Here is a 144,179-nt window from a genome sequence, read left to right on the forward strand (position 1 = left end):
GGTTTGGTGTAATATGTACACCTGGTCTTGTTTATTTATAGTTCCTACTTTCTATATATCTATACAGCTAGTACATACTGGTAATGGCAAAAATAAAAATCAAAAACCCTCAAACATATCTTTGTTGACAACTTCTGATAAAAACCACCCTTTTTTGCCTAGTATCTCAAAAACTATAATGGGTAGGGTAGGGTAGGCAAATATATAAATATAAAGAAGATGAACAATACAAGATCTACAAATATGCTCAAGGAGAAACAAAGGATAACAGAGGGACATTCAAACTCATAAGTCAAATATAATCTGACAACGCTATGGCTAAAAAGAAAAATGCCAACAAACAATAGTACTCAACAGAGAAAACCTAAAGACTGAGCAACACGAACCCCACCAAAACTGGGGGAGAACTCCAGTACTCTTGAAGGGTAAGCAGATCCTGTTCCAAATGTGGCACCAATTGTTTTGCTCATGTCCAAACACGATAATATGTATAACCCGGTAGGCCACATTCGTGAAAAGGGGACAGGATTGTACATTGACATTATTTATATCTTTTGAGACGGATATTCCATAACTGTCAACCATCTTGTGATGGCGTCCTTAAAACTTGCAAAGGTGTGATTTCAACTTCACCACTTCTTGGTTTAATAGCTTCATTGTGAGCAGCAACCCTCTGACAAGGAAATCATGATGGGAAATACACATCCTTGAATATCGTATCAACTAGGAGATATATACTATGTGTGGAGGCGCTGATAAAAAGCTGCTACATAGAAATGGAAAGTTCACAATTGGTATACTGGAATCATTTCTTTTGTTGTAAATTTTTGTTTTCAACCGACCCTTATTGACAATTTCTAATTTAAGTCTAGATATAAAGCAGACTTAAATGTATATGTTGTATCCTTTATTGCAAGCTTAATGGGATAGGTGTTTTGTTTTGTTTTTTTACGAAATAAATCAAGACCAACTCTTTCAATTTGTCTTTTGGTTTGGAATGGAGAATACTTTTGTAAAGTCAATTGTTTTAATACTATTGTACGATGAAAAAGCCTTATAGTGAATGTAGTCTTAAAGATCATATGATTTTTTTAGTATTTACACGTGATTTACGGCATCTATCGAATAGTTAGTTTCATAAATGACTTTAAAGCCCGGCTTTGATGGTTGATAAACTTGATGTGGAAAGAGGTTTGTGGAGCACTTGGAAGACCATGCAATATACCGTTGTTTGAAAGGACACTTATGTAGTGTTATGTATCCAATACAGTGATGGAAGATCCAGTTCATCATCTTTGGTCGAAATCTCAAACAACAACAAATGGAAGTTTTTAACGACCTTGACTGGCTATACAGACATTGCATGGTCGGTCAAATCTCAAAGGAACATAGAAGTTCCCTATGATTATTTAGGATTTACTCTTTGGTAAGTGTCGTGAGGGTATATATGTTGAGTCTCCAAGTGAATTGTCAAAACCTAATTCGTCTATCAAGCAGTTTGTGTAATCTGATTTACACACAAACAGGTGTTGTTTGGGGCTTTATCTGCGGGGACTAGTCATAGATAATTAACTTTGTTTATGTACTGGTTTCCAGTTATGATCTCTATGTTTCATCACAAAGAGGCATAACTTGGGATTGTTACCAGGAAATATACATATGCATATTGGTCATATTGAAATCTGTGGTAATCCTGGAGTCAAGGTAGAGTTAGTTTAGATATTTTGTGTTAGTTTAAAGTCTTGGAAGTTCGGGGCATATACAAGTTGAAAATATGTCGCACAGCCATCTATTTTGACCTTTGAAAATAATAGTAGTGCATATGAACTTTCCTTTCTAGGATATAATTTCTTTCAAATCTTCATAGTAAATGTGGTACAGTTTTAGCCGTAAAAGGAGTTCCTATGGGAAATTGCAGTGTCCATATTTACAGAAATGCAACCTGTAAGGATTTATTGCCTCAAAATGCAGAAAATACAAGATCTACAAAATGGACTCCTTTAGGAGATATGGAACTTTTATAAAACGTTTTCACTGTTATTTGTATTTTGACCAATTACCTGGAATCTTTACGACAATAGATGTTAAGGATGACGGAAAACTAGTGATAGTAATACCTCAGAGTAATACCTGTTCGTGTTTTTTTTTATTATCCTTTTCCTCACACAACAGCTAGGGAAAAGGAACATTCAGGTTTACCCTTGTATGTCTGTACGTTAGTAGTCCACCTCATTCTGTAACTTTAGTTTGCCTAAATCCTTTGCTATAAAATTCGAACACAATACGTATTACGGGACAATCATTTGCTATTCGGAGAGGGAATCAGTAGGAACTTTTTTTAGATTGACTCTCAGCCTCTGGTTTTTGTTAGTCTTGTATGATTTTTAATTTTAGTTTCTTGTGTATAATTTGGAGTTTAGTATGATTATCACTGAACTAGTATATATATTTGTTTAGGGGCCAGCTGAAGGACGCCTCCGGGTGCGGGAGTTTCTCGCTGCATTGCAGACCTAATGGTGACTTTCTGTTGTTGTCTGTTCTATGGTCGGGGTTTTGTCTCTTTGACACATTCCCCCATTTCTATTCTCAATTTTATCATTTTCACTTGTTGGAACGCATTCATTTTTCTTTAGCTTTTGAACACAACGCATTCCTGCATTTTGAGTTGCATGTTCGTTTTAATCCATTCTTTATCAATGTCATTTATAATCAGCTTTTCACGGGCCATGAACACTGCCAAATTTTCACACGTCGGGGCATATTTGAGACATGGACACATTCCTTTATTAGATATTTAACTGCAATTATCAAATGAATTTGGAACAATGTTCTGTATACGCTTATGTGAATATTATCATTTAGTAAATTTACTGTAGTTGCAACTCCCTCAAGAAATCTGAAGGTTGGAGATAATTTGCTCTCAAATTCGTAAAATTGTTTTGGTGTTGTGCTCTTAAATGATTTAATGCAAACGTTTTGTAACCAAATGATTTTTTAACCAATAATACATCATGTTTGCCTGAAAATATTTGTACATCTGTGCAGTGATTTTTTATGTTATTTGAATAGACCAGTAATAGACATATTTTGAATGAGTTAGTAATATTCCTGATTGGTTGCTGTGTAAAAGGTTTTGAATTGTTCGAGTCAGTGCCTTTGTAAAGATATGAATGAACTTGAAAAATACCAACACTATTAACTATTTCAGTTCCATCACAAGAAACTGACCCTAATTCCTTTATCCAGAAATATCATATTCTACATCATTAAGTAGAACTTTATTTTGGCAAGTTTTACTTTATATTTGAAAATGTATAAATTTATAAACAAAACAATATTATGTATAGTTGGTGTAATTTATTACAACCAGAATGACAGTTCGTGACTTTAATACATTCAGAATATGTTAATACTATAAAAATGCGTTTAATACTGCCATCCATTATAATATTTTATGAATAAACATAAAAACGAAGTTACAAATTTGACTAACAAAAGTCCTGTATCAAAAACCAAACTGGTCTTCAAACTAGGTTTTATTTGACATATATCCTTAATTAACATCATTTCTGTCGATTAACATATTCAACATCCACTCAGTTCCACACAATACATGTATAATACACAACACAAACACATAGATTTATTCTTTAAACGCTTAATAGTATACTATTGTTTATTCGATGATTTAATGTGTCATGCTAATAAAAAGATCTGTCAAGTAATAAGGAGTTGATTTTCAAGTACAAATAAATACCGATTCAATTGAAAGTGCTTTGAAGTTCTATGTACCCTGACTGAAAATCTACTTGAAAATGAAAATTGTAAATTAAAATTAAAGTTTTTAGTTTAAACATATTTTATTGTCCAAAAACATCGATAATAGGATTAGAAAAAAGTTTTGCAACTTAGAACGTCTCTCCATTACATACAAATAATAAATAACCGAACAAAAATAAAATACATGATAATAACATCATAAACAATATTAATTTGAAGACATGAAATTAACAAGAATTTAAACGACATGGCTCATCGATTCCTAAAAGTCGAGTTGACCGTAAATTTTTATGATAGACTTACCTAATAGGCTGTTTTAATCTTGGAATAAATATTCACTCAAAAGGTAAGTTATTATTGTATTTTAAACAATTAAATTAAATTGTTGTTGTCAACAGATAGGATTTTATAATAAAATCAAATGGATGATCCATGTCTTTGGAAAAAACGAACAATTTCATTCGAAGTCAACAAAAAGTATTTACATTATTATTGATATATATATTTAACCATAATGTCTATAAACTGTAAAAAGCGATTGGTCTCTTTAATATAATTCTGCACTTTTGTAAAACTTAGCGTGTTTATGTTCATATTAAACATAGCATTGCCGTACATAAATTTTTAAAGTCAGTAGGTATATTTTCTTTTCTAAGTAAGTTAAATAAGTTATTCCTTTGAACTGTGTAATTTTTACACGAGAGGAAATAATGTTGAGCATTTTCGTATAAATAACCACATTGACACATTGCGTTAGGTTTAATATTTGCGTGAAACAGATCCATGTTAAGGGCACTGCATTTGTTTCTTAATCTTGCGTGTAAAACATTTAAATATCTATCGCTAATATTGAAATATGTAGGGGGTGATTTGTTTTTATAACATTTCTGTTTAATTTTCAACTTTAACATATTTAAAGAAAGTTCATTTCTAACACTTAAATCGAGCGAATTCCACAGTTTGATACTAGATGGAATAAATGATTCCTGATAAAGAGACAGTCTGCTAGAGGTTTGGTATATATTTTGACTGCTTCGTAGATTGTAATTGTTTGTTTCTGTCACTGTAAGGGGTATTAAATCTAATAAGTAATCTGGGGCGTCCTCTTTCATAATTTTGTAAAATAAATTTAATTTCTGAACTTCCCGTCTAATCTTTAATTTTGTGAAAGTTTTTAAAAAAATATAATAATTGATGGACGTAAATTGGTTAATAATATTGAAAATACAATTTTTACTGCACCAGTTGCGCTTTTTGACACAAATATCTCTTCAGTGTTTCTCAAGGCCACACATTCAAACGAGACAAGTAACCATTTACCTACTTGAATCTGGATTTACATATAGGTAACGAAAACGAGAAAAAAAATGACGAGATATTATTAAGCCCTACGCCGAAGTTAAATCAAATCAAAGTAGTGAAGATACTTCCCTCAAATTTTCATGGCACAATTATGACATAACTCATACCCATCGGGTTTGATTAAAATAAAATATCACAGCTATGATTTTGAATGAGGAATACACCTGTTATTTCTTAAATAGTCTCCAATGTGACCAATTTTTTTACATCCTAGGTTTTTAGTACATTTAATATCCATCAGGTTGGCCATGTTTCCTGTAGTCAGAGTTAGCTGTTACTACTCCTTCTTGTTGTTGAAGAATGCCTTGAACAACACATCCAGCACTGTCTTTCAATGTGATATTATGCCCCAGTCTAGTCAATCCATCCAAAATGTACTATAATACGAAAAAGAGAAACTCACATCATTATAAAAAATATATGAGCGTTGGATGACGCATGTTTAAGTGTAGGATAGATTATCCATATGATAATCTAAAATTTAATCTTTGTATAAATTTCGTGCGTCTGAAATGCTTTATATGATTTTGTAGAGTATGAGATTTTGTCGAGGAATCGAGTCATATTGACGGTGTGGTCGGCGACGTCAACGTCTAAGTGCAGTATTATGGTTAACGCTTTTTGGACATCATTAACTTCAAAGAAATTAACGATACCTTGATAGAAGACTTTTTTAATATCGAACGAACGTACTCATATCTCAATGTTTGGAAACGCCATTTATTTTCAGTATTTCATTTAAAACACAGTTACATTTACATTAAATCTAAGACATTTTAAGACTGAATTGATTTTATAAAACCAACATAGAATATTAAAAAACTAAAACACAAACTTCTACAAAATTAAGAACTGGTAATTGAGGAAAAACATTCCATCAAAAAGATATCTGTATTTTACTGGTAAAAAAGTAGTGTTATGTCTTGTTATTTTTCAAAGATGTTTTGATTACAGACAAAAAATGTCAAATTCTTATTAGTAAGAGTTGAACAGACAATGAAATACACAATTTAGAAGGGGTTTTTCCTCAGCAATCTCACTTATAAATTATTATTATACATATTCTAGTTTGTTGTTTTGGTTGTAAATTTATCCTTAGATGGTCATTGCATTATGGAAAAAATAAATGCATGATAGTATTACAAAACTTTTGACTAATCTAATCCCAGTAATCCGTCGAATTACGTTAAATATTATTGAATTTTAAAGAAGCCTTTGTCATTAAGATAAGTACTGTCTTAATTTGGTATGTAGATATCAAAATTTATTAGAGGCTACTATTTATTTTTATATTTCTAAATTCGTTATACAGTTGACTTTTTTTATTTTGGATAGGACTGGTGTCAAACAAATTAGATAATACTAATGAAAATAGCCAAGTTCAGGTGTATGACAGTTTATTTTTATTTGTTTGATGTGTTTGAGCTTTTGATTTTGTTATTTGATAAGGGACATTTCGTTAACATTTCCTTTGAGTTTATAATTTTAATACAAATAGCCAAGTTCAGTTATTTGATAGCTGTTTTCCATTCGTCTGATGTGTTTGAGCTTTTAATTCTGCCATTCGATAAGAGAATTTTCCTTGAAATTCGGTATTTTGTTTTTTTCTGAATTTTAAGCAATGCTAATACCAGTAGTGCATACCTGCGGAAATCCTTTTTCTACGTCTATATGTGCTGGAAGTAATTGATGGTGTAATCTTCTGTTATCAATAGCTTCTTTAATACCCATGCCTAACCATTGTGTTAAAGCTGTCACCTGACGATAAAGGGTAAATAGGTCTTGAAAACTGACAAATACTAAATGCTAATGTTTTGTTCACGTATTATGCGATATACGCTATGTAAAATTATTAAAACTATTAGTAAAATAGTGGCGAAAAAATTTTTCGGACATACTAGCACCTTGTCGTTCAAAAGTCAACTTTCCGTAGAAAATTCATCTAGCAAGAAATTCATTACTTTAGTGAATTAACGCTTGCAAACAAAAGGGCTTACAAGTTATTGACATCAGCGGAGCTATTGATGAATAATTACAGCAAATGTAAAAGAGGTAAACCAATATCATTTAGTACTATCACTATCAATATAAATTAGATTAGACTCTTGCAGATAATTGAATAGTGCTTCTTTTATTTTTTTTTATTTTTGATGTATTTCAATTTGAATTTTCAATTCAATTTTGAAATTATGGCAAAACAATATGCTTCTGATCCATCGTGATTCATGGCGATGGTGTTTTAGTTGGAATAAAAATGTCAGGCTTCTTAACTTTAATTTACCTAACCACAGCTGTGTTATAAATTAACAGCGTAATTGTACTGTCAACCAACTTCAAAGAAGACATAAAAAGTGTACTTATTAACGACAACAAAAGCCTTGTAATTTGTATACTCATCAACACTGAAGACTTTGTAATTTAATTTTACCCTTCAACGCAGACGAAATCTCAATTGTACTACTCACCAAAGCAGTAGATGTTGTAATCTTTGTACCACCTGAAGCTCCAACTACTATGTTAACCATTCCATCTGAATTAACAACTATACTTGGACACATTGAGGACAATGGACGTTTTCCAGGCTTTATAAAATTTGCCGGAGACGCAGGTACACCGAAAGAATTAACTGTGTTAGGTGTGGAGAAATCATCCATCTCATTGTTGAATATAATACCTGTACGACTTCCAACTACTTTAGACCCAAAACTGTAAAATTGAAAAGTATAGTATGACATGTATACAACCATCAAATAGTTTAAACTTTTACGTAAAGCAACCAAGGCTTACATAAACGAATACAATAAAAGTTCAGTCTTTCAAGTAAAAGTCATGGTATCTTCAGAGGAGCAAAATATACCAGAGGGACATTCAAACTCATAAATTGAAAATAACTGACAACGCCATGGTTAGAAAAGAAAAAGAAATGTACACAATACACAACATAGAAAACTACAGACTAAGCAACACGAACCCCACAAAAACTTGGAGTTATCTCAGGAGCTCCGGAAGGGTAAGCAGATCATACTGCACATGTGGCATCCTTCGTGTTGATTATGATATTACAAACCCAGTTAATAGTCTAATTATGTAAGCCACTTTCGTGTAAGGGGTAATAAGTTTAAGGTATAATCATTTATTAAGGAAGTCAATGTTCCTTTTCTTGCAACAACAAAATGTCAGGCAGTGATTAACGCCACTGTTTAAATTGAATCCATTTATGTATTTCGAGAATCCTTAAGTCGGGTTAACGTGTTTAAATGCGAAAATAGAGGTAAGGGTGGCATTTTTTCAAGTAAGCAACGTACAAATTTTAAAACATGATTCTGTAAAATAACTTATTTTCGAAACAAGAGAACATCATCAATACTAATCAGATGTATGTGTCTCTATGGAATTCCCTTTTAAGTACCTACTAAAGATTGATAGTACTTGTCACAGATACAGCATCTCCGTTTGGTGCCAATACCGACAGATGTGCCGTCCCCGTTGTTACGTCGTCGTAGAATGTCGGACCATAATAATTTGTTCCAAACGTCTCACTATCAGAGATCTGTGAACGTATATCTTCAGCATAGGTCTCTGACGTCATATTGTGCACAAGCTAGAAATAAATGTGACGATTGCCGAGTTGTAAATTGTTTTCATTATTTCGAGGATTTGAAACATTAATTACACTGTAGTTTTTTTTATAACAAAGACTAGGATAATAATCCATCAGAATTGCGCGAACGTATCATACTGACATCTGATCATAGCTTTCAGAACATGTTTTTTTAAAGAGGACTTCGGATGTTGTATAAGGTAAAGTTATGATATCGGCTCCAAAAGGGCTCCAAATGTTCATTGCCATTTTAGTCATACCAAAGTTTATGTTTGTTTTCAACAGGCGTCTTTGATTACGGTTCGGATACGTGAAGTATAGATTATGGGTACTGACGTTGTTTATCATCTTAATAATGTATTATGGTATTCTTTTATTTGTCTTTATGAACATTACGTTTTAACTGTTTAGTCTGTTTTTGGTGACATCCATTTGACGTGACTCTGTACTTATACATCCCATCACATTGTTATTGTTCTATGATATGTTTGGTTTTCTAGTCTTTCAGTTTTGGTAATTTGCTTTATCTATATGCCTTTTTGTGGTTCTTTGATACATATGTGTTTGTTTTTATAGTGATTAAGATTATAACACAATGTTGACTGCTGTACCCTTATCTATTATGGCTGTTTGTTTTGTTCACACATCGTTGTCAATATAAAAGAATTTGATGTGACTGTCATACCTTTGAGAGGTTTAGCTTGCTATAAAACTAGGTTTAATCCTCAATTTTCTACAAAGGAAAATGCCTGAACCAGGTCGGAAATTTGTCCATTCGTTTGATTTGATGCAGATTTTATTTTGCCATTTGATTTAGGACTGTCTGTTTTGAATTTTATGTCATGCTTACAAGCTGGACCTTATAATTTTATTAGTCTAATACTTATGTTTGATTATATACATGCATACAGTTGGTTTTATATTCGTTTGATGTGTTTGCGCTCTTGATTTTGCAATTTGATGACGGACTTTCTATCTTGAATTTTACTTGAAGTTCGATATTTTGTTATTTTATTTTATACTAACTTTATTCAACTCCTGTCTAAAAGCATCATCTTCAGCGTCTCCATCACCAAGGCTCGTTCGTTTAGCATAAGCAAACTTGAATGCTTCGATAATTCTATGCCATGTTAATATTTCTTTTTCTTTCGTAGACACACTATCTGTACTTAGTTTATACCCTAAAACGAATTTAGCGTTTGAAGACATTGACGATGTAAGAAGTATGCATACATGGAATCAGAGCTGTTGCTGCTGCATGCCATAGCAAAGGGAATATTAAATGGTTATTATTTTGATAATATTGAAGAGAAAGAGACGAAAGATACCAGAGGGATAGTCAAACTCGTAAATCGAAAATAAACTGACAACGCCATGGCTAAAAATGTAAAAAGCAAACAGACAAACAATAGTACACATGACACAACATAGAAAACAAAAGATTAAGCCACACGAACCCCACCAAAAACTAGGGATAATCTCAGGTGCTCCGGAAGGTTAAGCAGCTCCACATGTGGCACCCGTCAATAAGCCGTTGATTTTCATTCATCCCAAAGTTGATGTAGTCGAGTATTAGTTTAAGTCAGATTTTATTTACTTCCCCATGATTTAATTTACCTTGTAGTTTGTTTTTTTCAAACTTTTTTATGATACATTTTGTTTAAATGATATCAACAAACTAACACTAGGCACCAACTGGTGATATGCCTTTCCAAAACCTGTGTAAAATAATTTCGACGTTTACAAAGCCGCATCATCACAATTGTTTTGTTTTATATCACAAAAGTTTTACTTTGTAACCTTGATTTTTTTTTCAGTCAGCTTATGACTTTAAACAGCGGTATACTACTGTTGCCTTTATTTACTTACCGTCTAATATATAAGCACCAACTGGTGATATGCCTTTCCAAAATCTGTATATTTCCAACGTTTACAGAAGGCATTATGCCACACCATCATACTTGTTTTGTTTTATATTACAATAGTTGTACTTTGTAACCCGGATTAGTGTTGTATCAGTCGATTTATGACTTTTAAACAGCGGTATACTACTGTTGCCTTTATTTACTTACCGTCTAATATATTTAATATAAACTGGTACACTACACCACTAGATGGTAGTATTGATGAGTAAATAGTCTCGTTTTTGTTCAGTTTAATAACTAAAGGATCTTTCGTTGGTGCTGTGTATCCTGCAAGATCCTCTTCAGTTATTATTCCACCTGCAAGATTCAATTTAACAAGGCTAACATATACTAAATTTTCTTCATGGTTATTAAAACATAAGTTATTTTACAATGAATAAATTTCATGTAGAAACAACAAAACAATGACAAAGTTGGCTCATTAAGATAAAAATTTACTTTAAAAAATTTCAACAAACTTTAGGATTTAACTTATTCGCCTACGTCTTGTATGCCTGACCATTGATTTCCATTCAGCATCAGTATTTTCTTTGTCTCGTCTTTGGGGAATACAATGCACCCTGTACGTGTAAACCCTCATTCATATACAACCTATTGCAAAACAAAATGTACGCTTTTGTAAAAGCATACCTTCTTTTAATTGTAGAAGTTCAAAATTCCTGTTCTTCGAATCAGTCAACCATTATGTAGATTTTTCGTATTTTTGCACATGTTATTTGTTTCCACTTAAGTATGAGGCTGAGGTTACTATTCATTAACAGATACGCAAACAACAATCACTCAAGCTTTCTTTCTTTGTATACATTTTGTATGTCCCATCTCTTGACGTATTTGACCCTTGAAAGGCGAAAACAGTTATTCTAAAATGCTTTTAATTGTAATTCAACTTTTTCTTCATTCGATGGTCATTTTTCTTAATTATCGAAATATGTATACCTTCTAGTAATTCGTTACTTACCAGCATCGCGAATATCCGCCACAATGTCTTTGGTTAAGGTGCCATTATAAAAAGCATCAACGCCTTCATCAGCTATTATTTCCAATGTTCTGGCTAACTTTGGCATTTTGATAGTTTCCCCAGCAGCATAAAAATTTCCAGTTTGTGGATTAGTTATTAAATCTCTGTAAAAGAGGGACGAAAGATTCCAGATGGACAGTCAAACTTATAAATCGAAAATAAACTGACAACGTCATGACTAAAAATGAAAAAGACAAACAGACAAATAATAGTACACATGACACACCAAAGAAAACCGAAGAATAAGCAATACGAACCCCTCCAAAAACTAGGGGTGGTCTCATGTGCTCCGGAAGCGTAAGCAAATCCTGCTCCACATGTGGTACCCATCGTGTTGCTCATGTTATAACAAATCCGGTAAGTAGTCTAATTCGGTAGGTCACATTCATGAAAGTAAAAGTATTAAACTTATCTGAGTTATTAAGACAAAGTCACCGTTTGAAAGACTAAGGTTCCAACTTTATTCGATAAAGTTGTTGACCATGTTTTATATCCCTTTTTATCATATTGCTCTGAACATGTTTATGTATACATCTTTTTTTATGTCAAGTACCGAATGTGACGGAATTTGTTCGTTGTTGTTCTGTGGTTTGCATCTTGTGTCGACTTTTATATTATGTGTCTGTGCGTTTCTCTTGTATGAATGCTCATGCGTATTTTAATGTTGTATTTCTGTCACGTAGTGTTTTAGAAATTTTTCGATATTTTTAAACATTGTCACATAGTACCAATAGTTATCAAAGGTACCAGGATTATAATTTTGTACGCCAGACGCGCGTTTCGTCTACATAAGACTCATCAGTGACGCTCATATCCAAATATTTATAAAGCCAAACAAGTACAAAGTTGAAGAGCATTGAGGATCCAAAATTCCAAAAAGTTGTGCCAAATACGGCTACCAAGTCAGGAATATGGCAGCTGTTATCGTTATCAAATAGTTCGTTTGTATGTGTGTTGGCGTTTGTTTTTGTCCTGTTGTTTCTTTGTTTTCTTCTTTGTTGATGTGTTTTCCTCGGTTTTGGTTTGTGAACTGGATTTGTTTTTTCTCAATCGATTTTTTACTTTTGAACACAAGCATACTAATGTTGTATTTATCTTTCAAATTGTTGGGTTCTAGCATAAAAGTAAATTCAGAAAAGCGCTTCGAAACAAAACAAATAGATATTGGCTATGTTTAATATTCCTTTTGCTCCTATAGCTCTGCACATGTTTATGTTTTATACATCATTGTATTTCAAATTGTTGGGTTCTAGCATAAAAGTAAATTCTGAAAAGTGCTTCTAAACAAATAAGAATAATAATAACGAGTTTTTTTTTTCATTTAACACAGAAATTTTGGAAATCAAAATACAAGACTAGTATATAAAACATTTTACTTAATAAAATCAAATGCGGCATTTTCAAAACTCGTCTGGCGTTAAAAATTTTAATCCTAGTATTGCTTATGAGTTTATTAACAACCATTGTGTAGATGATACTTCTTGTACATGTGCTGGATTAATTCCTAATATGCTTATTTGGCAAAATCTTACGAAACTTTTGGGTCAGCAATGATCTTCAACACCGTGTTTAATTTGGTCTTTTTAACGCTTTTGCTTATAGTGTCATTAATGCGGGTAAGACGAAACGCACGTCTGGCATACACACTTTTAATTCTGTTATCAATGATGAGTTTTCAACCAAATCCGTCTAATATCAACTTTGTTAGTCTAAATCTTAATTATAATAAATAATTTTTTATTAATATTTTGAATAAAGCATTGCTTTAGTGATCTTTAGTGCTGTTGATTTTCGTGATCTATACATTTTTTCTGGTTAAATGATGTTTTACTTACCTCAATCCCTGTTGTCTTTTTATAACTTCAGTTTGGCCTGCCATAGCTATAGCAACTGGTATTCCTACAGTATATCCTTCTTTCAAAAGTTTGATTGTCGGCTGCAGCAAGTCTTTCCATGGAAGTTTACCGCCAATCTGATGAGCTTCCCAAAGACCACGAATTTCACCAGGTATACCAACGGCTAACCCGCCTGAGAGAAAGATAATTATGATATATCTCTTTTAAACATGGAATATACAATTGCTATAATGAAAAATGTATTTTTTTATTTGCCCAAATTTCAATTCTCAAAAAGTGAGGAAATGTAAAAATAAAGCTTACCATTTATAACAACTTAAATTTGAGCGCTGTTTCAGTGTTTAATGTGAACGGAACTTTCAATTTGCAAGTTGAATTACAAGTCAAAGAGATGCGAAAACATATCGAAGGAAAATTCAAGTCATATAGTCTTAATTAAACAAACAACGCCATGGCTTAAAAAGAAAAACACCAAAATGAAAACAACAGTATGCAAAATACAACACGAATCCAACTAAGAACAGGAAGAAATTTCGTGTGTTACAGAAGGTTTATCAGGTCCTGCTCAACATGTGGCATTCGTTGTGTTTCTAATGTAAGTACAAACCCAGTAACAAGTCTGATTTAATAGGTCACCTCGATCAGGGACAAAGGAGGATATGGTTATGGTAACGACGATTTGAACAGATATTCCATAACGATCAACCAACTCGTGATGTCCTCTATAAAGTTTCCGAAGGGATGGTGAACTCTTGTTTTTAAAGAGTGCTTGTGAGTAGCAACCCTCTCTCACGGAAAGCATGATAGGAAACGCAAGCCCTGGAACATTGTTTCAACCAGGAGACATATATGTCATATAAAGGCGCTGCTGGAAGCTACATAGAAATGGAATTTTAAAAAAGTGGGAAAGTGAAATCATCTTTTTTTTTCTATACTACCGAATTTCGCATCATGTGAATGAAGGAATAACACGGCAAGAAGACAAGCACAGTTAGTTCCGATGGGAATATAAATAGTTTGTTGAATACGTCCTCAAAACGTTACAAATATGTTGTCAGACGAAGAAATCCGGCATCTCATGGCAATTTAGATTTAGAAAAGTTCCATGAAATAATAAGTCGCCGATAAAGTACATAGTGAGAACCAACCTTCTGTAGATGATCTACCAACATACATTGTTTCATTAGCGTCGGCGGGAGCCATCTCACGCGCTAATATAGTATATGCTGCTTTTTTAGACCTACAATAAGAAAAAAATAATGATGTGCAGCAAATAAAATGTTACAAATGAGAACTTTTGACCAAACATAAGTTAGCAATTTTAGTTTTTTTTTTTATGCTTATAGATATTTTTAACCAAATACTTTAAGAGCTATAAAACGTCAATGAGAGGAAACAAAATCTGACAACATAATCACAAAAAGTAGTTTGCAGCGAGAAAATTGGAAATATAGTACAAACCTTTCGTAAACTGTCATAAAGAAACCACCTCCTATTCCACAGCTATGAAAATTGTGAATACATTGACAGAGAAGGGTGGCAATAGCCGCATCTACAACAGAGCCACCACGTCTCGCCATCATGTCTCTGTAAAAAATAGTGTCGATTAATTGATATATACGTTTTTGGATATACAAAGATTTTGATAAACAGAAACTATACTTTGCTTATTTTTTAAACCTAAAGTTTTCTTTACTCCCTCTGTCATTTTTGCAAAACACTGATATATGATACGTTACGTGTCTTCATTGCTCATATTCAAATGTTCAATATATTATTGGTAAAAAAGTGGACATGACATATGTATTTACAATTCGGACGGCCGCAGCCAGTTCCAGTTTCCAAGATGGCATGAATGTGAAACAGATTGATATTTTGACGGAATTGAAAATATACAACTAGCGAGATTTCAATGTGGAATGAGTTTAAACACTTTGTTAGTTTAAACATATTTATTTATAGTGGACTGGGAAACAAGTTTGCAACTTATATTAATCCCTTTCCACTTTGCTTGTGCGAGTGCTGCCTTGTAGCGGCATTAGCCTGCTCTTTTTCGAAATCTACAAGGGTGTCTTTAACGTGCAAGAGATATGGCTCTCTCTTAACACGGGTCAGCCATTTATCGTCCCCTTCCGACGGACTATCATCGTTTCCTCGAGACCATACTCGCAAATGGTGTCAAGGGAGAGCCAAAAATTCAGTTCCTGAAATTTTCATCCCAGACAGGAATCGAACCAGGAACCTTTGTGTTAGTAGTCCGATGCACTAACAACTACACCTTGTTGTTTCGTTGGATAACTTTGTCCTGTGTATGTTAAAAACAATTCTTTAAAGTATAATGATTTCTGTATTATTTTGTTTAATATATTCATGAGAGATAAGTCAACGTTACATTGCTTGGTCTTACAAATGCTCTACAGAATTCCATCTCAGATGTTCAAAAATGTAGTACATGTAGCAGTTTACTGCTTCTATTTAATAACAATCTTAACATTCCAACACTTACGTTCCGATTGTTGAACATGGAGGGCCTGCATCTGACGCTACAGCAGCGTATCTATAGTGTCCTTCTATAGATTCGGATACAAACTGAGGTGTTCCGGTAGTTGTAGGTAGCCTAATCGTCGGCGTCGGCGTCGGTGTTGTTGTCACAGATTCACCACCCTCAGATCCTGCCTCACCACATATAGTGTTTTTATTTTGATTGTCATCTTTATATATCTTTAGTCCCAGTACAACACCAAGAGCTATTATCAGAGAGCAGATCAGAAAGGTTGAAACTATGAGCATGCGACTCTGTGATATATGACTGAAAAAAAAATAACAGGCGTTTAGTTAAGGGAGCTACCATTTTATTGGGGAAATGGGGGCTAAGGAAGGACTTATTTAGCTCAATCGGTTAACGCGCTGCCTTGTAACACAGAGGTCCTGGGTTCGAGTTCCGGTGGAGACAAGCAATTATGTACTAAAAGTCATGCTCTCTGGTTACATATTAAAAAGGCAGAACCGAATAGAGTGTCATTGTCAGTGCTATGTTTGTACGTAATGCACTTCTGTTTTAAACATTTCATGATATATCGGTCTTTGAAATGTAGAGGTTCTTATAAACCTCTTATAAATATGGGAAACATTAATCAATTGTGTTTCAAACCAACGCATTCTAAATTTTAATTTTTACTTAAGTTTATTTTACCACCAATTTGATTCCCTTTTTTAATATCAAATACAATCCCAAAGGTAAGGTTATAAACTAAAATTGAAATGTTCAAATGAACTTCCTTTAAAATGAAATTCAAAGGTTAATATTATAGCCAATAACCGTCCAGTGTCTTTAAATATCAGCTGTATTTGTACGATGTTACCTGACCATTTCAGGACAGAAAACAGATTTTCTAAATTTAAGAGCCTTAAACACAAACAGTCCTGGGATGGTTCAAAATGCAGGCAGTTGTCCTACATGTAGATATTTTAGGCTTTTTCAAATTTTAACTTTAACTGGGCCAATTTTTACGTAACAAGTAAACTTAATATTTAGATTTTTGTTTGTCATAACAATTAAGACATATCAAATCCCTCAATTTCTTTGAGCCAGATCACATTGCTGTATTCCAAAACTGAAAATATATCACTGACTTGTTGACCTGGTCTACTATAATAGCTTGTCAGATATTACATAATGGAATCATTGTACACATATGTGTGTTAAAGTTCTTTGCACTCCATGGCCGGCCCTTCAGTAACTATAAACGATATTTATCTAATAGGAATAAATAGGACGTACTCTTTTCATACATGTTTTGTCATTGCCAAACAACTGAATTTGAATTACAAAAATAATACATAACAGTGCACCAATGGTACAATGATTATGTAAGTCTAATTGCTTTTTAAAACGAGATTACATTTCAAAATCTAGAACTTTCAAGTAATATAATATATAAATTTAAAGATCTTTTTAGTTTACTGTTGCATTGAAAGGAATATTGTGTTTCTATTTACAGCTAATTTCCTACTGCGTGTTCAGTAAAACTTTGGTTGGCTTGCTTACTTTGTTTGTATATTAAATGTTTATTCCGGCTTTGTAATTAAGATTGACATCTTCAAATAATATATATGTATAGACATAGTTAAACCTGTATATATTGTTTAAATCTAATTGGATGTTATTCCAATATAATTGTACAATCTACAAACTTAGCAAGCAAGCTAACCTAAGTCTTGCTCATCATGCATTAGGAAATTAGCTGTAAAACATAGATGCCACAGATTTAGTATATGTATTCCAATTGTTTCTCTCTTCATAATAATTTTAATTGTTCGAGCAAGCTGTTTGTCAAATGGATATATAGTCTTTTTTTTAGAACTATTTTGGTATACGTTTTCTACTGACCGTTAGCTATTTCTCTAATCGATAGAGGAGATACATGTAGTTCAGAATACTTCAATGGCTTAAAGTTTAAAAGCCATTATTTTAGCCATATATCATTTTTACTGTAAATACTAAAGTTTTTCTTCCCTCTGACATAGATAGTCAGATTTGGCATAGAGATTGATTATACCTTATACTAAATACTTTTTTTTATTCGAGCGCTATAAGTGAGTCTTATGTGGATTAAAGTTGCGTCCGGAATTGACAGTAATAATCCCTATTCACCTTATAATGTACATGTTTTAAGTCAGGAATCTAGACGTTAAATCAAGGGATTAGTGGGGTGACATTTAATGCCCATCTATTTCGTTTACATAATGACAAATATTTCACACATGTATGTTGCGATCTCCTCAATATAACATTTTTAAGAGATGTAAAAAATCGCTGACTTCTATATATATTTTTTTACAAAACATTTGGATAAATTTCCGGAACACGTTGTCAAACTAACATTATTGCATGACATTTTTCAAATCAGATAGTCTTTTAGCCGTCGGTCATAATATCAGCCGACGAGCAGAATCATCCAGGGCCGATATCAACTGTCAGTGAGGGTAATAATACATTTAAAAAGACTTAATACTCTGATTTACGGGATAAACATATACATAGTTCATACGTTTTTTTCGTTTCTCGTTTTTATATATATTTGACCATTGGTTTTCCCGTTTGAATGGTTTTACACTAGTGATTTTTGGAGCCCTTTATAGATTGCTGTTCATTGTGAGCAAAGGCTCCGTGTTGAAGGCCGTACCTTGACCTATAATGGTTTAATTTTATAAATTGTTACTTGGATGGAGAGTTGTCTCATTGGCACTCATACCACATCTTCCTATAACTACATACATGAAGGAGGTTCAAATGAAAGTCTAAAAAACTCTTGCCATATATATGATATATTTTTATCGCATACATGCGGGAATTTCTCGCTGCATTGAAGACCTGTTGGTGACCTACTGCTGTTGTCTGCTCTATGGTCGTGTTGTTGTGTCTTTGACACATTTCCCATTTTCATTCTCATTTTTATTCCCCTTTGAAAAATGTCTCTGTATGGAAATGATTTACTTTAAGAAATAATCCTCAATAACTATGTAAGGTATAGTGTTAGTAAATAATGTATTAGACATTTAAAGATGTTCCATTGTGTTAAACAGACATGTATACATCATATAATACTTAAAAGTACCTACATATTTAAAAGTAGTTTCACACTATTATATTTGTACTGACAAAACTTTTTAATAGTTTTTCAGACAGGTGCCAATTGAAATGACATTTTTCAGGCCCGATGTTTTGTTAACTCGATGTCATGATATAAACCAAGAAACCGAAGTCTCGAGGTCTTGTATCATCTGTTGGCTTATGTATTAATGGCTCTGGGATTTTGAGAAAAAAAATCACAAAGATACTGAACTCCGAGGAGAATTCAAAACGGAAAGTCCCTAATCAAATGACAAAACCTAAAACTCAAACACATCAAACGAATGGACAACATCTGTCATATTATTTAAAAATAAAAAAAGAAAATGGTGGATTGAACCTGGTTTTATAGCGCCAAACCTCTCACTTGTATGAAAGTCGCATCAAATTCCGAATGAGAATTTAAACACGACAAAATATCATTTGATTTTTAAACGTCACAAAAGGCTGCAGATAATAAATTGATACCATCCCGCTAAGCTAAATTTCGGAAATACGTTAATCTATATGGTCATTATAATACCGTAAAATTCATAAGTTATTAACTTTAAATGTGTTGTAATGAAATTCTCATAACCACAACAGACAATCCCTCCCCTTACAAAATGTTATGACACAAGTGTAAAAGTTTCCAATCTTACACATACGGAAAACCCTTAAACATATAAATTTAACAAAGAGACCAAGGTATTTCGTAAATACGGATGTCAACACACTAAACTGACCCAATTTACTAACTTTACAATTTTTTTTAATCGCACATTTTAATGTGACGAGGTAACTTTCTGCATAGTTTATATAACATAGCTATACAGTTATTTTGATAGCCTGTGACATATTGATATATCTCTAAGTTAAATGTCCTGTTTTTGTTTTACTTCTTAGACTTATCTTGAAAACTTTAATTCATAGATGGAGAGAAACGTTTAATGTAAAATATATATATATATATATATATATATATATATATATATATATATATATATATATATAAGTCAGTGACAACCCTACAACAGATGTATCCATCGGATCGCCATCAATGATGGTGATACATGGCTGTGTACATAATGTATATACAACTCGTCTAAACATCAACCCAACAATGTTAGATCTGTAAATTTGCTTTCGCAAATTTTTGGTTCTTCCCTCGCCGGGATTCGAACCCATGCTACTGTGATATCGTGACACCAAATCGCCTGCACTGCAGCCGTCCCGCTAGACCACACAACCACCTGGGCTCTAAAAAAGAGCTTTCGGTGGGCATGTGTTACCTTTCCACGTCAGTTTTAATCTAGCGGCGTACTACAGTACATGATATATAAGGCATGAAGATGTTATTGTTACTTATGAATATAATTATTTTCTGTGACTGTATCTTACATTAATTTGTAGGATCCTTTACTATAGATAATTTAGCTGATCTGTAACAATAACATCTTCATGCCTTATATATCATGTACTGTAGTACGCCGCTAGATTAAAACTGACGTGGAAAGGTAACACATGCCCACCGAAAGCTCTTTTTTAGAGCCCAGGTGGTTGTGTGGTCTAGCGGGACGGCTGCAGTGCAGGCGATTTGGTGTCACGATATCACACTAGCATGGGTTCGAATCCCGGCGAGGGAAGAACCAAAAATTTGCGAAAGCAAATTTACAGATCTAACATTGTTGGGTTGATGTTTAGACGAGTTGTATATATATATAAGCAAGACCAGATCTGCAATAAAGTCAAAAGTGCCTAAATCGTCAAACGCCGGACTACGCCTATGTGAGTTATTCCCCTTTAATAAATGACGATTTTTTTTTCTTCACTTATTTTGTCAAGATTGCCTATTTTATTAAAGAATTATGATAGATAGAAAAAAAAAGACTGCAAAAAAAAAATCAGCAAGACAAGGTCTACAAATAAGTCGAATGGCAGAAATCGTCAGATGAATGCTTGTATACGTATGTACCATTGAAACACAGTTTTTTACATATTCTGCCAATTATTTTGTAAACTATGAAATATATTGCAAACATCCTCAGCAAAACATGAACGACAACTAAATCAACATTGCAAATATTTCAGTTGGCTTTCATATGATGTTTTTACCAATTGCGTGCGTTTTTGCCTTTTATTTTGAAAACAATATAGAAACTTTGAAAAGTAATAGTGATAACAAACAAATAAACAGAGGATGATCCTTATAATTATAAGTCAATTAAACGAACAAAAAACATCTCTTAAATATTTTCTGAAAATGTGTTCTTATAATTCATGCTTTCAGAGTCTTATGATTAAGCCCTCCCCCTTTTCCCACGAGGAACAATGTGTAACATTTCAAAAGCGCGCACCAGCACCTTGGAGTTTGTTTGATATTATCATAAACAATAAATCATATTTAACGTCCAGTGGTAAATATAACATGCTTCTTCATAGAAAGATTGTTTATGTCCAATGCCCTCAAGTTATTTATGTTTGATGCACGAACATACGTTTACTTATAATCCTTCAAAGTTATAAAATTCGGATTTCAACAACATTAATCATCATTAACAAAGATATTATGTCAATGCATGTAAAGAAATATGTCCTTTTATATTTAATTTGTGATAAAACATTTAAAAAAACTGAGAACTGATTTCCTTTTAATACGTTCGATTGTAAATTGAAATTTACATGTTCTTTTTATGTTATTCAACTTATTGTGTGCATTGTACTTGAAAATTTGACAAAATCATAAGAGAAACTTTAATTAAAAAAAAATAAGATAAACGTAAAGCACAAACCTCATTTTGCCGTTTTTGTTAATGTGGTTCAATTTGTACTCCATCTAACAAGATACGATTTAAAAATATCAATAAAAAGGGCGCGTGTCCATGTCATCTCTACTACGAGGACATCTAACAATATACTCAACATACTAGAAAACGCACCATCTTTTTGTGTCTTCGTTTCCATATTATTAAAATTGTTTATAGTATTTTTTTGTCTATTTATATTGTTTGACCACTTTTCTCTATCTTTTTATATAAATATATATATATATTATAGCACCAAACTTTGGTTTTTTTCTAGTTTTGCATTGTTTTGTTTGGTATGTAAACCAGAATCATAAATCAGTATATGAATCACATGAAACATAGCATTCGTTTATCCCGAATCAATCATGTTGTAACAATTCAAAAAAACAAAGACAAACATATTTGTTTTCGTTCATTTTTTGTACATAAATAAGGCTATTAGTTTTCTCATTTTCTAATTTGAATTGTTTTACATTTGTCATTTCAGGACCTTGTATAGCTGACTATGTGGTATGGGCTTTGTCCCGATTGTTGAAGGCTGTACGGTGACCTATAGATTTTAATTTCTGTATCTTGTGGGGAGTTGTCTCATTGGTAATCATACCACATCTTCTTTTTTTTATATAAAATGCCAACCTATTAACTATTGAAGACACCATAACCAACTGAGATTTTACGCTCCAAAGAAATCGATAGTCTGTCATATCTTTTACTTTTTTAGCAAAAAAATATATATATATATATATAATTTTCAGAAAATTGTGAGCTTTTTATCAAGTGCGGTTATGTTTTTTACCATGGATTAGAAAATAAACCGCATCATCGAAACAAAGAAAAAACAAAGTCATTATATCAAACAATTTTTTAGAGTATTTTTGTTTTTGAAAATGTAGCTTAAAAAACACGGACGCCTTACTTCAATTGCTCAGTATACAACCGAAATTACCTAGTCACATATTTAACCTGGTTCGAGAGTGCGCATACTGCAACTTTGTCATGTTATAGTAACTTTACATTTATGATTAAAGTTTGCTTTAAATATTACACATGTTCATATTTTATCGTCGCAGGGATATATATATATATATATATATATATATATATATATATATATATATATATATATATATATATATACGGAAATTGTATTGACTGTCGAAGTGGGGCAAAATTGGGATCATCTCAATATTTATTTCCATTTCGAAAAGAATTTGACGTTTTTACATGCATGGTTTGAAGAAAAGTGGCTAATCTTACCGATTGTATTGTATTTTTTGTATTCGCATGATTGGAGTGTTTGTTTGTAAGATTAAAGTGAAACGAAGGACATTTCATTAAAGAAACAAAAAACAAACAAACCAAAAAATTATCTAAACGTTAAATTCAATCTTGAACTGTTACATAAGAATGTATGTACTTATAAATTAATGTAGACCAAGTTAACTCGGTATGGAACAAGTGTAACTATGGCACGCCGTTTTTATATTTATTCAAATTTGAAGATATCTTATTTATTTAACAAGATATCTTATTAAGTATTAAGATATCTTTAATTTCTATAAGATATCTTACTTAATTTGAAAGTAAATAAGATATCTCTATTAGTTTATAAGATATCTCTATTAGTTTATAAGATATCTCTATAAGTTAATAAGATATCTCTATTAATTAATAAGATATCTTATAAAGTATATAAGATATCTTACTTCTTTATAAAGATATCTTTTAAATACATACTTTATAAGATATCTTATTAATTAATAGAGATATCTTATAAACTAATAGAGATATCTTATTAACTTGTGGAGATATCTTATAAATTAAATAAGATATCTTTATAACCAATTAAAAAAGATATCTCTATAAGTTAATAAGATATCTCTATTAGTTTATAAGATATCTCTATAAGTTAATAAGATATCTCTATAAGTTGATAAGATATCTCTAAAAGTTTATAAGATATCTCTATTAGTTTATAAGATATCTCTATAAGTAAATAAGATATCTCTATTAATTAATAAGATATCTTATAAAGTATATAAGATATCTTACTTCTTTATAAAGATATCTTTTAAATACATACTTTATAAGATATCTTATTAATTAATAGAGATATCTTATAAACTAATAGAGATATCTTATTAATTAATAGAGATATCTTATAAACTAATAGAGATATCTTATTAACTTATGGAGATATCTTATTAAGTAAATAAGATATCTCTATTATTAACTATATAAAAGATATCTTATATAGTTAATAAGATATCTTATAAATTAATAGAGATATCTTATATTTTAAATAAGATATCTTATATATTTAATAAGATATCTTTATAAACATTTTAATAAGATATCTTATTTGATATATAAGATATCTTATTTAATAAATCAGATATCTCAATTAATATATAAGATATCTCATTTTGTTATTAAGATATCTCAATTAGTTTATAAGATATCTTATTTAACTAAATAAGATATCTCGAAATTGAATAAATATAATAACGGCGTGCCATATGTAACGGATATGTTTTAAAGGAACTGTCACGAGAAAAAGATGCACTATTGCATGATAGTATATAATTCGGTGTCCAATTTAGTATCACGGATATAATCTTCGCATACATATTTAACATATCATATATAAATTTCTCATTTCTTTGTAATCTGTTCTATTATGAAAAGTTGTCACATTGGCAATCATACCACATCTTCTTATTTGTATATATAAATGATAACTGGTATAATTGCCAATTAGACAACTTTCTACCACGGGTTCAATTCAATAGTATATATATTCATTGTTAATATTTATAGAATTCCTGTCTTTTTAATGAACTATACTGAAATAGTCTTTAAGTTTAAGATGAAATAGAAACAGCTATCGTATTACACTTTCAATTGACGCAAATAAATTAGATTTGATGTATTAAAGGACATATGCCTTCACATGCCTACTGTACCGTATAAATTACCCGAGATAATCATATCTTGTCATGGACATACACTAACGTTATGCTAATTTTGTTGTTATTTGACCCAAGTAAAGACCTGTCCAGGGAAATGATGAAGAAGTCGGTCAAGCGTAAATTAATATGTTCAAGTCCGAAGTACCTTAAGGGTGGTCTGGAAACAACGATACTGCACACTCAGACAGACAGACACATACAAGTCCTGTGGCAGATCCAAGGGGTAAAGGACGCCGAGTTTCAACACCCGAGTCCTTCCCCCATCCCTTTTCCCCTTGGATCCGCCACTGGACTTTTATGTGTCTTTTAAATAGGTACAACCTCCTATTCTCTCCGGGGTTGGAACCCCTTTTAATTATTTTTTTCGATCTGCACCCTAAAGTATGATAAGAATTTGTGGAATGATAATGCCGGTAAAAAAAAATGTTAGGAATGAGATAAATTATTTCGTTTTGAAAGTCAAATATTTTGGCACAACAAATGGCTATAAAATCAGGTTAAATCCAACATTTTTCGACATAAGAAAAAGCCTGTACCAAGTCAGGAATATAACAGTTGTTGTCCATTCGTTTGATGTGTTTGTGCTTATGATTTTTGCCATTTGATTAGGGACTTTCCGTTTTTGAATTTTCCTCGGAGTTCAGTATTTTTGATTTATCTTTTTATTTATAAGTGTCAATCCCATTTTGAAATGAAATTATACATAGTTCCGTGTATTAAACTGCTCAGTGATATCATGAGTTGTCATATCCTTATAAGGTTATTCTGAATTTTAAACCTAGTTCTCGAAATATATAGAACAAACATAATTCAAAACTGAAATTGATATGTTTGTGTGTATGCAAGTAAAATATAAGATATAAATCAAATATCGCCAGATAGAAACATTCATGGTCACCGATTTGACTCAAATTCTTCTATTTGATTTATAACAATGTAAAACTTTTATCCAAACTATCAAAAGTCTAAAATAAACAGTTTACAGAGCATGGGGTAGATAATATGTAGGTTCGTTTCGTGTGTATTCAGTCGGAAGCCCGGTTGAAATAGAACAAAAGAATCGAAGCTCTTTGTTAGAGAAGGCGATAAATGTGTACTGTAATGTTTACTATAGTGACAAAAAATTTGAAAGTTAATAGAAACAAACAAAATTACAAATTTCTTCTCAATTACGAAGTGTTTTATTTTTTGCCTAAGTTTTCAATTTATCTAGTACATAGTTAAGCAGAACAATTAGATATCAAGTCGACGACATGGGTATCTTTCAAGTTGGATGTAGAAAATGCATAACCTCCGATTTAAAAAAAAATTACCACGGACGGAAAACATTTTAATCTATTAGTTCAGTAATTTTCGTGTCTGCCCTTCCATTATGTGACTCAAGAAAAAATTCCAAAAAGTGGGTAACAATAGTATCTAAAAGAGAAAATCGAGTGCACCTTTTTATGTTAGGGCGTGTTTGAGTTGAATAGTTTGTCTTGATATCGTTCAAAGCAAGAATATTTCATACATCGTCTAGCTTCAGATTCTATCATTTTAATATATCAAAGCTACAGGTTGACCTTATAACATAAAAAAATCACAGTACTAAAAGATGAAATATATGGGTCAAGTGAAATACCTATCTAATGAATCACAAAAACAGAGTAGGTGTGTTCGAATAGCTATTTTTTATACTGAAAGTACTTGACGACATCTTTCAAGTTGGATGATGAAAATGCATATCTTCGAAAAATTTTATTTTTTTGTGTGTGATAACTAGTGATTATAGTCTTCAATCACTAAAAAAATCTAGTCTGCCCTTCCACGAAATATTTAATTAGAATTTTTTTTTAAATGTTTATGAATTTTCGAAAATTTCACCTGACAACCGATCAGACAATAGTTTTAAGTTGAATCAATGCAGACAAGACCATTAACTTGGGCTCATTAGCTATAGTTGATACATTTGTCTTTTAAAATACAACTGACATATAAGGATTGTAATGGTGCAATGTGGATAAATTTATCGGTTTCCAAGAGCAAAATTGGGAGCGTCATCCCTACAATGGCTTTCATTTCTACGATTGTGTGAATGAACTGGCGTAATGGGGAGATAATTTTGACGAAATAGAATCCTGACTGAATTGAAGTTCACATGAATACGGATTTAACTTGCAAGTGAATAATTAATTATCAATGTTTCTTAGCTTAATTTGACAAAATTGAACCATTTTTGGCTGCTAAAAGCGAATTTTTATTTCACTATTTCACTTTCATTATTGATTGAACAAAAAAATCTTACTTTAGATTTTTTATATATCTCGTAGCTAGTGCCCCTTTAAATGCGTTAAGTTTAAAGTTTGTGCTGTGAACTTTATAGTTCTTTCCGTAACAACGTTGGTTTTTTGTTGTTGTTTGTTAATGGGTAAAAACTTACGAAGTATCTAATGTTATTAAAACCATGTAAAACTGGAACAGTTTGATAGTTTGAAACATTCTGGGGTGTCTTATGAAGATGACTGAATGTGTTCTAGTCTATATATCAGACATCGTATCAATACCCCTCAAAGACATTTCACTTCGTCAACCCCTTAGTTCAATTTGTATGTGAAATTTGAGGGTCTCAAACAACATAGCAAATGGTACTCTTAAATATTTGAGATAAGCTTCAATCAATTTCAACTTCACTTGAGATCAGCGTCAATCACTTTCAACTCCACTCGAGATAAATTTCAATCTTTAAAACTTTTGGAATTCCAATCTAGATCGGCACCACTTTCTTTTAACTCCACTCAAGGTCACCTTCAATCTCTTTAAGTTCCTCTCACGATCCACTCAAGATAAGCTGTAATCTCTTTTAGTTTCTATCCACTCTGGAAAAATAGAATTCCTGCATCCGATATAATGAAGCAACTAGTGATCTATGACAATAAGTTAAAGAAGATAGACTAAACTGTTTTCCCGTTTGAATTATTTTACGCTAGTCATTTTTGCATGGGACCGTTTGTAGCTTGCTAGCTGTGCGGTGTGAGCCAAGGCTCTGTGTTGAAGGCCGTACCTTGACCTATAATTGTTTGTTTTTACAAAATTGTGACTTGGATGGAGAGTTTTCTCATTAGCACTCAAGCCACATCTTCTTATATCTATGAGGGTCTAGATTGGCGTTCTTCATTTCTTTATTCTATAACTTTTTTTGTAAGTTATCTTTATTATCATTATTTAACTTCTTCTTCTACAATGTTTCTTTATTCTATATATTGAATGGCTTTTTTTTCTCTTTCTAAAGGTCCATTTTTTCTTTACTCTTGATTCATTTCCTTGTTCCTCTCTTCTGTAAACCAATTCACACCCTCAACTATGTAATTCATTCACAGTGTATTGCATGTAAAGTATGTTTACATTGACGACGATTTATGAAATGATTATATTTGTAAAAAGTCTTAGAGATCAAACAGAATATATTTGCATGAAAGTTTTAAACACGCTCAATTCATTAATCATTACGCAAATTTTAACGTATTACATAATTTCAATACATTATTCCAAATTCAAACAATGTGTGTTTGGTTGTTCTACATTGACTATATAGAGGTATAGGGGGAGGGTTGAGATCTCACATAACATGTTTTACCCCGCTGCAATTTTGCACCTGTCCCAATTAGAACCTTTGGTTCATTTGTGTGTTACGGAGATTAGTGAGGGGTCAATTTCACTGAACTAGTATTTATATGATTGTTTAGGGGCCTGCTGAACCCCGCCCTGCGGGTGCATGATGTTTTCGGAGTAGCCTTGGGCTGTTTTCTGCTTTGTTTCTGGTTGGGTTGTTATCTCTTTGGCATATTCCCCGTTTCTATTTTCTATTCTGTAATATTTAATGCGTGTAAAAATTAATAAGTTTTTGTTTACAAAATTAAGAGACTTTCGTGATTCAACACTTGTATATCTTATCGAATTGCAGCAACATGAATAGTAAGATTAACTGGATTTTTTCTATATCACACCCGCATTAACCCGAGAAATTTACGAAGACCCTGAAAATTCTGTTAGAGGAATACAAATATAGGTTGACTGTTAATTGATATTCGCTGTGGGATACTGAAAAGGTCATATCATTCACACTATATTAGATTATTGATACAAATATTGTGCTGCTATGTTTGGATTTGACTAAGCCTACGTAACCATGACCGGTAACTGATCCAGGAGTCGCAGAAACGTACGCCCTAATTGATCGTCAAAAAAAATTCTCACCTTTCTCACGATTTTATGATTTTTAGCATAATTCCTCTCAATTATTTTTGTGCCAGCTCCGCTCGGCAGTACAAGTTCCCGGTTTTGCTGGAATTACGCCCTTACTTACAGACAACACAAATTCACTGTACAACTTATGGAGTTTGATGTGTTATAATTTCAATAATAATTTAGATTAGTTTGGTCCTGTTGACCGCAAGCCAACGTTTGGAGTGGTAAATAGACTATGGCCCTTAATTTGCCTTCGGACAACTGTTATGTTTCATGTCTAAGAAAATAACAGAAAAAAAAGATGCAGATGAAATTGTATTCAAAATTCCGAACTATTAATCATCTTTTGAAAGCGTTACTGCATCTGTTTATTTTGGGATAATGACACTATTCCTTTTATGCTCTTTAAGAGCAAACGGAAAGATAAAATACTTGTTTTTTACTTCTATATATAAATCAGATTTTGTCGTCTCATACATGTCATATATGCGTAGCTTACGCAACTCAGATTAAGAAGACTGTATCTAATACATATAACGGTACAGTCTGTAACTGGTTTATTAATATGCAAACTACGATATCAATATTGGAAAAACCGGGGGTTATGAACAAACTAGAAAATTAAAGTGCATGTATACTGATATATGAAAAAAATTGAAAAAAGAAAGCATCCCATGTTCTTAAAATAGTTCTGCGTCCACTTCAAATAAAGGCAACAGTAGTATACCGCTGTTCAAAACTCATAAATCTATGGACAAAAAACAAAATCGGGGTAACAAACTAAAACTGAGGGAAACGCATTAAATATTAGAGGAGAACAACGGCACAACATTAAAATGTGACACACACAGCAACGGACTAAGCATTAGACAAAATCCGATGAGAATAACCAATATAACATCAAAACCAAATACATGAATATGGGATAGAAAAGTACCGTGACACGTCTTATAGTAATGTGAATTCACACTCAAAAATAGGAGAAAACAAACGACATAACGGAAAAACAACGTTAAAATGTAACACACACAGAAACGAACTATGATATAACAATGGCCATTTTCCTGACTTAGTACAGGACATTTTTAAAGAAAAAAATGGTGGGTTGAACCTGGTTTTGTGGCCTGCCAAACCTCGCACTTCGATGTCATTGTTTAATATAACATTAAAATGACAACATAATAATACAGGACTACAATATAAATAAATAGCAGAACGTATTACCCAGGTTTTGAAAAATAGGGTTCGTTCAATCGTCATTATGAAATAAGTAAAGTTTTAACGTGGGAGAGAGAAGCTGAACAGGTAATACGCTAACACAATAATTGCATGGGTGGCAAAATTTCTTTCTGTAGAATTGTTGTATAACTATCTTAAGCACAGTGTAAATGCTCTTAATTGTTTCGAATCGTTTTAAACTTGTGAAGTCATGTTGACTATTCTCGCTCTTGTTCTAGACACGTATAGAGAATAATGTCAAAAAATATATATATATATATATATATATATATATATATATATATATATATATATATATATATATATATATATATATATATATATATATATATATATATATATATATATAATAATAGCCAGCAATATAAAGAATACAGAAAAAAATATGTTATATTAGTTTGGTCCTGTTGACTGATTTTTTGTTATTTTCTTAGACATGAAACATTAAGGTTGTCAGAAGGCAGATTTAGTGCTATATTGTCTTTTACTTCTATATAAATCAGATTTTGTCGTCTCATATATTCGTAGCTAACGCAACTCAGATTTGAGAAAACTATATCTATAAAAAAGAAGTATAAAAAAGAAGATGTGGTATGATTGCCAATGAGACAACTGTCCACACGAGACCAAAATGACACAGACATTAACAACTATAGGCACTGGCGGATCTAGAAATTTTCATAAGTGGGGGCCCACTGACTGCGCTAAGAGGGGGCCCGCTCCAGTCACGCTTCAGTGATTCCCTATATAAGCAACCAATTTTTTTCCCAAAAAAGGGGGGCCCGGGCCCCCTCTAAATCCGCCTCTGATAGGTCACCGCAATACGTCTGTGTCAGACTTATTTATTATGCAAACTACTCACATCAATACTGGAAAAACCGTGGGTTATGAACAAAATAGAAAATTCAAGTACATGTGTATTAACATAAAAAATAACTTGAGATAAGATAGCATCCAATGTTGTTAAAATAGTTCTACGTCGTCCATTTCAACCAAGGTCTACAAAAAGGGGGTATCATTCAAGCGTCATAAGACAGTTAAACCTTTTAACCTCAATCTCTGGTAACTTGATACACATACACAGAAGTGTCATTTTACAGTACACATAAACTATGTAAATAGTATTTAAAAGGGATTTTTAAATGAGAGTGTTTATATACAAAGCCCTGACAGCATGTTGGGATGTAAAGTTTGATAACATACACTTTTGAAGGTCATTTGTGGAAGGTCATTTGGCTTTTTAATTTCACATAAAATAAATTTAAATTCTATTTTTGTTGAGGCTAATTTATCTCTAAAATTCTTATAAAATACTTCAAGGACGATACGAATTGTAGGACAAACATTATGTCATTTGCTCAAATTCAATAAACAGAAGCTGTATATAAAACTTTAATAAAAACATCTTAAACGTTTTGTTAACATTTAACGTATTTCTTTTATTTTCTTTCAAAGTTATGCATTCTATATTATAATCCAAAATAAAGTGATATTTTAATATCAAATACATGTAGTATGTTAAGTCAAAGCTTTCATTATATCCAGGCTTTACGACAGCAAGAAGGGGACTACTAGACTATGTTTTCCGATAATGTGCATATCCCTCATACCAATACAAGAGATAGTAAATCGTCGTTTATAAGAAGGAGAAAAAAGAAGAGAAAAAATCAAGTATCGACACAAGCAGCGAAAATACATATAAAGGTAAAAAAACAGTCTTAATCAGTCACAAATTGTACAAACTGTCAAAGTTTAAAACTTCAGAAGACAAAAAATAAATTCTCAACCAAAGCTTCTCATATCTATCATCAAAAACTAAATTCACCAAATGACAAAAAAGATTAGTTTCTATACAACCAAGATAAACTATAAAATGTCTCCGGCACACAAATAAAAGTTTTATACCGTATAGTTATTTCGCTGTACTGCTAGTATATATAGAAGCTATTATTCCACAATTTCATTTTTCATAAAGTTTTTGTTCCATATTACGAACTGAATAAACATATTATTTAGTGCTTCATGTTTATGTTTGAAACGGGTAACTAAGGGTAAGATATAGTAACATTTAAAAAATATAAATAACAAGAATGTGTCCATAGAACACGGATGCCCCACTCGCACTATCATTTTCTATGTTCAGTGGACCGTGAAATTTGGCATTAAAATTAGAAAGATCATACATATAATAGGGAACATGTGTATTAAGTTTCAAGTTGATTGGACTTCAACTTCATCAAAAACTACCTCGACCAAATACTATAACCTGAAGCGGGACAGACGGACAGACGAACAGACAAACGGACGGTACGAGGAATGAACGGACCTGCAGACCAGAAAACACAATGCCCGTCTATTATCGTAGGTGTGGCATAAAAACAAGATATAGTCAGAAGAGTTCCTACTAGTAAGACTAATTATCTCCTAAGAATTAAAGGATTATGTAACACATACAAATTGATTGATTGATTGATTGATTGATTGATTGATTGATTGATTGGGTTCGAACTCTCAAAAACACGTTTTGGTAGAACAGTGATATCTGTAAATGAACTGGGATTGTGCCTGATATTCATATGATGAAGACATAATCTTTCAATCAGTTTAATTGAAGTCTGGAGCTGGCATGTCAGTTAACCTCTAGTAGTCTGTTGATATTTATGTATTATTGTCATTTCATTCATTTCCTTTTGTTACATCTTCTGACATCGGACTTTGACTTCTTTTGAACTGAATTTTAATGTGCGTATTGTTATGCGTTTACTTTTCTACATTGGCTAGAGGTATAGAAGGAGGGGTGAGATCTTATAAACATGTTTAACCCCGCCGCAATTTTGCGCCTGTCAGTGTCCCAAGTCAGAAGCCTCTAGCCTTTGTTAGTGTTGTATGATTTTAAATTTTAGTTTCTTGTGTATAATTCGGAGTTTAGTATGACGTCCATTATCACTGTACTAGTATACATATTTTTAAGAGGCCAGCTGAAGGACACCTACGGGTGCGGGAGTTTCTTGCTACATTGAAGACCCATTGGTGGCCTTCGGCTGTTGTCTGCTCTATGGTCGGGTTGTTGTCGCTTTGACACATTCCCCATTTCCTTTCTCAATTTTATACTTTCGATCACTTGGTCAACGAGGCCCGTGGGAGATAGAAACTGAAAAGGTATTACTCTGACACACTTGTGATAATTACTTTCTGTGGAATTATTGTATAACTATCTTATTTATAAGAATAGTGTAATATGTTCTTAAAAAGGGGTGGGTGGAAATAAAAAGTTTTTTACTAATAGTTTTAATTTAATGAAGTCGTGTTAACTATTCTCGTTCTTGGTCGACACGTATAGAGAATAATGTTAAAAAAAAATAGAGAAAAAAACATCTTGACTTTTGAAGACGTATACACACACCCAGGATTGCTTTCAATATCGCAATATCTATATGTACCTGCTAGGTTAGCTACACGTTCTCATTTATCCTGTTGCCGTCATACAACCAGTTCTTAATAATTGTATCAGTTTGCATTTTTCTGAAAAAGTCTGTTCTTCACTTACGCCAATTTAAAAAAGATTCTTAAAGTACAAAAAAGACGTAAAAAGTTAAAAAAAAAAAAAAAAAAAACCCAAACAAAAACATTTAAAGGCCACATGCAAATAAATAAAATGCGTTTTAGTTTTTTGGTGGAAAAGAACGACCTTCCTTTATAATTTATCTTACGTCGTTTACATATGATTAAGATATGCTTTTGAGATAGTAAAAGTCACTATATTTTAGAAGGATACAATTAACTTAAGAATCAGATATTAAGTAAATGTAATAGCTTGCCGTAAAACGATAGTATAGCTTTGCTCATCTTTTACGGCCGTATGCATCATGCATGAATGGTACGGTAACCTGTATTTGTCTACTTTCTCGTTCTTATCTTTTAATAGATTTTTTTTTATCTTCATGGCCATCATACCACACCTCCATATTTTTTTAAAATATTTATTGAGATGATACCTCATTAGTTATACATACACGTTTATTATTTATTTTTTTAATACTTTGTACTTTCCGTTATCCAAGATGAAATCTGTAGATCGTGTAAGGACCTGGTGTGTCATACGCATGATTTAATTTAGGCTTGGTTATGTAAAGGTCCTATCTATGAGGTTGTAGTATTCGCTTAGCCTTCTTGGTCCTAGTTAGAACTAAAGTTATTATTTCTTTGTTTAATAGCATGATTATTGACTATATTCCCTCTTATACACATATTGTATCATGTCATTAATTATATAAAAGGAAGATGTGGTATGATTGCCAGTGAGAAAACTCCGCAAGAGACCACAAATAGATATAGTGATGAAAGAAAACTATATTATTGGCAATATCCATCCACTATTAAACTTATACAGTTGTTATCAGTTCACAATGTGAAAGAACTTAATAGTTTAGGTAATTTTTTGTTTAATATTGAAAAAATTCGTAATATGTAGTTGTATTATTTATTTGTCATATGTTTTTTTTTTCATTCTCCGCCATACATGTATTGTGTATAATTATTGTATTTATATTTCACTGATGCATTCAAAAAAATATTGTACAATTGTATATTCTATAATCTGTATTGCTTCTGAATAAAGTATTATTATTATGACACAGAAATTAACAACTATAGGTCACAACAGTCAGAAACAATTAACACAAATTGGTATTTTTGTTGATAGTACGAGAACAGAAATGAAAATTTACAGTGAAAGTATCAAACATTATTCAGTTAATTATTCAAATTGCCGGACAACATAAACCAAAAGAACAAATGCCAAAGAGCAGCAAGAAAGACTTGAAAAGGTAATGCGAATTTTTAGAGACAAAGATGAATTAGCAAATCATATATAATTTGAAGTTACATATGTTATGTTCTAAATTATTTGTCTCTGTGAACATTGTACATGATTTTTGTCATTGCATGCACGACATAATATAGTCCGACCACATTAAATGTATTTGTCATCATGTTATATTCTGTGAAAACGGCTCATCATAGCTTACGTTTTGATTGTTCGTCATTATGTCGAATATTGTCTAACTTAATTATGTTATTGCGAATACATAACACACCCCTCTGATTTATCTTTTATGAAATGATTAAAACTTAAAAATAAGTTTATCTAGATTGCAAGATCATGTTACGTTTCCGGAAATGTAGAAAGGATTTTAGGCTGATTCAAAAATAATAAACAGAAGGGGAGATAATCTATGGGAGGATGACGAGAAAAGGATAAACATGATTCCGTGGTATATCCTGAAGTATTATGTTAAGAAACACACGAAGTTCTGTGTGGGGACTGCTTCTTTGTTGTTTCTTACTTTACTATTTTATAGGTACGAATTTATGCATCAGTTTGATGTTATATAAACGATAAAATACATACATAATTTCATATTTATAATCGTAGAGCTAATATGTGTCACAGTGCCACAGTATGAGTGCCAATGAGGCAACTCTCCATCCATGTCATGATAAGAAAAGAAAAAAACACCTATATAGGTCAAAGTATGGTCTTCGGAGCCTTGGCTAACACCAAAATGTTCTAACTGTCTAAGGGCCCACTACCAGCAAAATCATAGTGAACATCAACAAAGAACAACCACTAAACATCCGGTACCTCGAATGACCAGGTACCGGTACTGTAACTAGTACTGTTCTTGCTTCGTTTCCAATGTTATGTACAGGGCTCACGCTACCAGGCGACTTGGGCGAAGAAGTCGCTTTCCCGATCGTCACTTCGCTTTCCCCGACCCCCAAAAGCGAAAACAAGTCGCCCTGTTCTTGACGATACTCGCTTTCAGTCGCTTCCGTCATCGGACATTTTCAATTTTTACCAAGTTGATGAAACATCAATTTTTTATTGATAATTAAAGAAATTTACACCGAAACGATTGATTATCTTAAGAAAAGAGGTTGAAGCATTGTCTTTGCAGTGTGTAGCAGGTTATTTGATAAAAATACAACTTTTTATCACTTCGTGCATTTCCGCAAGTTCCGGTGGTTGTTACTCGAAAAAGTACATAAACCTAAATTTTAGCGGCAAAATAAGTTTGTTACTTCATTTAAACGTGATAAAAGTTGCCTCCAGTAAATGTTCAATCCATTTATTGCATTAAAAACGTCATGTTCCTTTCCAAATAGCTTATCAAACATCGTTTATTTTTGTAAATTTTCTTGCATTCGTCCACCATTGACCGATTTCTAAACTACGGATCTGAACCGGACCGGCTGTGACCTAAATCTGTACTTTTACAATAATTACTACGGACGCACGGATGGAACAGCTGACAGAAGAATATTGACCCCAAAGGGAAAAATTACGTATTCCACACGCATTAAGAGACTTTCGGTTACATCTCATTGATTGGTGTATATAATTCCCTATATTTTTTATGGATTGTTTCAAAGTTGCTTAACTCTGAGACTATTAATTATATTATGGCCCAGCTTAATAACTTTTATATTTTTTTATGAGAAACACTGAATTTCATACACAAGATAGATTTGAATTAAATTGTAATTGATATTTTATAATTTCTTTACATTTTTTTAAATAAAATTTTTTTTTTAGTGCTAGATATAAATATTTAGATTGTAGTTTCTCAAAACCTCAGTTAACATTAAAAAACTTTTAATTTGAAATGTTACTTTAATTTTATACTCAGATATGAATTGAATAATATAAAAAGAACATTATTTACTTATGACCCTTTATACTATAGTAAAATCCAAACATTGTAGCGCACCGCACGAATGAGCACTTCTCTTTCAAATCTTACCACTTCTCCCTATCAGTTTCAAAAAGAGAAGTCACTTCTCCCTATAATTCTGAAGTAGTGGGAGCCTGATGTACATTTATTTTCTTAACTGTACCCAAATGATTCACTGACCGTCCGAAAAACTCATCTGAATATTCTTCTTCGTTTGTGTCTTCCATTGTTCTTCTAACATTCCTACCTTGATTTCGTTCAGTGTATCGTTGATTCCTGAATTGGTCATTGTCGTGGTATACAGATTGCATACTCGATTTGCAAACTACAGCAAAATGATTTCATTTATGACATTTGTAACACTGTTTTCCGTAAGCACCACAATCTTCACGTCATTCAAATGAATGTGTTTTTCCACAATAGTTACAAATATTCCTCTTTTTATGTCTCATTGTGTATGTTTCCTCTCTATTTTGTATGACGTGATGTCTTTGTTTTCCTCCATAATTCGTCACTTTTGCAATTTCTCCAGTTCTTACTGCTGTGTATATATCTCTCATATCATGTATCTGCAATGTCGTATCTTCTAGCTGATGTACTTCCTGTAACATTTGATCAAGTTTCCACTTTCTGTTAATTGTCTTTTTGATTATTGATTCATTATCTGTGGTTTGAATAATGTATTCTAAAATTCTGTCATCTTGATTTTCAAACTCACAATCAGCAACTCTCTCTCATAGTCGTGTCGCGTATGCCACTGTTGATTCCCCATTAATCGGTCTCATTTTCAGAAATACATTTCTTGCATAATGTTTATTCTTCTTTGGAGCAAAATAATCATTCAGTTTCTTTTTTAACTTTTCATAAACATAAAATTGAGAATGGAAATGGGGAATGTGTCAAAGAGACAACAACCCGACCAAATAAAAAACAACAGCAGAGGGTCACCAACAGGTCTTCAATGTAGCGAGAAATTCCCGCACCCGGAGGCGTCCTTCAGCTGGCCCCTAAACAAATATATACTAGTCCAGTGATAATGAACGCCATACTAATTTCCAAATTGTACACAAGAAACTAAAATTAAAATAATACAAGACTAACAAAGGCCAGAGGCTCCTGACTTGGGACAGGCGCAAAAATGTGGCGGGGTTAAACATGTTTGTGAGATCTCAACCCTCCCCCTATACCTCTAACCAATGTAGAAAAGTAAACGCATAACAATACGCACATTAAAATTCAGTTCAAGAGAAGTCCGAGTCTGATGTAAGAAGATGTAACCAAAGAAAATAAACAAAATGACAATAATACATAAATAACAACAGACTACTAGCAGTTAACTGACATGCCAGCTCCAGACTTCAATTAAACTGACTGAAAGATTATGATTTCATCATATGAACATCAGGCACAATCCTTCCCGTTAGGGGTTTAGTATCATACCATCATAACATATATGAGAAGAACATAACCCGTGTCATGCCAACAACTGTTTTTAGAATAAATGTGTTTAGTTCCGATGCAAAGACCTTATCAGTGACTCAATATTAACGCCAAAATATGCAATCTTTAATGACTTGACAACAGTATCGTAATTATATCCCTTCTTAATAAGTCTATTCAAAGGTTTTGTAAGTTTCTGAGGTGAATACTGACACCTTTGTGCTTTATAAAGAATATTTCCATAAAAAATTGGATGTGAAATACCTGAACGTATTAGAAGTCTGCATGTTGAGCTATATTTACGAATGATGTCTTTATACCGATGATAGATTTAGTAAATGTTTTGACTAGTTAAACCCCCGCTTTAAAAAAGGGGGGGTATACTGTTTTACCTCTGTCTGTCAGTCCGTCCGTCCGTCCGTCCGTCCATCAGTCCGTCCGTCAGTCAGTCAGTCCGTCCCACAAAACTTTCGTCACATTTTTCTCAGGAACTACACATCCACCCTTTCTGTAATTTGGTATCAACATTTATATATGTCAGCCATACCGTGTGATGCGTTTTCAGATTCATCACTTAACAACTTCCTATTTACCGAACACTTGTATGATTTTACACATGATAGCCAAATTGAAAATTTTCGTCACATTTTTCTCAGGAACTACAATACAAGGATTTCTGAAATTTGGTTTCAGGATTTATATAAGCCAGCTTTACCGTGTGATGCGTTTTCAGATTGATCACTTGACAACTTCCTGTTTACCGAACACTTGTATGATTTTACACATGATAGCCAAGTTGAAAATTTTCGTCACATTTTTCTCAGGAACTACAATACAAGGATTTCTGAAATTTGGTTTCAGGATTTATATAAGTCAGCTTTACCGTGTGATGCGTTTTCAGATTCATCACTCGACAACTTCCTGTTTACCGAACACTTGCATATTTTTACACTATTAATATTATCCACTTGCGGCGGGGGTATCATCAGTGAGCAGTAGCTCGCAGTTTCACTTGTTTGTGATATTGAAAACCCTGGTGTAATAATTTTTCAGTAATACATAAATTTCTCTCGTTAAAATCTAAAACATTGTTACATACACGAGCGAATCGTACAAGTTGAGATATATAAACACCGTAAGATGGTGACAAGGGAACGTCACCATCTAAAAACGGATAATTAACGATAGGAAATGAAAAATCATCCCTTTTATCATAAATTTTAGTATTCAGCTTTCCATTAGTGATATAGATATCAAGATCGAGAAAAGGGCAGTGGTCATTGTTAGTATTAGCTTTATTTAAAGTAAGTTCAACGGGATAAATTTCATTAATATACATACTGAAGTCGTCATTATTGAGAGCAAAAATATCATCCAAATATCTAAAAGTATTATTAAATTTGTTTATCAGATGTTGTTTCGATGGGTCTTTGCTTATTTTTGTCATAAATTGTAACTCATAACAATACAAAAACAGGTCCGCAATAAGTGGTGCACAGTTAGTCCCCATTGGAATTCCGATAATCTGACGATATACGGAATCCCCAAAGCGAACAAAAATGTTATCTAGTAAAAATGCAAGGGCATATATAGTATCAAAACATGTCCAATTAACATAGTTTTTTTGTTTATTGCTACTAAAAAATGACCTAAAAGAGTTTGAACATATATATTCACATTCTGATTTTTTGAATGCCCATTTAATTAGTTGTGTGAATTTTTTCTTAATGAGAATGTGAGGCAATGTGGTATACAGGGTAGAAAAATCAAAACTTTGAACAGATTCAAAATCACCAATATAAGCATGCAATTTATCCATGCATCTGTCTATGGGGTCAGGTGTACTTTACTCAAATCTTGAATTTTTTTTACCTCCGTAAATAATCATTGCGTCCTTTTTGTCCTCAAAACTTAAATCATCATATCGCCTGCAAGATTTTGCCCTGACATTTTCCACTTTTGATTTTTTTTTCTTACAGATATTTCCAGTTATTTTTGATGCTATGGTCGTTCCTCCTAGGTATATTGTTATCATATTACAGCTTGAGGTAAGACACAGTTTTTACAGCTACATTTGTTATTTCCTTAAGCTTGTAGAATAATCCATTGGTTGGCTTGCAATCTTTGTTTGTATAAATGTTTACCAAAGCTTTGTTCTAAGGATGTATTCTTTTGACATTTCAGTCTCGTAACGAAACCTCGTTCTGGAATTATTTCCAAAACAAGTGATACAAGTGGAAACAGCAATGAAATTAATAAGTATCATAATCAAACTTGACTCTGAAAAAATAGTAGTTTTTGAGTAATAAATTATTCATTTTTTTACCAATCAAGTCAGCCTTTTTAGCCAACATTTTGAGAAAAACAGTGAGGGGTGCAAGAAACATGTTACATGTATTATGATGTACATCCCATATCAAATTTTTCTTGGATATGTATTTTATCAATCATTTATAACAACAACAAAAATTAATATGCATTTTGTTCTTAAAACAGAGAAAACACAGTCTGTTTATATCTTTCAGCTCATCTTCGTTATTACCCAATCTGTTATTTACTTACACACGGAAGAAGAAGGTGAGTGCATTTTCATATTACATGTACCGACTTTTGACTCCGGATTATATAATTTTTCAACAGGTTACCTTTTCTATGGTTTTAACTTGTACATCATGGTGCTCAGGCAAATAAGAGCAATCAAAATAAGTAAAATTAAACATATAATTGGCATAATTTGAGGGGAAAGTTTACTGTTTTCCAATGATTTTGTTGTGTAAAGAAAATGTTAAGCAGCTAATTTTCCCTAAAATTTGTACTGATTAAAAGCTTGATTTTACTTCTATAGCATGCTCTTACCTGACTTGGTAACAGGATGTCCAACATTAGAACAGGTAACCAGTTGAAAAATTGTGGAATCCTGAGCCAAATGTCGGAATGATGGAAATAGTCTATAGTGATGCGACACAATGACATGAAACACTTTATGCTCTCTCTTTTTTTAAAAGTGATAAAATAAGAAAAGCTACATTTAATAACACACTTCCTCCACCAATGAAAATCGACTGCCAAAAAAGACATGAAATTGCACAATGTTGTTGAAAGTTTAATGAGACTGTTTAAATCTGATTTTTTTTCAAAACACACCTTCTAAGGCAGTTGTTCAACATAGCAAGTTTTTTACATACTGTTCTTCTAAACAAAGATCATCAAATCTCAAAAGTTAGTACCCGTATATTTTTACTAAGGTTGATTACTTCATTGTGTTTGAAAAAAGTAAAATCACAAAAATACTGAACTCTTAGGAAAATTCAATCGGAAAGTCGCTAATCACATGGCAAAATCAAATGGCAAAACACATCAAACAAACAGACAACAACTGTCATATACCTGACTTGGTACAGGCATTTTCAAATGTAGAATATGGAAATTTTGCCTTTTAAAATGCATATGTTAAATAGATATCATGGAAGATGCAGTTGCTCAAATTCACTGACATGTTTAATATGACATTCTTTCATTAGAGACTAATCAAATGTTAAACAGTATGTAGCTGCCTATTTGAAACAAATAATTTTGGCACAGGTTTTTTTTCTAGTGAAAAGAAACACGTTCACTTGGCCTGTAACAATATTTCAACATTTTTTTAATGAAAAAGAAAAAAAAAAGTGAAAACTCTCATGAGCATGTTGAGAATATCAGTTATCTATTTTAGACTGGTAACTTAACAGATGATGAGTTGACATTGATGAAGACAGTATGTACTGTATGTGGACAGAGGAAATGTCCTAGGCACAGGTAAGGACTATTCCATTAAAATGTATATGGAAGGGTAGGAAGGGAAGTTAAATTATTGAATGTGGGTCATGATTTTTTTTCAGTATGCGTCTATTACTTTTTTGCAAAATTATTTAAAAAATGGTTCTTGTTAGTAGGGAAATTTATAGAGTCCCTTCCTACTCTCCCACATACATTTTTATGCAGTTAAGCTGCATTATGCGAGCACCCTAGATTTGTGTTCTACTCAATAAATGCTGAAATACTTGCCATTGTTATTATCTAGCTCGCTACTATGTTATATATAACTAATTGAACACTTTTTGAATACTTTTTATTCTGGATTACAAAAAATATGACCAGAAAAACCTTAAATGATCGTCGATTTATCCAAAAGTTTTGAAGTTACACATAGGAAGTAGTGCTTATTAAGAATCATTGTGTAGTTCATTATGACTTATGCTTTTGGCCAAGATGTCAAAGAACAATTGTATGAAATATTTAATCGCCGAAAATCTCTTAAGACAAGTAGTTTAGATTTCTTAAATGGCAAAAGTCGTAGGAATATTGTTTGTCATCAATGCGTAGTACAACTACGTCAGTAGTCTATTATTAAGTTCAATTGTTCATGCTGTTGGCGGCAATTTCAAATTAGAAAAAGAAATTTTCGCATCTTTTCAATTTGGAGGCAGGTGTGCAAATTAGCGGTGGTCCGATGTCCGCGACCTTCCATTATTGCAAGCGGAATTTCGACTGATATAGTTGGTTTCTAGCTACGCCCGACGTAGTCACCTTCCACTTGAAAGAAAATAAGAATTAACTTTGCAAGGTACCTTTTCACCATGTTCACCAAAGTCTCCAATTTAACGAGCTAAAAACTTATGTTTATCATTTTTATTCATGACAGCGATGTTCATTTTGTTCAACCGCTGGCTTTAAACAGAAAATCGCCGACAAATATTGTATGAATTCGAGTAAAATCGTATCTGGTTGACAAAAACAACATTGTAAACACCTAACAATGGCGGCCGTGAAGACAAAATTTTACAATATCGGATCCGATTCCGGAAACGGATAAGGGTAATTCCGGGTTTAGCGATCATTACAAAATAAATCAAAGCAGGTGAAAAAATACATCTATGCATGGTAAATAAAAATAAACACTAGAATTGTAAACCAAAAGATAAATGTAAAAGAAATAAAAAGCAGAAAAATATTTTATACAGAAACTCAAAAAAATTTTTGACAAATTTTAATTTAAAAATCCAATACAACGTGACAGCTGGGAACAGTATATCTAACAATATACATGTTCATGGTCACAGTCTAAATTTTCTTTATCAGTGATAAATGATGATAATGCATGTTAGATGCTTTTAAAGTGTAAACATATTACTGCAATTTCGAAGGGTTATTTTTTTATCTCAATTTTGAAGGGTCAATTAAAGTAGCTGAAAGTTTCTTTCTCTATTTTCACAAATAATGCAACTATATTATATATACCTGAATGTAAGTAAAGCATATGATATATAGGTGGCATTCTTTGGGCCACTCTACCCCTCCTGTTTATAAACTTGGAAACCGTCGAGCTCCCCACCCTAAACAGTAGGGGGAGATCCAGGATCTTAGGTTAGGAGGGGCGCAAACTTAAATTTTCTCCGAGTAGAGAGAGGCTAAAAAAAATTTGAGGTAAAATTATCGGAATATTCTTTATTAAGCTGAGAACAACCCATGCTTTGCAAATTTAAGGGGGAACACGCCAGCCAACCATCCACCCACCCCCCCCCCCCTCGACTGAATCCACCCTTGCATATATTCAAGTATAGGACAATATACTTGGAAACGGTTGAGATCCACACCCCTTAACCATATATATATATTCATGTTTGTGACAATATGAAAAATCAAATGAAATATAGGAAGAATCGCTGGGGGTCACTTCAACCCTCCTGTTTTAGAATTTAAAAATGATCGAGATCCCCACCCCTAAACCATATATATTCATGTATGGGACAATATAACAAATCAGATGAAATATAGGGGGAGTCCTTTGGGTCACCCCACTCCCTCCTGTTTGAGAATTTGAAACCTGTTGAGATCCCCACCCCTTAACCATATATATTCATGTACGGGACAATATAACTATTCAAATGAAAGATAGGGGAGTCCCTTGGGTACACCCTCCTGTTTGAGAAATTGGAAATGGTCAAGATCCTCACCCTAAACCATATATACTCATGTATGGGACAAGATAACAAATGAAATGAAATATAGAGGAAGTCCCTGTGGTCACCCCAACCCTCCTGTTTGAGAACTTGGAAACGGTCGAGATCCCCACACCAAAACAATATGTATTCATATATGGGCCAATATAACTAATTAAATGGAATATAAGGCGAGTCCCCGGGGTCACCCTACCCCTCCTGTTTGAGAACTTGGAAACCAATGAGACCCCATCCCTAAACCATATATATTTATGTATGGGACAATATAACAAATAAAATGAAATGTAGGGGAAGTCCCTAGGGTCACCCTACTCCCAGTGGCGGATCCAAAAAATTTCATAAGTGGGGGCCCACTGACTGACCTAAGAGGGGGCCCACTCCAATCACGCTTCAGTGATCATTCTCTATATAAGCAACCAATTTTTTTCCCAAAAAAAGGGGGACAGCCCCCTAAATCCTCTGCCTACCCATACCTGTTTGAGAACTTGAAAACCTTGGAGATCCCCACCCCTAAATTATATATATTCATATGTATGGGACAAAATAACAAATCATTTACATTTACTATGGGCAAGTCAGTCAGACCTCACCTTTGATCCCTGTTGTAGTAAACATTTGTCTGTTCGTGTCTCATAACTTTTGTACTATTGAACACAAATTAAGTTTTCTTTCCATGGAAACCAGTCCATTCATACTATTACATGTTCATACTAAGTCAACTTGAACTTCAAGCAGTCAAATAAAACCAAGGTTAACTACCAAGTAGAACAACTGCAATCATTGGGAACTTGTACCACTGCAGACTCACCATAAAAAAATATACATTGCTATATGCATTGCTTTTGAAACATTGATAACATATAAATTATTTGCCTTAATAAATAAATCATTAGATAAACATAAATGTACTATATATGAATGTTTAATGTTGAGGCAACTTTGCCAGTTTTCATAATTACGGTTGCCTTGATTTTTGGTTACCTGCCTTCAGCGCTTACAGCGCTTTGATTATGGAATAGCCCTAATATTATTTTCCATTATTAAAAGATATATCACATAGAAAATTTATAAACAATCATCACAAAAAGGTATACTCATTACTGTAAACCCACTTAAGATATATTTGTTCATGCTTTGCTCTTTCTTTCCAATCTTTTGCCGATTTATTTTAATGATTTTCCCACCTTGTCCGTAAATAAAAGTTTAAAAGTTTTTGCGAAGATTTATATTTTCATGTTACATTTTTTCTTTCTTAAATTAGTTCGTTTACAGTGTTACAGATAAAATAGACATTTTAAACACATGCTGTGAGACAATGAATCAATATACACATTGTGTAGAACATGAATTCAGTAAAAATAACTTTCTTGTATGTGATCAAAACTAAAGTAAAAACTGCAAGAAAAAAGTAAAATCACAAAAAAACTGAACTCCGAGGAAAATTCAATCGGAAAGTCCCTAATCACATGGCAAAATCAAATGACAAAACACATCAAACGAATGGACGACAACTGTCATATTCCTGACTTGGTACATGCATTTTCAAATGTAGAAAATGGTGGATTGAACCTGGTTTTATAGCCATAAAATGTGACAAACAATAAAAATTCCCTATGCAATACAGTCAAGTGATTCCTCCAGTGACTTTCATATCTTTAAAAATAAAAAAGAACAAGTTTTGAAATCGCTTATAGGAAAAAAAGTAAAACAGATTAGTTGTTAAATGCTGAGTGTTGTGGTAATATCACAAATGACTTAAAAAGAAATATGACATTGTACAAGCACATACATGTACAAAGAAAAACTAAAATCACTATCAATAAAAAACAGACAAGAAATAATCCATAAAAGTACATACAAAACTACAGAAGACCTGAGAGCATCTATGAAATATCAATAGTTCATTCAGTGTTGGAAAAATATCATTTCAGACCAGAGTTGAATATTTTGGCGTTCCAGCCATGGACCAATTTACAATTGACAGGAAGAACTAATGATGCTGTAGAAGAAGTAAGTCTATTTTTAGATTTTGACAAATAAAACAAAGATGTCTTCAAATATTCCTCAGTTGGCTCTGATTGACAACAGATTGGAGGAAAACATATATAATCTTCTTCTTCAGACGTAATTTTCTTATTCTTATAGATCAATATTTTAAGATAGTTACATAACATGTATGTTTCATTATTCTAACATGACGTCCTTCAAACGCTTTGAGTACACATCCGTGGTAAAATATAAATATATTGCATTGGCTGTTCCGATCGTACTCCCACGTCATATGTTTTTTATGAATGAAGTACCCGCCGTCATAGAATGATAATGTAATAATTTCAGCATTTTACGGGAAAATACACGCTTTTGATACCAAAAATCATCACAAGGAAACGTAAACAAACGCTGCTAAAATGTGGCATAAGCCCATTTTTTATACATAGAAGACATATAAGTAAATTATCATTAAAATTCATCCAAATCTATCTAAATACGTTATTGTAAATAGTTTGAGCATGTCACTTATTCTGTTTGCTCCGTTCTTTTATGCCAATCTAAAAGTGCGTTAATATATTGGAACGGCAAATATATGCCTCCACCTAGAGCTTCGATCCAAAAGAATTCCCGTATTTGTCCTATTACAATCGAAATAATTCATGGGGGCTTGAATTATATCTAGATTTTACCATGGGTTGTCCCTTTATGCCGATATTTTACCCCTCGCTATCGCTCAGGGTAAAATATTTGTCATAAAGGGCCAACCCTAGGTAAAATCACTATATATTCAAGCCCTGAATTATTTCTTAATTATACGTTATTTAGAAATTCTGAAATTAATTTTCATTAACTAGATTTTTGTGACAAAAATGTCGGTTATTGATTTGGGTATGAACGGCGGGCAGTCGTAGGGCGTTACTGACAACAAAATGAAGGTCAAGTTCAATAATGACGATTTTGACTTTTACCGTTCAGGAGTTATGGTTCTTGAAAGATTGAAAAATGGCATTTCCAGTCATGTCCATTCATTTACGCATGAACTGTTCAACCAAAGCTTCCCAAATTTTAATATGTTGTTACTGATGACAAAATGGAGGTCAAGTTCAATAAAGACGGTTTTGACTTTTACCGTTCAGGAGTTATGGTTCTTGAAAGATTGAAAAATGGCTTTTCCAGTCCTGTCCGTGCAATTACTCATGAACTGTTCAACCAAAGCTTTTCAAATTTTAATATGTTGTTACTGATGACAAAATGGAGGTCAAGTTCAATAATGTCAATTTTGACTTTTACCGTTCATCAGTTATGGTTCTTGAAAGATCGAAAAATGGCGTTTCCATTCATGTTGTTGCATTTACTCATGAACCATTCAACCTAAGCTTTTCAAATTTTAATATGTTGATACTGAGGACAAAATGGATGTCAAATTTGATATTGACGATTTTTACTTTCACCGTTCATCAGTTATGGTTCTTGTGATATTGGCAGGACACAAATAAATGTTAATAAATCTGGTTTGCTGTCGTTGTGACAGCCTCTTGTTTCAAAATGAAATGTAATATTCATGATGACACAAACTTCCACAATAAAGTGCACAGGTAAATAAAATAAAAAGTTGATAGAAAACATATTTTCATGATCCTAGCAATAAAATATAATTATAAGTATTGAATGCTTCTTTCAGTAATTTTATATGGTTGTAAAAGTGTTGACTGTGCTAACATTTTTAGTATGAAACGCTGAAGCAATGCATAAAATGTACTATGGTCAACGCTTTTACACCTTAATAAATTTACAAAAAGAAGCATTCATTTCTTAAAAAAATAAACTCTTTTCATCTGGAACATCAAGACTTTGTTTAGAAAATTTCAAACTTTACTGAATTAATATTCTGGACCCTCTACAAATATGTTAATGAAGGTCCACTTCAAAATAAGGTCATTTTGAGTTTTGACCTACATTTTATGCAAGAAATGAAACTTGAATAAATCTTCTTAATTACAAAAACCTAATTTATATGTTAAGTATTGTAATAAGTTAGAACATAATATCCATGTATTTTCATTATTTGTTGTTTGTTTTTCAGTTTCTAAACATTGTATTAAAGGAGCATCTATACACATGGTACAAGTAAGTCTATACTGTAGATTCATTATTATTCTTAAAGTTTGGATACCAATTTTTGTGGGTACAGGGGAACCACTAATGTTCAACAAATACAAATTTCTATAAAGTTGATGGAACCATAAAATCACATATTCAAGAAAATGCATAGTTTCCACAAACCACAAATTGGTACCTGCGAAAAAAAAAGAGGAATCCAATAGTCATTAGAGAAGTGAGAAGTCATGTGTCTAATAATTTGTCAGTGATTGTACTTAGGGATTTTGACCTTGCTTACAAATTTATCCCAGGCTCATTTTTTTTTTATTTGAAAAATTAATCCTAGGATAAAAATATATACATGTTTATAGTACTGACCACAGGTCAATTTGATTTGATAGTAATATTGTAATTCATGTAATTTGCTCATAACAATATGGCCTGTATATTTGATACTTATTTAGATGATATTTTTCTCAGAGATTTAAGCAAAGATGAAGAATTTGTAGATGATTTGAAGTCAAGTCTCAGATTTCTTGCATCTGTTGTACTCAGGAGAGCTAAAAAGGTCAGTGTTGTAGAATGCTTCATTTCCTTCTTGCAGAAGGTAATGCATTGTGGGTAATGATTTTAAAAATGTACATCAAACTGTTGTGATTGGTTAATAATGTTTTCAACTATAGAAAGCCTACAAATGATTTGACATTTTTTGCATTTTGGTGTATTAACAATGAAATAACCAATATATTTCTTTGGATCATGAACCAGCAAAATTATACTTATGATGACTATTCTGGAATTTAAAGATTTAAAAGACCACCAGAACAAGTCACTACTTAGTTGAGACACATACATTTTTATGCCCCACCTACGATAGTAGAGTGCATTATGTTTTCTGGTCTGTGCGTCCGTTCGTCCGTCTGTCTGTCTGTTCGTTCGTCCGTTCGTTCGTCCGTCTGTCCCGCTTCAGGTTAAAGTTTTTGGTCAAGGTAGTTTTTGATGAAGTTGAAGTCCAATCAACTTGAAACTTAGTATACATGTGCCCTATGATATGATCTTTCTAATTTAAATGCCAAATTATAGTTTTGACCCCAATTTTACGGTTCACTGAACATAGAAAATGATAGTGCAAATTTCAGGTTAAAGTTTTTGGTCAAGGTAGTTTTTGTCGAGCCTGCAACTTTTGTTGCAGAAAGCTCCACATAGGGATAGTGATCCGGCGGCGGCTACGGCGGCGGCGTTAGCTAACTTTTTACAAGCTTTATATTTTAGAGGGTGGAAGACCTGGATGCTTCATACTTTGTATATAGATGCCTCATGTTACGAAGTTTCCGTCAGTCACATGTCAAATGTCCTTGACCTCATTTTCATGGTTCAGTGACCACTTGAAAAAAAAGTTCAGATTTTTTGTAATGTTGAATTCTCTCTTATCATAAGTAATAGGATAATTATATTTGGTATATGCGTACCTTGCAAGGTCCTCATGCCCGTCAGACAGTTTTCACTTGACCTCGACCTCATTTCATGGATCAGTGAACAAGGTTAAGTTTTGGTGGTCAAGTCCATATCTCAGATACTATAAGCAATAGGTCTAGTATATTCGGTGTATGGAAGGACTGTAAGGTGTACATGTCCAACTGGCAGGTGTCATCTGACCTTGACCTCATTTTCATGGTTCAGTGGTTATAGTTAAGTTTTTGTGTTTTGGTCTGTTTTTCTCATACTTTATGCAATAGATCTACTATATTTGTTGTATGGAATGATTGTAAGATGTACATGTCTAGCGGGCAGATGTCATCTGACCTTGAGCTCATTTTCATGGTTGAGTGGTCAAAGTTAAGTTTTTGAGTTTTGGTCTTTTTATCTAATACTATATGCCATAGGTCAACTATATTTGGTGTATGGAAATATTTTATGATCTATATGTCAGTCCCGCAGGTTTTATTTGACCTCGACCTCATTTTCACGGTTCATTGCTCAGTGTTAAGTTTTTGTGTTTTGGTCTATTTTTCTTAAACTATAAGTAATAGGTCAACTATATTTGTTGTATGGAAGCATTGTTAGCTGTACATGTCTGCCTGGCATGGTTCATCTGACCTTGACCTCATTTTCATGGTTCATTGGTCTTTGTTTAGTTATCTTGGTTAATGCTAAGTTTATGTGACAGTTTTTAATAAAGTTTTATACTTAGGACTATCAACATAATATCAATAATTAGTAAAGAAGGCGAGACATTTCAGTGTGTGCACTCTTGTTGATGAAGTTGAAGTCCAATCAACTTGAAACTTAGTATACATGTGCCCTATGATATGATCTTTCTAATTTAAATGCCAAATTATAGTTTTGACCCCAATTTTACGGTTCACTGAACATAGACATGATAGAAAATGATAGTGCAAATTTCAGGTTAAAGTTTTTGGTCAAGGTAGTTTTTGATAAAGTAGAAGTCCAATCAACTTGAAACTTAATATACATGTTCCCTTTGATAAGATCATTCTAATTTTAATGCCAAATTAGAGAATTTATTCCAATTTCACGGTCCACTAAACATAGAAAATGATAGTGCGAGTGGGGCATCCGTGTACTGTGGACACATTCTTGTTTTTTTATTAATAAGTTAATCTGTTGCAGACTAAAATCTATGAAAAATGTGAATAAGTCAAAATATCTTTGAAAAACACAATAACAGCTATCAGTCAACAAACCACTAATAGTTACTACAGATATAATGTGATGTGATGTGTTGTATTGTATTTATTTTTTAGGTTGATATTGCAAAGATGGTTAGTGAAAAACTAATAAGAGCTGGACTCTTACATTTACATGTGTATTTAAAGGCTAAAAGAACAGGTAACTATTAAATGTGTATCACATGTTTAACCACTTTATCAACCAATAGAATGAATTGAATGGAAACACATGTCATATTCCTAACTTGTAATAGGTAAAACCTGATTTTATAGCTAGCTGACAGCTATTTACACTACTGTCATATTGACCAATATGAATATAAGTTGACTTGATAGTTAAGTGCTGTAAGGTTAGTGTGAAATTATACTAACTTGTAGAACTTTCATATTTTTTGGAAAAACACAACTGTCAAACATAATAAGATTATTTCAGTCATACAGATTTTTTGCAAAGTTTTTTTCAGTTAAGTATTAATGAATGTTATGTAATAACTGTGAAACTGTACATCTATTGGTCTCATTCAAAGATGTAGACTTATTTTTTATTAGTGAGCCAGCTGAGGCCCAACTCGGGATGCTGAATTTTTTTTTCTTAGTGGCCTTTGGCTGTTATCTACTCTTTGATCGGGTTGTTGTCTCTTTGACATATTCCCTATTTCCATTCTCAATTAAGTCAATTTTATTTATTATTTGTTCAAATTTTAGAAGAATTACATATAATGGATTATGGACTTTATATGACTTAAATACCAAAATAATATGTCTTCAAACTAGTTCTGTACCAATAAATATTTTTATATACTATTTCACCACACCTTAGCTGATAAATTTTACATTTTGTATTTGACAGCACCTTCGGGTTCTGATCTACAACTAGAGAGTTTAAAGATGTTAGGATCAAATCTACACTGTGCTATGCTCAGTAGAAAGGCAGAGTTGGAATATCTCAGACGGATGATTCAATCATTATTTCCATATATCCTTAAACCACAAGGTCTACATTCCAAGTAAGTTAGAATATCTCAGACAGATGATTCAATCATTATTTCCATATATCCTTAACACAGAACAGCAAGCTATAAAGTCTATACAAGTCATATGACTACTTATCATAACACTATTGAATATGTATTCTATACTATCTCTTTTCCCTCTGTTTTAGCCTCTCTAGAACTGGACAGAAACAGTCAATTTGCATTTAAATAATTTCAAAGCAGAAAAAATAGTTTTATTAACTCTGCTCTGTGAACATTTGAAGGAAGGCATAAGGCTTTCATTTGCAATCCAGATTAAATATCAACAATTGTTTTAAAATTTATGATTTTAGTATGTTTACTTGTCTGCTATCTTTTTATACTACTTTATATTGTTTAACGTTAATATTTGATAAAAAAAAATCTATCTATCTATGTTTTACAGATGTACATGTTCATTGGTCAGAGAGTTGTTGACCAATAGTATTTTACTTCCTGCTCTGGATGCAGTGGCCAATCCGGTGAGTCTTTCATTTATTTAATTTAAATGCTAATTATTCCTGAGACTAGTACTGTGAATTTTCCCCTTTTTTCTTGTGTATATGTAGGACTCTAAAGTGCGATGGGGACACTAAAATACGATGGTCACGATAGTGCGATGGTCTACGCTAATGTTCGATTCCTCCATACGCTAAAGTCTGATGGTATGCGAAAGTATAGACTTAAGAAATGTAGATGGATTATGACGTTAACAGTCGTTTATACAAACTAAAAATGAATATGATGGAAGACAAATAACAAATATTTGATTAATAAGACTTTTCATCCAAATGTCAATCACTTAGTTTATTTTAAAACACCTAACCGTGCTTTGTCGACTGAAGCAAATGTGTATTTGTGTCGGGTGCTGGAAGAAGAACTTGTATCCTGCTGTTGACCGTTTTACTAAAGGCCCTATTGATACAAGTAGTATTCCGATCGCATAGATATCCTGTATCTTGCTTTTATTGGAAGGGAGCGGATGCATTTGAATCATTATTTGTGTTGCAGTTTATTGTGTGGTCCCCGTTAAAATGTTATCACTTTCATTAAAAAGTAACGTCGGAAAAATAAAGGTACACCTTAATTGCGTAAATTATTAATTGTCGGCTGAAACGTTAGTTTGTAGTACATTGCAGGAAAATATAACATGCATGTGTAGACGCTACAAAAAAAGGCGAAAATTAAGCTCGGTAAACATCACCTTTCTCTCTCATTAAAATTAAACAAATAAATGTTACATATTCCGACAATAATCAAATTTTGTATGATATCTGTAATGTAAAAAGGGACGTGTTCCCATTAGTGATAGACTACAGCGTGTGAACGTTATTTTTAAATAAGCTACACCAACTATCACAATATTTAATATGCCCGAATTGTCAAAAATTCATTTACAAGAAATATAGTATTCTGTGACACCCAAATTAATTTTTAGCAATTATTACGTGATCGGTCTTTTAGAATCATTCACTTAAGACTACGGTTATATTATAATGCCTTTCACATATGGTATACCTTATAATACTAGATTATACAAAAGGACTATTTTTACATTAAGTGTTCTTTAACGTTTTTTATAAAGCCCTTGAACCTTACCCTATTGGTCCATCGCACTTTTGCGGGGTATGCCATCATACTTTAGCGAAACACACAACCATCACACTTTAGCCTGAGGCACCATTGTACTTAAGCGTAGACCATCGCACTTTAGTGTGACCACGACACTTTAGTGTGACCATCGTACTTTAGAGTACCATCGCACTTTAGAGTCCTACATATATATAAAACAATAACAAAACTTTATGTTACATATAAAAACTATTGATTAAGCAGTATGAACCACACCAAAACTCAAAGCTCTATTGACTAGGATTGTCAGTTATCCTATCCAAGGACGAGGATTTTCTCAGGGCACTCTGGCTTCCTCTACCAATAAAAAGTAAAATCACAAAAATACTGAACTCAGAGGAAAATTTAAAATGGGAAGTCCCTAATCAAATGGCAAAATCAAAAGATATAACACATAAAATGAATGGACAACTACAATGGATATAAAACTGACCGCTAGGAAATAGCCCAAAGTGGAGCTTAAAAGTGGCATTAAAACACCAACAATCAATCAATCAATCAATCACACCAAAAAGTGGAAGAGTAAGCAGTGCAATTACCTGTTTTGTTGCACTGTACAATTTAATGCATATCCAATTTGAATAATTTTAAACCACCTGGCAGAGCATTGTGTAAAATTAACCATTAAATACAACCAATTATTTTAATTTCTTTTTTATTTTCAGGACATGGTTAATAATTTACTGTTGATATTTCTTGATAATACTCCGGTAAGTCATTAGTCATGAAGATTTCTTTACTTCGTTTGAATAAAGATAACTTAATTTTTTTCAGTTTTATACCTTAGCGGAAATTGTTTTGTTGTTCATAAACTTAAACTCAACTGAGGAAAATGAATTCCAAAATGTGTTCCAAAACAATTGTGTCTTAAGCTATCAGATGTAGTGTTTATACAAAGGAATCTCTAAATTTTTATGTATAGTTTTAGTTAAAATAGTTATCAAAGGTACCAGGCTTATAATTTGATACAACAGACATGCATTTTGTGTACATAAAACTCATCAGTGATGCTTAGGTAAGGAAGTTCACCATGAAGTTGTTAGCACACAAAGTTAAAACTTGATACACATATTCATTATAGTGTGAACTTCATGAAATATATTTTGACCCAGATTTCACAGTTCACTGAATGTTAGAGCCAGTATAATATGTGTCCCATGGAAAAAATCATGACTTATTATTCAGTGTTCCCGAGGGATGATTTTATTAAAGAAAGTATGGGGTCATGGTGCCAGTTTTCTTTTGAAAACTTATATGCTATGTTAATTTCCAGGTTGTTATTTGAAAATTCTGGAGAAACATTGTTATTGTTTTTATTTGTCTGTCTGGAGCAGAAGATATGGTGACATTGCAATTAGTTATCAAAGGTACCAGGATTATAATTTAGTACGCCAGACGTGAGTTTCGTCTACATAAGACTCATCAGTGACGCTCATATCAAAATATTTATAAAGTCAAACATGTACAAAGGTGAAGAGCATTGAGAATCCAAAATTCCAAAAAGTTGTGCCAAATACGGCTAAGGTAATCTATGCCTGGGATTGCAAGATATTCTTCCCTTGCAGATTTTATTTTTTTCAGAGAATAAGGCTTATTTTTACTCCTGCTAATTATTTTCTGATACCGTGAATGCCAGCAACTTTTAAAATTACTCTTACTTATAAGTTTTAAATCTTTTTAAATTATTGTTTTGTTTTTATTTTTAGCCACCTGAAGCTACAGAGCCACCAGCTCCTATGGTACCTTTTCTTGGAACATTTGCACAGCCACTGGCCAAAAATAATTCTGTAAGTCAACTTGTTTTGCAGTATTTGAATTAAAATATAGAAAATATGCTTTTCATTAAAAAAAATTGTTATAGATCAAAATTGTTAGCTGGGTTAAAAGGGTAGTCAACCATCTTCTAACAAAATTTGAAATGAAGTTCAATATCAGATTATTGATAATTTAAATGTACTAGTTAATGGAGTGTGTGTGTCAGAGCGACTACATCTTTATGTTAATTGCTTTAGGAATATTTATTTATGAAATATCACAAAACATCTTTAATCCCTTCCGTATTTTTGTGCCTGTCCCAAATCACGAGCATCTGGCCTTTGCTAGTCTTGTGCCGTTAAAAGTGTGTCAGAAATCATATCTGATATTCTCCCTCAGTCATAATAACCTTCCACCATTACCGAGCTGAACAAGAAATAAGAAATAAAACGACGGGTGCCGTATACGGTGCAGGAAATGCTTACCCTTCGGAGCACCTGATTTCACTTCCGGTTTTTAGTGGAGTTCGCGTTGTTTCTTATTTATTATTTATAACTGTTGATGTAAATTTCCTTTGATTTTTAGAGTCTTTGTTTACTCTTTGGTTTTGATTGTTATTGTCTTGTATGTTTTTTAATTTTAGTTCATCATATGTTTTGAAGTTTAGTGTGACGTCCATTTTCACTGAACTAATAAACAATTTTATTTAGGGGCTAGTTGAGGACCACCTCCTTGATAGATGTTTATACAATATTTCAAGCGCTATTTTGACTTTATTTAATCAATGTGACTATATTTTGACATGGATAATATATCAACACAAAATGACAAAGAATATAGGATAAGACAATAGACAACCACTGACAAGACATTTGTAGCTTGTATTATATCTCCTATTACTGTAAACCAACTTATTTACACAATCATTGTATTTTCGTGTTTTTCGCAAGAAGAAAATAACATGATTATAAATTGTTGAAACTATCGAAAAACATGGATCTTTCCTAATTCAAACAAGAAAATGGCATAATAGTAAAACTTTAATCTAGACAAAGAAGGATAGAAAGAGCAAAACACAATGAAAAGGTATCTGAAAAAATAAGGTTTCCACATCAAAAGCAATAACTAACTTTAGTAGACAGAATTAATTCATTTATTTTTGTAATTTCCAGTGTTTAAGATTGGAATTGAGTGAAGTGATGAAACCAGAACATTTATATTCCTTCATGCAGTTTCTTAAGTCAGAGGCAGCCATTAATGTGTTACAGTTTTGTTTACAATGTGGTAGGTTCATGTTCATTTAGACGATGTTTGAAGTGAGACATATGTCTTCATGCATTAAACATATTATTAGAGATAGTTATATTATTTAAAATGGGAAATAATTCAACTTATTTAATTGTGTTTCAATTAAAAGAATGAAGTCTACTTAGAGTTTCGCTAAATCCTGATGGAAATGATGTAATATGGTATCACATGCATTTGGACTTCCTCTTATTTGAATTTTCTTTAAAGCTTTATGCTAGAACAATACATTTTAATCAAATGTTCAGTACATTTATATAAACAAGTATTTACAAAGTAAACTTTTTTTAGATGACTTTAACAAGAAGATTTTGAATCCTGATCTTTCCCAAGGTGACCTTGTAGAGCTACACAACATGGCTAAAGAGTTATATAGGAGCTATTGTTCCCCGTCAGCTCTCGACAGAATCAAATTTGATGAAGATATTGTGAATGAACTCAGAGACGGTAAGACATTTTGTTGGTACAGTACTGGGTTAGATTCTTTATAAAGAACTATTTTTCAGACCAGATGTCTTTTAATAGAATAAGTCAAGGATACAATTTTAAATACTCCATTTAGTTTTTGGGTGTGTCGCATCGAGAAACTTTACCACTGAATGTAGATAAAATAAATAAAATGCATGAATGGAAATTTAAACATATAGACTCACTTAAAGCATTGACTTCTTGTGCTTATTGAAATAAAACTAAAAAATTGTTGAATATCTTTTCTCTAATTCTTTGGTCTAACCTTTGACGAACCCATTGTATAAACAAATTTAATCAACATGTGTTTGCTGGTGATCTCAGAAGATGATTGGATGATTTTAGAGGTCACAACCTTAATCAGCTCACTGGATAAGTCAAAATATATACTGACAGGTCTTATTGAAATTGACAACTTTGTGGAATGTGGAATGCACTCGAAGGAGATTTTTGTTTAACATAAAATGAAAATTAATTTTTTAATCATTAAAGAAACAGATTATTTTATAGTTACATGTAGATTATCAGATTTATCCTATCTTGATAGTTAAATTATAAATTTTAGAGTCCTCGCCAAGGCTCAGTCTTTAAAACTGATAATTTGACTATCTTTTTTGGTATCAATGTATGAACCTATATTTTCAACAATATACATGTATAACCATTACAATTAGATTGCTATAAACATTTAATATTTTGATCATGAGAGAAGTTGTATACCTGAGGAAAGTCATTTAAGTAATGTGTCATGGGCTCTGAAATGTATGTCATATATTTTTTTTAACCAATATAAATTTGATTAATTTTGGATTATTATTAACTATTGTTTGTTTTGTAGTTGTAGAAGGACCATCAGACCAGGTGATTAGACTTAGAACATCAACACCTCTCTTCAAGTAAGAAATATATAGATATTTTTTTGTTCGACTTGGGATCATTTTTTTTTTCGGTCTGTGCGTCTGTTTGTTCGTTCATTTGTCCATCTCTCCCTTTTCAGGTTAATTTTTTTGGAAAAGTAGTTTTTGATTTCAAATAGACTAGAAATTATTACACATGTTCCCTATCATATAATCTTTCTAATTTTAATGCCAAATACGAGTTTTGACCCCATATTTCATGGTCCACTGAACATAGAAATGATAGTGTGAGTGGGGCATCCATGTACATATGTAGAGTGAAAATTGACAAATTTCTAGAAAAATTGGCGAAAAATTAACTCTATTCCTATTTCAGGCTAAAACATTTATAAATGGAGCAGATATACTGTTTACTTTATACTTTTGAATGTCATACATTTAGAAATACATATTAATTAGATTTACTTTTATAAATGAAGTGAGAGAAAAAAAAAGCCTTTACATGGCTGTTTGTTGGGTTTCCTGGCTCTACTCCTTAAAATGCTTAGCAAATCACTTATTTCTTATAGACTTATAAACAATTTTCACAGTTTATAAATACACATGATTTTAAATTAAATATTTTTATTTCAGGGCCTATGAACATACCTATGATTTATTAGAGAACACATTTCTACCTCTGTGTAGACCCTAGACTGATGTGTTTTATTTTTATTTCAGGGCCTTTGAACATACCTATGATTTATTAGAGAACATATTTCTTCCTCTGTGTAGACCCTATACTGATGTGTTTTATTTTTATTTCAGGGCCTATGAACATATCTATGATTTATTAGAGAACACACTCCTTCCTCTGTGTAGACCCTAGACTGATTTGTAATATTTTTATTTCAGGGCCTATGAACATACCTATGATTTATTAGAGAACACATTCCTTCCTCTGTACCACCAAAGTGATGATGTGAGTATGAATAAAGATGTCAATGATACAATAACACAACTACGAAACAATACTAAAATAAAAGAGTTGACAATTATAGGTCAAGGTACAGCTTTCAACTTGGATCCTTGGCTCACACTGAACAGCAAGCTATAAAGGGCCCTAAAACCAGTGTCAAACAATTCAAACAGGAGAGTCAATGGTCCAATTTATATAAAAACAGAAAAAACGAGAAATAATTATGAAACCACATGGACAAACAACAACAATTGAACAACTGGGTTTGACTTAGGAGAGGTGCATACAAATGCAGTGGGTTAAAAAATTTAAACAGGTGCCAACCTTCACCCTAACCTGAGACAGTAGTGTAAGATCACAACATAAAAAGACACACTATAAATACCTAGCATATATATGATAGTAATCAACATATGAATAGAAATCTTGTCTTCATGATCTGTTATTTCGACTCATTTAAACAATAAAGATTTTATATGTATTGTTTTATTTCAGTACTATAAGATGATCTGTGGAACAGTAGTACCATCACAAACAAGTAGATCTACTACAAAGTTAGTATTTATATAATACCTTCAGTAAAATAATAATTCTAATTATTACATTGGTTGCAATAAATTACATTGATTTCCCAGTAAATAAAAACCGATAATTTCACATGTGAAATAAATGTGGTTATTTCACTCTCTGACGTCATACAACAATAGGCGTTGTCAAGACGTCGATAACGTCGGATCAAAACAAATTGTAAATGCGTAGGAAAAACATATAGTCCCTTACATTTTCTACATTAATTTCATAAAAAAATCCATTTGACAATGTAATAAAAAGTATAACTAATCACCGTATTTGAATATAAAAAATAAGACAACTTGTGACCGAGCGCCGCTATGGATTAAACTCCTGCTGTGCACTCGTTTAATCCATGCGTCGTTCGGTCACGCGTTGTCTTATTTTTTGATATTCAAATACGGCGATTAGTTATACTATAATTCTGAGTAATTCAGGGTTTCAATATTTTGATTATCTAGTCTGTTTGTGTAAGGATTATTGGTCAAATCCACAAATCATGTGAGTTTTAACTCTTTGTTCCTTTTAGGAATTTTCTATAAAACCATAATAGGTAAACATTCATAGTACATTTTCCAAGGCACGAATGTGATGTAAAGATTTGGATTCAAAATATTGCAAATTGTGCAATTTTCATGCTTTTATTATTGTGTGTTTGGAAATTGGACTAAATTTGGAGATTTTTATTGTGAATTTAAAAATATATGTATATGATTTCAGAATGTGAGTTTTTATAATGGTGATCCTCACCTATTCTCATTAGCAATAGGAAAAACCTTGCAATATTTTTTTTAATTTACAGTACATGATTATGTGAGCATCAAAACCAATGTGGCTTTGACAGCAGTCAAAATTAATTAAGGTCAATATTTCCCTTTAATCCCATACTTTCATATGAGGGGGAGCTTAAGTTATAATGCAAGTTCATAATATCCTAAAATGAACTAAAATTAAAAATTTATTATTTTATGTAGGTACCACAGTACGGGCTACTTTTGGGATCATACTGTCTGATATTGACTCTTATGATGATGATTGGGATTTTAACAACCTTGACTGGTTATAAAGCCCTCTCACAGTCAGGTCTTATGTTTCTGTTTATCACTAGTCAGTAGCCCCATCATTATCCCAGACACCAATATGAAATCAAATCTGATAAATCATTGAAGTTGTATAAGAGATGTCTGTCCTGATTTATTTCAGTTTACAGTTACAGCCTAGAACTATAAACAATAATAGGTAACAATGTCCTGCTTAATTTGAGTTTATATTTACAACCTAGATCTATAAACAGTGTCCTGGTTTATTTGAGTTTATATTTATAACCAAGATCTATAAACAATTCTTGGTTTATTTGAGTTTTTATTTACAACCTAGATCTATAAACAATGTCCTGGTTTATTTCAGTTTTTATTTACAACATAGATTTATAAACAATGTCCTGGTTTATTTGAGCTTATATTTACAACCTAGATCTATAAACAATGTCCTGGTTTATTTGAGCTTATATTTACAACCTAGATCTATAAATAATGTCCTGGTTTATTTGAGTTTATATTTATAACCAAGATCTATAAACAATGTCTTGGTTTATTTGAGTTTTTATTTACAACCTAGATCTATAAACAATGTCCTGGTTTATTTCAGTTTTTATTTACAACCTAGATCTATAAACAATGTCCTGGTTTATTTGAGCTTATATTTACAACCTAGATCTATAAACAATGTCCTGGTTTATTTGAGCTTATATTTACAACCTAGATCTATAAACAATGTCCTGGTTTATTTCAGTTTACAGTTACAGCCTAGATCTATAAACAATAATAGGTAACAATGCATGACGTTGTGTATGTTGTTGTAATTATATATTAACTATAGTGTTATATGTAATAGTTAAAGTGTACTGTAGTTAACATATTTTATAATTATGTATTCTTAATATTGGAAACTTTATTAGTATGTTTTAAAGGATGCACAAGACATTAGAGTAATTAAAATTCATTGTCTGCTTGTCAGTTAACTTTCCAAAAGACTAATATTGATTTAACCTATATATAGCTAGCATGAATATATTATGTCAAGTGAAATTAATTAGGAGTCACTTCTTACTGACCAACAAAAGGTCCACCTACAGTAGACAACATGAATATAAACCTGACAACAATTTGCAGCTCCCAAAACATTTTTTTTTAGAAGAAATATGTTTACTGCTTAGTCTAGAAATAAGAAGATATGGTATGATTTCTATCGAGACAACAACACTCCACCAGAGACCAAATGACATAGATGTTAACAACTATAGGTCACTGTACAGCCTTCAACAATGAGCAAAACCTATCCATTTATCACAAAATAGTTTCCAGATGATCAAAGAAGAGAAAAATGAGCAATCAACTAATTGAAAGTAATTTTTATAATCAATAGTATAGAAATCTAATGGGAAATGAGTTTGTAGTTGATGGGACTCATAGTCTTGTACATAAGGAAATGCCTGTACCAAGTCAGGAATACAGTTGTTACGCATTTGTTTTAGTTTTATGTGTTTCAGCTTTTGATTTTGCCATTTTATAAAGGACTTTCTGTTTTGAATTTTCCTGGGAGTTTAACTTTTGGTATTTTACTAGCTACAGTAGTAAAATGTACATAGTTGAGGAAAAAAATATTTTTCACTACATGACAGAACATGACACTCAAAATTCAGTCTGTTTCCTGATTTAAGACTCATATTATATATTTGTTTATCTTGATACAGAGTAAATCTTGACATTGTTAATACAGCTCTCACTTCTGGTAACAATGAAAAAGATAGGTATTGTTAAGTTAACAAGATGATTTAATTCTGTGTTATTAAGCATGGTTTTGTTGACAAACTTTGAGTATCATTTTCAATGTTGTAAACAATATATTGCTTGTTTATTTTTTGTTTTTTTTTGTTTGTTATAATCTAACAGCATGTTATTATACTGTGATTCATTTATTTAAGTGGATACCAATCTTAGTGGATTAAGGAAATCTTGCATATTTGTGGATTAAAGAAATCTTGCATATTAGTGGATTTTTACTTTCGTAATTTTGCTGAAGTCTGCATACAAGCCTGAAGAAAATTTGTCTTTCGTTGAACATTTATTTCGTAGTTCACCAGTACCACTGGAATCCACCAGTACCAATGGAATCCACAGGTACCAATGGAATCCACGAAAATTGGTATTCAACGAAAAATAATGAATCCACAGTAATTGTTTTAAGGAATCCACAGGTTTTCCTTATATAGGTTGCACTTTGTAATTACAGCTAGCTGTTTCTCAAACCATGCCTCTGTGGGGGAAATATATTATATTCATAGATATTTTGTTTATTTACCTACTGGTTCCCAGATATGATCTCTGTTTCATCTGGTAGAGACATAACTTGGGAATGTTACCAGTATAAATACACTTGAATAGTGGCTAAATTGAATTTTGAGGAAGACCCAAATTGAAGAGAAGAGTTTAACTGACTTTTAGTAGAAGTTAAAACTTTTAGAAATTTGAGGCATATAAATGTTGAAATTATGCCTCACATCCCTATTTTCTGAACTTTGAAAAAAATAGTAGTGCACATACATGTCTTCTACTAGGTGAAAATTTAATCTGAAGTAGGCACAAAGTAAAGGTAGAGAATTTAGTACAGAATTTTAGTATAAGTTTAAAATCTTAGAGGTTTCGAGGCATATAAATGTTGAAATATACAGCCCTATATTTTGAAGTTTGTAAAAGATAGAAGTGCATAAAACTTTCCATTCTTGGATATAATTTGTCATGAAACTTCATGTAAAAATGGTTATTTTAGCCATAATAGTTTTTTCTTTGGGAAATTGCATTGTCTGCTTTTACAGAAGTGCAACCTATAAGGTAGATGTGTGTTTTAAGCAACTTTTGTCTTGAAGAAAGAAGAATGTAAAATCATATATATTCATCTAAATAATTTATACATATATACATATGTATATGCTTTGCCTTAAGCATAATTTTGGTTCAAATATAATGAATATTCCCAGAGATTTAAGAGATTAGAGATGAAATTAATTTGATTTTTCTGTTAAATTGATAAAGAATTCGCTCAGTTTTGAAATTTATTTGTAAGTTGAGAATGAATTTATGTAACCGAGGACCACATAAACAACATACAAAGAATTTTGTTTATATAATTAATATATTTGATTAAGTATTTAATTAGTTCTGAAGAGGCAATCTATATTTGAGAGTAAAAAAAACATTTGTTATAAAAGATTTCTATGTAAGTTCAACATCCTTATTCATGTCGTAGGTAAAAATTACTTTTGTTTCCTTTTTGAAATTAGAGTTCATTTCTACTAGATAACTGTTTTGATCATTGAATTATTTTTATAGAACTATCGAAATGATTTTGGGAGAGGCCAACATTTTCTTAGCAATATATTTTCTATGTATCGTAAATATTTTTTATCCCATGTTAAACTTGCTAAGCTCTTTGTATGGCTCATACACAGGGATCTTTAAATAAATCTTTTTAAATCACTAGTTTTAGGATAATGTGTTATTAGACCCTGTGTTTTCTTTCAAATTGGTCATATTTAATTATTATCTTTTTTAGACCAAAAAAGAAAGAATCTGGACTAGCAAACATTGGGACCAAGATAAAAGGAGTGTTTAACAAAACTGGTTTGTATTATGCTTGAAATTACTTCTATTAAAACCTATTATGTGTTTTAGCTGTCATAATAAATGGTTCTTTTACAACACATTTTCAGTATGGAACAGTGCTTCACTCTTTTTTGCCTAACTTGTTAACGCATCTGAACTCCAGAAAATATGTGGCTAATCCTTATTATATGTTTCTTGTTTGAATATGCTGGGGTAAAATAGCAGTTAGATTAACAGATTAAAAACAAAAAAAGATTCCTAGTTATGCAAACCATACCAGAATAACATATATATTTGAATTATTGCAAGCATTTATTATTGCAATTTTGTCTTGACCAACCAAAATTCAATAATAATCATTGTGATTTCTTGAAAAACTGCATATCAAATCAAATCAAATCAAATCATTTTATTGGTGTAAAATCCAAATATTGGATTGTTACCAAGACAAACATGACAATCATTACAAACATATAATATCTAAATTTAAACACAATTAGATTCATATAAGACTATATTTAAGGAATGACTGTAATATTTTTTCTGTCTTTGAAGAAATAACATAAAAAATGTGGTGCACACTGAACAATGCGCGTAGTGGGTTATTTAACAGTGTGCACCACATTGTTTATGTTATTTCAAATAGACAGAAAAAATATTACAGTCATTTCTTATAATTAGGGCCCCGCCGACGGCGGGTCGCCCTATAGTGATCAGTCTGTCCGTCCGTCCGTCCGTCTGTCCATCCGTCCGTCTGTCCGTCCGTCCGTCCGTCCGTCCGTCCGTAACACTTTCGTGTCCGCTCCATATCTAGAGAACCATTATGATTTCATACTTAATACTTAACATGATTATTAACCAACACCAGAGGGTGTGTCATGTTGTATGTACAACTTCCTAGGTCAAAGGTCAAGGTCAAAAACTTTGGTTTCAGTTGACAACCCCGTGTCCTGTGGTGAAGATCGTGTCCGCTCCATATCTAGATAACCATTATGATTTCAAAGTTTATACTTGACATCCATTTTAACAACCACCAGAGGGTGTGTCATGATGTATGTACAACTTCCTAGGTCAAAGGTCAAGGTCAAAAACTTTGGTTTCGAGTTGACAATCCTGTGTCCTGTGGTGAAGATCGTGTCCGCTCCATATCTAGATAATCGTTATGATTTCAAAGTATATACTTGTCATACATTTTAACCACCACCAGAGGGCGTGTCATGATGTATGTACAACTTCCTAGGTCAAAGGTCAACGTCAAAAAAACTTTGGTTTCAGTTGACAACCCTGTGTCCTGTGGTGAAGATTGTGTCCGCTCTATATCTTGAAAACCGTTATGATTTCAAATATTATACTTGACATCTATTTTAACCTACACCAGAGGGTGTGTCATGATATATGTACCACTTCCTAGGTCAAAGGTCTGTCTGTCTGTTGGTCTGTCCATCGCTAACAAATTTGATCCACATTATATTTTGAGAGGACAGCTGTTATTATTTCATACTTTATACCTGACAAACATTTTCAACTTAACATATATATTAACCAACACAAGAGAATGTGTCATAATGTATGCATCCTAGGTCTAAGATCAGTCTGTCGGTCTGTCCATCTGTTCGTTGTTCTTAACAAATTGTGTCCGCTCTACCTCTCGAGAACCATTAATATTTCATACTTTATACTTGGTGGGTCATAATATATTGAAGGCATAATTCTAAAAATATGTGACAAATATCAATTGGGCAGCACCTTTAAACATATTGTTCAAACATCAATCCATATATCCAGAAGTCACCTTAGAGTAGTAATCAATGAGTTCACATCATGCAGTCATATCACTATTATACTATGAAAGTAAGATGAGAATATTTATCAGTTTTAACTTAAAATCTTAGATCAAAATCACACATGAGACTATGTAATAACTTCAAATAATGCTTCATATCAGATTATCCATACAACTTATTTACCCCACGTTATTGACAGCGGGGCCCACAGAGATGGCTCCCATCTCAATGATATCTAGTTTAATTCTAAATTCAAATTTAAACCGTAGAAAACCATGAAAAATCGTTGATGACGTCACAGTCACATGACTAAATTATGTCTATGGGCTCATAACAAAATAACGTCAGCCAATCAGAAGAAGCGTGACATCCAAAATTAAATTATAAGACTATATATTTAAATGTTTTGAAATATCCAAATGCTTCTGTGGATACATTTATTGTCTTGGGTTTCAATTTTCGTGGAAATTTAATTTCATGGTTTTGCCAATCTCTGCATACAAAGCTTATAGAAAAGGGTAAGGGCCGATTTTGGCCTCAAATTTCAGGTTCATCTAACGAAAGTTTTTGGACATTTTTTAAACACTTAAGTGTCTATTTCAATTGATTCGATCAGTTTATGTGAAAGATTTTAACTGATTTAGTCATTAAAAACGCCCTGATTCAAGCTTAAATATGAAAAATCTATCAAACATGCCAAAAAACGTCTCTTTTCAGATGGTTTTTGTTAAAAATGAAAGTGGCCGCATCCGTGTTCATCCTCAACCTTTATATATGTTTTGTATTATCATCAAATGCAACTTACATTTCAATATTATTAATGAACACGAATGTGGCCACTTTCATTTTAGACAGAAACCGTCTAAAAATTAGCCAAAATGCTAAAATTTTGAAGATTTCAGTAATTTAGCATGACTTAATGATGCTAGAACGCGATATTTGTGTATTTTATTGTCAAAAACAGCTCATATTTATGTAGCAGAAGCATTTTACTTTCCAAAAAATAGCTTAAAGATTACATTTTCACAATTTTCTAAAACTGCTATATTTTGGGGCCAAAAAGGGGTCTTACTGAACCTACTCCTTTGTAATAACATTGAAGTTGAACATTTAAATTTGTGGTTTACCTGTACCCATGCAACCCATGAAAATCTGTATCCAACAAATAATAAGGAATCCCTAGTAGTAGATATTCACTAAGTCCCTTTATTCACATAAAAATAACCTCAGACCAAATTAAAATATATGTGTGGTTCCAGTAATCCTACCGTCCCTACTTTTTCGGCTTAAAAATAGCCTACCCTAAAGATTTTATTGTCATTTTTCATTAAGCACTGTTAAAGTCAGAATGTTGCTCCCATAGACTCAATGTAAAAAAAAACATAAAATAAAAAAAAATCCCTACCTACCTACCCTAACTTTTTTTCAGATGTAACTGGAACCACACATACTTTTTTATTTGGCCTCACAATAATTTCTAAATTTACAAATAAAATTGAGAATGGAAATGGGGAATGTGCCAAAGAGACAACAACCCCACCATAGAAAAAAACACAACAGCAGAAGGTCACCAACAGGTCTTCAATGTAGCGAGAAATTCCCGCACCCGGAGGCGTCCTTCAACTGGCCCCTAAACAAATATATACTTAGTTCACACTTTTTTTTAGGTGACATGAGACCTTTACCTGAAACAGACAACTTTGATGAAGCTGATACAATCACTATTGCTGTAAGTTAGATCTGTTTATGATATTAGAATTTTACGTGACTGTCATACAAGTTATTTATTCAAAAATTATCTGTTGAATATCTGAAGGATGTGGCTATAAAAGTTTTTAACAACCTTGACTGGCTGAAGGATGTTATTTGATAAAAAAATAAATGATTTTGATTGTCTAGATTCATTTGCAAAAAAGGAACTATTTTATTCTTTTCTTTGACTTTACATTATTTTATCAGGAGCTGTAGCAGAATTTGAAATTCACTCAGTCTATACGTTTTAAAGATATAAGTCTCAAACTCTTCAGTCCCCATTTTATATTTTCAGTCTTGTAGTTCGTTAGACGATGAGATTCCCGAGTGTATGGCCGTAGATGGGACATTCCAGGAATTCCACCCCCCAGATCTCAGTACATGGAGGGTATCCATTCCCAGGATAGGGGCCAGACCAGACCCTGACAATCCTAGAAAACAATACTTTGTCTTTATCATTGATATCAGACGAGTGGATGATGTATCTAAAGGTAGATAGAAATCTCCTGTTAAGACCATGATTGTTTCAGCCTTAAGTTTTATCAAAATACCTGAAATCTTAACAAATTGGGATTGAAATTAAACAGTTTTAGAAATTGATAAATATTGAGCACCTTAACCATTTTTTTCTCTGGTCTCCGGATCTCGCCTATAAGTCGGTAACCCTCTCTGGATTCTGAATTTTACTCCCAAACTTCCGACTTATAAGCGAGTTCCTACGGCAGTTAAACAATATAAACTGCCATCCTCATCAATAAACAAATAAAAGCATGAAGAAATATTGGCAATGACTTATAAGATTTTGTACAGTCACATATTTGCTAGCAGGTTTCAATCAGTTTTACAAAATCAATAGAGGTCAGATACAAATGACACATGTAAAACTGTTGTCTCATTCTAAATTGTTTTGTATGTATAAGGTTGAGTAAAAATCTGTTATTTTATTTCCAGATAAATCAGGAAGAGCTAGCTGGGTTGTAGCAAGGTAACAGTTAATATTTAAATAACAAATGTCTTATTTAGTAAAATGTGAGTTATCTCCCCTATTATAACATTTTTAATGTATACCCTTTTTATACGACCGCAAAATTTTTTAATTTTTTGGTCGTATATTGCTATCACGTTAGCGTCGTCGTCTGCGTCGTCGTCCGAATACTTTTAGTTTTCGCACTCTAACTTTAGTAAAAGTGAATAGAAATCAATGAAATTTTAACACAAGGTTTATGACCACTAAAGGAAGGTTGGGATTGATTTTAGGAGTTTTGGTCCCAACATTTTAGGAATTAGGGGCCAAAAAGGGCCCAAATAAGCATTTACTTGGTTTTCGCACTATAACTTTAGTTTAAGTGAATAGAAATCTATGAAATTTTAACACAAGGTTTATGACCACAAAAGGAAGGTTGGGATTGATTTTAGGAGTTTTGGTCCCAACATTTTAGGAATTAGGGGCCAAAAAGGGCCCAAATAAGCATTTACTTGGTTTTCGCACTATAACTTTAGTTTAAGTGAATAGAAATCTATGAAATTTTAACACAAGGTTTATGACCACAAAAGGAAGGTTTGGATTGATTTTAGGAGTTTTGGTCCCAACATTTTAGGAATTAGGGGCCAAAAAGGGCCCAAATAAGCATTTACTTGGTTTTCGCACTATAACTTTAGTTTAAGTGAATAGAAATCTATGAAATTTTGACACAAGGTTTATGACCACAAAAGGAAGGTTAAGATTGATTTTGGGAGTTTTGGTTCCAACAGTTTAGGAATTAAGGGCCAAACAAGGGCCCAAATAAGCATTATTTTTGGTTTTCGCACAATAACTTTAGTATAAGTAAATAGAAATCAATGAAATTTTAACACAAGGTTTATGACCACAAAAGGAAGGTTGGGATTGATTTTTGGAGTTGAGGTCACAACAGTTTATGAATTAGGGGCCAAAAAGGGGCCCAAATAAGCATTATTTTTGGTTTTTGCACCATAACTTTAGTATAAGTAAATAGAAATCTATGAAATTTAAACACAAGGTTTATGACCATAAAAGGAAGGTTGGGTTTGATTTTGGGAGTTTTTGTCCTAACAGTTTAGGAATAAGGGGCCCAAAGGGTCCAAAATTGAACTTTGTGTGATTTCATCAAAAATTGAATAATTGGGGTTCTTTGATATGCCGAATCTAACTATGTATGTAGATTCTTAATTTTTGGTCCCGTTTTCAAATTGGTCTACATTAAGGTCCAAAGGGTCCAAAATTAAACTTAGTTTGATTTTAACAAAAATTGAATCCTTGGGGTTCTTTGATATGCTGAATTTAAAAATGTACTTAGATTTTTAATTATTGGCCTAGTTTTCAAGTTGGTCCAAATGGGGGGTCCAAAATTAAACTTTGTTTGATTTCATCAAAAATTGAATAAATGGGTTCTTTGATATGCCAAATCTAACTGTGTATGTAGATTCTTAATTTTTGGTCTAGTTTTCAAATTGGTCTACATTAAGGTCCAAAGGGTCCAAAATTAAACTAAGTTTGATTTTAACAAAAATTAAATTCTTGGGCTTATTTGATATGCTTTATCTAAATATGTACTTTCATTTTTGATTATGGGCCCAGTTTTCAAGTTGGTCCAAATCAGGATTCCATATCAAGTATTGTGCAATAGCAAGAAATTTTCAATTGCACAGTATTGCACAATAGCAAGAAATATCTAATTGCACAATATTGTGCAATAGCAATTAATTTTCAATTGGAGTTATCTTTCTTTGTATAGAATAGTAGTTGATAATATATGTTGGAAATTTGCCAGACATGACTATGATGTCATTTTCTATTTTTATTTGCCAATAACTTTATGTAAATAACTTCATTGGAAATTTGCCAATATAAAATGTTGCTGATGAAGCTTTTTTTCGTTATCTTATCTAAAATGTTTTTAGATAATGTATGTTGGACATTTGCCAGACATGACTATGATGTCATTTTCTATTTTTATTTGCCAATAACTTTATGTAAATTACTTCATTGGAAATTTGCCAATATTAAATGTTGCTGATGAAGTTTTTTTTATTGTTTTATACAATAAACAATGTATATTCACTTTTACTACCAACCAATCTTTACCATTCAGTGATAACAAGCACTTTATTTTACATTTTAATATTTTATGATGTATTTAAAAGAGTAGTTATTGTTGCAAACTCCATTAGAAATTTGAATTGATATCAGTTTTGGAAAAAGGGAAACGAGGATGTGAAAAAAAAGGGGGGGTTTAAATTTTCCTCATTTCAGATTTCATAAATAAAAAGAAAATTTCTTCAAACATTTTTTGAGAGGATTAATATTCAACAGCATAGTGAATTGCTCAAAGGCAAAAAAAACCTTTTAAGTTCATTAGACCACATTCATTCTGTGTCAGAAACCTATGCTGTGTCAACTATTTAATTTTAGATTTAAAAAGTTTGAAGAAGAAATTTTTAATTGATTTGTTAAATCTTGACATTTGTTTCGTGTAAAAAAAAACCATGTAATGTCAAAAATTTGATCACAATCCAAATTCAGAGCTGTATCACGCTTGAATGTTTTGTCCATACTTGCCCCAACTGTTCAGGGTTCGACCTCTGCGGTCGTATAAAGCTGCGCCCTGCGGAGCACCTGGTTTGGCAGATTATTTTATGTAATTTAAGTATGATATAACAAGAACTATAATTTAGAAATATGAGATTATTGACCAAAGCATACAAATGTGTAATAAAGTATTACAATTATGAGAAATTTAGCTTTTAGTTAATTATGCTATTGAAATTAAAATCAATGTTTATTTTTCAAAATCTGTTCCATTGTGGGATGATGGAAAAATTAATTGAAACAAATTATTTACTCACTTTTTATGATTCAAAGATATCACAAAAACTATAAAAAAAAAAAATCATTTGCATACATTTTTATTTGTTTTGTTTATTTTTCAGACGATACAATGAATTTTATGCTTTGGAGAGTAAACTTTTAGAATTCCATGGTAATATATAATATTTATACGTAGATAGTGAACTGAAATGATCAAATAGAATTGATGACAATGATGTGCCAACTATCATATTTTAAAAAAAATTGTGAGGCCGCCAAGATTAAATTTTTAATTGACATGACAAAATGTATAAATGCAAATGAGAAAACCAAAGATCTGATTTATGTACCAAACAACTGACAAAAAAACAATACAAAGTAAAATCACAAAAATACTGAACCCAGAGGAAAATCCAAGTGGAAAGTCCATAATCACATGGCAAAATGCAAGCGGAAAGTCCATAATCACATGGTAAAATCAAATGATAAAACACATAAAAAATGAATGGACAAGAACTGTCATGTTCCTGACTTGGTACAGGCATTTTCAAATGTAGAAAATGGTCGATTGAACCTGGTTTTATAGCGCTAAACTTCTGACTTGTATGACAGTAACAAACAACAACCACTGAATCATGACTTAGGACAGGTACATACCTATAATATGACAGAGGTAGCATGTTTGACATTGTTCAACACTCCTTTAATCTTGGACAGGGGTGAAACAGCACAACATTTGAACAAACTAGCTACAGGGGGGCTCTCATTGGGAGGTTCTGATCCCAGATCCCACTTACTGTTTTGTCAGATTCCTGTATCCCGCTTACACTATAGAGGTAATCAATTCTCATTTTTTGGTCATTTCCCAGGTCCCGCTAGACCTCATTTCCTGTTTTCACGACACAATAATGCTTTAATACAACAAATCGGTAATCCTGCGTCATGACCCCAATGAGACCCACTATAGATATCAATGGAAATCTGCTTGACTCATCAGATGTTGAAAATCTAAAATTTAAGTATCTTAAGCGTGTAAACATTATAAAACACTCACAACAGAAGGCCTGTAAACTTGATACTGGTTACCTTTAGACTTTAAACTGATTTCAAGGTTATTGAAATTTTGTCACAAACGAAGTAAACTGAATGCTTGTGAGCAAGTCAAGATAGAGACAAATTGATTAAACTATACAGTTTACAGATTTATGTGCCACCCCATTCTCTCTACCATTGTTATTAATATACTGTTTACATGTGTATTATGATTAACAGGTGAATTGATGCAGGACTGTCAGTTACCAGCTAAAAAATCTTTTGGTACCAGTAAACATGAGTTTATAGATGGAAAAAGGGACCAGTTTGAACAATATTTACAAGTAAGAATATAATTCACATGTAGGAATAGTTCAAAAACAAGAAATGTTTAAATTTACTTTGCTATTGTACCATCCAAACAAACACAGAAAATCCTATGTATAGATAGTGCATACAGTTATTTTCAGCAACTCAAAGTCAAAGCTTTTATATGACTTTTTTGATTGGTACAATAGCAAAGTCTCATCACTTCTTGATAATTTGTAAGACAAAGTTTTTAAACAATAAAAGATTGAATTCAGACATTCAACACACTTTTTATTATGCCCCACCTAAGGTAGTAGAGGGGCATTATGTTTTCTGGTCTGTGCTTCCGTCTGTCTGTTTGTTCTTCTGTCCGGTCGTCCCACTTCAGGTTAAAGTTATTGGTGAAGGTAGTTTTTGATGAAGCTGAAGTCCAATCCACTTGAAACTTAGTACACATGTTCCTTATGATATAATCTTTCTAATTTTAAAGCCAAATTAGACTTTTGACCCCAATTTCATGGTCCACTGAACAAAGAAAATGAAAGTGCCAGTTTCAGGTTAAAGTTTTTGGTGAAGGTAGTTTTTGATGAAGCTGAAGTCCAATCCACTTGAAACTTAGTATATATGTTCCTTATGATATGATCTTTCTAATTTTACAGCCAAATAAGAATTTTTACCCAATTTCAAGGTCCATTGAACATAAAAAATTATTATGCGAGTGGGGCATCCGTGTACTGTGGACACATTCTTGTTGTCAAAATAATGGTAAAAGAAAAGAATGAAAATCTAAAATGTGTTCAATTATTGATAGTATTGTTCATTGAACTTTTTTTACAGAAACTATTAACAAAACCTTACCTAAAGGGAAGTCAGTTATTGTATAACTTTCTCGCATCAGAAGATGAGTTTACCACAAAGTTCCTTCCTGACATTAAACTAGGTAAGAATAAACATTCGATGTGAGCCTAGGCTATGTGTTGAAGACCATACCTTGACCTATAATGGTTTACTTTTATAAATTGTGACTTGGATGGAGATTTGTCTCATTGGCACTCATACCACATCTTCTTATATCTATATATTACTGTGGATTCATTTATTTTTGTGGGTACCAATATTCCTGGATTGAGAAAACCTTGCACTTTCGTTGATATATGATTTCCTTGTCTTCTAAAAGTCTGCATATATTCACAAAGCTAATTTCTAATTTGTTGAATAATTCAATTCTTTGTTTCTCTAAACTCACATAATTCACAAAAATTGGTATCCAACGAATAAAAATGAATTGATAGTAAGATAATGTCAGTGTGACTGCAAACAGAATATAAAGAATTATCCATAGATCATATTATTTTGCATGTTGTATCATGTGACCTGCTGAAATATCAAGAATATGTTGGGATGTCTCTACATTTATGTAGGTTGCAGAATACAAGAAATCTGAAGCTAATTCAGAATTTTGTAGAACAATGAAATGTAATAACAACATTAAATAATTTTGCAAAGCTTTGAGGAAAAGGGTAGCTAAAAAAAGTCATATTTTGTGTCTTGTATATATATATATAGTTGTCACTGACTCAGACATACTTATAAATATAATTATTTTCTGTGACTGTATATTACATTAATTTGTAGGATCCTTTACTATAGATAATTTAGCTGATCTGTAACAATAACATCTTCATGCCTTATATATCATGTACTGTAGTACGCCGCTAGATTAAAACTGACGAGGAAAGGTAACACACGACCAGAGAAAGCTCTTTTATGAGAGCCCAGGTGGTCGTGTGGTCTAGCGGGACGGCTGCAGTGCAGGCGATTTGGTGTCACGATATCACAGTAGCATGGGTTCGAATCCCGACGATGGAAGAACCAAAAATTTGCGAAAGCAAATTTACAGATCTAACATTGTTGGGTTGATGTTTAGACGAGTTGTATATATATATATTTAAAGTTAATTTGTAATAAAAAAAAAGTGAAAATACTAATTTTTCCAAAAATTGTGAAGTAACATAAATTTTAAGCATTGGAATATAATCAACTATAGCCATACAGAACTTTATCTACATTTCTATCTCTTTAAAAGGGTTATGGTAAAATTAATATATATGTTAGACTCAGATCGACGTCCGGCCTCTAATCGACGTCCGTTCCTCAAATCGACGTCCGTTTCTCAAATCTACGTCCAAATCTGACGTCACATTTCTCAAATCGACGTCCAATATTTTGATACTCTTATTTACGTCCAATGAGACGGCATTACTTGCCAAAACTACGCCCGATTGATTGCTGTCGTCTTAAATCAATGTCCAATATCAATAAATAATAAATTATTGGCCATAGATAAGGCTTTTAGTTCTAGTATGGTGACCTATAGTTGTGGAGAGTTGTCTCATTGGCAATCATACCACATAAGTTTACACTTATACATGTACATAATTTATTTTTGAATCCGAAATAGGTATCATGCATATTAAAGTTTATCTTGATAAAAAGTTAATCCAATTGATCCACACCAAGGAGCGTGTGTCATTCCTATTCATAATAATAAATTACATGCATGTAAATGTTAGACATGGGGTAATTGAAATATGTAATTGTAATTGACTGTAATTAATTACAATTTATCATGTAATTGAATGTAATGTGTAATTGAGCATTTTTTCAATTACATGTAATTGAATGTAATTAATTACATAGCCAAAATTGCCTGTAATTGACAATTACTTTTCAATTACAAGTCAATTACATTTGAAATTTTGGATCAAAAGATTAAATCTTGTGTTTTCTCAAAAAATTATTAAAAGCAATAATCTTAACAAATGTTGTAAGCTGACAAAGAAAAGCCTTCACAGTATACTTTCTGTATTAACACAACCATGGTAGATTCTTCATTTTGTATTGAATGATAAAAAAAATGTAGACACATGCCATAATTTTAAAAGAAACCACTAGGAAGTCACTGTCTTGACCTTAATTAGTAGATTTAGATAGATATTTTAAGACATTGATTTAACATAATTAACTTTATTCAAGGACTTAAATAACCAATAAATATAACCTCTGGCTATTTGTTTTATTACAAACTATATAATGACTGTTTTTATAACAGTTATGTTAAACAGATATAAGGCTAATTAGAGAGAGATAAATATACCCCTAGGGCCTATAGGTACATGTTTAAATTCTTGAAGGGATAATGCATATGACAAAATCTCACTTGCAAAATTTGTTCACTATATATATGAATGTTGAAAGAAAACATTTTATCAGATTTAAAAATGAGCTCCAAGAGTGTACTGGAACATTTTACTGTTCCTGATGACTTCCAAAATGGAAATACTTTCAAAGGAAAATGTATGCATTGTGGCACCCTCATTAGTGGAAGTTATAAAGTTACATCCAACTTTGTTACACATATGAAGGTAATAGAGGTCGGTCATTTAAAGACGTATCAACCGTATCATATACGTTGACGTATCCGCATCTGCAGATATACCAAAAAAACAGTATATGATCCCGAGCTTTAATTTTATGTACTTTCAATAATGCAAATGGGCGACTCAATAATTTCTAATGCAGAAATTTACAAAACAATTAGGAAATATCGAGATTTTGTGGAATATGTAATCCGACTTTTAAAGATACCCCGGATAGTTGGAACAGTTTACATGCATGATAGGAGTGAATACGGTAAAATCGGTTGCCAGTTTGTGTATGAAATTGTTCTCACGTATAACCAAATTGTTAATTGACAAATAGAGTGATACTCAGTACTTTTTTATTACCTTTTATGATAAATCGTAAATGAACAATATTCAAAGTTCCTTAATAGTTATCCCATAAGGACGCGGTGTGTCAGTGTAAGATCATCCCGATGGCCGGCGGCCAGAGGGTGATCTTACACTGACACACCAAGTCCGAATGGGATAACTATTTTACATCCCAGCTGTTTTAGATTAGACGAAAAACCATTTACAATTCATAAAATCTAGTTTAGAACGCCACACAACCATTATAATATACTTTATATATTACTATATGATGTATACCCTTTATGACCCCCTAACACGATGAGTAGATATCAAACAATGTCAACTCGCCCCACTGGCCAATCGGCCCACACTATATCGCCACTTTATGAAAAAATCGCCCCACTCTTGTAACCGACTCGCCCAACTTTAAAAAATTGTAAAATCAAATTAAACAATCAGTCTGACAACTCATTTATTTAACGAAAATGGTTTAAACCCCACTGAGTAAAGGTCTGCCAACTCGCCCCAGTTATAAAAATATCTTGCTTCCTTTAAGTATGTTAAATTTCTGATAGTTCGTATCCAGTCGTCCTGGTGAAGTGGTATGTGTCGTGGCTTGATATGCTAAAGGTCTTGAGTTCGAATCCCAGCATATACACTGGATTTTTTCTACGTGAATTTTGATAGTCTTCTCCGTATAATTAATTATAAGTTTTATACTGGATTTGACATTCCCGCCAAAATGTTACAGAACAAAGGAAAGCATGCATAACAAAGAAACTTAAACTGGGGTGATCTGGTAGGGGTGATCCAGCTCAGATCACCCCTGTTAGAACAAAGGAGCTGGGATGTAATTACATGTATATAAGTAGTACATTTAATTTTTTTTGGGTGTTTATTCATATAAGATCTTGAAATATTTTTTTAACTAGATTATCAAAGGATTGTATACGATATTCGTGTACCTGCCCTACATTGGCTCCTTGTTAAGGGCATGTAAAAGTAGTTGATAGAACCCCTTACTTTTTTTTTTAAAAACACCACTATCACAAATATTGAAAGTGTATGTTTGATTGTTTCGAAGAGATTCCAACTAGTTTTTTTTTAAATGAAGCATGGTCTTATTAATAAGCCCGGGATCACATAATATTTTTAGATATATCTGCAGATGCGGATACGTCAACGTATACGATACGGTTGATACGTTTGTAAATGACCGACCTCTAATACTATATAAGAATTTTAAAAATTAATAAATTCATAATGCTTCTTTTTCATTTCTAATCAGATTTCATTTATCTTATATCCTCTAATAGCTTACATTTAAATTTGGAAAATATTTTGTTTATTAAATTAATTAGTTGTGATTAAAACTAAAGTTTATTTTTGTTTTAAGAAGTCAGATTTCTAAATCACTTATTTAAGATAAATAATTTGAATAAGCTGGGATAAAAATGAAAATCATTTCAAAAAATAAAAAATAGTGCTCTTTTTTTGTATCATTTACAATCAAATAAATTTAAATAAATGTAAAATTTCAATAGGTAAATTAAAACAATTTAATATTTTCAAGATATTAAATAAGGCCTTTTGTAATTTTCAGAGAAAACACAGAGATTTGTACATTCTGCATTCTGAGAATAAAGAAATTCAACCAACATTGACACAATGCATAAAAAAAAGTGTAAAATATTCACCGTCTGATCCAAAACAGTTAGAAATGACAAATGCTCTTATAATGTTCATAGCTGGGGATCTTTTACCACTCTCTATTGTCGAAAGTGAAGAATTTAAAAACTTGATGGAAAAAGCTGACACTAAGTATCAAGTGCCTAGCAGAAAGCATTTATCTTCGAAACTTCTACATGAAAAATCGGTTGAAATAAAAAATAACCTTGTAAATACTCTTAAAAGAGCTGAAAGTGTGTGTTTAACCATTGATCTCTGGTCTAGTAGACAAATGAGAGCTAAGTTAGCAGTGCAATATTTAGCTATTCCAGCCACATCTGCACCAGTTGAACGCTTATTTAGCACTGCTGGAAAAACATTTAGGCTGGAAAGGTGCAGACTGGCTGATGGAACATTTGAAAAGCTGATGATGGTCAAATGTAATGGGAAAATGCTTAAATAAGTTATATGACACAATACAAAAATGTATATACTAGTTGAACACTGTCTAATTGTTATAACTATAGAGCAATGTATAATACTTATGTACATATCATAGAATAAATGCATGTTTTCAATGTTTTATCTTAAATTTCCTTTCAAATGTAATTGAAGTAATTAATTACATTTGCCAAGTAATTGGAATGTAATTAATTACATTGGTAAAAAAAGTCAAATGTAATGTGTAATTTAATTGAAGATTTTGTAATTGTAATTGAATGTAATTAATTACTTTCAAATGTAATTGACCCCATGTCTGGTAAATGTAGGCAATTAGTAATGCAACCCAGCGACAAAGAAAACCAAACGACATCTAGGAGCTTTATTCAGTCTTCATCAATAGACAAAATAAAGAAGCACAGCCAAGTGTTTTGAGAGTATTATAATTCGGGTTTTTATTTTAACAAATTTCTGTGTTTTACACCAGAAGTGAAACGTAAACGCAAGATGATTGGAGTTATGTTTTTATGTTATGCTTTTACACCACTGTTCTAGGTTAAGTGCTCACACACATGTGTTAGCCCCGATATATTCTGTATGGGCCTGCAGTACATTGGTTTTCGGTGGTTTATATCTGTAATATTTGTTTTTCGGAATTGTTTTTAATAAATAAGACCGTTAATTTTCTTATTTGAATTGTTTACATTATTTATGTCGTGGCCTTTTATAGCCTTTGCGGTATGGGGTTTTATCATTGTTGAAAGCCGTATGGTTTATAATTGCTCAAATCCATTTTATTTGAACTCTGGTGTATAGTTGTCCCTTTGAAAATCATACCAATCTTTGAAAAATTGAAATCACAACCTGTTTACATACTTAGTCTAGTATAATAATTTAAAAAAAAACCACACATTTTTTATTTATTCCGTATTTTACTGATAACTGGACTTAGTTTTTTTGCTAGATCTTATTTGTCTCACTCTCACATAATATGATATGTTTAAGGTCTAAATGTTTCAGCTGCTTTCGGTTCAGTTTAGTTTTGTATTCTGTATCTAAAACGGACGTTGATTAGAGAAGCTCAAAATCGGACGTCGATTAGAAAATGCCAAAAAAAAAAAATGGACGTCGATTAGACAGGCATAAAATTGGCCATCGATTTGGAATGTTATTTTATTGTGACGTCACATTTGGACGTCGATTTGATGAACGGACGTCGATTAGAGACTGGACGTCGATCTGAGTCTTACATATATACATAAATTCTAACAAGATTATAACATTTCTAACAAATCCATATTGTTCTTAATTTTTTTTTTCAGGGAAAATGATGAAATCCATAATTGTGAAAGAGGTAAGTTATTACAATTCGTGTAATTGAGTAGGATCCCTAGATTTTATTTGATTCAAATAACACTAACTTTTTATTTAACTAAGAACATTTTTAAATGTGTAAAGCAAAAAATAGTTTTCAATTTAAGATTTGTTTCTGTATTTTTTCAATTTTTCTAGTCCTTTATACTTTTTATGAAAACAAATTCTAAGTTTCATAAACAATGTTTTATATTACACATTTTGTCAATGGTAATACAATAGGGAAAAGATTTTTTAGTTTTATTAGTGGTCACATTTTAGCAATGATTTTTTTTGTGCTTTCAGAAAGGACAACACTTAGAAACATTCCTACAGACGTTAGAACAGTCAACCATAGCTGAGAAACCAAGATCTGGGTAATTATATCTAGTCTTTTATCAATGCTAGTGTTTTGAACAGTCCTTAACATTTCTTTGTGTCCTCCATATAAAATAAACGAAGATGTGGTATAAGTGGCAATGAAACAAGTTCTTGTCCAAATCACAATGTTTAAAAAGTTAACAATTATAGGTCAAAGAAAAGCCAGTTTAAAAAAAGGAAATACAAATCTATTGATAGTCATTTAATATAAAAAAAAACGGCCGTTAGTCTGTCCGTTCTGTCTTGTTAGCAATCTTGCCAGATTTAAAAAAAAACTTATCCTATAGGCTTATATCAGCAACATGTTAAATTCTTATATGTACTATCATTTTTAGCTCACCTTTCCAAAAGGAAATGTGAGCTTTTGCCATCACTTGGCGTCCGTCGTCGTCCGTCCATCGTCGTCGTCCGTCCGTCGTAAACTATTTCAAAGTTCTTCTCTTCTGAAATTACTGAACCAATTCCTAGGGTATCTAGAATAAACTTTGTGTTTTAATTCCCATTTCATCAAAAAACATGGCCTCCATGGCTAAAAATAGAACATAGGGGTAAAATGCAGTTTTTTGCTTATAACTCAAAAACCAAAGCATTTAGAGCAAATCTGACAGGGTAAAATTGTTTATCAGGTCAAGATCTATCTGCCCTGATATTTTCAGATGAATCGGACAACCCGTTGTTAGGTTGCTGCCCCTGAATTGGTAATTTTAAGGAAATTTTGCTGTTTTTGGTTATTATCATGAATATTATAATAGATAGAGATAAACTGTAAACAGCAAAAATGTTCAGCAAAGTAAGATTTACAAATAAGTCAACATTTTAGCTTATAACTCAAAAACCAAAGCATTTAGAGCAAATCTGACATGGGGTAATAATGATAATCAGGTCAAGATCTATCTGCCCTGAAATTTTCAGATGAATCGGATAACCTGTTGTTGGGTTGCCGCCCCTGAATTGGTAATTTTAAGGAAACTTTGCTGTTTTTGGTTATTATCTTGAATATTATTATAGATGTAGATAAACTGTAAACAGCAATAATGTAATGCTTGGGGTATACAATGTTTTTTTATACTTTCATCATAAATTATATTATGAACACGAGACAAACGAGACATTTCAGTGTGTCCACTCTTGTTTTTGCTTTTGAAGAAGATATGACAGAATCAAAGAACCATTTATATAAATTGAAAACCCAAAATAATCATTGATGGAAGATTTAAGCAAAAAATTTAAGGTGAGCGATTCAGGCACTTGAGAGCCTCTTGTTTTGTAAAAGAGTCATGTCCCTTGGAATATTACATTTATTGAAAATGGCCTTGTTAGCTTTCTCAGGGGTACCATTTTTGCCAGATTTGTATAAAACTTACAATAATATAAGTTATATTGTTCGCTACTGACCCCCTACGGATCCATAGAGGGTTAGTAAAATCCAGAAGGGGGTGAGGCCGGAGGGCGAGTCCCCTATGGATTTTATTCACCCTCTAAGGATCTGTAGGGGGTCAGTAGTTAACTGTATAACGAATTTATCGCACGCTAGACTTTTTCTGCTGCGTTTTGTTGAAAAATAAACAATGAAACACTTAATAGATGACGTCACCATTAACGCGTCATGAACCCCCTATGAAATTTACTAGCTCTCTATGGTCTCATAGGGGGTCACCACGTGATGGCGTTAAACCAAACACAGTGATAATTTACCTGCGCTGCGATAAAGGCTAATATCAGTAATATCTCGGACATGTTTTATAATAATATAAGATCAACCCTTTTCTGCCCCAATTATGGGCATTATGTTTTCTGGTCTGTGTGTCCATTCATCCACTTGTTTGTCCATCTGTCCTGCTTCAGGTTAAAGTTTTTGGTCAAGGTAGTTTTTGATGAAGTTGAAGTCCAATCAACTTTTAAAACTTAGTACACATATTCACTATGATATGATATTTCTAATTTTAATGCCAAATTAGAGTTTTTATGCCATTTTCACGGTCCACTGAACATAGAAAATGATAGTGTGGATGGGGCATCTGTGTACTGGGGACACATTCTTATTTTCGAAAGAGTTATACCCCTTGGAATAAAGAAGTGCAACGCGGGTGACATTGGAACGCTGTTCTTTCATTGCTCATGCCATTTTAAAAAACAACATTTCAGTAAACCAGAGAGGCGAGGATCAGATGTGTCTATAAGATCAACATCCAGCGAGGTCCTGTGTAACAGTGTGTACGAAAACAATGCTGGGTACTCCACAGATAGCTTAGCCTCAACATGGAGTCTGGAAGGAAGTGTCAAGTCAGAGACCTCTGGTGGTTGTGAAGATCAAACTGTAGAATACCAGGATTTAGATGGGATATTTGATGTACTGATTTATATTGGTAAGATTTAGACAAAGATTATGTGATCAGTCTGAAGTTCGAATATCTATATACAGTGTTTACATTTTGACAGGTAATTAGATCAAATTGACTACATTTTTACCAGTGGGGAGAAAGCAACAATTAAGATAAGACTGCAATGAAGTAGTTAGGATTAAAGATAATTTGGACACTAACTGATTTTATTTAGATTGATTCAAAAATGCTAGTGTAAATGAGGTACTACTCAAGTTGTTTTTCATAATATTTTATCTTTTTTTTTTTATTGCAAAAAGACTTTAAATATAGATTCTACCACATTATGCCATAGATTAGGATATTTATCAACTCCAGATATTTAATTTTCAATCTTTTGAATGAGAGATTAGCTATCATTAGTGAATAAATATTGTATTCACCCATGAAGCTAAAGTGATGTAATCTGTTTCTTAGAAATAGTTATGGAAAATGCAGAGTACTTTGTTTCTGAATAGATATTGCAGGAAATTAAATGAGAAAATTTAATCATTTGTGGTATATCAAAATTTCTCAAACTGTTAAGATCAAGTTTAAATGTAGAGAAAATTGTTTCTATTGTAAACATTCAAATGAATACAGTGTTCTCCCCAGGCCGTTTTAGCGTCGCGGTACCGCGACGCTATATTTTTTCACCGTGATGCTATAATAATTCCCGCGACGCTATAATTATTCCCGCGACGCTATAATTATTTTGAAGATGCTATTTTACTTGTCCTCAATTTTGAACTTTCATCTATTATCGTTTATGATCATAAAAATTATATCACCTTTAATTGTAATCCCTTTAAGTCGGACACTAAAGGCAATTAAGAGATTAAATGGTTAGGTGTTAATTGCCCTCAGGGTGATAACTGTTTGGATGCGAATATCCCAAGCTGACACTTGTGACATGACTAATACCACGTGTCTGCAATCACCAATTTCGACATGGAAAAATGCAATCACAAAACAATTCGAAATCTACGTTTTGTATTACGAAATTCAAAGATTTAAACGATTTTTTTTTTTTTTTAAAGGTCGTTTATTTGTGCATCTCTCCAAAAATTACTTTCTTTCTCTTCCGGTAATACGAGAGCGAGAATTTTGGTTTAGAGCTAAACTAAGTTTAATACTTCTTTAAAAAGTTATCATAATTGGCTTAAGTTTATGTTTAATCCATTTAATGCATTAAAAGCGTCTTATTCATGCACAATCTTTTGTCAAACAATGTTTATTCTCGGACTCATTTTCGTAAATTTTTCTACGGCCGCCATTGTACATTGTTGTGTAAACTGCGGATCGGAACCGGACCAGATATGACAAAAATCCGCATTTTCACGATAATGACAACAGATGGACAGTAGACAGAAAAAATATACCAAGAGAGAAAACTACGCATTAACAGACTATTTGTTAGATAACTTTGTTAAAAATACATATCATTTTGATGTAAAGATAAGAAACAACTGGGACTAATTCATTGAGTGCCATGAAACAATGAATTTCATAAACATGATAACAAAAAAAAATTTAAATTGATTTTTTTTTTGCTACTTTTGCTACTTTATCTTTACTTGATATAATATAAAAAAATAGTTAATTTTGTGTACTAGATATTTAGTTTTGTATATAAATCGGTTGATCTATAATGAACCATTCATTCATTTGACTTATTGTTGGGTAACTGAAACCACATATTTATTTTTATTTGGCACAAGAGGAAAAAAATAATTCTGTAACTATAAATGAATAAAGAAAACATAAACTGAAACAACTGTTTTTGTGGTTATAGTTTAATTGTATTCTCAGTTATGAATTGAACAATCTAAACTAAAACATATAAAGGAAATAGAGTATCAACGCGACACGACAAACGACTTTAAAAAAAATACAGTTATTTTTTTTACGCAAAATGTGATGCTATCCAAAATTTCTGGGGAGAACACTGGAATAAAATCTTCATTTTAAGCACATACCCACCTTTTCATATTTACCAAGTGTATGCATATATAGTTAATAATTTTAATCATTGAAATATTTTCTTTTTGATATTTCAGCCAGACATGTATATAAGATACCAGATTGGTTCCACCATTTATTATTCACTGCCAGAATGCTGTTTAAAAATACTTTAGAGAATTATTTAGAATGGTACATTGACTATAAGATAGGGACTGTTACACAGGAACACAGGGTTGTGGCTATCATACATTTACTCAGAGGTAATTATGATGAGTTAACTGATGGTTGTGGCCATTATACATTTATCGAGATGTAATTATACTATATGAATATTAAAAGATGTTTCTATAAAAATTATAAAACCTCATTCAACATGGCATTAATCTGTTTATCAAAACTATTGAAAAACATTTGGATGTTTGGCAAAATTCCAAATGCATAGGTTAGGACCAACCTAGAGGGATGTTTAAAAAACTGGTAAAATTTGACTCCTTTGGGCCTCTAGATGATTTAATGTGCATGCCTGCTCCTTTATCATCTATGCTTATTATTCCAGTTTTAATAGTGTAATTGTTTTGTTATTTTAGATGTGTTATTCTTTGATTCAGATTCACCTAGGTGAGTTATATATAATAGTTTGGTATTTTCAGATACAAAGATAAAAGAAAATGTGGTATGCCTGACAATGAGACATCTCTCCATCCAAGTCACAAATTTGTAAAAGAAAAACCATTATAGGTCAAAGTATGGTCTTCAACACTAAGCATTTGACCATATCAAACAGCAAGCTATTAAAGGCTAAAAAAATGACTAGTGTTAAACCATTCAAACACAAAAACCAACAGTCTATTCTGTATAAAAAACAAGAAAAGAGAAACTCTAATGAACCACATCAATTAGTGATTACTGCTAAACATCCTGACTTAAGACGGGTGCTAACAAATGCAGAGGGTTTAAACTTTAGATAGGTACCAACCTTCACCCTCACCGAAACATGTACATTTTTCAACATCAATTTACTAATATGAGTGATTAGGATGAGTTTACTTATATACTGTGTATTATTCATTACTATTTGTGTAAAAATGCATTTGTGTCATATATTCTTCTTTAAATATGTGTAATACAATATGTGGAGCAATTTACAGTGATAATTTGTAATAACAATTTACCAAAAATCATTAAAAAAAACTTACTTGATTAATGTATGATGGTGCCACCATTTAAAGCATGTATTTATTTGACCATTGTCTTTTATTGTATATAGAACAGATGAACAGAAGAAAGAAAGATACCATAAAACATTAGCTGAAGCTTTGAAATTTTTACCTAGTAAGTACTAGTATCAGTTAGAAAATAATTATGTGTACCGGTATTTATTAATGTGAACTGTCATATGTAAATTGACTGTCACGCAAATTCTGAAAAAAAAAATACCAATTATTTATGTTAAAGATATGTTGTTTCTTGACTGTCCCTCTGGTATTTTTTGCCCTTCTTTTTTAATCTCTATTATTAGTATTTTTAAGCTGTCACTGCAGTTTCGATAAAAGTTCGACATGTCTTTTTATTTAATTTTTCAAATGATAATGCATCAGCATTAAACAAGTGTCATAACTTGAAATAATGGACTTTTATTTTTGATGTAGTAATTTCTAGGTGAACATTCTTTTCCTGAATTAAATAAACTTTTGCATAAGTTATCTCCCCTGGGGAAATCAAAGTTTTTCTGAATCATTAAACCTTCAGAGTTGTGTCATGCTTAAGATATAGCTTTATAGATCTGGTATACATTTTAAGCAAGATCATTGCCAGACATATTTTGATATTAAAGACCAACTTTAGCCCTTTAGGATACTTTATTTCATTATTTTTTCAGAGCCATTCAGTAAAGTTGTGGGAGAATCAAACTTTGAACATGGAACAAAGTTAATTGTTGATATTTTACAACAACCAAAGTTAAATAAACAGGTAGGTGAAAGGTCATGAAAAGGGCATGTAATATGTAAAGTTTTTAATTACTGACAAAAAAATCAGTATTTACTCTGTAATGTTGAGGAATGGAAAATCACTTTGACTACATTGTAAGCCATTTAATAGTTATGTCAGGTCAAGATCAAGAAACACCTGCCAGAGAAAAGTTAAAACTTGAGCTGGATAGGATACAAATCGTCCTTATGAAAGTGCATGTATAGAACATTGATTGATTTGGAACATTCAAATGCAAAATAAAAGTTTTGGTCGTCTTGAAAGGTTCTTATATGAACTCAATTTTCAAACAGTTACTGACTTTGGAAAGATATTTCCCCCCAGGAAAAGGTCATCAGATGTATTGAGTTTCATTTCCATAAGGGTTTCTATCCTATACTGCTCACTTTATTGAAACTAAATGTCTTTAGTGACTTATTTAGTATTTCATAAGAAAATAATTATTCTTAGATGTGAAGGATGAGAACTTGGGGCATTAAGTTTTACTCTTGTCTGTCTGTCTGTCTGTATGTCCCAAAGTTGGTTTCCATTCTCTAACTTTGCTTTTCCTCAAACAAATGTTTGAAACTTATACATAATGCTAATAAATACCACTAAACACAGATCAAGTTTAAATTTTGATGGCATCACTTTAACTGTTTTAGAGTTATTTCCCTTTTCAAATTTGCTAAATTTTTCTTTCCGTTCTCTTTAAAATGAGAACAATTAACAGTAAGTAAGTATAATAGGGGGAGGGTTGAGATCTCACAAACATGTTTAACCCCGCCGCATTTTTGCGCCTGTCCCAAGTCAGGAGCCTCTGGCCTTTGTTAGTCTTGTATTATTTTAATTTTAGTTTCTTTTGTACAATTTGGAAATTAGTATGGCGTTCATTATCACTGGACTTGTATATATTTGTATAGGGGCCAGCTGAAGGACGTCTCCGGGTGCGGGAATTTCTCGCTACATTGAAGACCTGTTGGTGACCCTCTGCTGTAGTTTTTTATTTGGTCAGGTTGTTGTCTCTTTGACACATTCCCCATTTCCATTCTTAATTTTATAATGTATAATCACTAGATTTTTGTTTGTCACAGACTTCATGATTATCTCTTTCTACTTTCAGCTATCTTATGTGTTCCTTGATATTTTCATACAAGAACTGTTCCCAGAATTGAGAGGATAAAAAAAAACAATGGATGAAATTGACCAATCAGTGTTGTGTTGAGAGAACAAAACTGACCAATCAGTGTTGTGTTCATGTGATTACTTTATGTGCAATCAAAAAGATTTATTCAAACTTTATGTGTCAATGTCACATTTAGAAAACCACCAAGTATTGAGACTGGCTATTGTCAGTATTTTTTTAATTTAATTACAATCTTTGACATGTAAAGAAAAAGGTCTCTGGCATGTTTATCATTAAACACATTTGATTTATTTTTTTTGGAGGAAAAATAATTTTTTATTGACATATGTGGATACAATTTTTTGGTTAAATTTTTTTATTGACTTTGGATTATGTAGTTTTGATTATTTCTAAATGAAAATATATATCACTAAATATTGGGGAAAATTCTGTCTCTTGCAGATAATCAAAGTAAGTATTGAAATCATGTTATATCTATAATGTTGAAAATTTAATGACTGGCCTAGGCAGTTGGATAACACTAGAATGATCATGTTAAACTGTCTCTTTTTAAGATGCTTACCTGAGAAGTTAGATAACACTAAAACAGTAACTTTTACCTTTCAAATTTACAAATAATGATGTTTGAGAATTATTAACATGTAATATTTGTAGTTATTTTATGTTATATTTGATAAATGCAGATTTTAGAATTTTATTGGCAATAAACTGTCTTAAATAAGGGATTTTAGTATTATAATAGATGAGAGGAGGGGGGTTCTCAATTTGAATGCATTGAAATTTCTAATTTTTTGAAAAATAAAGCTGATATCTATGTTTTTTTTATATATATTCAAAAGTCTGGGTCACAGTGCTTTTTTTTTCAAGCTACAAGTTATGTCAGATTTTGTAACGATTATACATGGAAACCACCTATGCGTGAATAGACACACTGTTATGGCCATGTGTTTTCTTATACAATATGGGACTGTGTCCAGTATTCTAGTCCTTATTGTAGTCTTACATGTCTTTTTTATAACTTGTGCTGTTTGGGTTGCTGTTTCATTAGAATTTACCTTACATTACCTTTCATTTTAGAGTAACAAAAATGATAATTGTATTAAAAAAAAAGTAACCATAGATACCAGATTTTAAATTTTATACACCAGACCGGTGTTTCTTCTGAAAGAATTTATAATAAATTTCTCCATGGAAACTGTGCTAATCTTCATCTCTATAACATGTATAAGTTGCTTGTCATAAAATTACTTGGAATTAAAATTATGTAAAATAATCTGAAGTTGAAATTTACTGATTACTAAAAACAAAGATAGCTATAAGATACAGTAAAAAACCATGACCATTTAATTAGTGAGAGTTATTTTTTGTTGATTAATGTTGATTAATGTAGCTTAAGGTAAAAAAGATTACAGATATTTTGGACAGATTATTTATCAAATGTTTTTAGCTGCCATAGTGTGTATAATTGTATTAGTTGTTATTGTTTAAACTATGTGAGATTTGGTAATATACTTTTATTGTTAAATTTGTTAATAAAATATTATGTGTCTGTTTTTGTATTTCATATTATGATTTTTTAGAAGATGATAATTATAGTTCAGCCGATTGGTGAAAAAATTGCTCAAATAATGAGGAAAGCATCAAATTTTGCATGATAGTACATTTTTGTGTACTGAGCAATATAAGCTACGGAATCACCTTCAACATTCACTATGACGTTTTTTTTTCAAGATGACTGCCATCTGCCATACATTCTAAAATATTTTACAGTATTGCACAAACCACGGTGGATTTGATTCTGGAAGCACAAAAATCAACATATTTGAATGACTTGGTGTACTTAACAAGATTTTGTGTTGATATATCTTTGAAATTCAGAATGGCAGCTATTTTCAAAATGGCCACCTAGAAAAAATAACCAATTATTTATTATTGAGAATTGACCAGAATTTAAGCATTTTATTGATGTGTAGGGTCATTTAGTCTCTGTCCCAAATCTGTCTTTATTGGTAGAAGAAGACTTCAAGTCTTCTATGGTGCCGACTTTAAAATCATTGAACCTTATTATGCCGCATTCGTTTCTGTGTATTACAATTTCATAACAACTTCTGATTCCTGACACCGATTTCTACACATGATTAAGCATCTGAATCATTTATTTTGTAAATTAGGATTGAAAAACAATCACTATCATAAATATGTAGCCTTTTATTTATGTAAATTATTAGATTTCATCTCATCTACATGAACGTTATTTGTTTACTTGCAACCGAATGTTTTTACTGTAGATATTTGTAGTATGCATGGGTGAATTTGGTATCGGGACAACTCACCCTGTTTACATGTTCGCCTTTGGTCTGTTCGCCCTGTGTTCATTCTCTTTACTCTATTAAGGACGTCCTTGCATTTATTGAAAAATATAAATATTAAGGGTATCATTAAAAAACTCTAAAACACGATTTAGTGAAAATCATCTGTTCCTTATTTTATTCCTAAGGTAAGACAATCGTGTTCAGCCAATCAAATTCTGTGCTTCTCATGATCAATTAATTAGCCAATCAAAAACGTTTTCTCTGAAGATTATTCTAACATGCTAGATTTTGAACTTGTGTTGTTTTCATCTAGTTGTAAAAATCGTTAACATGGCATGTGAATTTTCATCTGCAAGCAGGTTCTTATACAGCTTAAGGATAAAAGCATGGCTGATTGACAAAATTCAATGATGCAGTACTACCATAAAGATAATCAATAGTATTTTTTTTCACTAATTTATTGACAAAATACTTGTAACATATTTTATGTTTGTATTCAATTAATTCATTTAAAGGACAATGTACTATTCTTTTTTCACAAAGACCAACAAAGTTGGGACCCCCCCCCCATTATCATTATGAGTGGTACCTTAAATGAGGGACTGTCCCTCAAACAAGGGGTCATTTAACTGTTGAAAAAAAAATTTTTTTTTAGATTTTTACTCCAAAGTGGGACCCTTTTAATTTTCGGTTTTCGGTCATAGGACGGTTTAAAGAGGAGCTACATGTAGATAGGACTTATAAACAATTTATGAACGTAAAACTATTTTATACTTGAATCTTCTGAATAGAGTAAATCAGTTAATTTAATATATAAACAACACATTTTTGAATTACAGAATTTACTCAACATTGACCAAAATCTGCTCTTCGGGTCTAAGCAGAAACGAACTTCTCTATTACTTTGTCAACATTCACACTGAAATCCCGATCAATATGCAGTAATAATAGCGATGATAACCTGTCGTTGTTCATTGTTGATCGTACATTTGTTTTCAACAAACTTAAATACACTGATAGATCTGCATGGTAGCACTCGCGAGATGTTATAAACCAGCGTACGTGTTCTCCGTCGAGCGACCTCCCGATTGAAATTGTCCGCCAAATACATGCCAGGTCAAATTTTGTATGTCTCAGACAATGTTGAGAATTATTCGTTGGTTATATTTCCTACAATACGAGGAAGCAGATACGACACAAAGAAGCTATTTTCTGATAATACCAGACACCCTCTACCCTTCAATTCCATTATCATATGGTCTACGTGTCTGAACGCAAAATATAATGAGACTTTCAAATGCTGTTTTGGCGTGTTTTCAGGGTGATTGGCTCTGGTAGTCTGTCGAATACATCGCCGCAGCATATTTTCAATAATATCAAAGGGTTTCGATAAATCTAATGGTCGATTGGTACATTGCATCGCAACAGATAAGCCGTACTCTGTAAAAAGTGCTCCGAAACTACACATCTTAAACTGAGTATAATAAATTCAAATCTGGTAAAAGATACAACATGTACAAGTTACTGTCCGGTTTTTACATGATCTCCAATAAAACGTTTATTTTGAAATGCCACTATTTAATGACAGTTCATCAATTAAAAAGTGACAACATATGTGTTTCCTCAGTTTAACCATAATTAATTTATAAATTTTTATTAATTAAAAAAAAATGTTTTGCTTGCCAAATCGATGTGCACGCAACTGCGTGTTAGCGTATAGGGAGCTACGCGCCTGCCATCAAAACTAATAAAAGTGCTTGGCAGCAGTGCATTTTAGGACCATGCTCGCTGACGAGTTGAGAGTTGGTTTCGCACGTAGTTGGAAAAGGAAATAAGTGCCCCTTAACCATTTTAAATAATGGCAATCGTCTTATCCGCAAGAAAGGTACACTGATTGATTACATATAATGATTTGACGATGTAGTGGGTACGGCAGATAAAAACGCGATAAGTGACGTAAGACGTGGCATTGAAGAGACACGAGACAAGGTGACCTCGGCACTGCCTCAAAGTAAAGATAAGTTACCTTATATTCCACCACATTTAACCGACCTTTATTAACGTTCAATTGACTCACTTCAACCTATTTCATTCCAACCATTAAAACTAAAAGCGTTTAAAGAACAATTACAATAACATGTAACATATTGATTAACATTTTGAATTTCACTATTTGTTTTTGTATATGCAGCCGTATTTGCAAATGTATAGACATATATTTTTTTATATTCTAAAATTAATTGATAACAAATCCAAGAACAGGAAGACCATTTTTAAAGGATCATTTCTTTAATTTCCGAAATAATATAGAATACCTTGCGGACAATCTTGATATTTATAACGTTTGTCCGCCATCTTGAAAATGGCAGCCATATTGGATTATTCAGAGTGGGTCCATAGCTGAAATCAAAGGGTACATAACTAAGAATTAGTGTGCAAAATTCATTTGTTTTCTTCATCAAGTGAAAAATTCTGCACCAATCGACCGGACTATTATATAAGTTCTGGGTTCATTCATTAGACATGCAATTGATTATCAATCCTTCTTACTCTTGTAGAGCCCTTACATTTTCAAACATCAATTGAACAGATGTATTCAGGAGGTATTTGCTAAAGTAGATTTAAGCATCTCAAGATAATATTATTTGGTCACAGGAAAACAATCCCATGCAAACTATACAACACACTCAGTACCTCAAATCCCTGAAAAATCTTCGAAACACAGAAAGATGTTTGTTATGTCTGGAAATACTTAATGCATATTATCAATGTGATCTGTTAAGAAAATACTTTTTATTTTAATTTTGTGCCTCCATAACATCTCGGGACTTACCCTCAACATGGATACATAAATACAGTAAAACATTAGAAGAAATAAATAACCAAAAATAATTGTTTGACACTAACAATAGCAGTCCCAAGTGTCAAAGTTCCCTCATGATATTTTTTAATATTAGCTTAATTGAACTATAAAGTTGCCGGTTTTATTCAAGAAAAAGTTTCTAGTTAAGCGGTAAAACCGGCTATATTCTTGTTCAAACTGCAAATAATTTTAGACCTAATCAAAAATGCTTAATAGTATTGTTGATTATTTTTTAATCATATTCCCCTAAAAGGAATGATTTGGAAAACATTTTAAAAAAAATCAGCTTATACATAAATTTGAAACTGATTTCCAACTGAACTGATCTCAAAAGACTGAACATTAAGTCCAGTCTTTCAGTACTTGTTGCCGTATTTATCCTCTTTTATTTGGCTTTTGGTCAATTTTATCTGGCTGTTCAATTTATTTAAGAATGGTCAGCAGTTTTAACATTAAAATGTTTGAAATTGACCACAGAGAACCAGATTGACTGCGTGGCAAATATCTAAACAGTATGGCATTGCTTAATTTAAATATTGTGCGACTATACCTGTATATCAAGATAACAAGATTGCAACATCCTCCTGTGGGTTTTGATGGACGCATAAACATGGGAGTTGAAGGACAATATAATGAAAGTAGATAGTACGTCAATTATGCCATTTCTACCTCTTCTATATATATATATATATATATATATATATATATATATATATATATATATATATATATAAACGCCTAAAAAGTGTACATAACAACACCAATGATATAAAAAGAACTATAAATGTAATTATTTATAAATATTTCGGATAACAGATATCCTTCGTCAGTCAGATTCTGATGTTAAATGAATCATCTTTAAGTCTTCTTAGATTAAACTTTTACTAAATCTTGAAATTTATACAATAAAAAAGGCAAACCGAATATCAGTTAAGACGCTTGCACCATTCTAAAAATTTGTTGAATATGACATAGGTTATATGACTAATTACATCAGAGAGTTCACATATATGCTTTAAATAAAAATAATAATAATGATTTATTTAAAGCATATATGTGAACTCTCTGATGTAATTAGTCATATAACCTATGTCATATTCAACAAATTTTTATATATATATATATAAAGAGGTTTAACAAGCTGTACAACAAGGTTTAATCCACCATTTCCTACATTTGGAAATGCCTGTACCAAGTCAGAAGTATAACAGTTGTTTTCCGTTTGTTTGATATGCAAAAGTTTCAGAGGAGATTTTGTTTGTTAAATCTACTGAAAAAGAAGACTGAAGACGACGGTGATAACTCATACATTGTCCGTTTGGCAAAGTGAAATAAAAAGGTAAAAGGTAGAATCTTACAATTGTGAAGAAAATCATAAATACCTAGCACGTACACGTTTGAACAAACCTAAAGATGTACAAAATGGAAAAATGCACGGAAGAACATTATCTCAAGAAAAGTCCCTAATCAAATGACAAAATCGATAGATAAAACACATCAGGAGAGAAAACAACTTTCAATTTCCTGACTTCATACAGGCATTTCCTAAGGTAGAAAATGGTGGATTGAACCTGGTTTTATAGCGCTAAACCTCTCATTTGTAAAACATTCGCATCAAATTTCATATAAGATATATTAAAATTATTAGTTATCATATAGATATTAATTATCACGATTACTTTGAAGGGTAGTAATCCAGAGATTTATTTTCATTATATTTGTATCTTTATATAAAAAGTAAAATAACAAAAATACTCCGAGGAAAATCCAAAACGGGAAGTCCTTAATCAAATGCCAAATTCAAAATCTCAAACACATGAAACGAATGTATTACAACTGTCATATTCCTTGCTTGGTACAGGCATTTTCTTCTGTAGAAAATAGTTGATTAAACCTGGTTTTATAACAACTTGTCGGACTGTCGCATAACATTCCATTATAATGACAATGATTTATGAATAAAACAAACAGACATAATAGGTAAAAATGTCAATAAATGGGGATACAGTAGTCAACATAGTGTTATTATTTCGATCACTATAAAAACAAACAAATATGTAACAAAGAAACACTAAAACGTTTATAGACAAAGCATATTAGCAAAAATGAAAGACAAGAATTTAAAAAAATTACTATCGTACAATATATGGATGTTAAAGTAAAAAAGCCACGTCATATGCTAACAAAGAAATTTAAAAAGCCATCAAGACAAATCACATTTTCAAAATTGAAAGACAAGAATACAAAAATATACCATAGTACTATATTGGGATGTATATGTACAGAGCTGCGTCACATGTAACAAGGAAACACAAAAAGGCGTTCGTACGTATGCAATTTAAATTATATTGTTTAATTTTTTTATTGTGTCACATATTTATTTCATCTTAGTGATCAATTTGATTTCGGATAACTATTCTTTGAAATTAAGAAATTTATTGTCTAGTAGATTGACAATGTTCTTACCGGACAAAAACGAATTTCCACATATAGAAATATTGTTTCCTTTATATACAAATATCAAAAGGGTTTTGAGATCTGATTCTGTTATACATTTTCCGCAACAGGAAAACATTTTAGTTGCCAAGGTATGTCTTTATATTCTAGTCAAAATATTACAATACACTATCGAACTACACCAAGTATAATGCCTGTGTTTAAAACAAACCAATTGTCAATAAACATCGACAATATCATCAAAAGTTTCCAACGTGAATTTTAGTTACTATCACGACAACAATATTGACTGAAAAAATGTGATAATATCAGTTCCAGTTAAGTCCAGCATCATGGTTGATGCTTTAATGTTATACATTTGCAGTGTAATATCCACACTTTCTTACGGAATGGATATCAAAACTCAACGTTTTGTAGCAGACGAGCCTTTAAAGATTTGCTCTTCAAACTATTCATCTGTTGAAGTCCGAAAAGTGAAATCTCGTGTAATATGTGCCGCGTTGTGTGTGCATCATCAATCATGTTGTTCTTCTGGTTTTGATAAACAAACTGGAGAATGTTTTCTAGACCCTGCTTGTTTTCCTGAATGTGTCCCATCACAGAATGCAACATTCGTAAGAAAAATTACATGTAAGTAAACACGGAATTCCGAAATAAGTTTTACCTAAAAAACACCAATTCTTTGATTGTTCGTAAGGTTGTCATATATTTTAATGAAATGTATTTTATGTTACATTTAACTCAATTTTTCGAAATACATCGTACAACACATGTAGAATTTGACAAAAAAGAAGGGTCTAAATGAAAATGTTCAAATTTAAAACTCCAAACTATGTCATAGTTATCTTCGCATCCTTCGACAATGTGACATAGCCAACAAAATTCTAACTAAATGGCCATGAAGTTGGGACTCAAACATCACAATAAAATACATGTAAGCTGTTTCACTGCATTCTACTTTACGCAAATATCAAATTGAAAGTTAAAAAAATCCAAATTTGTAAAATTGGTGTCGAAAATAGAACACGACATTATCAGATAAATTGTGTTTCCTGACTAAACATCGCAGATAGAAAACAATACATTTTGAATAGAGTGTAAAAAATGAAAAAAAGCACCAAGCACAAGTTAAAACTATAATTAATATATTTCATGCAAGCTTAATTTTCTATGATAAAATGATAAAATTTAAGGAGACGTTGGATAAACTATACTTAGACGAAATTCGAATAGTTATGTTTTCTTTATATTATATTACATTTAAGCATTTTTATTGTGGTTTGCATATTTACCTGCGCACATGTGTGTATATTATAATATTTCCACATGACAATAAGAGAACCAGAATGATGAGGGTTTTCAAAATTACTCACTGAACAACAAAACATTTTTAATCAAATAGAAAAAAAAACTTATTTAGAAGCTCACATCGGACAGAAGTATGTGACATGTAGACTGTCTCTGAGTAAGGATTTTAAGAGTTCATTCTGCATAATTATCATAATTTCACATTCTTGAATTCAATCATAGATAAAACTGAAGATTACGAAACAACAGTCTCTGACATCACAGGCGAAAAGACAACAAAGATTGCCATAACGAGCGAAAGAGCCACCCACAGTGTAACAACAAGCAAACGAACAACAAACCAGGGCACAACAATGCAGAAATAAACAAGCCAAAAACCAACAAGCAACGGACTTGACATGACGAGCGAAAGAGCCACCCACAGTGTCACAACAAGCGAACGAATAACAAACCAGGGCACAACAATGCAGAAACTAACAAGCCAAAAACCAACAAGCAACGGACTTGACATGACGAGCGAAAGAGCCATCCACAGTGTCACAACAAGCGAACGAACAACAAACCAGGGCACAACAATGCAGAAACAAACAAGCCAAAAACCAACAAGCAACGGACTTGACATGACGAGCGAAAGAGCCACCCACAGTGTCACAACAAGCGAACGAACAACAAACCAGGGCACAACAATGCAGAAACAAACAAGCCAAAAACCAACAAGCAACGGACTTGACATGACAAGCGAAAGAGCCACCCACAGTGTCACAACAAGCGAACGAACAACAAACCAGGGCACAACAATGCAGAAACAAACAAGCCAAAAACCAACAAGCAACGGACTTGACATGACGAGCGAAAGAGCCACCCACAGTGTCACAACAAGCGAACTAATAACAAACCAGGGCACAACAATGCAGAAACAAACAAGCCAAAAACCAACAAGCAACGGACTTGACATGACGAGCGAAAGAACCACCCTCAGTGTCACAACAAGCGAACGGACAATAAACCATGGCACAACAATGGAAAGACTAACAACCCAAAAACAAACAATCAACGGACCTGACTGTAGTGGTGTTTCTGGCGGAAGTTCTAGTGGTGTTTACACAATATATGTTGACAATCAACCTCTTGATGTATACTGCGAAATAACAAGTTCTGGTAAATGGACGGTAATACATTTCAAATTTTATTAAATTACAAAGTAGTTAGAAATATTCTTATGATGCTTTAAAATAAATTGTATATGTCAATGAAACAGCAATATTTTGCTACATGATATCTTTTGAGTAAGTCCACAACACGTATTTAATTTTGCGTTTAACAATTTGTAAAATGGCCATTCATGGTGTAATATGTCAATATAATGTTGCTTATAGCTTGGCCGTGACACATAACATCTTTCATGTCTCTGTATTAAATATAACGTTTACAACATCATACAGGGTTAGAAATACTTTAGCCGCTTTTCCTGGTCCGAAAACCTTTTAAAAGAAGGTTCAATATTAACCATGGCATATTACAACACAGAAAAATTTGGATTGAAGGGTGCTACCCCCCCCCCCCCCCCCCAAGATCTAGACCCGATAACATGCCACAAAACCTTCGCATTTATAAGCTATAATGTAATTTAATGATAGGATTTTGTTTTACCTAGCATTCAATATTTTGAAATCGATTCATTTGATAATCAAAATGTTGCCTTTTTTGATATTTCAGAATAAATGTTGAAATTCAATGCCACTTTAAGTCAAAATCATTGCCACACCTCTTTCTTTACAAAGACAGCAGATATCATAAAAAGGAAATGACATATAGGGGATAATAAAAGCATAAATTAAGAAAAACACTACGACACAAGGAATAAACCGAACTTACGCATAACAGTAAACAAAACATCAAGAATAAATCGAGCAAAAGTAACATCGTCTATTATTTAAATCTGAATCTGCAAATACTTTGCCTTCGAGCATCGACCAATAATTGCCGAAATGCGCATCCGGAGCAGTAAAACTAGTACCGTTAAAGTCATCACTACCACTGAGTCAATGCTTCAACTAGGGGACTGCACATCCCCGAGGGTATCATCATCCAAGTAGCTTGTACTTTGGTACGAAAAAAGGACTGTGTTATCAAAACTAACTGGTCCAAGATTTTTTAATTAATTTTTTATCACGGAAATTTGTATTGCTAGAAACAAGGAAAATTTTAGAATGACATTAACATGAACATTTTTTTAATATAACGGTTTGTCATTGTATGCCATAGACGCATTATGTCAGAATATGTAATATAAGTACATATGTATATATAACATTTCATTTGTAAGGTTTCCTGGAAGGGTATACAACATAATCCGTTGGTACACCATGTTGTTAAATTAAAAGAAAAAATATATTGATTCAATTATCCTCTCTTTAAACCATATTTCTGACTGTCAGCATGTCCAAGACTTACAATCTTCCTTACTGATTTCCCAAAATGATTATTTATAATGTTATGATACATTTAACTTAGTTTTATACTGATAAAAAGTAAAATCACAAAAATACTGAACTTAGAGGAAGATCAATTGGGAAAGTCCATAATCACATGGCAAAATCAAATAACAAAACGCATCAAAAACGAATGGACAAAAACTGTCAAATTCCTGACTTGGTACAGGCATTTTCAAATGTAGAAAATGGTGGATTAAACCTGGTTCTATAGCGCTAACCCTCTCACTTTAATGACAGTCTCATCAATTTCCGATATTTTTACATTGATGCGTTAAATAAACAGACACAATAAAATATAATAGTCAAAATATGGGTACATCAGTCATCATCGTTTAACAATTTTAAATCAGTATACACTCTAACTATTACCTTTGTTTTGTAAAATTATGAATACTTTGCCGAGTCTATTAAATCTTGTAGAACACTAGAGCTCACCTCAGTTTTTAATGAGTTGGTTGTCTCTTTGTATTGTACAACTTGGACTTATCTTTTTCATTTTATATTGCATTAATGATCAAAATTACAGATACATAATAATACAACTTTACAATTTTTAAAACAAATTATACAATACCTACAAATATGTGCCATAAATTTGTAATTCTTATTTTTCAATGTTTGAATGTAAACGTGTTTCAAAGAAGAATAGATGGTTCAACAGATTTCTACAGAACTTGGCAGGAGTACAAACAGGGATTCGGGAATGTAAATTCGGAATTCTGGTTAGGTAAGTATTCCGAAAAGACCTGACAGAAATTTATATAAGATTTTCGGAATGTTAAGTTAGAAATCAAGGTTCCTATTGTGTGGTTAACGATACGATATAAGCAGTGAATAAAACATGAGTTGTAAATTGTTGCTTAGTAGACATTTAAGTTCCTTATATAAATTAACAAGCCAACTAATCAAAAAGAAAATAATGAATGTTTGTTTCTAAAATATTAGTTCTTATATACTAGTATATTGAATTGGTTAATGAAACCCCTTTTTGGAAAGGATCGAAAGCATGATTGCATTTGAATTTAAAAACAACTAAGCAGGCAATTTCTCGTTATCGTTTTGAAACTCACGACTCTGACGTAAAACTTAGATGAAAATTAAGTATGAAATTCACCTCAAACGGATTTATACGGGAAATAACGTGCAAATTTTTACATGAATATAACCCAACAAAATTGTACTTTTCTTGTTTTTGATCAAATTTAAAGTTTTATATGTCATTTGAATAAACTTGATCAAATTTAAAGATTTAAATTTTATTTGAATAAACTTGATCTACTTTTAAAGATTTAAATGTTATTTGAATAAACTTGGTTTTGAAAATTCCTGTGAATATGTGTTAAATAATTCATTTGATTCTCATAATTATGAAATTCACGTGAAACTCATGTGAAATCAGTTTACGTAAATTCACATATAAGCTCGTTTGAGATTAACATCCACGTGAATAAAATTTCCCTGTGCAGACTTTCATGTTTTTCAAAAAAGAAAATTATTTCCGCTATTTGCTTATACGACAACGGATGTCAATGTGTAGACATGCCCAAACAGATTGACACATTCAAAAGTAATTTAGAGCATTCAAATATATGTTTAAAAACCAACATGGCAGTGAAAGTGAAAGGTTTTTGCGCTGAGATGGTAATCATAATTTCAATTATTTGGTTTAAGAAATTACCTTTTATCAAATCTTTTGTTTTTTTTCTGAAACGTGTTCTGAATACATTGATCAATATAAATTGATATGATAATATTTGTACTAGTTTATTTTTTTTTTGCGAAAAGATGAAAGTAATACCTCTTATAATTCTCTATGGTTTATGCTTATTTTGTATGTTGATGTCACTACTGCGACCAATCTTTGTACACGTTGCACGTTTGGAGCAATTGCGTTTTCTTTGTTTCTTAACTTTTATTCTAAATTAATTAATAAGATCGGAACATCGGTAAGCATTGTTTGTGTGAGTGTGTATGCTTTTGAAATGGTAGATAAAATGAAGCACAGTATGTTAGTAATTTTTTTTGTATTTGCAGGGAATGACAATTTACATAAGATCTTATCTACAGGGAACTTCAAACTACGAATTGATCTAGAAGACTGGAACGGTGAGATGCGGTATGCTGAATACGATACGTTTGTCGTAGGCAATGAAGCTACAAACTATGTACTCACTATTGAAAATTATAATAGAAATGCTAGTAAATATTGTTATCATGTCGTTTATTTAATTCTTGTTATGTTCAGATCTCATCGTGACTCAATCTACTTAGTGATGTGTTAGTTTATGTAATATACGTACACAACCTCATTATTTTGCTTCCACAAACCATAAAAATCAAAACATTGATTCACAAACACTTGCGAATTTTATGCGACTGTCATGCAAGTGGGAGGTATACCTAGATATAAAACCAGACTTACTCATCATTTTCTACGTAAGAAAATGTCTGTCCCAATTCAGGAATATGACAGTTGTTTTCAAGCCTTTTGATATATTTGATACTTTAATTTAAAATTTGCTTAGGGAATTTCTGTTTAGAATTTTCCTCTGAGTTCGGTATTTTTTTAATTTAACTTTTTGTTTAATTCTCTGATCTTACACGAGCAAAAAGCACATCAGAATAAGATGTGGATACCAAAAAAAAGTATGTACAATATTAGACTCTTTTTATCTTGCAATAGCATTAAACTATGTGACTTTTCTACACTTTTCACGTTTTGAGAACGTGCTTTTCATAACAAAAATATCGGCATCCCAATTGGAATCAATTGTGACTTCTTTTTGCCGACTTCACACAGGAAACTCTTTGGCTCTTTGGCAGAAAGAAAAGAAGTAACCAGTAACCTTTATTTTTTTCTTTTTGCTATATAGTTGATGTTCTCTCACTAAATAATTCAAAATTTGGTGACTTTGTTGAACACTTATATCCCATCGAACTTGGAATAAAGGATACAGCAGATACAGTTAAATTTGCCTCATATCTTGAAATTAGCGATATATGTGATATTTTTCTAATTTTGATCTTTGAATTTCTTAGTAGCTGCATTGCAGCAGCTGGTGGTGTTTGTGTTGCGCAGACTTTAATGTTCTATGTTATGTTTTGTTTACTATTGTTTTTCTGTTTTCCTTTTCATTTTTCGCCATTACATTGTCCATTTGTTTTCGACTTATGAGTTTGAATGTCACGCTGGTAACTTTCACCCCTCTTTATAGTACCTAAATAAAACATAAAATATATCATCACACAATGCAATAGTCAAGCCAAATCACCAACAATTGCTATATTTAAAGATCGTGTTCACAGTAACATAACTCTCAGGGCTAAAACGTCCAAGTGGTTTGAGTAGTCAAACTGGGGATCACTAGCCTGGTGTTTGTTCGAATCAGCAACATGGCAGGATCGGGTTCGACTCTAATCCTAAATGACTAGGATTATTACCCCCAGTTTTTTGGTGGGGTTCGCGTTGTTTATTCTTTAGTTTTCTCTGTTGTGTCATGTGTGCTGTTGTTTGTTTGTCTTTTTCATTCTTAGCCATGGCGTTGTTATTTTGTTTTAGATTTATGAGTTTGACTGTCCCTTTGGTATCTTTCGTCCCTCTTTTATCAGTTTCTTATCAAAGGTTTCTTTCTTAGCATTCCGGCTGCCTCGATACAAAAATGACATGGACGAAATAGCACAAGAGTGCTGAAAAGTGGTGTGAAAATCTTTTAAATAAACAATCAATCAAAACATAATTTTTTTCATATCTCCTGAGGTATTTATATGGTAAAACCTGTTCTGCTTTCACTTGTTTATTTGATTGTTGGTGTTTAACGCCTCTTTCAACATTCTTAGATATATAACGGCGGTCAACGTATATAGGTGGGTGCCTGAAGGTTAAAAAAAACCACCATCCTACGACAGAAAAAAAACCTACACATTTTTATTATCTTTAATCCGAGAAGACCGCACCGGCATTTTGTGTCTTCAACCTAACAATCTATGTGTTAACAGTCTAACGATCTTTGTTTTACTAATAGCAAGGCTTTGCCATCAAGACTTCATTTGTTTAAAGGTTTCTGGTGAAGTAAGATTTAGAAAGAGTATTATATATGTTAAGTTATATTTGATTTTACTGTACTTCTTTATTACAGGAGACAGTCTGATTGCACAAAAGGCAATATTTCAACCAAATGGATATGGGTTCTCAACGTGGGATAGGGATAATGATGGATCAGCCTTTATAAATTGTGGACAGACAGAATATGCTGGCTGGTGGTTCAATTGGTGTACTAAGGGCAACCTGAATGGGAAGTATTACAATGGTGGAGTGATTAAGAGTGACGGGATATACTGGGAAGTCTGGAAACAATATTCTCTCAGGAATGTATCGATGAAAATAAAACAAGCTTAAACCTTTTTATATGTGACCAATTGATACACGAAAGAGTGAGCTCTTTGGAGAAGAAAAGGAAAACTTATTTTATTTAAATCTTTTTATGATAAATAAATAACGGCAACAGTAGTATACCGCTGGTCAAAAATCATAAATTGATTGAGAGAAAACAAATCCGGGCTACAATATGTTATTGAAATTGTTTTGTTAATCATGACATATTAAAACTTATTGTTTAAGGTCATAGTGAGAAAAGACACAAATATTGATTTTTTAGTCACATTATGTACAAAATTGTAAGCCTGGTATCTTTGATGAAATATTTTAACAATGTTTTACGACTCCGATTAAGATCGTCGTGATATCAATGATTGACAGTTGTTTTTATTGAATACCGTATGAATTTTCTTTTTCATTTTGTTGTTCTATTGTTTGATTTTCTTTTTTATCCTTAAAAAATATTCTACTTAAAACTACGTTTTGTTTTATAAATTATAGTAATTTTGCTTTTTAATTTTATTTTTTTGCTTCAGTATAACAAATTATTTTTTGTTAATCTGCGTCATTTTTGCATTGACAACTTTCAGTATGTACATAGCGGAAACCCTTAATCACTTTGTGTTTCAAAATGCTATGAATTAGTTTCACAGATATGTCAAACATGTCTCAGCTACACACATGACTGTTATTACAAAAATAAATATTCATCCCTTCACTTTGTTCCTGAATAAAAAAAAAAACCACCACAAACTTGACATATGGTAAGTCGTCGAGAGTATGTAAAACATGGAAACGACTCATTATAAATTTCATGCTTCTGTAGCGCTTTTCTTACAGAGTTGATATTCATCACAAACCCTCCAAGCCGAATATATGAAAACCAAGTATGTATAAGAACCGAAAAATTGAAAAGCTATGAAACAAAAACAGGACATGAAAATCTCTAAATTCAATCTACGGTCAACTTGATAATCAAAACGCGCTGTGTTGAACTAAGTTGTGTCGAAAACTCGAAGATTAAATGAATCCTCGGTATAATTCATTATTTACAATAAAGAAAAGAATAAGAAAGTATGATAATTTTGTAATAATTCAATTAAAAAAAACTCTCATCAGATATTCAGAACTTGTTTCTTTCCGCGAGTGAATTCATAAATTATAGTGACTTAACTTTGAGAATATTGTTATTTGTGTATTGATTTTATTTACAAATGTGTTGTATCTGTTCTTAAATTATTATGAGTAACAATCAAGTTGGAAGATTGAATATACAATCATAAAGTGTCATATCGATAAAGGCACAATGTTCAAAATACCTTGTTCACACTGATCTCATACCGCATTTTTGCATTCAAAATTAACGTCGACACACTCGACCATCTTATAAGTCGAACCTTTGATTGAACATCATTGTCTGGTCCTTTCGACTTCGAAATAACGAGGTTCGACTGTATTCGATAAATCTTAGTTTATAGCCTCTTTCAGTGAAAAGCTGTATAAATTCTGTTTTATTGATAAGTTTGATAACACTTGCCCTGATATTGATGTGAAAAGGAAAATATTAGAATGACCATTCTCAATGATAATTCATGACAACACAGAAGTGCTGACTCCTGGGCTGGTGATACCCTCGCGGAGAATAACTTTGCATCGACCCAGTGGTTGTAAATAACTCATGATATATACCTTAATATCTAAATATATCTAACATAAACAGCAATATTTAATTCATTCTATATATATATAATTTTGGGAACTGCTTAAAAATATCCACATTCAACATGTTCAAATCAATATAAATATACATCTTGCTATTATCGCAGATTCGTCACAAACTTACCATGCAATGTCGGGTCAGTCGCTTTGATAAAGTTAGCGTGTCTATTGACGAATAAATAACAGACTACAGTATTATCTTTTATTGTAGCCTGAAAAACGTCGCTACAAATGAACATCATCATACTGTAGACCGAATATAAAATCTTTCCCTGGTGTAAAATCCAGGAAAAGTTTGACGAAAATTGTTAACTTGTTCAATGAGTTTTGTTAAATAAATGATTTTTGTTAAATATCAAACTATCGACAAACAGGAAGTGTTTGCTCAGCAAATGATTCAATTGCGTTAATCCTACAACTGAACATTATAGTAAATATAAAAACAGTGCCGTATCAGAAAATAATAAAAATGTTGACGACAGTTTTGTATGAAAGTTCTTGGGACGGATTGGTGACGGAATGACGGACGAAGTCGACTTGCTTTCATCATTGATATGCTTTCCGAATGCAATGTCGTTAATAAAAAATAAGGGGAAATAAAACTGTGTCATTCGTGTCAATGGAAGCATATACGCTTTGTAAAATGTTACCCTTATATTAATGTCACAAAGTTACGAAGAATAGTAACACGTGAAATATTCATGTTTGCCATATGTCTACTCCTGTCCTCCAAAAAGGCAAAATGAGTTGAGGAGATCATTATTTTGTATTAAGTTGATACTTTCTAAAAAAAAATATTGTCCTTCATATACTTGTGTGTAGTTAACTGCAAAGTTTTCTTGAAGCAAATGCCTGAGATTTGGCCAAAATTGTAAACAAAAGAGAGAAAAATAATAGATGAAAGGAAAATCCCACCAAACAAGCACGAACATACGTGAGTCTCACACTACTTCCATAAGATTTTGCCCCCCCCCCCCGTCAGACAAAGACAGACAGCAATAATATATCGAACGATGAGATTATTCTCTCATATTTTTAATTACAGTCTTCAGGATAGTTATGATTGTCGTATCATTTGCAAATTATACCACATCTTCTTTTAATTACATAAGACTACATACCGGCAGAATTTGATTTATTACAATATATGCTACAAAATATCGAACTTGTCTATAACTACTAGAAACAACAAGTGCTGTTTTCTAATAAGCATCCTCATAAGATGATAAATAGCAAAATTGCACTTTTTGTTTCTGTTATTTCCTTGCATTCCTCTTATAGTTGTTGTTTTTCCCCCTGTTTTAGTTTGTAATCCGTTTGTTTTTTCTCTATATTGATTTATGGTTTTTGAACAACGTATACTACTGTTGCCTTTATTTAGTTCCTAGAATTCATGTGTCTAGTTATATTGTTACGGTTTAGGGTATAGGCTGTATGTTTATATATACGACTCGTTCGGGCTACTCAGTAAACACTCGCTTCTACTTTCGCGTTCGTCGTTTACAGTTAGCCAACGTGTATTTAAAGACATTTGATGAACATTGTAAAATTGAGAATGGAAATGGGGAATGTGTCAAAGAGACAACAACCCGCCCAAATAAAAAACAACAGCAGAGAGCATTGTGTATACTTATAACCAATTTTATTTGCTAATTGAAAATTAAGCGGAATAAAATAATTTAAGACAGCAGAGAAGATAATTCTGTTTTAATTGGTTATTACTAACCGACTTAAATAAAAGAGTGAGCTATCAATACTGTAAATGTATTATGTCTCTAGTCTGGTCAAAGGGTCAGAGTGTCCTACTTAATTCAACGATAATTTGTTGAAATTAGATAACATGTTTTCACGTGCAGAGAAATTTCACTTATGACCAATGCATGATTGGATATCATCTTTCTTATTGGTCAATGATCTTGCGGGTCAGTACGAGTTCACGTGTAAGTGTATTGTGGTCACTTCCTTTTATCATCAGCATTTGATGTGTTAACTTGTGATTCTTATCAAACAATTTGTTCAAAATTCGCACCCACATACCGCCCTTAATGTTATCTTTTGAAGTAGATATGTATATATGTTTATTTATGGGGCAGATTTTTCTCCCCACCTTTGCTATTCTTTGTCATTTATTCAATTGACATGATATTAGTTGATGTAATTTCGTATTAATTATGTATTATTATTTCATATTAAATATGAACTTTTATGTCAAATGTTTTATTTGCAAAATGTATTTTTTGCATTTTATGATTTTGAATAAATGACCTTTTTTCGTCAGTTTAGTTTTTATATCATATAGCAAATCAAGCTCAGACTCTGGCATGTGTATACATAGTATGTTTATGGTATCTAGCTGTCTGTCTTAAATATTGTTATTGTATGTAAATATTGTTAGTAAAGTCTCTGGGAATAATACTATAGAGTTCGTCTTCACTGTTTGACCACGGGGAAACCCTGACTGAATAACTTTTCCCACCTTCTGTTTACCCTTATTTCACGTTCCCGCTTTATTACCTTGTTATTTTATTAGCGTTAGGCATATATTTTGTAACCGTGGCCCATACATGCTAAGAGTAAGCTTAGATAAGTCCCGTTTGTTCATTTCCCGACTCGACAGAATGTCAACATTGCGATCGCCGCCATTTGCATCACTATGTTTATTGACGTCAGTGACCTAATGACCTGAGATCAGCATCCAATCAGCATAACGTAATCTGCTCACCATCTCCATAGGGGCACGAGACGTTGATGGACAGATGTATAAAAGTGAGTGCACAACAGTCTTCAGATAGACTGCGGCCCGCTACCAGGGCAGTCACTTCTAATACCAAGGAACTTACCAAGGCAAACCAAAAGTGCCGCAGTCGATGCAATGCATGTACCTTGCTTATTGTATGCATCCCATCCCCGTTGAATAAATGGACCAAACCATAATTGACCTAGATGTTTTACTACGTTTACTACGATGTTGACAAACGATTAACGTACCGAAAAAGGGGGTCTCTGTATATTTTATTAAGTGTTCTGTTGGGTTTTCATGTGATTTATACTTGGAATAGTACTGAATGTTTTGATATAATAAATTGTGAAGCTTTATTAATCTTGTTATCTGTTGTACATGTAATTAGTAAGTCAATGATCGAGTTTCTGTGCTACCATATTTAGACCAGTGCCTTAACTGTTTTGCCTGCTACGCTACCACAGTCTTGACCATTTTACCAGTATAACTTAGTTTGTAACTCGATACCAGAGTTGACAGTTCTATATCAGAATTTACCAAGAATATAGTAACCAGTGTGTTAACCTCATATAAATACCTTTACTTTTGGGACACCCCCGTCCCGTAACAATATATATCTAGTTATCCTATCTGAGTTGCATTATGTATAAGATTAAGATGAACATTAGTATGCAAAGAATCAGATATTCTTCATATGCAATAAGACTCAATGAGAAAACTTGTAATTTCCAGATATTCTGTATAGTAATAAACACGTTACGGCTGAACAGATTTCTCATTGACTTTTACCTTAGGTTAGATGACAAATCCAGTGTTTTTGGTATTTAAACATCAGATATTAGGTTTGAAGCAACCCTTAGATGACTTTGAACTTCGATCACGGCGAGACCTGCTTTTTCATTTATTTTAGTGACCATTTATTTTACATGGATATTGCTATTGAGCAATTGCGATCATGACATATATGAGCAAAAAATCCAACATTGGTTTTGCATATTTTTAATGATTAATAATTTCAAGTAAAACACACAATATAAAACAAACGTAAATTTAAAGATATTTACCCATCTAGTGTAAATAGAAAAGTTTTCCTTTTTTGATTTAAGCGTACGTCTGAGCGTTCATTACACTGTGACGAATGAATCATACGGTTATAATTTTCCCTGGCGATCTTGTTATTTGTCACCATATCAAGACTGGGTTTGGAGATCAATCTATATATCTATCTACCTAACGTGGAAGCAATATCTCGGCGTCTAATTGCGGTGTTTATGTTTGAGTTATCGACGCAAACAAGTAAAAGTGTTTGTGTCTAGCACAGATTAAAGGGATCCACTACTGATAAATTAATGCTATTTGGTTAACAGTTGTATTTTTATTGGAGATTGTATGCCTTCTTTCTTAAAGTAATTCATTGACTATTCATCAGAAACTTTCAAAAGTTTACACGTTAAAAAAGAGGGACGAAAGATACCAGAGGGAGAGTCAAACTCATAGATTGAAAATAAACTGACAACTCCATGGTTAAAAAAGAAAAAGACAACCAGATAAATAATAACACACAACATAGAAAACTAAAGACTAAACAACACGAACCCCACCAGAAACAGGGAATGATCTCAGATGCACCGGAAAGGTTAGCAGATCCTGCTCTTCATGTGGCACCCGTCGTGTTGCTTATGTTATTACAAATCCGGTAAAAAGTCTTATTCGGTAGGACACATTCGTGAAAAGGGAAGGGGGTTGTAGTTATGGCACATATCCATTGATAAAAGAGGGACGAAAGATACCAAAGGGACAGTCAAACTCATAAATCTAAAACAAACTGACAACGCCATGGCTAAAAATGAAAAAGACAAACAGAAAAACAATAGTACACATGACACAACATAGAAAACTAAAGAATAAACAACACGAACCCCACCAAAAACTAGGGGTGATCTCAGGTGCTCCGAAAGGGTAAGCAGATCCTGCTCCACATGCGGCACCCGTCGTGTTGCTTATGTGATAACAAATCCGGTAAATAGTCTAATTCGGTAATTCACATTCAGGAAAGGGAAGGGGATTGTAGTTACGACGTAAGGAACATATCCGATATCATTTGTGATACAGTTATTCCATAACGGTCAACCAACTCGTGATGGCGTCCGTAAAATTTACGAAGGGATGATTTCAACTTCACCATTTGGAACTCTTGGTTTAATAGCTTCCTTGTGAGCAGCAACCCTCTATCAAGAAAATCATGATAGGAAATGCAAGCACGGGAATATCGTATCAATTGGGAGATATATACCCCGTTTGCAGGTGCTGCTGGAATGTTGCTACTTAGAAATGGAAAGTTCACAATTGGAAAGCTGAAATCATCTCTTTTGTCGTAAAGTTTTGTTTTCAACCGACCCTCATTGTCAACAACAGCCAACAACTATTATATATATAGATACGATATATATATGTACGATTCAGTACAGTCAATATATCGTATATATATATATATAATAGTTGTTTTCGACTCATCAGTCATTGTACACTGACTATGATACATTTGAATAGTTTATACATGATTAGATCGGTTTCAGGGGTACAAGAAAGGGTGAGTAAATTCGATTCGGTATAATGTTATTTTTGTTATTATACATCTCATACCAATGGCGATTATACCCCCTCCCTCCAACACATAAAGTCATGATTAACTTTTGAAGTCTTTATTAGTTAACATCTACCAATATGAACATTTAATTTTTTATATTAATATATACAGATTTGACATATTTATATGACAATACACTACAAACCATTAAAGTCTGAAATGGCCTATATCTGTACTCGACTGTACTGATTTTTACTCGACCAGTCTGAATTGGTCTGACTTTTACTTGACATTACTCGACCCCAGTCTGAACCATACTTGACTGTACTGAATCGTACTTGACCCTTATCTTTGCCGTTGAAAATAGTCCAAACTATTACTCGACTAGTCTGAAACAGTCTTAACCTATTCTCGACATGTACTCGGCCTATTTTTCCAGTCTAAACCATACTTAACCAAAGGTCTGAAAAATACTCGACCAGTCTGAACCATACTATACCAAAAAACCTCTACTTTTTTAACTGTTAAAATAAATTTCTTTTTAACTGACATATATAACAACAGCCAACAAAATTTATAAAGAATGTTAACCTTATAAAAGAAATATATCTCTGATTATATTTAGGATAGAAACAAATATATTATATATAACTTATATCAAAAAGGGATAAAATTAAATAAATAAATAGAATTGTTTTTCTAATTAGTGGTGAAATATAAAGTATAACCTCTGCTTGGGGGCAAACTCATAAATAAGATCACACCTGGTCAGAGGTATTAAATTCTAAATAACATTGATTCAAAATTGCAACATCCTGTTTAAATTAAATAACAAGGCCTTTCGAATATACATGTATGTACTAGATAAGTAATACACAATTCTAAGAAAGTAGGGCTTTCTTTTTACCTGTAAAACACACCTGTACTGAGGTAATTAGAACATATTAAAGTGCTTTATGTATGCCATGTTAATTTGACAAAAAAATACTTAAATTAATTGAAAATATTTTTTACTGTTACTTTGGAATACATTTCCTTTTTTAAAAAGGTTATCAAGGATTGCTATGGAAATTCTATTATCATGATTATATTAAATTCTTGGTTTAATAAAACAAAACAATTAAGCTCTCATCTTTTTATAATTTATTAAGTTGTTTTATATACTATTTTATAATAATTATCTTAAAAAAAAAAACATTCACTGCATTATTACCTGAACTCAACTGACACCATAAATCTATACTAGGCTTAAGTTAATGGTGAAAATAGTCCAGTTACCATAAAATACTTCCGAAATATTCATAAAATTTTGAATAATATTGAAAATATTAATCACAATTCATTTTTGTAGATTATTTGATCAGCTTGTTTTATTTATATTCTAAAAGTTGATATATATTATTATGTAAGTGTTGATTAATATTGAGTTGAAGTTATATTATGATTGATTATTGTGAAATTTTAATTTCAATACTGTATTGAATACATTTTAAATTTCAAGTTGTTGTTCAAATTTCTTTTTTATTAAAAAAATTCCTAAATTGATAAAATTCAGTTGATAGATAGAGAATATAGAGAATAGGTCTAGGTTGGTTAAGACTTGGTCGAGTATGGTTCAGACTAGGTCGAGTATGGTTCAGACTAGGTCGAGTACGGTTCAGAATAGGTCGAGTACGGTTCAGACTAGGTCGAGTACGGTTCAGACTCGTATAAAATGGTTAGGTACTGGTCAAGTACACATTCAAACTGTTAAGTATGGTTCAGACTACAGTCGAGTATTATCAAGTAAATATCAGAAGAATTCAGACTGGTCGAGTAAAAATCAGTACAGTCGAGTACAGATATAGGCCATTTCAGACTTTTAATGGTTTGTAGTGATAGTGTTTTATAACTAATACATGTGAAGAGAAATATTACTTATTATTGTCTTTTGCTACATGTGTTTTGTTATCACTATTTTAACCTAACACATTTTTCTCATAAAAAAACAACCAAGGAATCGAAAGTTTTGATAATACAGTACTGAAATTGGTAACAAAAATCTTGTAAACTTATCTCAATTTTAGATGGAATATATAAACAGAAAATGCAAAACCATGCTTAATAATAATCAATATTGCTGTACTGTAATTGTAAACAAAAATCGTGTAATAATCTCAATTTTAGATGGAACATATAAACAGAAAATGCAAAACCATGCTTATTAATAATCTATATTGATGTACTGTAATTGTTGACAAAACCGTGTACATTTACCTCAATTATAGATGGAATATATAAACAGAAAATGCAAAACCATGCTTATTAATAATCTATATTGATGTACTGTAATTGTTAACAAAACCGTGTACACTTATCTCAATTTTAGATGGAATATATAAACAGAAAATGCAAAATCATGCTTAATAATAATCAATATTGCTGTATTGTAATAGTAAACAAAAATCTTGTAAACTTATCTCAATTTTAGATGGAATATATAAACAGAAAATGCAAAACCATGCATAATAATAATCTATATTGCTGTATTGAAATTGTAAACAAAAAACTTGTACACTTATATCAATTTTAGATGGAATATATAAACAGAAAATGCAAAACCATGCTTATTAATAATCTATTTTGATGTACTGTAATTGTTAACAAAACCGTGTACACTTATCTCAATTTCAAATGGAATATATAAACAGAAAATGCAAAACCATGCTTAATAATAATCTTTATTGCTGTATTGTAATAGTAAACAAAAATCTTGTAAACTTATCTCAATTTTAGATGGAATATATAAACAGAAAATGCAAAACCATGCATAATAATAATCAATATTGCTGTATTAAAATTGTAAACAAACAACTTGTACACTTATATCAATTTTAGATGGAATTTATTAACAGAAAATGCAAAACCATGCTTATTAATAATCTATATTGATGTACTGTAATTGTTAACAAAACCGTGTACATTTACCTCAATTAGATGGAATATATAAACAGAAAATGCAAAACCATGCTTATTAATAATCTATATTGATGTACTGTAATAAAATGAACGGTACCAATTTTCTTGCACCAGATGCGCATTTCGACAATACATGTCTCTTCAGTGATGCTCGTGGCCAAAATTTTTGAAATCCAAAGCTTACATAAAGATGAAGAGCTATAATGCAAAAGGTCCAAAAAGTAAAGCCAAATCCGTGAAAGGAATCAGAGCTTTGCATGAGGGAGATACATTCCTTAATTTATGATGATTTCTAATATTTTGTAACAGCAAATTTTAATAACAAAAAAAATCCTTATTTTCATGCCAGTACCGAAGTCCTTGCTACTGGGCTGGTGATACCCTCGGGACTTATAGTCCACCAGCAGAGGCATCGACCCAGTGGTAGTAATAAAATGAACGGTACCAATTTTCTTGCACCAGGTGCGCATTTCGACAATACATGTCTCTTTAGTGATGCTCGTGGCCAAAATTTTTGAAATCCAAAGCTTACATAAAAGATGAAGAGCTATAATGCAAAAGGTCCAAAAAGTAAAGCCAAATCCGTGAAAGGAATCAGAGCTTTGCATGAGGGAGATACATTCCTTAATTTATGATGATTTCTAATATTTTGCAACAAGAAGTAATTGTTAACAAAACCGTGTACACTTATCTCAATTTTAGATGGAATATATAAACAGAAAATGCAAAACCATGCTTAATAATAATCTATATTGCTGTATTGTAATAGTAAACAAACATATTGTACACTTATCTCAATTTTAGATGGAATATATAAACAGAAAATGCAAAACCATGCTTAATAATAATCTATATTGCTCTCAAGTTCCAGAAACCATAAGCATCGTTTGTTTCTTTTATTTTTCAAACAACTTAGGAGGGTCTCCGTAAACACCAGGAAAGAAGTAAAATTTCTTCCTCAGATTGGATTTAACCTCCGATATGGTCAGTTTCTGGCCAAATTCAACTGACCCTTTTCCTTTTGCAACCAATCTGTTGACCTGAAAACAATTAATTTTAAAATTATCTACAATTTCTTGAACTCATTTCATAATCTAGTAAGTATATAAACCGTCCTCCTTGAATGCCTTTTCATTATTATTGTTACTATTTGTTACAACCCAAAAAGGAGAAAAAACTGAACAGTGTCAAATATATGAAATCTTAAAATTTATGTCCCGAACGTCAGGTAAACGGGTGAAGTCATGGTATGGGATTGTTTAAAACATGCTAAGCCCGACAAGATACGGCTCAATTAATTGATCAATTACCTCAAGTATGTAGATTTGGAGTAAAATGCCTTTGTGTTCAAATAATGCTTTTCTTTAAGGGATCAATACATTGGCAATCATACCACATCTTCCTTTTAAAATATCATAAGAGCGTTTTTCTTTGATAGAATAAAAAATATTCTAAAAGTTGCAATCTGCAGTAGAGTGGGAAAATGTTTTATGTAACTCTTTGTGAGGAGTCTCAAAAAATTTATGGAGAAATATACAGTTAATGTTAATATTATAACTTTTCAAATGCACCTAAATGACCGGTGAAATAATTAGCGCCAGTCTACTTATAAAAGTATGATACATTTTCTTAATAACCAACGTCTTTAAAAAAAATGAATTAAACATTAAAACTATGGAGTTATCATTACAAATGTAATTTTAGTAGTTATGTAAATCTCGTTCTTTTCTACTTTTAATCATTTTAAGTAATATAATATGTATTTTTCAAGTAATTAAAGGCAACAGTTGTATATCGCTGTTCAACAGTCATAAATCGATTGAGACACAAATCCGAGTTACAAAATAAAACCGAGGGAAACAAAACAACTATAAGACGAAAACAACGAAACAACAACACACTGATGTTCAACAAACCACAAACGACAATGAAACAGACAATGATAAGTTTCATACAATTTATGAAATTTAACCTTTGAGAATTACACATTATTGAATACTAACTCTGATAAGCAAATGCTGTAATTCTTCATGTTTCGCATGGTATTTGAATATCCATACCACTGCACATAAGAACCAGGATCCAGTATGGACATTCCTGTAAGACAGTGTCCCTAAAATGTAAAAGACAAAATTACGATGCACTGTTACCAAGCTTACACCATTTTTGTTTTTGACTTAAGAATTAAAACATTAAAAACAAGAATGTGTCCATAGTACACGGGTGCCCCACTCGCACTATCAGTTTTTATGTTTATTGAACCGTGAAATTGGGGTAAAAACTCTTAATTTGGCATTTAAATTAGAAAGATAATGTCATAGAAGACATGTATACTAAGTTTTCAAGTTGATTGGACTTCAACTTCATCAAAAACTACCTTGACCAAAAACTTTAACCTGAAGTTGGACGAACGGACAAACGGACGCACAGACCAGAAAACATAATGCCCCTCTACTACGGTAGTAAAAGAAGTATTCAATGTTGTTGAAATGAATTAAAATTGAAAAAATTGCTTACCGGTTGTTGATTGAGAAAGTAATTAAAAGGAAGACAGGTCTTTTACTTTTATTAGAATTCATTATTCAGTCTTTTCACATTTTTTTCTTGTTTTGGGGCACTACAAATGTTGAAATTGAATCATGTATAAAATGAATGTACCTCAAATGTATGATTGTTTCATTCATTGGTTGCATGATATTTCATACATAATCAGAACGATAATAACTAACAATATGTAAATTCACAAGTTGAAAAACTATGTGAACGATCGACCAAAGTCCGTTTTCAGAGACAGAGGCCATGAAATGTATATCATCTCTTCATGGTAAGTATGGTGTTGTTCCTGCGGACAAATCTTCAAATAATATTGTCTTTGTATGTAAATCGTATTACTACGAATGTCTTGTAAAAGAATTAGGTATAAATGAGCACTCGGGTAATCCCACATACAAAGACATATCATTTGACAAGGATGAGATTTTAGCAAATCATAAGTCATTCATGGCTTCAATAAACATTACATTGAACACCAAATCGGAGGACTTACCTTGTTTTTATTTGATACCAAAGTTTCATAAAATTCCGTACAAACAATGGTATATTGCTGGCTCATCTTCATGTTCCACTAAAGAATTGTCCATTAGATTGACTAAAATTCTGTCCGCAGTGAAAGAGGGTCTAAATACTGTGAAACTGTTTACTCACGTAGTGGTATTAACCATATGTGGATTTTTTAAAATTCTAAAAATCTTCCAGACAATTTTAAATCTCGGTTTTTTTCTGAAACTAGATCTATCAAAACTTTTGATTTTTCAACCCTGTATACCATCATTCCCCATGTGAAATTAAAAATCGCCTAAAAGATATAATCCACAATGCCTTTCAACATAAAAATGGTAGCATACGCTATATATTTATCACTTTGGGATATGATAAGGCTTATTTCGTTAATAGTGACAAACAAAAAGGTAAAACATGCTACACAGAAGAACAAGTGGTCAGTATGCTGGAGTTTCTTATCGACTCGTATTTGTTGAAAAAATTTTGCGCCTCTTCTTGCCGACCTCTTCTTATTTTCAAAAACAAGAGGATAAAAGAAGCCAGATTATTTAATTTCTTTTTCATATATATTGATGATGTTCTTTCCATAAACAATCCGAACTTTTCTGATTGGGTTCCATTAATATATCCCCCAGAACTAGAAATTAAAGAAACAACAGACACGGCTTCCTCCGCCTCATTTTTAGACTTATATCTCGAATTTGACTTGCACAGTCATCTCAGTACCAGAATCTATGACAAACGAGACGATTTTAATTTTGAAATTATAAATTTCCCCCATGTTAGTAGCAATATACCAACGTCACCTGCATATGGGATATATATTTCCCAGTTCCTACTCAGACTTTGTAAAACGTCATCAGTGTCTGAGTAGAAAGTTGATGAACCAGGGGTATGTCAAAGAACGTCTCGTCCTTCTTCTAAAAAAGTTCATCGGAAGGTACCAAGACCTTGTTGATAAATATTCCGTTTCAACTTTACAAATAATACATGATGGTCTTGATGTATAGATTCTGCGTACTGATGTTGTTTATCATCTTAACAACGTGTTATATTGTTCTTTCATTTGTCTTTGTTATATTATTAATATTACTTTTACTGTTGGATTGTTGTATGTGATATCCATTTAACATGTCTCGGTACTTAAACATCCCGTCAATGTTTTTGTATTATTTTTCATTTTTTGCTGGTGTGTTTTGTATATGCGATTTTTTGTTTTTCTTCGGTTCTTATAACGTGACTCTGCACTTTAAAAGAAATATTATGTTGTTCTATTATATGTCATTATGATATATTTCTATTATGAATTAGAAAATACGTTGAACCACAAACGTCAAAATTATTCAATCGCGTAGTGAGATGAACTATTTGTGGATTCTTATAAATTCTATATAACTTTTGGACTATTTTAAATCTTGGTCTATTTTTGAAATTAATTCTTAAATACTTTGATTTTTTTACCCTGTATGCTAAAAAGTAAAAACACAAAAATACTAAACTCCGAGGAAAATTCAAAAAGGAAGGTCCCAAATCAAATGGCAAAATCAAATGTTCAAACACATCAAACGAATGGATAACAGTTAAACGTACAGCTAACATTGCCCATGTGAAATTTTTAAATTGTTTGTATATCAATTGAACGACAAATTTATGTGACGTATACAATTTTCTGACGTCAGACACGCGAATCAATGAATGTGTTTGTAGATAGATGTTTTTTGTGTTCTGTTAAATTGGTCCTTTTAAAATTGTTACACGATGATGATTGCTGTACCCATATTTTGACTATTTATTTATAATATAAAAAAGAAGATGTGGTATGTTTGCCAATGAGACAACTATCCACAAAAGACCAAAATGACACAGACATTAACAACTATAGGTCACCGTACGGCCTTCAACAAAGCACATACCGCATAGTCATCTATAATAGGCCCCGATAAGACAATGTAAAACAATTCAAACGAGAAAACTAACGGCCTCATTCATGTAAAAAAATGAACGAAAAACAAATATGTAACACATAAACAAACGACAACCACTGAATTACAGGCTCCTGACTTGGGACAGCACATACATAAATAATGTGGCGGGGTTAAACATGTTAGCGGGATCCCAACCCTCCCCCTAACCTGGGACAGTGGTATAACAGTACAACATAAGAACGAACTATAAAAATCAGTTGAAAAAGGCTTAACTCATCAGATGGACAAAAATACAAGTAGACGTGGGCGGGTACTTATACATCCCGACACAAAAAGACGCAATGAACAGATCTGAGAGTACTCGCAGTTATCTGACAGCTAGTTCAAAGCCACTAACAACTAATAAAAAAATCATGCATCTAAGACTAAACTATCAATCCGTGCACATCCAACATCCAATGGATTTAGTGTAAAGACGTCATAAACAGCCAAAGAAAAACATGACCTTGTGCAATGCCAAGTTACAGGTATCGACAGATTGTAGATCCATGAATATGTATATAACATACTAGTAATATTTAGTTAGCTTTTAATTTACTGATAAAAAAATCAATATTTATACCAATAAAAACTATATTAATGATCTCATTACAGTATTGAATAAGTAACCTTTTAGAATAAGTTTATTTAAAGGAGCGACAAGTTTACATGGATCATTTCTAATATTATGTCTGTTTAGTTCACGCATCATTGTAAATATAATGGAATTTGATGAGACTGTCATCAAAGTGAGAGGTTTAGCGCTTTACAACCAGGTTTTAATCCACCATTTTCTACATTTGAAAATGCCTGTACCAAGTCAGGAATATGACAGTTCTTGTCCATTCGTTTTTTATGTGTTTTGTCATTTGATTTTGCCATGTGATTATGGACTTTCCGATTGGATTCTCCTCTGAGTTCAGTATTTTTGTGATTTTACTTTTTAAATATATTCTACGATATTGGAACGAATTTCGATGGCAACACCAACATGTAGAATTGAGGTATATTGCAAATGAGCACATTAGTGTGCAGATATGTTTTGTAAGGGTCTTTCACATGCAATTAGCAGGTCATTCCTACCAAACGTGGCGGTGCATTCTGCAAAGCGAAAACGTTGGCTAAATGTAGCAAGGATATCACCATTATACAATTCCTTTCTTGAATTAACTGTTTATTTAAAGAAAGGAACTATCATGAGTATCACCAGAAAAAAACCACATGAATGGTTTTTTTTTAGTAAATATTAATAACACGGAATATATGAGGATGTTTATACTCAATATAGGCTTATTACACAACAATACTCAGTTTATAAGATTTGAAAAAAATATCTATTCTTTGTGAATATTACTTGATAATGGAGTAAAAATGCAATTAATCAATAAGTCCTTATCGAATACTACGTACACACTTATATTTTTCTACCTGTCCTTGTTTCAATTTAGTTTGATGTTCAATAAAACAAAATCGAATAACAAACACATAACAATACATTTTTAACATGACCTCAAACAATCATATCGAGATAAAATCAAGGTTATGCTGATGTGTTATTTATACAATTTTACCTTCTGGTGTTGCGTAGACAACTAAAAAGTCTGCTGATGGATGCTTTACTTCCGTTAGATTTTCCGTTTGGTAAGGTGCTGAATCACGTTGATCACCAGTTTTAGGCTGAATTTGCTGTTTTTTGAATTTAACACTTAGTTTGGATAGCTCTTCATCGGTACGTTTAACTGATATTTAATGAAATTTAACATTTAGTTATGATAAGAATATAAAAATATAATAAACAAAGACCAAAACAATTTCAGCAAGGTATTAACTTCTGGTCTGTGCAAAACTCACTTGAATATTCAATATTTCCTATGAAATAGTTGTTGTCGTAATGGATTTCAATTCAAATATAGTGTAGGAAGCAATGGAAGGTGGAAGAATCAAATCTTGAGAAACCTTTATTGAAAATTAGGACTATTTAAGAAAAGCATTGCGAATATACCTGGGAGTAATATATATTTCAAACATAAAAATCAAAATTTACTACGATTAGGAAAAGACACAAAACCCGGTGATTGACTGAGCTACATGCGATCATCTCTTGGCTGTTTTGTTTAGTCAGCTGAACCCTGTTTAGTTGGGCAGTGCTGGGTGTAACAATGCACAGTCGCTTTTGGTGAAAATGAGAAGTTTAAACGCAACACTTCGTTGAATCAGACTTCTACGCTCTCTTCACGGTACAGAATCTTTCAAGATTTAAGAGGTCCATATGTTGTTTTTTGAAGACGAAATTGGTGTTCCATCCACCATATTGTTGGTCAAATTGTCAAATTGTACCGAGTAAGGAAACGAGCAGTTGTTTTAACTTGTTCCGTGGATTAATAACGTTTGATTTTGTTAGTTTTTATCGAATTCCCCTTTTGGATTTGCATTGGAATTTGGTACTTTTGTTATACTTTGTCATCATTTACAACAATTACTTATCAACATAGAGTTTTCTCCTAAATATTGATTACGTGTAAACAGATAGACACAAAAAACGCAAAGGAGGAAACATCATGCTATACATTTCTATTTTATATAAATAGTTATCAAAGGTACCTTGCTTATAATTTGGTACGCCAGGACGCACGTTTTGTCAACATTAGACTCATCAGTGACTCTCAGATCAAAAAGTTCAAAATTCAAAGTATTTTGAATTTGAGGAGAATTGAGGACCCAAAGTTCCAAAAAGTTGTTCGAAATACGGCTAAAGTCATATATGCCATATATGAGAAAATCCGTAGTAATTCGAATAATTCTTACTTTTACAAAGAGTTAATTTATAAAAAGATGGCCATATATAAAACACCATCAATAATTAATTTAACTATTGATAATTTCATATAGTTACCTGTTCTACAAGCTTGCACAAATACTAATCTTGGTTTGTCCTTTAAACCATCACAATAATTTGAAGCAAACACTTCTATGATATCTGTTAACTTAATTGGTATCTCATCGTTTCCGTAAATGTATGGACCTTCTCCATGACTCATCAAAATAAGAACAACACAATCAATGTCGGTCCACGTCGTAATATTGTCCCGTTCTTCTTCTAAAAATCTTACCATTTTCTGTGTAAGATATAAAGAAAACTCACATATTAAATAAATTCCAGATAATGTTTGAAACATGATTAAGCTAAAACGTACAATCGACGTTTCTTGAATTTGTTCAGCTTATTACGCAATAAAAAATATATTTATATTATCTGTTAGCTTCGTATAATAAATAATTATATAACTTATAAAAAGAAAGATCAAATTTTTAGATCAAAGATTACCTAAGATGCAATGAAAATCATTAAAAAAATATAACTGTAGATAGATTTCGCATTTTCTTTTCTTTTTCTTTTAAGTTAGTTTGATTCGAGCGCGACTATTGTATGTATTGGTCTGGTGCATCAAATTATAAGTTTTTTCTCCTCTTATATTTATGCGTTTCCCTCAGTTTTAGTTTGTTACCCCGATTTTGTTTTTTGTCCATGGATTTATGAGTTCGTACAGCGGTATACTACTGTTGCCTTTATTGTACATGTACATGTATATGATAATAAAATACTAATTCACAGATTCATCAATTGTCGAATCGTGGAGAACAATATTTACAGTAAATATTGTAACGATGTCATGTATAAATAAAAATATATCAAATATCATTGTTACCTCTGCTGGTAAATTGGTTCCTGTTACAACTTCAAATTGTAACTGTTGGAATAGATCTGTCAGATTTTTTACATCGACATCTGATCCTGTTCTTTCCAGTTTTGTATCTTTAAACGTATTATTGATTATGAACACTTTGCCTCTACTTTTACCATGAAGACTATAAACATCCTGTAAATAGTTATGAATAACATTTATGTTTTCTAGAATAGCTTTACTTTGGTAAATTGGTAGTATTGTACATTCAACTGATCATTGTTTCATATTTTTTTATTATTTATCCGACATTACTTTTGATAGTAACAATATTTCAAGGTTTCCTGAATCGGATGCAGCCAAGAGTAGAAAAATTTTCACATTTGGCAATAACTTCGAGGACAAATCTGTAATAGCTTAAAAAGTTAAAGCATCTGTTTAACTGTAAAAGGTTTGTATATTTAACACATAGATAAACAAATTAATGACAATAAATCATCGGCGAATAAAATTGTTAAATACATAAACATTCTTAAATTCTTTTTTTTTTAAACACTGAATTTTGGCATATGAAGAAACACCAGAGAAAAGATTAATGATGACCGTATTTATCACGGTTTGAATTCTCCTACTCATTATGGTCCTTTTACTGTACGTTTTATGCAAATACAATAACTTACTCCTTTGCTATATTCATGCATAAGGGGACTCTGTATGTCTTTAATCTTAAAAACTTCGTGCGTTTCCATTTCTTTTTGTTCGGTTGGTTCAGGTGGCCATGCTTAAATACAATATTGCATCTTCAAATTATTTCAAACCAGAATCGAAGTCAAATAAAAGGAACATGTAGATAAAATCAATTGGATGTTAAGAATCTGTGTTTACCTCGTCTTCTAGGTAACTTTGAATAGTTGCAAATAGTAGCAGTTCCATGTCACATACTATTGCAGTGATAGTTTGATTACAATACCTTTGCTCTACGTAGTAATTTTGTATTTTGCATATGTGTTTGCCACATAAATATATAATATATCCAGCTTGTAATTTTTACATTTTTTTTGGGGGGGGGGAGGACAGCTGCAAGACCTAGTTTGGTTAGAAATTTATGTAATAATAAGAAAGATGACTATGTTCATTTAAATATTTATTTGTTTCATACACACACACACACACACACACACACACACACACACACACACACACCAATATGCACATACATATCAAAAGCGTGTTTTTGAGAATGAAAAATAATATTTATTATACCTTTTGGGTCATTAAAATTCTCTTTTTGGTCTATAATTGCAGCATATTTGACTAACAAGTCTGCCAAATGTTCATTCTTAGTTTCTTGGAAAGCATTGTAAAGACTCTTTACACTGCCTTTTCCTCGCTTGTCAAGGGTATCAAGTAATAATCTAGTTTTCATTTCGATTTCAGGTGTTTGCTAAAAAAAAGACAGAACACCTAGAAATTAACTAACCAACTATAGTCATCTATCGATGACGTAAAATGCGGTATGGTGTTTATTGTAAAGGGTAATTATATATTTCTATATAGCCTCAAGCAGAATTTAATTACGCGAATATTATAAATTACTTACAATACTTCTACTCCTTTAGAAATGCTACCGGTAGTCATATTACTTCCAGAGATTAACACGACATAGTTATTAAAGTTTTGTGTAAAACAATTCACTACAGCATACTACGTACAATTGACATACCTGTTTTTTTTATAGTTTGTATGAAGCTTATCTTATAAAGGAGTTTCTTATGATAAATACAAAGAAACAATTGTTTCTGGTGTCTTCTCACTGAATAATTCAAAGTCTTGTGAATGATTCGTTTTGATATCATGTCAGTTCAATCATAAGGCTGAATGAACATTACTGCTTTGAAATGGCGGGTAATACACTTTAATGTGAAATAGATGTTGATTGCCTCAGAAAAATATCACCAAATCGTGTTCAGTTATGTTACATTTGTTTTATATTGTGTTACTGTTGCAAGTCACTAATCCGTTTTGTATATGAGATAATAAGTAGTTACGGTCATGCTTGTAGTTGAAAGGCTGGATGATCGAGAAAGGATCATAGATGATTCATTCAATTAACCAAACCAAGATCTTGATTTCACGTGCTCATGAAGGATGGGCAGATACTGCTACACATATGGCACCCGTCGTGTTGCTCATGTAAGAACAAAACAGTTAACAAGTCTTCTTTGCTAGTAAAGATTCAGAGAATATGTGACAAGATTGTTACTCCGACATTAGAACATATCCGTTATAATCTGTGAAACTGATATTCCGTTACAGTCAACCAACTCGTAATGGCGTCCGTAAAATGTACAAAGAGATGATTTAAACTTCACAATTCGGAAATCCTGGTTAGCTGCAACCCTGTATCAGGACAAGATATACAAACCCAGAAGTATCGTATCAACTGGAAAATGTATACTCCGTATGCATGCATTGCTGGAAGATTGCAACATAAAAATGGAAAACTAACAATATGGAAGTTAAAATCAAGAAGGAAGATTGTGTACAAAAATCGAAGCATTAGTATGACAGTAGCTCACTTTTGGTAATTTTGGACCATACGTGTAGATACCTTACATCTTGGTACGTAGAGGATAAAAACTAAACCAATGAACAGACACGACAAGTTATTTTTTCAAAATAGTTAACAAGTTGTTTTACAACGTCATACACAATGTGCATGTTTATATTTATTTCGGTGACAGAATATCTTACGTGTACTAAAGCTTGCATATCCTGTGTAAACATGCCATCGCTAAATAGGTAGTCAGCCACAGCGTCCGGGTTTGCTAAGCCCTTTACAATATCGACTCTATTGTTTTTAAAAGCTTTTGTCCAAGCATGTGCCATTACTAATAAACTGAAAAAATAGTATGTTCGAGAAAGAAAATTATCACAAATAAAAAAAACCAAGCTAAAATATATTGGATCAAAACATATATGATTCTATATACTTTCACATTAGATAAGTACAAAATATAGCTACTTCCGGTTTAAACAATGTCTTTTCCGGTTGACTTTTTCAAGGATATCTTGCTAGCAACATAATGCAAAAGATCTCTAGCTTTATCATGTATACATACGAAAGTATAGAAAAGGTCAATATCTAGCACGTCAAAATTTCATTTTATTTTACCATGTGATTAGGGACTTTTCGATTAGATTTTCCTCCGAGTTCAGTATTTTTGTGATTTTACTTTTTAAATATGACCTTGACCTCAATATTGTAAAACAATGGGTTGACTACTAACTTCTGTTTACTTGAATATTTCGTATAATTACTAGGATTTTTTTTTTAATATTACCCAGGTAAAAAGACATACAAAACGACAGTAAAGTTCGTCTCCAATATCATGTTAAATATATCTCATGTTGGTTCCTCCCTGGAATAATATACCAACGGGAGTCCTTATGTTAGATTTTCTGATTTTTTTCTGACTTTTGTCCTTTTGAATTTTGTATTCATTTTTACAAGGCAAATGTTCTTCGTAACTTGAGTCAAATACTCGTATCAATAAATTGAAACCAAAGCATTGGAAAATAATAACCAACTATTTGTTGTAAACGAAAACGTATTTTGGTGCAAAAAAAGAGAATAGAATAAAACATGACTATAATAATATTGATTTCATACTTTTCACCATAAAAAGTTATTAATTTGATAATGTACATTTTTCTTTATAAGTATATATTTCCTTTATTCCGCTAAAATAATTGACGAGACTTAACTAAGATAACAATAATTTATCAAATCCTACCTTATTTCCAACTATTTTTAAGAAATAGTAAACCTTGTATAGACGACGTGTTGTTAATCCTTAGGTGGTATGCAGATGGGTATAACACTTCAGATTATAGTTTCCAGTGTATATATGAATCTGAAATACAGTAACATTAATAAGTCTTATTATTTATATCGGAAAACATTTTACATTTTGTAATTCGTAGAAATATATCATTTCTTGTAAGTGTCATTAAATCAGTCAACTTCGAAATTATCTTGAAACTCGGTAAACATATTTTTTTCGAGTCTCAGAATATCCTAAATTGACAAAAAAAATGTAACCAAAGAAATGTCATACTCTGTCACTTTTCTTTGTGCTGGGCCTTTAATAACATTTTAATTTCACAATAAGTATAGTGTTTGTAAAATTATAGTACATATAGGTATGTCATAAACTCTTAGTCGTTAATATTGTATTACCAATAACAATTCAAAAAGGTATGATTTTTTTATAAATTATTCTTCAAATAGTATGAACTCAAATTTATCATCTCATCTTGATTGCAAGAATTGGAACAATTTGTAATAGTCTATTTGCGAATTCTCGTAATTGACCCTGTATTTAGAGATCCATTGTTTTTATTGTCTCCCTTATGAGTTGTTTATTCTTTAGTTTTCTTTGTTGTGTCATGTGTTCTAATGTTTGTCAGTTTGTCATTTTATTTTTTGTCAGGCGTTGTCAGTTTGTTTCCGATTTATGAGTTTTACTGTCCTTTTGGTATCTTTCGTCCCTTTTTTATGATGGGCATTAATTTTTATTTACAATGGGAAGCTAGCAGAAAGAACAAATTTACCTGTGCGGAATGCAAGTAACCTTCAAGTTCTTCAAATATTTAATTACATTGATGTGTTGTTAAGCTAAATACTTTTGACATCTGAAATTATTTTTCTTGAAAAATTAATTAAAATAGATGGAACACAGTACGACAAGTTAGAGACCTCTTTTCTTATGGAAACGTTTAGATAAATTAAGATGTCTTTAAGATGGTTGATTTTAACGAAATGTTTATAATAATGCAGGACTCGGAGGTGCGATGGGGACGTCAAAATACTATGGTCCGTTTGCTGATGTATTATTTACAAGAGACCATCACAAAGCCACCATCGAACTTCAGCACGGTCAGAAACACACGCACCCGCATTGTAGTTCAGAATACCATCGCTGCATGCTCTTCTATTCTTGAATATCAAAATTAAATTCAAATTCAATATAACTACACATCAATACTGAAAAGTGGAATAACTCAAATACAATACCGTACTCCAAGGACAATTCAAAACGGAAATTCATGTATCAAGTCAGGAAAATGGCCATTGTTATATAATAGTTCGTTTCTGTGTGTGTTGCATTTTAAGTGTTGTGTTTCTGTTGTGTCGTAGTTCTCTTCTGATATTCGATGTGTTTCCCTCAGTTTTAGTTTGTAACCTGGAATTGTTTTCTTCTCGATAGATTTGTGAATTTCAAACAGCGGTATACTACTGTTGCCTTTATTTATACAGTACAATACAGTACAAATGTCTACACAACCAATTATTATTGATTGAATAAATAGTTTATCCAAAAATATATATATTTAATTTTTAAATCACAAAAAATACACATGATATTCGTGATAAGAAAGAAATCATGAAAAGTCTAAATATACATTATACTTGTATGTTACCGAAAATAAAGAAGAATTACTACATTTAATTATTACTATGGAGAATTGTTTTAGAGAGTTTTAATTATGCTTCAAAACAATTACATGTAGAAATACACGAAAGATATATGTCAGTCTTCTATGATTGCTAGAAGTTTAACATGCCATTGAGAATATCATTTATTTTACACTTTGTAGCTTGTTAAATAAGCATTCTTATATTCTCTTATATAAAGTGTGAAAATTGAGATATGAATGGTCAGATAATATGTTCTTGAGAAATAGACAATTGATAATTGGAAGTGGAAATTATGCCGTGTGTCATAAATTTTAGTTTGAAGTCGTTCATCTGTGCCAATATAGAGAAAAAGATCAACGTGTGAAGCAGTCCTCCTAAATTTAACAAATGCACTAACTGACGAATTTGCTTTCAATCTAACTAGTATACAGAAAATACTTCAATTTTGTGCTGAATGCAGCACAGTAAGTAGTTAAAATAATGTTGATCTTTAGCAGATATATATTTGATAGTTTGTGAATACCTTGGCCGCAGTTCCATTCGCCACATCTGCTTATAGTTAATCGAACTCCATTCAAATCTTATATAGTTAGACCTCTCACATGTTACATATATTACCTAGAACATACGTGGGATGAAATATTTATATATTCTTGATACCAGGATAGGAATTTTTAAATAATAATAATGAAAAAATCGAATATAAAGAACAGTGACGCTATAATACGAACAAAAATCACGATTAAATATGTACCTGAATCTTATAAAAACTTAAACCATCGGTAACTTCTACTTGATATAAAACAAAAACTATAACAGAAACTGTTTTGTATAAATAAGAATATGAACTTTTTTGTTTTTTAAATTGACATTGTCACGGCCGACACTCGGCTAACCGAGAGATAGGTCGGTTAATCTATATTGAGTATGCGGCTATATCGGCGGTTGGTCTGTTAATCGGGTTGGTTATACGTCTGTTAAGAGTAAAACGCACAATTTTAATATTAAAATCTATTTAATATACAGATTTTAGGTACATTATAAGAATCAAATCAAAAAAAGAAAAGTGTCTGACAAAATGATATATATCATAGAACATTTTCCAACTGTAAAAACATTTCATAGTTTGCGCAGTTTTCAGTAAAACTAAAAGGCGTCGCGCAAGTATGTAGTATTTATGCTTATACGCATAGCAATTTTTTATAATGAAAGGCGAAAAAACAATTTTAGATATCATTTAAAGGACACAAAATCGTACTTTGGTTCTAAAATATAAATTGAAATTAGTAAATATTTCATAATTGTAATATAACGTGAGTAATACCACGTTTTAGGGAACATTATGGGAATAAAGTCTGTTAATGGGTTGGACAATTGAAATTGTGTCAGTTAAGAGTTATTTAGCCACGACAATAGTTGTGCTACCTTTATATTTTCCCTTTGAAAAAGTTAAGAATGAGATGCTCTTGAGTAAAAAAAAAATGACAATACGCTGCAACAGTGTCCTTCTAGTAAGAACATTTTTATTTTGACTTCCTTTGCATTTTATTAAGGGGTGTGTCACTTCAATATATGGATATGGATTGCCTGCTGGAATATGCATGAATCTATTATTAACGTTTTCTTCAGCCTTAATTTTTGTGTCTGTTCAAAGTAGCACGTTCTCAAATCCGTCCGAAAGTGTCTTTCTAATACAACACAGGGTACATATAACGTGTTGTCGTTCTCATATGCACATGATATTTGTCACTGGACGTTAAACTCTAAATCGTCAACATCATCCGATTGGTTCTTTTCTTCTATTACTGAATCATCTGTTGTTTACAAATCAGTCTAAATAAGTAAATGGAAAGGAGCGAATGCAGCTACATTTAGTTATCTTAAGTTTTAATTCATTTTATTCCGTTTAGTTCCTTTCTACATAAGTGCAGAGGAGAACTGCAGTTGTCCGCATGTAAACTTTTAGCATATCATTACCAATATGAGTACATAGCAATCCGTTACTGTTTCAACACCCAGGGGTGTTTCATGTCTTTATTCTCAAACAGTTATTATTTTTTTCTATCTTTTTTATTAATGCATCACTTCCTACTGTCCTTATCTATTATTCTATATATTCTGTGTTTCCATCCAGATTCTCGTGTATACAATGAGGGTCCGGATTGGGGGTGTTGTTTATTTCTATATTCTTTAAATTGTCTGTTACTTTTCTCTACATTTTATTTTATCTTACTCATTATTATTTCTTTATTCTTTATATATTCTAGCATCCCAATATATTTTACTTACTGATGTTTAGTTACATTACGACGTTTATCTCAGATTTATATACTGGTTAATACCAATTTAGATACAAATTAGTGTCATTCATGACAACCTAAACAGAATCCACATGATATATGCGACCATTTAAGAATTGAATGCTCTTTTTTGTAAATTTATTGGGGTGTAAAAGCGTTGACCGAAGTACATTTTGTATGAAGCGCCGAAGCGCTTCATACTTAAAATGTGCGCACGGTCAACGCTTTTACAACCTTATAAAGTTACAAAAAAAAGCATTCAATACTTATAATTACATTTTTACCTATAGGATCATGAAAACACGCCTTTTATCAAGTTTTTATTTCATTTACCTGTGCACTTTATTGTGGGACCTCGTGTCATCATGAATGAGAAGTTTTATTGAGATACAACTGCTTAAGGAATAACACATGATGTGCAGTTAGCAAATCAGAATAACGTATTGTAATGAAACATACATCTAATGTAATTATTCTTGGATGAAATCATTATGTATAGATTATAACATGCCCTTTTCTATATTAGCCCTGGTATCATCCCGAGACTCCCATATCGGCCTAGGGCCGATATGGGCGATATGGGAGTTTCGGGATGATACCAGGGCAAATATGGAAAAACATGTTATAATCTTTAAGCTATTTATCACATATTTAAGTGTTGCAGAAAAGAGGGAAAAAAAGTTCAATTATAACAATTTAATGAAACATAACAGGTAAATCTTATAAATTTATCCGTATCCGTAACAAATATGTGATAAGATATAAATAACACATAGCTGAGAGGATGATAGAGCAGATTGGGTCCCGAGAAAACATTGTCAACCGCGGCGAAGCCAAGGTTTACAATGTTTTTTCGAGGGATACCGATCTGCTCTATCACCCTCTCAGCTATGTGGTATTTGATTTATTATAATGAATGTCCTATCATCATTTCCTTTAACAGATGAGTTTTATTATAAAGTATTTTCTATGTAGTCACGTACTTGACAGCGTAACGGGTATTTGAAAAATCATCAGAAGTGAAGTAAATAGACAATAGTAGTGCATTGACTTGACATATAAACGATACAAGGATTAGGCCCGAAACGGGAAAAAAGCCCTGCTATCAAGAAAAAAAATATTTTCAATTGTTGTTATTTTGTTATTGTTATTTATTTTATTTAAATTTTGGGTAAATACCCCTTTCAAAAGGCTTCATATCTGGCTGAGAAATATACATCACATTGAACATGATGAAATGTACATCACCAGTTGAAACCCATCGATGGTGAACGAATGAGTTAAATATCAACAATAAGCATAACACACAATGATTTATAGGTTTTAAAGTAAAAATATTAACAAGTGAAATACGTTTTTCCAACAATTGTAAAAGAAATAAGTTTGAGTCGTTCCACGCTTCGTTGTATAGTAAATTAGAACTTTAAGCATTGTCTATAAAATAACTTGATGTAGATTCAATTCATTGTCGTTTAAACTGCCGATTTTTGATTGGTCTAGCCGAGAGGGTGACATTCCAAAAAATTGTCACCCGCTCAGCCATGTGATAGAGTAAATTAACACCTTCGTATTAGGCAATCAAAATTTGGCATTTTAACATGATGTATAATAATACTTTAATATTTCACTTTTTATATCAGTTTTCAATATTCATGGCCTACATTCATTGTTCATGTCAGTGTTTCCGTATATATTATGTTTCATTGCTCATGTGTTGTTTCCGTTTATTGTAGCCACTCGTCTTGAGCCTACCCATTTGATCCGATAACACCCCATACAGCAATAAAATTATACTTTTATTGCCATTCATAACTCTTAACAGACCAATTAACAGACCGGGTTTTATACATCCGACCCATTAACAGACCAGGTTTTAAATAAAGATTGATTTATGTCACCAAAATACAGATTTTTGTGTAGATTTTTCACACAATGATATCAATTTGGTTGACAAACATAATGCCTGTCTTTGTTCGATGTTCAAAATATCGCATGCAAGTAAATTCAACCAACGTGTCTTTTTGTGTACATTTTGTGTGTGTAAAATGTGTATTAATTTATTGATGAGTAACACGCCTTTTTATTTTATAGATCGTACATCGAAGCTAGAAAAATAATAATAACACCACTGGATTCAGTACATTGAATTATTTTGTTAGACATGAATAATTTTTATGATAAACATATATTTAAAAAGTTATACAATGAAACATGCAGAATTTCCAATGATTTCCTCGATAACACCTGATTAACAGACTTTAGCCAACCCGATTAACAGACCCACCGCCGATATAGCCACATACTCAATATAGATTAACCGACCAATCTCTCGGTTAGCCGAGTGTCGGCCGTGATTGTGTGACTTTACTAACAAGGAAATAAAAGGAAGAGTTTCGCCAACCTTCCCATACTCTAATTAACGTTGAATGAAATCACAGTTTTACTTACGTTTCGTACTTGTACACCTTTAATTTTCCTAATACCTATACCAAGAAATCTTATTAACTATATAAATGATATATCGGTCACCGTTCACATTGAATAACTACAGGTATTTACATGCAATCAAGTTAAAAAGTAGGTAGATGTTTTTTAATTATCGACATAGAAAGAAACAAGTGAGCTTTTCTCATTACTTGCCCTCCGTCGTCCATTCTCCGTTAACTTTGCAAACATCCTGCTTGATGACAAAAAAAAATACCGATAAAACACTTCGTGACAGAAATACAACATATACATACACAAGAACATTCATAACAAAGAAACGACAATCAAATAATATTATAGTCGACACAACATGCAAACCACAGAACAACAACGAATTGAGACGAAAGATACCAGAGGGACAATCAATCTTATACTAACATATTCCATCAACGATAGACACTAAATGACATCCAAAACAGTGACGCACTTATGTCACAACGATAAAAATCACACAATAGACCGTCACCAAGTTAATGTAATGAATTATTAAACAAAATGTGTAAAGCTTTAATATATAAGAGAATTTCAACCACAAAATACCAATAACAGTGACGAACTTACGTAACTAACATGCAATTGAACTTCATACAATTATTTTCTTTTGTGCTTCTTTGTTGTTTGTTTATATAGTGATTAAAATGATATCACAATGGTGGCAGCAGTACCCCTTTTTGACATTTTTTATTTGACTGTAATGTCTGTTTGACTGGTTTACACGTCGTTGTAAATATAATGGAAGTTGATACGACTGTCGTACAAGCGAGAGGTTATGCTAGTTATAAAACTAGGTTCTATCTACAATTTCTTACATAAGAAAATGTGGGTACCAAGTCAGGAATATGACCGTTGTTATCCATTCTTTTGATGTGTTTTGGGCTTTTAGTTTTGCCATTTGATTAGGGACTGTCCGCTTTCAATCTCTCGGAGTTTAGTATAATTGTTTTTCCAACCGAAACCATAACAGAAAAATCAAAATTCAATCCATAAATGTTAGATGTAAACAACACTCTGAGGAAAAAATGAAATCCTTGATTGTTGGATGTACACAAAGAGGAAAATTCAATATGAAGTCCCTTATAAATTGCAAATCAACAGTTTGTATGAAAAAACTAAATATGTTTGTGATAGCTCAACCTTCCTTTATGATAATGTATCGCTATAATAGAGCAATAACTATTATTGATAAGCTGATAATTTTTTTCTAATTATTGTGTTTTTTTTTTTTATCTTCTTCAGGTTTTGTCCAAAAGTGTTGATCTGACAACTAAAGTTAAACTTAAAACGTACTATATCCTTCTACAATCTTTAGAAAGTTTATACAAACTGTGAGTGGTCCATGACAAGAGAGGATAGAACCATCACTAACACGTTAGCGGCGCTCCGTGTTAGTGGTGCTGAAATGTGTTATAGCAGCTAATGGCAACCGTAAAACCGTGAAAAACCCATACTATAAAATAGTCGACATAAAGAACAGACAGAAAAGGAAACAAGAAATCTAACGACCTTATTGATAACAATTCAATTGGTGAAAAAAACTGACATGAACCAACGACAGCCATTTAGAAAAGTAAAATCACAAAAACAGTGAACTGCAAGGTAAATTCAAAACGGAAAGTCCCTGAAAACTAATGGATAACAACTATCATATTCCTTGCTTGTGTTACAATCTTAATCACTATAAAAAAAAAACAATTTGTAATAAAGAATCATAAAAAGGCATACATCCTCATTCATTGCGTTTTTATCGTACGATTTTATTTATCTATGTTAAATCCAGCTATAAAAGATTGAACGATTAAAGTACTGGGACCGAATCCTTTCCCTGACAGGCACATGGTTAGGTTAACATTAACTCTGACGTAGAATAGCACATTTGACGTACACCAGTTGATCAGCATGTCGACGTCACACAGGTAGATATAAATAATTTTATCGTTTTAAGTATGAACAGTTACTAACAGCTATTTCAAAGCAAATAAACATAGAAAAAAGTATGTCTCAATGACGAATATATCAATCAGTACACATCTATTTCATCAGATTAAACTATATTTTGCACAATTAACTATTAAAAACCTTTCTGATGGCGTCTTTATAAAAAATATTTGTTTCGGTCAGTTTTGTTGTATATTCATGATGTATAATTGCACATTTTTGCCGCTGGATTCCAAATATTGTCACGGATACAAGTGATGACTGTTTTGTTGCTCACCTCATTTAGTCAATATGTCAGAACTATAAATAACTGTCATGTTAGTTCTATATTTAGCTAACTATAAAACTAGGTTTTATCCACTATTTACCAGGAAAAATTACTGTAATAAGTTAAGAATATGACAGATGGTTTCGATAAAATCCTTAAGTTGATATGATCAAGCAGGTGTTATGGACTTTCCTTTTTTCATTCACTTTTTAGTTTCGTATTTTTGTTTTTCTATAATTTTATCTATCTTTCTGATGATATGCTTCGATATAAACAGAGATGTTTTATAAGAATTTGAGTGTATGGGTTTTAATCTACACGACAGAACTACATTAAATATATGTCACATTTGAGTTTAAGAAAATAACTGGTACGCATGTGCTAATAGTTTAATTTCACTTCTACATACAAGAAACCCACACCATAGACACAAAATGAAGCGGTAAAATGGTGCAAGATATAAAAAAATCAAAACGGTAACAATAAGTAGCAATTAAGTAACAGGGTATCAATACAGCGGACACGGGTTAACATGCCCTTCCTTATTGAGTAATTCAACCTCTACGAACCAAGAACAAGCACCAGAGACAAACAGATATGACAGTAAAAATGTGCAATGTATAAAAATTGAATAAGGAAGAAACTAGATGCGAATAAGTAACAGGGTATCAGTAGAGAGCAGAAACGGCTAAATACGTGATGATAAGGTTATTTCACAATTAAGAACCCATAGCTAACACCAGGCAAGATAGAAATTTGTAAAGATTTTTATTAAACAGTGCCACGTATGACAAACGTATTTTAAGCAAATAAAGAACGAATATGCAACAGAGCATCAGTCGAGCGCTGAAACGGGCAAAAACACGCTAAAAGGGTTAGCTTTCCTCTAAGAACACATAGCTACCACCAGAGACTTGAAAACAATTTAAAAGATTTTTTTTAAAAGGTGCCACGTATGACAAACGTATTAATAGAGAATAAGGAACGAATATGTAACATGGTATCAGTCGAGCGCTGAAACGGGTCATACGCGCTAATAGGGTTATATCACTTCTAGAAACCCTTATGTAACACCAGAAACACTGTAAAAATAAAAAAAGAAGAATTGTTTTACAATGTGCAACGTATAACATACGTTAAACAAGCAAATTAGGAACAAATAAATTACAGGGTATCGTATCAGTACAACGCGGACACGGTTATATACGCTCTAATAAGGTTGTACCTCCTCTAAAACCACGTAGCTAACACCAGAGACAAAAAAACAATTAAAAATACTTTCTCTGAAAGGTGCAACGTATAACACATGTGTCACAAGCAACTACGTCACATGCTATTAGACGAGCGCTTAAACGGGTGTATACACGCCAATGGTGTGATTTCACCCAGAACTAACACCAGAGACAAGTAAAAGAACTACACATTATTTTTTAAAAGGTGTAACGCATTACACAATCATTACAATTGAATAAGGAACAAATAAGAAACAGGGTATCAATCGAGTGTTAAAACGGGTACATTTGCGCTAAATAAAGGCAACAGTAGTATACCGCTGTTCAAAATTCATAAATCGATAGAGAAAAAACAAATCCGGGTTACAAACTAAATCTGAGGAAAACGTATCAAATATAAGAGAACTAAGACACAACACCGAAACGTAACACACACAGAAACGAACTATCATGTAACAATGGCCATTTTCCTGACTTGGTACAGAGCATTTTATGAAAAAATGGTGGGTTGAACCTGGTTTTGTGGCAGCCAAACCTCCCGCTTTAATAGCAGTGTTAATTATAACATTAAAATGACAACATTACACGACAGGGTTACAATAAATAAACTGATTAATGGGAGAAAATATAAGTAAGAAAAACAAACGAATAATAGCCATCCAAAGGTAACAGGTTAAAACATATTTTATACACCAGACGCGCACTACGTCCACACTAAACTCAGATGTAAAAAGGTTAAAAGCCATAACAACTACCAAGTTGAAGACCGACGAGGACCAAAAGTTCCAAAAAATTTTGAGGCCAGGGTTATCCGCCTGGGACAAACAAATCATTATTATCAAGAATAATACATAGTTTTCCATACAGTAAATTTTATAAAATGGCTATATTATAGATATACATGATTAAACTGAAGTGGTGACTAGCTATAGAATAAAAATCGAATACATTACAAAATCACGGTCCTCTAAGCCATAGTCAATGCAACGCCCAAAGTGACGTCTCATATAAATTTCTATAATGTGTTCCGAAAATTAAGAGAATTTGGATGAAATTCAAGATTAGATTTGTATGACTCATCTAACTTATATCAATTACAGTGGAAATTATGATACTAATTAAAATTTAATTGAAGTAGTAATTAGATAAACTGCAACTCCAACTTTAACTACAAAGAACTATAACCAGAGATAAGAAAGTTAAGCAAAAATGAAATTAAAAGGGGAAGACATACTAAAATTGAATAAGTAACGAATAAGAATAAGTAACGAATAAGTAACAACGAATCGGTAACGAAAAAGGAACAACGAATAAATAAGGAATAAGGAACAAGGAATAAATAACCAACTTGACGACTCTCATAATCTTGAACATGTATCAAAATAAAATTATGTTTGCAATATTATTGTACTTTTTCGTCTTTTGAAAGAGGGACGAAAGATACTAGAGGGCCAGTCAAACTCATAGATCGAAATTAAACTGACAACACCATGGCTAAAGTAAAAAGACAAACAGACAAATAATACAAAAGTAGGAAGCACAATAAATACAAATATTATTTATCAAAAGTACACATTCAAATGTGCATTCACAACAATTGCCAACACTCTCAATCTTGACTTTTGATCGACAATATATTTGTTGAGTATGGATGATTGATATTTCAACAGACAGTCGGTATTCCAATGGATACTGTTATGCAACCCTCAGAATTCATTCATAACCTTCCTAAAGACAAAAAGAAAATGCTCCTTGCTAAATTCTATAATTTTACTTTCAAATATATTGATGATGTCCTATCACCGAATAACCCATATTATACTTACATCTCATATATCCCAGTGATCTGGAAATTAAAAATACTAGAAGGACTGCTTCATACCTTGATTTTTTCCTCAATATTGACACAGATGGACGACTTCACATGAAAATCTATGATAAACGGGACGATTTCAACTTCCCAATTATTAATTTCCGATTTCTCAGTAGTAAATCACACTCTGTCCTATCGTATGGTGTGTACATATCACAGTTGATATGTTATGCTTGCCCATTTTCACACTATACGGACTTCATATACAGGAGTTTACTCCTTACGCAGAAAACTACTCCAACACAATTAAAGTTATGAGGAGGAAATGTGATGGACACCATCACGAATGGGTTGATCCATTCGATGTGTCTTTGTCTAAACTAACAAATGACATTTTTATCTCGTCTTAGAGTATGGCTAACCATTTATGTTGTCTGGTCTTTTAAGTACCGAATATGACCTATTCCCGAATATGACTGTTTTGATGAGTGTGTATTCGGATTGCAACAAGACGTGTCACGTTATTTGTTATCCTACATTCATGTATTTGGTTATGATCTTGTATTTGTAATTCTGATCGGATATTGTTAAACGTCTTATCGTTTGTAGTTGTAATTCTATTTTTCGTATTATGTTTTCTTTTCGTATATAAAAGTAGTTAGAATAGATTTGTAAGATTTTAGTTTAAGCAAATAAACGTGTGTGCGTTACATTGTCGTTTGATTTTTTGTTGCACTTTAATGTTTCTGTTGTTATGTTGTTTTCTTCTTATAGTTAATGTGTTTCTCTCGGTTTTAGTTTGCAACCCGGATTTGTTTTCTCTCAATCAATTTATTACTTTCGATTTACGGTATACAACTGTTGCATACATATAGTTCTTTTATAGTTTTTTTTATCTGTTCACATCGTTCCTTCAGAAGGTTAAGTGTGTCTGTATGTCATCATCTCATCTTGTAATGAAGGGTCTTAATCTTGTCCTGCTTCAATGATTTGTTTTCCCTCAATCGATTTATGATTTTTGATCAGCGGTATACTTCTGTAACATTTGCCTTTATTTCGTTCTTTTATAGTTTTTCCCATCTGTTCACCTTGTTCCTTCAGAAGGTTAAGTATGTCTGTATGTTTCGACCTCATCGTGTAACGAAGGGTCTTAATCTGTTCCTGCTTCATAATGTTTTTTTTTTTTAAATTAAGTGCTGGATTGGAATTGCTGTTGCTGCAGTCCGATCATCGATGTTGTGTCTGTCCGTTCTTCGTTGTTTTTCTCCATTGCTTGTCTCTTTCTATAAAATTATACTGTTTCAGGAGACTGCCGTTTTCTTTTCATTAAATGACCTGATGTGGCATTTGTTGAACAAAACATTTTTTTTGACATCATATGATGGAGAATGACCTAGTTAACAAGCAGTATATGTAGATTTGGCCGAGAACGGGGCACATTCTTCTATTAACAGGTCTATGCAGTAACTCAGCTTTTTATTGCAAGGAATTCAATTCTTTATTATTATTAACTTTAAAAAAAATTCTGCATGAAGGTCAGCCTCAGGGTTCTGTGGAACCCTTTACGTATTTTACTGATGAATGTAAACATCTTTTGCTGTTATCTTTTTATGTATATTTTGTGCTTTGTTAATATGATTTTTCTTGTTATTGAAACGAATAGAATATAAAGATGTATGTTCTTATTTGCCCTGCTAATGTGGAAGGCGGCTTTAAAGAAAGTTTATCACACACGATACGTTTACTTAATATTCAATTTATTAGTCAGAAGTTAGTGTCAGAAAATATGTAATGTGACATGTCTTTCTACAGATAACTGTGCTGATTATATAATTAATTAAAACTGCTGGACCTGAAGCATCCATTCATTAATGAATCATATGATTGTAAAAGTCAGTTACCCAAATGGACCATGTGTGTCTTTGCTTTGGCAAACCAACAAATCTTTCAGTGTTTCTTATTTATATGCATATATCTTAAATCTGAATGATAAAATCACAAAAAATACTCAGCTCCGAGACAAATATAAAAACGGAAACTCCCTAATCAAATGGAAAAATCAAAAACTGAAACACATCAAAAGAATGGATAAAATCTGTCGTATTTTTGACTTTGTACAGTCATTTGCTTATGTAAAAAAGGGTGGATTAGACGTGATAAGATTTGTTTGTGAATTTAAAATAGATACCAACAATATCTAAATAGAAAATTATCTAATATGTATAAATACATTTTTTTCTATAGAAAATATTCGAAAACCACATTATCATACTGATATCCTAAAATTTGGAGTGTGTGCTGTATTACATACACTTTGTTTATCATTAATTTTTACTAAACATTACTTAATATTTTTGCCAGTGGTAATCATGTAATTTCAACTATAGAAACCTCTATAAACAACCGTGACTGTTATTTTTATATGATTAAAGTGCAATGAAGTCAAAATTTTCAAAACCTGTCCTTTCATATAATTTAAAAAGAAAAAAGGTTTTTTAAATGTATTTCAGTGAAAAACCTTTATCAGTGAGAAATGCAGATGAGGTTTTAAAGGAATCATTTTTACGTCACACGTATCATGATGTCATTTTAGAAATAACGACCGACCACATTAATGCTAGGTACAGTTTGCAGTGTTACCTGAAAAAACAGTTGTCTCAGGATTTAACTCGGAATATCGAGTCAAAAAGATCAGTAGCTAAGTATTTTAATATAATATCAAGACCATAGCATCAGTTTTTATATCAGCATACTTTCCACATACTGACTGTAATTTTAATTGCATAAATACCATAAATAAACAATTTAGAGCTTATCTATAATAATAAAATGCCTACTAGTTATTCAGAACTTTTTAAAACCTCTTATTTGTCTGTAACTGAAATTGGGAAAACAATATACTCAGGTTATTTTATAATTTGATTTTTAAAATTACATAAGAAAACAGCCCAGTAGTCAGCACGTCGGTTTGGACATGACTATCAATTATTTTTTTCTAAAGCGCAGTGTATATCGGTAACTTGGATATGTTTCGAAACTGATACATTTATGCAAATTAAATATTTTGACCACATTTTGTCTTATCCCAGGAATAGTCTACCTAAGCCCAGTACTCAGCACTTCGGTGTTGACATGAAAATCAATTATATGGTCATTTTTATAATTTCCTGTTACAAAACTATGAATTTTTTGAAAAACTAAGGATTTTCTTATCCCAGGAATATGTTACCTTAGCCGTATTTGGCACGACTTTTTGGAATTTTGGGTCTTCAGTGCTCTCCAACTTTGAACTTATTTGGCTTTATAACTATTTTGATCTGAGTGTCACTGATGAGTCTAACGTAGATGAAACGCGCGTCTGGCGTATCAAATTATAATCCTGGCACAATTGATAGCTATTTATAGCACCATAGTTTTTACAGATTGATTTTCTGTTCCTCTTTTTTTCCAAATCAACCGAAATGGTTGAGCTCAATCACTTGTTAAAAATAAAAACATGTCCAATATCATCACACATAGAATTTTTGTTTACACACAACTTTTGATTTCTTCATTTTGAGGCGCATTATGGGGATCTGATAACCCTTTCCGGAGCATATGAGATCTCTTCAAGTTTTTAATGGGAGTCGTGTTGATTAGTTTTGGTGTGTCTTTGTTTGTACGTGTTGTGTACTGTTGATTGTCTATTGGTCTGTTGGACTTATTTGAGGCATGGATTTTTCTACTAAGTTTTATTGTCCCATAGGTATTTGTCTCCTCTCTAAGAATTAGACGGCAAAGAGGGTTTGAAGTTATGTTGTATATTTGTATGTGTTATATAAGACGTCTGTAGATTGTTGATTTGGTTCCTTTGTCATATTCAATGACAAAGGAAGATCAGTAAGATAAGTAACTTTTCAAGAATGATAAAAAAAAAAAAACAATTGGACGTAGGCATTGGTAATTTTGAATTGAATCAGACCAATTAGTATAAAAGAAATTCGTTGAATATTCAATAAACTTACGTTTATTCCATATTTAATTTTGGTAGATAGTTGTCTCATTGGAAATCATACCACATCCTTCTATTTTTAAAAAAAATGGAATTTCGGTATACTTAAATTTGTCAGACAAAAATCTCATCAATTTCCTTATACTTATTTCTAAAACATGTTTGATTTTAAATTCTTTATTACTTTATTATATGTATGTTGTTTGAGTTGAACAGCTTATATTATTAAATACAAATGGAATGTTGAAACACTGTGAGACATTGTAAAATTATGTATTGTCTTTGGCAGAAATAGCATTTGAATTTTTGTTGCTATATTTATGAATGCAATCTTATGTATGTTTTGTGTATATCTAATATTCTATACCTATATATGTTGTCTATAGCACACCATTTCCTAGTAACAATTTGTATCAATGTTTTACTGTTTTTGTTATTTGTTTATTTATTATATAAATACAGATAAACACATACAAATACAAATTATTTTATTGTCTATTATGACGCCAAATAATTTGAGCAGGACAATTAAGTTAAATTTCATACAAGTGATTACATATTGATTACATTGATTATTTAACAAAATCAAGTCTTTCTCAGCAGGAAATTTTTCTACCGGTCGGGAATAATATGTTTATATATGACTACGACGGGACTCTGGCGGGTCTCTACCGCGGGTAGGTACGTGGCCGGCCTATCATGGGCTACCGTGGATAGGTACTTGGTCGGCCTATCATGGGCTACCGCGGGTCTCTATTGCGGGTACGTCCGAGGCCGGCCAATCGAGGACTACCGCGAGTAGGGACACATCTTCATGCCTTATATAGCATGTACTGTAGTACGACGCTAGATTAAAACTGAAGTGGAAAGGTAACACCCGCCCACCTGTTTCAAGTCAGACATTCAGTTCATTAAATTGCTTCAATAGTCAGCCAATTTTATATCCTAAAAAGGTTCTTATTTCAATCATACATCAATCTTGATTACATGTCTTCAATTTCAAGTATTGTATTCAAAATATTTCAGGAAAGTAAAATTTTATTTCAACTCTAGTAACCAATACAAAATATTAAAGATTTTTTTAAAATCAGTTATGTAATATTTAAATACAAAAGGACAGTTTCTAATGATAAACGTGTTTTTTTTTATTTGTCTTCTCCATAGGGGATAATTATCAGCCGCAACTAGTTCAATTCTTAGATAATATTTAAGATATTCAGTACTAGTTTTCACAGCAGGTATTTTTTCTGAATTTTATAAAAGCTCTATATATGATATTTCAAAATCATATAGATGTTGAACTGTATTATATGGGTAAAACTTTTTCCTCATACAAAAAATTACATTCCATGTTTATGTTGTATCCATTTGTTTCAGGATAGCAATTTAATAATACTCATATGTTTTGAAATGCAATCAAATATCTGTCCCAAAAGAAATGAATTAGCTTTTTTCTTTGGTTTAAGTGCAAACCTTACATATTTTGGTTTTGTTAAATCAAAGAGTTTGTACCTCTTTTTAATAACTAACAAAAGGTTCATATTTGTGGGATTGGTAAACATAATGTTCACCTGAATATGCTATACAACCATTAAAGTATGGCAAGTTTTGCAGGAGTAATATCACGGACTTTTTTTTCTTCCGTTTTGTAAGATAATGATGCCCAGATATGCCACTCATCAGACATAATATGTAAGAAGTCTTTATACCTTACAGGATTGTTTCTCATCATGCTTCGTTAAGGATGTTTGATTGTCATGTTTTGGAATTTTTAACAGATTTTCGAAATCTTCTGCTTTTATCCATTTGAATGTCTTAAAAAAATTTGCCCATG

General features: G+C 32.0%; 3 protein-coding genes and 1 long non-coding RNA gene across 6 annotated transcripts; 1 reads left to right on the forward strand and 3 right to left on the reverse strand.

Annotated features, from left to right (window-relative positions):
• Positions 1 to 5,010: 5,010 nt before the first annotated feature.
• On the reverse strand, positions 5,011 to 22,066 carry LOC143076479 (glutathione hydrolase 1 proenzyme-like). The gene is made up of 12 exons (XM_076252270.1): positions 21,946 to 22,066; positions 16,049 to 16,351; positions 15,004 to 15,129; positions 14,691 to 14,782; positions 13,522 to 13,714; positions 11,627 to 11,790; positions 10,816 to 10,965; positions 9,770 to 9,924; positions 8,556 to 8,743; positions 7,608 to 7,848; positions 6,787 to 6,900; positions 5,011 to 5,519 (listed from the first exon to the last, which is right to left on the reverse strand). The coding sequence occupies exons 1-12, from the start codon at positions 21,987 to 21,989 to the stop codon at positions 5,370 to 5,372; spliced, it is 1,920 nt and encodes a 639-aa protein (XP_076108385.1). The 5' UTR covers positions 21,990 to 22,066; the 3' UTR covers positions 5,011 to 5,369.
• A 13,054-nt stretch (positions 22,067 to 35,120) lies between these two features.
• LOC143076480 (sorting nexin-14-like) lies at positions 35,121 to 89,872 on the forward strand. Of its 3 annotated transcripts, none has more exons than XM_076252273.1 (33): positions 35,121 to 35,221; positions 40,552 to 40,620; positions 41,098 to 41,149; positions 42,285 to 42,367; positions 46,503 to 46,581; positions 48,647 to 48,690; positions 49,144 to 49,231; positions 51,429 to 51,513; positions 52,204 to 52,360; positions 52,773 to 52,848; positions 54,664 to 54,708; positions 55,705 to 55,785; positions 56,926 to 57,037; positions 57,350 to 57,505; positions 58,365 to 58,422; positions 59,278 to 59,344; positions 59,837 to 59,895; positions 61,703 to 61,738; positions 64,523 to 64,590; positions 68,024 to 68,085; positions 68,404 to 68,599; positions 69,060 to 69,093; positions 72,057 to 72,106; positions 73,207 to 73,310; positions 74,113 to 74,215; positions 80,462 to 80,493; positions 80,799 to 80,869; positions 83,019 to 83,239; positions 85,294 to 85,458; positions 85,786 to 85,816; positions 86,466 to 86,530; positions 87,078 to 87,169; positions 88,290 to 89,872. In XM_076252273.1, exons 1-33 carry the CDS (start codon positions 35,190 to 35,192, stop codon positions 88,347 to 88,349), a joined length of 2,733 nt encoding a protein of 910 aa, XP_076108388.1. In that variant the 5' UTR covers positions 35,121 to 35,189; the 3' UTR covers positions 88,350 to 89,872. The 3 variants fall into 3 exon arrangements, with proteins under 3 accessions (XP_076108388.1, XP_076108386.1, XP_076108387.1); XM_076252271.1 differs by lacking the exon at positions 35,121 to 35,221 and adding an exon at positions 35,618 to 35,755; XM_076252272.1 differs by lacking the exons at positions 35,121 to 35,221; positions 61,703 to 61,738 and adding an exon at positions 35,618 to 35,755.
• Positions 89,873 to 114,833: 24,961 nt separating this feature from the next.
• Positions 114,834 to 123,612, reverse strand: LOC143076482 (cell death protein 3-like). The gene is made up of 6 exons (XM_076252276.1): positions 123,515 to 123,612; positions 122,859 to 123,029; positions 122,045 to 122,267; positions 120,723 to 120,890; positions 116,131 to 116,240; positions 114,834 to 115,167 (listed from the first exon to the last, which is right to left on the reverse strand). The coding sequence occupies exons 1-6, from the start codon at positions 123,581 to 123,583 to the stop codon at positions 115,024 to 115,026; spliced, it is 885 nt and encodes a 294-aa protein (XP_076108391.1). The 5' UTR covers positions 123,584 to 123,612; the 3' UTR covers positions 114,834 to 115,023.
• Positions 123,613 to 124,103: 491 nt separating this feature from the next.
• On the reverse strand, positions 124,104 to 126,780 carry LOC143076483 (uncharacterized). The gene is made up of 3 exons (XR_012978669.1): positions 126,632 to 126,780; positions 125,589 to 125,733; positions 124,104 to 124,278 (listed from the first exon to the last, which is right to left on the reverse strand). It is a non-coding gene; the product is annotated as an uncharacterized LOC143076483 (long non-coding RNA).
• Positions 126,781 to 144,179: the final 17,399 nt, after the last annotated feature.

This window comes from Mytilus galloprovincialis, chromosome 5 (assembly GCF_965363235.1).
Source record: "Mytilus galloprovincialis chromosome 5, xbMytGall1.hap1.1, whole genome shotgun sequence".
In the NCBI taxonomy this organism is placed as follows: Eukaryota; Metazoa; Mollusca; class Bivalvia; order Mytilida; family Mytilidae; genus Mytilus; species Mytilus galloprovincialis.

Bases quoted from the DNA above. Each gene is read 5' to 3' on its own strand.
- LOC143076479 (XM_076252270.1), bottom strand. From the start codon at position 21,989: ATGGAGTACAAATTGAACCACATTAACAAAAACGGCAAAATGAG. The intron at 16,352-21,945 runs GTTTGTGCTTTA...TTTTTTTTTCAG, and splicing joins AACAAAAACGGCAAAATGAG to TCATATATCACAGAGTCGCA. The intron at 5,520-6,786 runs GTATGCACTACT...TTCGTATTATAG, and splicing joins TAGAAAAAGGATTTCCGCAG to TACATTTTGGATGGATTGAC.
- LOC143076480 (XM_076252271.1), top strand. From the start codon at position 35,658: ATGATTCCGTGGTATATCCTGAAGTATTATGTTAAGAAACACACGAAG. The intron at 49,232-51,428 runs GTCAGTGTTGTA...TTTATTTTTTAG, and splicing joins TACTCAGGAGAGCTAAAAAG to GTTGATATTGCAAAGATGGT. The intron at 52,361-52,772 runs GTAAGTTAGAAT...TATGTTTTACAG, and splicing joins CCACAAGGTCTACATTCCAA to ATGTACATGTTCATTGGTCA.
- LOC143076482 (XM_076252276.1), bottom strand. From the start codon at position 123,583: ATGGAAACGCACGAAGTTTTTAAGATTAAAGACATACAGAGTCCCCTT. The intron at 123,030-123,514 runs GTAAGTTATTGT...AACTATTTACAG, and splicing joins TGCATGAATATAGCAAAGGA to GATGTTTATAGTCTTCATGG. The intron at 122,268-122,858 runs GTAACAATGATA...TATCTTACACAG, and splicing joins GAACCAATTTACCAGCAGAG to AAAATGGTAAGATTTTTAGA.